The sequence below is a fragment of the Lynx canadensis genome, chromosome A2 (assembly GCF_007474595.2).
Source record: "Lynx canadensis isolate LIC74 chromosome A2, mLynCan4.pri.v2, whole genome shotgun sequence".
Classification (NCBI taxonomy): Eukaryota; Metazoa; Chordata; class Mammalia; order Carnivora; family Felidae; genus Lynx; species Lynx canadensis.
This window is the reverse complement of record NC_044304.2, coordinates 108,983,595-109,117,449: the sequence shown is the minus strand read 5'-3', so window position 1 is coordinate 109,117,449 and position 133,855 is coordinate 108,983,595. Positions and strand designations below refer to the sequence as shown.

Genomic DNA, 133,855 nt, shown 5'->3' with positions numbered 1-133,855 from the left:
AAAACCACAAAGGGAAAAGGAGTGACCAGCACATTCCTGAAACTGGAGGGGGGTGCCACACTCTAGGCCACAGAAGGGCTATAAAGAGACAGGAAGGAAGGAGACAGGAGTGTCTAAACTATTAGCCTAGTGACAGCTCTATAGAGCAGGCAGAGACTTCAAGGTCTATTATCTTTGATCTTTGAAATGCTAATTCACTGATTAAAGACTTTCTGACACTTGTTATTTATACTTAAATTTTCAAGCCACAGCAGCTCACCAGGCAGGAAATTATTCTTTTAGCTGCACTGACAGTGACTGAAGAGCTGAGCTGATGGGGTGAAGTCCTGCCGAGGTCTGAGGGTATCCACCTTTTCTTTAGAATGAGTAAAAGATACCTCAGCCTCTGAGATGTTTGCATTTGAAAAGAGATGTTACACAGCTTGGCAAGAGCATTGTTGTTTGCCTCTGGATTCTTTGTGTGTGGCAATGTTATCCACAGGCATTCACTCTCTAAGGAGACCTCCAAATATTAATTATTCAGAAGATCCTTAAACCTTCAAATTGTCCCAGGGATGATGTCTCCGCTTTTGATTTTGTCCACTGTAAAATTGTGTTGTTCTTGTTAGACCCAGGAGATTTAATCCAGGCAATAGGGAAGAGCAAGAACCCAGGTCCAGGGTGATAGTAGACGCAAAAGAAATGGTGTGTGAGCAAATGAGGTTATCATCAGTTAGGTGATGTTAGCCCTAAGATGCACAAGAATATACGAAAATTTGAACATGAGGTGAGAAGCAACTTAATGTTAGCTTTTCCCTCATCTTAGCCAGTAATTCTTCATTTTGGTGACCTACAAGAATTGCCCAAGGAAGCTTTTAAACATACTGGTTTCTTGGCTTCAGTTCCACGTATTTTGATCCAATTCCTTCAGACTGGGTCTTGGACATCCATACTAAACACACACACACACACACACACACACACACACACCTCCAGGTGATCTTATTGAAAATCCAGAATTGAGTACCTCTGCCCTAGGTGATCTGCTAGTCTCCTGCTATAAGGACTACTATCCATGTGACCACAGTTACACTTGTAACTACACATGTTGTTTCACTCCAAACTTAACTCTTGATTTTTATACACATCTCCCCAAAATTCACCTTCATTCTTCTTGTGTCTGCCCTCTCCTCCCAGGTATCTTTATCACTTCAAACAAGCATCATCACCCCTGACTGGTGGGAAAAACTGCCTGACATCTTGCTGTACCTCTCACCCCCCACATTCAGTCATCAAGTCCTGCTGACTTTACTTTTGGAAAATCTACCTGTTTCCCCGTGTGTCTCCTGTGTTCAGAGGGCTCCAGTCCCCACTCACATGCACCTGGGTTACTAGGATCATCTTTGAACCAGCTTCTCTTCTACTCTTGTTTTCCTACAATTCATCCTCCACATACATTTGGTTATGACTCACTCTTGCTGAAGATCATTGAAGATCTTTCTCAGACTGATGGTTACCAGGGTCGAGATGGAGGAAGTAGGGAGGTACTGGTCTAAGGGTACAAATTTGCAGTTATAACATTAGCAAGTTCTGGGGCTCTTTGTGCAGCATTGTGATTATAGCTAACATTACTGTATTATATATTTAAAAGTTTCTAAGAGAGTAGAACTTAAATGTCCTCGCCACAAAAACAAAATGGCAATTATGTGATAGGACGGAGGTGTTGACTAATGCTACAGTGGTAATCCTCTTGCGATATATAAATGCGTCGTGTCAATAGGTTATACATTGTAAACCTACACAACATTATATGTCAATTATATCTCAATAAACCCAGAATAAAAAAAAAGATATTTCTTTTGCTCTAAGAATAAAATTCAACTTGTTTAATTTGACCTACTTGGCCCAGTCCACTTTTACAGGCTAATTTCTCAACCCCCACCCCTAACTCACCCTGTTTCTATGTCTTCACCGACTTTTTTTTCTTTTTTTATTTCTAGGCCACATCAAATCTGGTCTCCTGTGCGGCCTTCATACGGGATCATTGTTCATTTTGCCTGAAGCACCCGTCCTCACATCTTTTCTCCCCAGTCCCACATACCTATTCCCCATACCACTTCCCTGTCATGCTGGCCTGACCAAATTCTGGGCACCTGGGGTTTCTCAAGTTAAATGTTACCCTCATCCTAAATCAGGTCCACTTAATAAATGCACTAACACCTTGTATTCTTCCTTGAAAGCATTTCCAATAATCGCAATTAAGCATTTATTTTTGTGTTTATATATTTTCCTTTCCCAGGAAAACTTGTGTTCCACAAAGTCATAGACTAGTTCTGTCTCATTGGTGCTAAGAGCCCACGAAGGATCACCGTACGGGTCTCCTAGTCCTCAAACACTAAATATTTGTTAAACAAATGATTAAAATTGGAGCTTCCTCTTTTCGTTGTATCAATATCCATGGGATTCTCTTGACTGGAAGATTGAGGAGTACTCATTATTCCTAGGTTGGCTCTCACAGGGAGGAGCTGAAGATGAGGAAATCAAGATTGTAAGAGACTTTACGATCCTAACTGGGTATGTATAACACTGAAGCTTCCTCGTAATCTGTGCTCTTTAAAGCCAGTCTATGGTTTGAAAGATTATCTTCCTGGATAAAATCATGTGCCTGTTTGCCCAAAGGGTCCTGGTGGATTACTGTTGAGTATTATTTTAAAGCAGAGATCTGTCAGGCAAGATGTGATGTAGCTCATAAAACATGAGCTGTGGGGGAGGTATGACAGCTAGGAATACCACTCGAATCACCCGGGGACACCAGGGGAACAAGAGATTTCCAACCATTAACATACTTTAGTGATTCCATCCCCTGCTCAAGCGACATTATTAATGTATCTCTTCTTGAGGAGCTATACAGTCTAGAATCATCCTTAACCTTTTACCACATGGACATTTCTAAAGTTCCTCCACTATTATATCAGCTATGTAACTAGAGTTTCTATTCAATAAGATTGGTTGAATCATTTCTATTTCAGAAGCTACTCACAGAAATATAAAATGCTTATGCAAATTTTGTTCTGGCCCAACGGCATTAAAACAATCAAGGAGTAATCTATTCTTTTTTGTCAGTCATCTAATAATTTAATCACCAATGGAAAAACAATCTACTTTTTTACAGAAAATAATGTGTAAAAAATAAGTAAGATTGTAGTATCTAGAACTCTGTAAGATATAATTACTTATACATCTGGCAAATAGTAAGTGTAAAGAAAGAAAGACTCTAGTACCTAGAACTATGTAAGAAGATAGCACAGGCATAATTACCTATACGTCTGGCTTCAGCTACTTGACAATGACAGAGTTAACCAGGTTCTGGGACTAAGAAATTGCTGGAACTCCTGAAAGTATTACCCAGCAGAAGAATGCATCATGCGTAACCTTCATCCTTCCAGATATCTGATATCATGAGCTCAGTCATCTGCATGAGGAGCTACAAATTTCAATATATTGAGCACCTCCTGACAGCAAATAATGGGAAGCAATCTCAGGACAGTCAACTAATAGAGTCACCCACGGCTTGGAGACCTGTTTTCTGGTCTCAGGGCAGCCCTGGAGAATGAATGAGACAAGTCATAAAACACCTGTAGAGACCAAGTACAACAGCAGTCCAGGCCCCTATGAGCAATCTGGGTCTCTTGGTTCAACTTTCTGGGTCATCCCTACAGATAAACAGGTAAAAGTACAAAGGTGTACAGGTATAAAGAAAAGACAAAAAATTACATAGTTTTAAGTTTATTGAGCATAGGCAAAAGATTTATCTCCCTTTTTTACCATTCTTTTATTATCAGTGTATATGTATACATATAATCTAATAATGACCCATTATTGTAACATAAATCTCTTTATCCATTATTAAAAGAATTTTGTTGCTATTAACAGGTGATATGTAGTCAGTGCCTACTGGGGGCCTGAAAATGCGCTAAGCATATTATATATATTATTTCACCTAATTGTGACTACAATTAGAGGCTAAGTAACTTGAATAACTTTATATATGAGATATATACTCTTTATATATGAGATATTGTACTGTGAAATAACTTTCATCTCATTCAGCTGCGACCCTATTAGGAGTTAATAAACTTTTTAATAGGGACTATAATAACATTAATAAAGGGAGGCTTGGAGGAACATGTGTGGGAAGGCAAAACTAAGTCAAAGAAAGTAAAATCAGATTTCCATGACTTGTTTTCTGTAAAAATTTGGATGAGTAACTTCACTTTGCTAAGCTGGTTCATCAACTGTACAGTCAGATTAATACTAGCTTTATCCTACAGTGCTGCTTTGAAGATTAAAGATAATATAATTATTGGCCTTAGGAAATGAAGTATAATTACTGAAATGAACACTTTATTTGCCTTAGTCACATTTATGGAAACCGTGTTTGGTTACCATATGTTTTAATTTAGCAAATGTTTAAATTAGCTCTGGGTGATAAAATTCCCAATGTTGCAGAATTTTAGAAAATGGTGTTATACTGCATATTTAATGATATTTGTTATATTCATCTGTTTCTAAAAGCAATTTCTGATCGATGTTAGGATGCTTGAAAATTTGGCTTTTGATCATAATTACATCTAATACTTTAGAAGAAATTTTATGTCAGCTTGATTTGGGACAGCCAGCAGACCTACTGGTGCTGCATCTCAGAGTTCCGCACACATCACCTCGTGTATTAGTTGGTGTCTTGGTCGGCTTAGGCTGCTTGCTCTAACAAACCACCATAGACCGGGTGGCTGACACGACACACATTTATTTTTCACAGTTCTGAGGCTGGGAAGTTCAAGATCAGGATGCCATGGTAGCATGCTTGGATTCTGGTGAGAGCTCTCTTCTTGGCTTGCAGATGGCCACCTTTTCACTGTGTCTTCACAGGGCAGAGAGATACACAGTGCAAGCTCTCCAATGTCTCTTTTTATAAGAACACTAATACAATTATGGAGAACCTACCAGCACGATCTCATCTAAGCCTCATTTAACCCCTAAAAACCCTACTTTTAAGTACCATCACATGGGGAGTTAGGATTTCACCGTATGAATTTTGAAGGATGAAAACACTCAGTCCATAACATTTCTAGGGCTGTCATGACAAAGTATGACAAACTGGGTGGTATAAACAGTAGAAACTTATTGTCTTCCAGGTGTGGAGGCTGAGAGTCTAAAATCAATGTCAGTAGGGCTGGTTCCTGCTCAGAGCTATGCAGGAGAACCTCTTCCATGCCACTTTCTTGGCCGCTGCTAGTTTGCTGGCAAGCTCTGGCATTCCTTGGCTTCTGCTGCATCAATCTGATCTCTGCCCTCATCTTCACACAATGTTCTCCCTGCGTGTCTCTGTGTCCAATTCTCCCCAGGCCATAAGGACACCAGTCATTGGGTTAGGAGCCGACCCTGCTCTAGAATAACCTCATCTTAACTAAATACATCTGCGGTGGTCCTACTTCTGGATAGATTCACATTGTAAGGTATTAGGGGCTAGGACACCAACATACGAATGGGGGCTACAATTCAATCCATAATGCCTAGTTACCTCTAAAAGTATAAAACTTAGACAAGGATAGGAAACCTTATTTAGTTCCTATGTATTCATAGGCCATATTAGTTTTTCACATTAAGATAAAATATTATTTAATATATTATGTGGTCTCTGTTTTCTCATTTGATATCTTCTCTTCTTTGAGAAGTATAGGCAATTGAAATAAAATTCTGAGCTTTGTGAATGAAAGGAAATGCTCATTTACAAAAAGAAATTGAATCCTAAGTGTCATCTGAGAACACTTTGCCAAATCAAATTAGTAATTTGCTGAGTTTCCTTGTATGGTACTTCCAGTGTTTAAACGTGATTTCTAAATTAGCTATTAAAAAGCATTTAATTTTGCATAAAGCAGCTTCACTACAGAGCCTTAATTAAAAGTCACTATTCAATTATTTATTGTACCACTCTGGGTTTTCAAATGATTCAGAAGGAACTAGCAAGTCACATTTTACAGATTGGGCCCAGTGGCACACAATAACCCACAGTAAATTTAAAATACTATTATGACTTTCCTTCTATGTGTTTGTATTTATTAGCCTTTAGACACAGCCACTACCCAATGCAGTCTCTAACAGAGCCAAAAAGATGCTGCAAGTATTCTGAATACTCAATAGTCTAGAGGAAGTTGGTTCTCAAAAGTTCTCACCAGCTTGCAGACAATAATACTGATAATACAAACAAATTTTTTAAAGTAGGCTCCACGCCCAAGGTGGGGCTCTAACTCACGATCCCAAGACCAAGAGTTGTGTGCTCTATCAACTGAGTCAGGTGCCCCGATAAAAACAAATTGTTAAGAGTTAAGAATAACACCAACAGAAAGAAGACTCTGCTATCTAATGCAACAGGGCATCTGCAGCTCTTTGGTGACCAGGCAGGCTCTGGGGCTGTGGGAGGTCCCAGTCTGCTGACCTCTAGCCCCAGTCAGTTACCTCAGGGGCTCTTGAAGTGAGAGGAGTTTAAGGGCATTTCATGGTCTCCAAAACAATAAGCAAAATGAATGACAGAGGTACTCACCGCTCCTCTGATACCTTGGTGATGCCCAAGAGGTGTTCTGTCATCTGGCTACGGGTGACACTGCCCATCATCGACACAGCCCAGGGAGGAGCCGTAGGTATTATATTCCACATGGAAGAAGGCAAGTAGTCCCAGGGGTGGCTGCTTGGGGGCTCAAAGCCCAGAGGCTCTGTGTGAGCTCTCACCAGGTACAGCTTCAAAATTCTAAAAGTTGAGGGGCACCTGGGTGGCTGAATCAGTTGGATATCCGACTCTTGATTTGGGCTCAGGTCATGATCCTGGGATTGTGGAATCGAGTTCCATGTCAGGCTCCCCACTGAGCCTGCTAAGGATTTTTTCTCTCTCTCTCTCTCATTCCCTCTCTCTCTCTCTCTCTCTTTTAACATTTATTTATTTATTCTAAGAGAGAGAGACAGAGAGAGAGAGTGCATGTATGTGTGCACAAGCAGGGAACGGGCAGAGAGAGGGGAAGAGAGGACTCTAAACAGGCTCTTCATTCTTAGTGAGGGGCTCAGTCTTCAAAACTGTGAGATCATGACCTGAGCAGAAATCAAGGCTCAGACACTTAACCAACTCAGCCACCCGGGTGTCCCGAGGATTCTCTCTCTCCCTCTGCTCTTCTCCCCTGCTCGCACTCTCCCACTCTAAATAATAATAATAATAAAATAAAAGTTTAGGTGTATATTTTAGAATAGGTGTAAAAATATATTTTTTTTCGCTTTGAAATACGAAAAGTTTCAAATGTATAAGGAAGAGAGCTGCTGGGATGCTTGGATATCCACATTTAAGATTCAATTGCGTGCTATTGAAGGACTTGTTGGGTCAGAAGACTCATAAAAATACAGTGTCACTGATTTTAAAAAGTTACATTTTTTAAAAAATATTTATATATTTATTTTGAGAGAGAGAGAGAGCAAGCAGGGGAGAGGCAGAGAGAACAAAGAATGGGGAGAATCCCAAGCAGGCTCCTCCCTGACAGGACAGAGCCCGATGAGGGGCTCAATTTCATGAACCATGAGATCATAACCTCCAAAGTCAGACACTTAACCAACTGAGCCACTCAAGTGCCCCTAAAAACAACTGTTTTTAAAATCAACAAAGTATTTATTTACAAAATCAAGTTTTACAAATAAGAAGGCTATGGGACACTCTCCTCATTTAAATGCCTAAACTTTTATTTTCCTATTGGCTGAGTTGCTTCTAACAGGATCAATTAAGTCACGGAAATTATTAGGGCTGGTGAGTCAATTCAACCTCCTAAGACAAACATTGTTTACAACTTTAAGTGAACAAACAATTCTCCAGAACGAGTATTTTCACAAACACTGCTTCCCGTTAAAAAGTAGTTCTAAGGTCAAAGTAGTTCTAAGGTCAACAGTGCTTAGAGAATACTTAATTAAAACGTATTAAATATCAATACAAAAAAAAATAAAAAATTGAAATGTTAGGGGAAATTTCACTTCTTTTAGTAAACAGGCTAAGATATTCACTTTAGGATGATAAGGAACAGAATACATGGCAAATAAAGGCCAAATATTCTTTGTTCTTCATAATTTTTCCTTATCTCTCTAAACATATAGTAATGGTTGACCTGATACTTTCAATCCTTGGAGTTGTTTCAGTACTGTTTTATTTTTCCTTTCAGGTTACATTTTAGGAATCTTTACCTACATTGGCTCTTTTCCTTTAGCTTAATCAAGGTTGAATTAAAGTATCCTGGGCTAATCGTTTCTTTTTCCTCTTATAATAGTTCATTGTGAATGAGCATTAGGACCAAGTTTCTTTATATCCTGTTGGCATTTTGACAATTGTTGCAGATTATATAACGTGACCCACTCCCTACCAAAGAGACCCATGTCCTAATCTCCAGAACCTGTGAGTATGTTTCTTTACAGGGCAAGAGGACTTTGCAGATAAGGTTAAATTAAGGATTTTTGAGATGGGGAGATTGTTGTGTATTATCCAAGTGTGATGGAATTACCATAGAATCACAAGAGTCCTGTAAGAGGGAGATGCACATAGCCAGAGGCTATGCTGCTGGCTGTGAAGCTGGAGGAAGGGGCCACTAGTGGAGGAAGACAGACAGCTGCTAGAAGCTGACAAAGGCCAGGACTCTTCTCTGGAGCCTACACAAGAAACACAGTTCTGATGACCCCTTTTAGACTTCTGACCTCCAGAACAGGAAGATAATAAATTTGTGTGTTTGTAGGCCATTGCATTTGTGGTGATTTGCTACAGGGCTGGGAGGAAATTAGGACAACAATGGTCTGCAAGCAGCTTTTACTCATCCCTTTATGGGATCTGAATATGTTGCTTGTGGTGTTGCTTTTAGGTGTGTTTATGAGGTCAGTAATGCTCTAGGGAGCACCTCCAGTTAGTGGCCTAAAAAGTGGTTGAAACCCAAGGTGAATGGGGCTGCCTAAACTGCCTTATACTAAATAGCTGGGTTTCTCTTCCGTGTCCCTACCCAAGATACAGATTAGAAAGCTATTCACTATAATAAAAACACTAACAAATTAATTTTAAATAAGATAGACAACTTAGAGGACCATTCAAGGAAATGGCAATACCTGAACCCAATTAGTGACTCCAATCAGTAAATTTCAACTGCTCTTCATCACTGCTTAATCTGATTTGAGTTTCCTGTAAATTTGAGTAGAATATATTCATCTTGAACCTTTATTGTTCTGAGATAAGTCTGGAACAATCAGACCACACTGATACGAAAAATGTTTCCCAACTGCAATACTTTTATTCTCTTTAATTAAATATCGATCTTTGAGGTTTCCTCTGATTATCTTCTTTCCTATTTGGTTCAGAGCCCAGATTGTCTACGGCTTACTTCTGCTTCCACGTAAAATTAAGAGTGTGAGCCTGACTCCTTTATTCTTCTCGGTTTTTATTCTTGCTTTTTCATCTCCTCCCTCATTTACCCTCTGAGATAATAACCTCAGAGATAGCGTGTATGTGAGTGTCTGAGTGTGTGTCTCTGTGTGTGTACATTTGTGCCCACGTCCGCTAGTTTTGTTGGCTGAAATTCTGCTGAAAGATGGTCTATAAAAGATTTTTAACAAGGCATGGCATGAAGTTATATTTAGTTTACTCTGGGTTTTACTATTCTAGAGGCTAGTACTACCTCTAAACATCCCAATCAAGTTTCAAAAATTAGATCTTTAACACTAGGTCTTTTAATTTAATTTTTTTTTCAGTATTTATAAGGATAAGAAAAACAAAACAAAACAAAACAAAACCTAATTTATCCCAAACAGGCACTAGTATGAAGAGTGGTGGTAGACCTGTGAGCACAGCTGCCTTCCAAAATGAACACTCATGGGCCCTACTCCTTAGGTCAGTATTGTTTTGAACAATTCAAGTTTATTACCTGAGTTTTTAAAGTCAGAAATGTACAGCGAGTTGCCTAAACTACTCCATATTTCTTAGAAAATGAGCTAGGACTTTTTCGGAAACAGTACCTTATAGGGTTCTAGAGCCAACTCCTGAGATGGACAAAAAGAAGTAAGTGAGTCACTACAGCAAGCGCTTCATTACATCAGCCCTAACTTTGCCCCTTCAAATCTCTATACCCTGAGATCCCTTTCCAATTCCTTTTTCCCTTTTTTTTTTATTGTTTATTTATTTTTGAGAGAGCGCAATTGGGGGAGGGGCAGGAAGGGGGAGAGAGGACCCCAAATGGGTCTGGGCTGACAGGCTGACAGCAGCGAGCCTGAGGTGGGCCTTGAACTCACGAGATCATGCCCTGAGCCGAAGTCGGATGCTCAACCGACCGAGCCATCCAGGCGCCCCTGCTCTTCATTTTTCCATTGTGATCATATGTCAGAAGGAAGAAAGAACAGCACCCGGGACAAAAATGTGAAGCTAGCATGGGAGTTGACAATGGCACATGCATTTCATGTGGGAGTCAGGCTGTCCAGCTATAACTGCCAGTAGCTAACTTGATACCACTATTTGATAAGCCCTTGCCAGCTGGCTGCTAATTTTTTTTTTTTAAATCCTCATATTCGTGTATGAGTTCTATGCACTTTTCCTGAATGCACACATCTCTAACATATTTTGCAAGCCCATCTTCAAAGATATCTACTGTATTCATTTAATTATTTACAAATCTTTCGCTATTAGAATTTTTATTTTTTTAATTTTCAGCATGATCTGAAGAACCAACATAGTTTCCCCACATGTGCAAATCATAAAAAGCTCTGGGGAATTAATTTGTTTACTTGAAACTTTGTTGGTCATCGTATATGGAAAATATTTTCTTTATAAATACAAAGGGAAAAGACAAGCAAATCTTTGGACTCCATCTAAAACAATGTTAGGAATTAACATTTGACTTGAATATTTTTAACCACAGGATAGTGGAGGAACTGATCAGTTTTTTTTTTTTTATTAATTTTGTTAGCATTTTTAAAAATTGTGATTGTGGTATTAACAAATCCTTAAATCTTTTTATTATAACATTCTTTTATGGTGTCCTGAGAGCACAGATGTAGGGTTCAAAGAGGTCAGAAAGCAGTTTTGGAGTATCTCCAAGTCTCAGGTCCTATGTATGCATGGAATTATGCCATCACACACGTGTAGAAAGATATATGCTCTTAGAGGCCATCATGTCTAATCATCGGAGTTTCCAAGAGAAGTAACTCAAGAAAAGATAAGAATGAAGAACAGAGAGCACATGGCCTCTTTTTTTTAATAAAAAAAAAATTGGGGAGGGAGAGACCATAGTCTCTTGAATCCCATATGATGCACTTGTCCCCAAAACCACATTACTCCAGCCTTTGAACATAAACAAACATGATCCTCCAAAGCTATTATAAACAAAAACGAATGATAGACATCTATCTATCTATCTATCTATCTCCTACTGGTTTTATTCTTCTGGTAGAACTCTGACCAATACAGATTTTGGTATTCTTATATCTGGATATCATATTACACTAAAAACACTGAATCATTGAATAAGTTCTGTAACATAATGAAACCCACAGTTTATTTTTAAAGTTGTCATCATTGTCTTTAAGTGCTTTGAATAGGCTGCCAGGAGAAGTGATATTAAAACTACGAGGATACACGGCATTATTTACAATTTTGTATTTTTCCTATCAACTAGAAGATAACAAGGTATAATAGATTTTTTTTTTAATTTTTTTTCAATGTTTATTTATTTTTGACAGAGAGAGACAGAGCATGAACGGGGGAGGGGCAGAGAGAGAGGGAGACACAGAATCGGAAACAGGCTCCAGGCTCTGAGCCATCAGCCCAGAGCCTGACGCGGGGCTCGAACTCACGGACCGCGAGATCGTGACCTGGCTGAAGTCGGACGCTTATCCGACTGCGCCACCCAGGCGCCCCAAGGTATAATAGCTTTTAAAGATGCTTATCAGAATACAAAACAACCCTGCCCCTATCTCCCACGTGTGATATTGATGCTCATTCACTGAGTTATAATAATTTCGTTACATAAATCATGACCTAAAGGAATTCTCTCTTCTCCACATAAATTCCCAGTCCTTGATCTTTTTTAAAAATTTATTATTATTATTATCATTATTGTTATTTTGATAGTGGTGAACATAACTGTCTTCGTGGTTAAGTTTTAATAGAGATTTTTGTCTTATGGAACTTAAGATGATTTCTGCAGAACATCTGCTTTTCTTGCTTCTGCTAAGTAACTAATGGCTGATGGGGATGACATCTAAGGTAAAAGGAGATTTCTAGAACCAGAGCTTTCTCCTTGGAACTGTGAGCAATCGATTTGAACATAAGTTAACCGACTCTCGTACCTATCCCCGAGTAGGATCTAGGCGTGGTATAGAACGTGAATTTTGTTTGAGGGTTGTAGAGTCAGACGCTAGTATGAAGAATGTCAGTAGAGTGGTAAGCACAGCTGCCTTCCAAAATGAACACTCATGGGCCCTACTCCTTAGTTCACTGCTGTTTTGAGCAATTCAAGTCTATTACCTGAGTTTTTTTTTGTTGTTGTTGTTGTTTTTTTTTTTTTTAAATTTTTTTTTTCAACGTTTATTTATTTTTTGGGGACACAGAGAGACAGAGCATGAACGGGGGAGGGGCAGAGAGAGAGGGAGACACAGAATCGGAAACAGGCTCCAGGCTCTGAGCCATCAGCCCAGAGCCCGACGCGGGGCTCGAACTCACGGACCGCGAGATCGTGACCTGGCTGAAGTCGGACGCCCAACCGACTGCGCCACCCAGGCGCCCCTATTACCTGAGTTTTTAAAGTCACAACTCTACAGTGAGTTCCTGACATAGGCTCTTCTTTGTTATCTCTTCGGTCTCTCTTGACTTTTGGGGTAAGCTGAATCCCACTCTAGGCCATTAACAATAATATGATAAATTGCTTCTAGTGTTAGTTCTCCAGATGTGGAACCCCAGGTTTTTTTTATCCCCCCCAGGTTTTTAAATGAGACAAATGTAACAGAGTTGAAAGAAGCTTACATGTAATAAATGTATACCTGAACAAGGAGAGGTGTGGGCATTGTATGTATATAGCTATAAACTGGAATGTTGGGCTCGTCAATAAGATTCCTAAAAGAATTCATTGCTCAAGTTTCTGCTTCTGCTAATGACCAAGTAGTGTCTATGAGATCAAACTCTCCATAGGTAACAACTATGAACTCCAAACAAAGTAAGAGAAACAATTATGTGAAGGCACTGGAGAATGGCAAGAAATCAGGCAGATGCTACTTGGGGGACAAACAATGGGAGGAGTTGACACTTAGAAGAAGAGAAGAGCACTGGGTGGGGTGTGTCTCCTCCATACTTTTAAAAAAGTGTGTGCGTGTGTAAAAGCTTTGCACGTGGGGGCAGTTCTGGAACACTGATTCGAATCTCCTCTCTGCCAACCTCTCATCCAAAAAAGTGGAGGCCAAAATTCAGTGAAACAGGCTTTTTTAAGCACTGAAAGATAAAAATCGCAATACCAGGGGCACCTGGGTGGCTTAGTTGGTAAAGCATCCAACTCTGGCTCAGGTCATAGTCTCATGGTTCGTGGGTTCAAGTCCTGTGTCGGGCTCTGTGCTGACAGCTCAGAGCCTGGAGCCTGCTTCAGATTCTGTGTCTACCTCTCTCTCTGCAACCCCCCTTGCACTCTCTCTCTGTGTCTCCTCTCTCTCAAAAATAAACATTAAAAAATAATTACTATTTCAGAACATTATATCCAGTAAAATATTATTTAATAATAAAAGCAAAATAAAGACTTTTTTTTTTAATTTTTTTTTAACGTTTATTTATTTTTGAGACAGAGAGAGACAGCATGAACGGGGGAGAGGGAGACACAGAATCTGAAACAGGCTCCAGGCTCTGAGCCATCAGCACAGAGCCTGACGCGGGGCTTGAACTCACGAACCGCGAGATCATGACCTGAGCCGAAGTCGGACGCTTAACCGACTGAGCCACCCAGGCACCCCAAAGACATTTTCAAGTAAAAGTAAACTAAGATAATTTGTCAGCAGATCTATACGTTTAGAAATTCTAAAAATGGGGCTTTTTGGTTTTGATTTTATCATTAAGAAATATGATATAAGGTGAAAACTCAGACCGCAGAAAAGAAGCCCCGGAAATGGTACATAAATGGATAGGCATAAAACAAGTTTGTCTTAAATTAAAAAAACACATGGACCTGTTAAAACAAGAGGTTATTGTTTTCTGGAGGGTTTAATTTTTATAGATGCAGTATGTACAACAAGTTTTATAAGAAAGAATGGGGAGAGGGTAAAGAGATCTGTACTGTTACAATATACTTATATTTTATGTAAAGTTACAGCATTAACTCTAACTAGACTGAAACTTTTTCATTATAATTTTGAACAATAACATTTGTTCATTATAATCCCTAGGGCAACCACTAAAAGATAACATAAAGTAGTATAGTTAGAAGGCAACAGATTGAAACGGAATTCTAACAAACATTGAATTAATTATAAAAGTAGGCAGGAAACAAAAGACAAAGGAGTAAAAACCAGAGGGGAGAAGTAGAAAAAATTGTAAAATTGTACATTTAAATTTAATGATATCAATAATGGACCAAACACTCCATTTAAAAAGGCAACGATTATCAGGTTGGATTTTTTTTCTTTTTTTTAAAGCAAGACTCAGTTACCTGCTGTGTACAAGAGTCTACCTTTAAATACAAAGGCACAGATAGCACGGATAAAAAAAAGATATACTATTCAAATGGAAGCCTAAAAAGGGTGGAGGGACTATACTATCAGATAAAGTGGACTTCACAAGACAAAGATTGTCATTGGAGGTAAAGAGGAACATTTCTTAAGGAAAAATTGGCCAATTCATGAGAAAGCCATAGCAATCATAAATGTGTATGCATCTAATAACAGAACTTCTAGGTACATGAAGCAATATTGATCAAATTAAATAGACAGATAATTTACAATCAAGGTTGATTTTAATACCCCTGTCTCAGCAATTAATATAACTACCAAAGAAATCATTGAAGACAGAATCTCTGAACAATTCCATCAACCACCATGATCTTACATATATTCGTAGAATATTCCCTCCAACAACTGCAGATTGCACATTATTCTCAAATGCACATGATACATTCACCGAGATAGACCATGTGCTGGGCTGTAAAACAAGTCCCAATAAACATAAAAACTCCGAAATCATATAGAATATGTATCTTTTCTGACCATAATGAAATTACAGTAGAAACCAGTAATGTTAGAAAAACAAATATCTGGAAATTTTATTTATTTATTTATTAAAGAGGTTTTTTTTTTTTTAAGATTTTTTTTTTTTTTTAAATGAAAGAGAGAGAGATAGGGCCACGAGTGTGAACAGAGGATGGGCAGAGGAAGAGGGAGAGAGAATCTCAAGCAAGTTCCAGGTTCAGTGTGGGCCCGACGTGGGTTCAGTCCCACGATTCAATGGGATCTTGACCTGAGTTGAAATCAAGAGTCTGATGCTTAACCAACTGAGCCACCAAGGTGTCCCTTAAGATTTTATTTTTAAGTAATCTCCAGCCAGGCGCCCCAATATCTGGAAATTTTAAAATGCACTTGTAAACAGTCCATGGGCCATTGCCATTGTTCATAATATTTCAGAAGCCATTGGGTATTCACATTCTATGATGTGAAATGTGTTTTGATATGAACAAATGAGTAGAGACTTTTATGGACAAAGTAAACAGCTTTTCTAAGATCCCTGGAAAACTTTAAGGTTTGGCCAAAAGAAGATAAATGATCACATATTTCATCTGTTATTTTATCCCCAGCATTAATGCAGCATCAGAATTTAACAATCTCTTGTTACAAGCTGAGTTCATAGCTGCCAGCTACTTCCATAGTTTGATCTATGTCATATAGCTACAGGGCGTTGACATCGTCTATCCTCTTATATCACTGAAGTATGCCTGGTCACCTTGTCTCGAGGGATATTTTTCAGTCTCTGATCAACCTTCAAAAAAAGCGTATCTATCACTTCACTAACCTCTGATCTTGTGCGAAATCCTGGTCCAGCTTCTATTGTAACTGTCTTCCTACCCTTATGTCTTTAGGGATGTTTTCCAAGGTGGTCACTTAAAGTTTACATCTGGCCAGTGGCTCTTATAACTAAGCATGCATCGGGATCACTCAGAGTGCTTGTTAAAATAGATTGCAGGGTCTACCGCCTAGAATTTCTGATTTAGCATGTCTGCAGGGGATTCTGACAATATCCATTTCTAGCCTCCAGGTGATGCTGATGCTGTTGGTCTAGGATTTTCCTGTTTAAAGGGAAAGAGGAATGCTAAGAGAGTATTTACTCAACAGATTTTTTTTTTCTCTTGTGAGACGTCAAGACTGAATTGTGATGTTTCAAATCCTCTCACACGTCTTGAGAATACTTTAGAATTTCAGACGAGACAGGAGTTTGAGAGAGCTAGGGAAGAAATTATAGAACTTCAAAAGCTTTCAAGCTAGTCTAACTCAAGGTTCCAGTTTATGGAATTGGGTTGCTTCCGCATCCCAGTGACTGAGGGATTAGAAACCATCTGGCCCAATGGTTCTCAGTGTGTGGACACTGGACCAGCAGCAGCAGCAGGAGCAGGACCTGGGAACTTGTTAAGAAGTGCAAATCCTCAGGCCCCACCTCAGGTGTATGAGTCAGAAACTCTGGGGGGAGGGGGTGGGTTATAGTTCAGCAACCTTAATTAACAAGCCCTCCCGGTGATTCAAATGCACTAATGCATTAGTCTGAGAGCTAGGGATCTAGCCCAGGGATATTTTACCTTTCTTAGATCCGTTCTAGGAATGGGGCGGGGGGGGGGGAGGGGAGCGGGGCGTGGGCTGAGGGGCTCACAGTTGTTCAGCACTGTGTTGTCAACACCCATAATGCACTCTTACAGAATATGGCTAGACAATACTCAGGAAAGTATTTTTGCTTCTTTCGGAAACAGATAAGGGAAAGTGTCAGGATCATTTTGTAAGTTATGGGCCCACATTTTATTGGCTCTGTTTTAGAGAAGGCACAATCAATAATGATGCATTTCTGTATAGTGCAATAATCCAAACTCTTACTAAGTAGCAGTCAGGCTGTGGTCCCAATGCTGAACTTTTAAAAGAAGGTATAGGGAAACATTAGACTGAATTGATGATCAACCCTTTAAAAGAGAATTCTTAAGAGACTCTTAAAAACTAAGAACAAACTGAGGGTTGAAGGGGGTGGGAGGGAGGGGAGGGTGGGTGATGGGTATCGAGGAGGGCACCTTTTGGGATGAGCACTGGGTGTTGTATGGAAACCAATTTGACAATAAACTTCATATATTGAAAAAAAAAAAGGAATTCTTAAGGCACATTTGCTCATTTATTCGTTCATTCAGACATTCACTGAACAACAACTTTTTGCCAAGCCATGCATTGTGCTGAATGGCAATCAAAGATACACAGTTGAGCAAAATACAACCCGCCTCCTTTGTTGGAGACATAATAGACTGCAGAAATCCATACTGGAACAGGCCCTACTAACCATCTGGCCTGGTGTCTGTACGGTCCTGACACCAGGAAGATCAGTGATCACCCAAAACTTGTCCATAGACCTCGTCCCAGTTGCCCCAGATGACCTACTGAGTCAGAAACTCCCGGGGCAGGGGTAGAGGAGGTGCTGCCAGAAATTGAGGTTAAGCCTTTTGGGTGATCTTGATGCATGCTGAGGTTTGAGAACCATCAACCTAGCCTAACTATATTTGACCTTTCCTAGGTCACAGACCACTCGGAGAATCTGCAGAAAACAGAGTCTCGCATAAAACTTTGGGTGGTGTGAACTGTGAAGTCCCAGTTTAAGGGATGATTTTGAACAGACCCTTATTTTACAATTAAACACAGTAAATACTAAGAGTTAAGTGACTTGCTAATTGGTTAAACAGCTAATTAATGGCAGGATGCTGCCTCCAAGCTTAAGCCAAACAATTCCAAATGAATTTCTATCCTCCAGTAGCAGGAGCAGCAAGAGCACAGTATGGGAGGCAGTACGTGTCATTGAAGCCAGAGTAATCTATGATTTGAGTCTTTAAAAATCGATCTGCCCACATAAAATGGGAATCCTCCTTCAGAGAAGGGAGGGATCATTTTCTTTTTGTAATGGCTACAGGAGGAAATGCACGTGTTCCAAAACTATCTCTGAAAAACAGATACGTGCCTAGGAATTATTCTCTGTGCCAAAATAAAATAGCACAACATTTTGGCTCATTAAAAAATAACGTTCCCACGTTACGCGTGTCCTTGCTGAAAGAGCTGGGTATTACTGTTGGTAGAGAGCCTGTGTTCACTTAATTACATACGAGAAAGGAACTAAACACAAAGGACAACCACAAAAGAGGTAAAGCAAAGTTGAACAAAAGGAGGCATAAACGCAATATCACCGTCCGCATCCACTTTAAAGACAGACAAAGTGAATCTATGCTGTCAGAACACAGGACAATGATTACCTCGAGGAGGACGTGAAGGTGGAGTTTGGGAGAGGCATACGGGACTCTGCTCATGTTCACCGTCTCATCTGACGGCTGATTACACAGGTGTGCTGTTTCTATTTAAGCCATAGATTATGGATTTTTAATTTATTTATCGATGTATAATTGAAACACACAAAACCAAGGTATAGAGATTTTAAATGTGTAAAGAAAAGCTCTAAAAATGTCTTTTTCATGAAAGAAATGTCTTACTCAAATCTAGTCTCCAAGAAGAGGGCCATGGCAGTGTAGAAGCATCTATCCAGAGGGACCTTGAATCCTACTGTCTTTCAAAAGTGGAAAGATGTAATTGCCATTAGCTCAGAGAAGGTGATGTCAGAGATGCTGAATCAGCTGAGCTGAGGACACCACATTGGCTCAAATCCGATGATTCTATAGCCAGGCAACACCTGAGGTCTTTCCAGACTACTGGTTTTCTTGGCTTGAAAATGAAATATTTTACTTTCCCATATTCCTATGATTTTACAAATTCAATCTGCTGAATTTCAGAAGTTTAAACTTTCATATTTTTAGAGACAAATAGAAAGTTGTAAATGACATATCGGACAAAGGGCTAGTATCCAAAATCTATAAAGAGCTCACCAAACTCCACACCCGAAAAACAAATAATCCAGTGAAGAAATGGGCAGAAAACATGAATAGACACTTCTCTAAAGAAGACATCTGGATGGCCAACAGGCACATGAAAAGATGCTCAACATCGCTCCTCATCGGGGAAATACAAATAAAAACCATACTCAGATATCACCTCACGCCAGTCAGAGTGGCCAAAATGAACAAATCAGGAGACTATAGACGCTGGAGAGGATGTGGAGAAACGGGAACCCTCTTGCACTGTTGGTGGGAATGCAAATTTGTGCAGCCACTCTGGAAAAGTGTGGAGATTCCTCAAAAAATTAAAAATAGACCTACCCTAGACCCAGCAATAGCACTGCTAGGAATTTACCCAAGGGATACAGGAGTACTGACGCATAGGGGCACTTGTACCCCAATGTTTATAGCAGCACTCTCAACAATAGCCAAATTGTGGAAAGAGCCTAAATGTCCATCAACTGATGAATGGATAAAGAAGATATGGTTTATATACACAATGGAGTACTACGTGGCAATGAGAAAGAATGAAATATGGCCCTTTGTAGCAACGTGGATGGAACTGGAGAGTGTGATGCTAAGTGAAATAAGCCATACAGAGAAAGACAGATACCATATGTTTTCACTCTAACGTGGATCCTGAGAAACTTAACAGGAACCCATGGGGGAGGGGAAGGAAAAAAAAAAAAAAGAGAGGTTAGAGTGGAGAGCGCCAAAGCATAAGAGACTCTTAAAAATAGTTTTTGGGAACAAACTGAGGGCTGATGGGGGGTGGGAGGGAGGGGAGGGGGGTGATGGGTATTGAAGCGGGCATCTTTTGGGATGAGCACTGGGTGTTGTATGGAAACCAATTTGACAATAAATTTCATATATTTAAAAAAAAAAAGAAAGTTGTAAAATTTGTGACTAAAATGATACTGCCTTGAACTACTCCCAAAATGGGAGTAAAACGTATTCAAATGTATAAATGCAAATTAAGAAATAAGACCACATTGTGTTAAAAATATTCAAATTCTTTAACCCAAAATCCATTTCTATTTTTCTAAATAACCATGGATAAACAAAGATTTATATAAAAATATTTTAAATGGTTATTTTTAAAGGCAAAATTATAAAATGCTTTGTATTGAACATAGAGTGATAAATATGCTCCATCCATAGCGAGAACAATTATATATATTTGAAAATCATGGTTTTGAAGAAGACTTATTGATATGGTAAAATGTTGTAGAATAATATTTAACAGAGAGCAAGGCATAAAATTGTTACACAATGGACTTATTGTTTAATTAGGGAAAGCCATATTTTTAAAAATATAAAAATATTGGAAGGGCTCATCTCTGTGGCAGAAAACTATGTGGTAGTTTCTTCCAAAAGTTTTTACATTTTCCAAAATAACACGCATTGACCTTTTAAATCATAAAGATAGTGCATGTTTCTGCTGGTGGAAATGCAAACTGGTGCAGCCACTGTGGAAAACGGTATGGAGGTTCCTCAAAAAAGTAAAAATAGAACTACCCTACGACCCATCAATTGTATTACTAGGTATTTATCCAAAGGATATTAGAGGGCTGTTTCAAAGAGGCACATGCACCCCATGTTTTTAGCAGCACTATCAATAGTAACCAAAGTATGGAAAGAGCCCAAATATCCATCAATGGATGAATGGATAAAGAAGATGTGGTCTATATATACAATGGAGTATTACTTGGCAATCAAAAAGAATGAACTCTTGCCATTTGCAACTACGGGGATGGACCTGGAGGGTATTATGCTAAGTGAAATTAGTCCGTCAGAGAAAGACAAATATCATATGGCTTCACTTATATATGGAATTTAAGATACAAAACAGATGAACATAAGGGAAGTGAAGCAAAAATAATATAAAAATGGGGAGGGGACAAAGCATGAGACTCAAATACAGAGAACAAACAGGGTTGCTGGAGGGATATGGAGTGGGGGGATGGGCTAAATGGTCAAGGGACATTGAGGAGGGTACTTGTTGGGATGAGCGGGGTGTTATATGTAGGGGATGAATCACTGGATTCTACTCCTTAAATCATTATTGTGCTATATGCTAACTAATTTGGTTGTAAATTAATTTTTTTTAATTTAAAAAAAGTTAAAAAAAGATAGTGCATGTTCTTTCTAAAGAAATTCAAGTACACAGAGTAAAAAGAGAAAAATTCTCCTTTTCCTTCTCTCCTCCCAGCTCTGTCCAAGACTTACACAGGAATAGCAAATATTAGAAAATATTATTCCCTTTCTATGTACTTATAAAGGTATATTATATAAACACAGCTTTCCTTAGTGGGAAAAATATTGTTTTTAACTTGCATTTTCCTTTAATGATATATTTTGAACAACTTTTTGAGTCTACCTCATTCTCTGATAAGAGTTTCTATTAATTTATTCTGCTAGTCCTCTTCTCAGACATTTTGGACACTGACATTTTAAGAATGTCTCAGTTCGTTCCCGTTTCATTACTAACAGAATGATCACTACGTGTAAATCTGGGGGGTACACCTATGGAGTGAATTCTAGAATGAAAGTGCTGAGTCAAAGAATATGAGTTAATATTTATTTTTAAGTGTTAATATTTATTTCCAAATTACAAGTCTAATGGCTGTGTGCAAAAGCAAAGAACCCATTTTTCCCATACACACGACCATTTAGTATTGGTTTTAGGAATTTTTTCCAACACCGTAAGTTATTTTATCTTATTAGTTTACACATACTGATTAACAATAGGATTGAACATCTTTCCATGTTGCTCATTTTAATTGACTTTTCATACTCATTTTACATTTTCTCAATTTCTTATTGATTTATAGATGCTCTTTTTGTCGTATTGTTGTCAATTCTTCATTTGTATCAAAAATTTTTCTTCCAATCTGTTGAAACTCTGATACCTTATACATTTTTAATCACATATGTTTAAATATGGAAAAAGTATTGACATTTTATAATCAGATTTTTTTTGGCTTTTGTGTTAATGTTTTTTGCATGCCTCAGTTATAAAGGTATTTCCTACACTTTTTTAGTACTTTTATGGTTTTAACATTAAATGAAGAATTTAAATCTATCCAGAAACATTTTAAAACTTCTTTAAATTTTTAAAATTTTTAAACTTAAAAATTTTTTTTAACATGAATTGACTTTTTATTTTATTTCATTTTTTTATTTTTTTGTTTATTTTTGATAGAGCATGCACGAGAGCATGAGTGAGGGAGTGGCAGAGAGAGAGAGAGAGAGACAGAGACAGAATCCTAAACAGGCTTGGCACTGTAAGCACAGAGCCCATTGTGGTGCTGGAACTCACAAACTGAACCATAAAATCATGACCTGAGCCAAAATCAAGAGTTGAACGCTTAACTGACTGAGACACCTAGGCACTCTAAAACTTCGGAAGAATTCTTTGGATGTTTTCTTCCTTTTTTTTTTTTTTTTTTTTTTTTGAGTAGTTGACACACAATATTACATCAGTTTCAGGTGTACAACATAGTGATTCAACTCAATTTGTTATGTTATGCTCACCACACGTGTGGTTACCATCTACCACCATACATCGCTATTATAATACCTTTCACTGTATTCCCTATGTTGTACCTTTTATTCCCATGACTTACTCATTCCATAACTGGAAGCCTGTGTCTCCCATTCCCCTTCACCATTTTGCCCATCACCCACCCCCTCTTGGCAACCATGTTTGTTCTTTGTATTTATTGGTCTGTTTTTGCTTTTTGTTTGTTCTTTTCTTAGATATTACATATTAGTGAAATCGTATGATATTTGTCTTCTCTGACTTACTTCACTTAGCATAATACTCTCTAGGTCCATCCATGTTGTCACAAATGTCAAGGGTGTATATATATATATATATACACAATATCTTCTCTTTATCCATTTTTCTATTGATGCAGAAACTATTTTAGTATGTGGGTATGTACTACTGCGGTAGGCAGCAACCAAGATGGCCTTCAATTAACCCCATTAACTGGTATTCATACCTCATGCAGCAGCATTCTACATTGTACCATGGTTGTCTGTGTGACCAATAGAATGTGGTAGAAGAGATGCTATGTCATTTCCAATATTAGGTTGTTAAAGATGGCTTCCTGGGGCACCTGGATGGCTCCGTTGGTTAAGCACCCAACTCTTGATTTTGGCTCAGGTCATGATCTCACAGCTCTTGAGTTTGAGCCCTGTGTCAGGCTCGGTGGTGACAGTTCAGAGCCTGGAGTGGGCTTCAGATTATGTGTCTCTGTCATTCTCTGCCCCTCCCCAGCTCATGCTCTCTCTTTCAAAAAATAAACATTAAAAAAAAATGGCTTCCTTCTAGCACTCCCTTTCTCAGATTACTCATTTTGAACAGGGCCAGGGGGCAGCTGTTATGTCATGAAGACTCAGGCAGACTAAGCAGAGGACCTTGTGGTGAGGAACTAGTCTCTGGCTAATAGGAAAGAACTGAGACCCACCAAGACCCACTGTCAACTTGGAAGTAGATCCTGTAACCTTCAGATGACTGTAGTTCCAGCCAACAGCTTGCCTACAACTTGTGAGAGACCCTGAGTTATGGCCACCTAGCTAAGCTGCTCCTGGGTCCTGATCCACAGAAACCATGATGTAATTGTTATTTAAAGGTGAAAATTTTGGGGACAATCTGTTATGCAGCAATAGATAACTAAAGCAACTACTTTTATAATTAGGACAGGTTTTATTTTTCTAAGAAAAGAGACACCTGTCCTTCAGAAAAAGAAAGGACTTTGGTTTGAGAATTTATTAAATAAGGCCTTGCTATTTGAGCATTTCCCCCCTCCATGATTGCTTTCTTTAGAGTCACTATCTCAAATTCTGTTTGGGAAAAACATCTGTGCTAGAAAACATGGAGTATTTAGTATTCTATAATTGTTACATTTTATAGTTTAGAAAATTGATTTTCTGGATATCTCCAGATGTTTATTCATTGAAAGTGGTAGTTTAGGGGCAGGCCCCTTGGTGGCTCAGTTGGTTAAGCGTCTAGCTCTTGTTTTCAGCTCAAGTTAGCATCTCAGGGTCATGAGACTGAGCTTCCCATGGGGCTTCAGGCTGAGTGAGGAGCCTGCTTAAGATTCTCTCTCCCTCTGTCTTTCCCCTGTTCATGAGTACTCTCTAATAAAAAAATGTGCTTCTTAAAAACAAAAACAAAAACACTTGTTTGAACTGTAGAGACATAAATCATTATAAATAATTTGCCTGCAGAACATAGGGGAGAAAAAGTATAAGTGTGGGACTCAGAAGATGGGACTTCTAGTTCCATCTTGGTCACTAACTCTAAGGCCCTGGACAGCTCTGTGCTTCTGTAGATCTCAGTGTGGCTACCTTTGATATAGTGGGAGAGAAGTCAAATATCCTCTAACACACTTTTTATTTGTGATCCCCTAAAATGAAGGGAAAAGCCTCTTACACATTGACATATAAAATGCAACATGACATATATAGAATAAAAGATAAACATTGTCATGAATTTTTTATTACCAACTGCATCTAATTCTCAAAGTTCTACCTTTCATAGATCTTTTTGTCAAAATATCAGATGCAGATTTAACTTACTCTACTTGTGAAATATGCCATGTATCCCAACTGGCAGTCAGCACTTATCAAATGAGATGGCCAAATTTATTTTCCCATTAAAATTTTTCACTTCTCTTTCAATTCACATAAACACTTTTAGTATGTACTCTAGGATGTAACTATCACTTCATAATTCTAATTTTTAGATGGATGTAGGGTAGATAATGGAGACTTGTGATGAATCAATGGCCCAGAAGGTATCAGACACCTCTCATGTCAGGTTCCTTCCTGCTTTTCTCTCAAAGGATTGTCCTATAAGACAACCCATTCTAGAATTGTCCCTTTGTTTATTTCCAGGTGATTTTCATCTTCAAAGCAGTGTACCATAATGGGATGGATGAGTTCATACTTCCTTCTATAAAATAGAAGGGCAGACTGGGAAACAGGGGCATTTCTCAGAATTTTAAGAAAGAATATATATACATACATTGGGGGTATTCTAATCACTTCAAGGTGCTGTAAGGCTCTTTATTCTGACTTCCCATCATTCCTGTCATTATCATTTCTCATGTTATGAAAACGACATTCTCACATATAGATGATTTTTCAAAAAGATCTATTCAAATCGATATTTCTCTGTTGGGACAGTGAACCTGAGAGTGCTCTATGGGAAGACAGAAAGTTATCAAAGGCTGATTACTTAAAAGACAGGCGGAATCCATCATGTTACAGATTTACATGTGTGGTCTAGTCCTAGGGAAAAGATTTCCTTTTCTTCCTGAGGACAAACAGGAAACTAGAAAACTATCTTTTGATACAGGATGGTGACACGGTAGTGATAAAGCTCTTCATATACTTAACTTGGTGACTGTTGTTTCCAATGGATCCTCTCCATTTCAACTCTTAAAATGTTTGTCTTGAAGATTACCATTATCCTAACAGCAACAGGTGCAGCCCTTAAGTTTTCCAAGAGTTAAGAAAGAACTGTGTCATAAAACAAAGAGCTTGACCCAACAGTAAGATGCCTCCCACTGCTACTACTGAGAACAAGATATTTTAAAGACTAAAATCCCCTAGTTATAAATATAAACAAAGATCTATTTACATATGTACACTAGCTCTCCTCCAAACAGGGATGAAATTGCGCTGAGGGTAAACACAAGAAGTGTGGAACAATATATTTATATACCTAAAAACTGTTAATACGATCACTTCCTGGTGCTTGTGCTAACGTGCATGTATTTTGAGTCAATTTCCATTTCAGTATGAAGACAACTGAGATGTGGTACTTATCATGGCAAAAGGAACAGAGTTGTTTTTATAGATGACAAGAGAGGAACCTTTCAAAATTCTGGACGGAGAAAAAAAGCCTAACGCTGAAATGTCATCTGTGGAAGAAGCCGTGTGCTCTGAAGAAATAAAAGCTCTGAGAATATAAGCCCAGATTTTTAAAAAGCCATTTATTTTAAAAAACTGGTTTGTCAAATCACATACACGAGCAGATACACAACTACCAAAGTGGCCCTGTAATAGACACCAGTGGGGCGTTCACCACACAGTACCTGAAAAATACAGCTAAAAAAGAGGAGTCTGTTGAGTATTGAATTTCAGATACCTACTGGACTCCTTGTTGAATGGCTTTAAGTTAGCATATAGTGAGTGAGAGGTAGAGTCCCAAGTATAATAGCTGATGCCTCAGGGCTCCATTTAAAAACAAAACGAAAACAAAAACCATTTCCCCCTTCGCACAAGGGCAGCCTATCCTATTTTTTTTTTCCTTTGTGAAAACGGAAGCCAAGTTTTCTCTTCTCAAATGGTTCAGCATTCCCAGTAAAAGTGTTGTGTGGTGGCCTATTGTGCTTCTTGAGCCATCTAATTTTCTTCACCTTCTGACTCAGATTCTAGGAGAGATGAGAGAGAAAAGTCAGGTTTTTTATTCAGAGATTCCTTTTGTAAAATGTCTATTAAGTAAACTTTATGCCCAACATGGGGCTCGAACTTTCAACCCTGAGATGGAGAGTTGAAGACTCTCTCAACTGAGCCAGCCAGGGGCCCCCAAAGACTCCTTTAGAGTCATGAAAGAGTTTCCAATATGCTACCTACCCCAACCCCCAAAAGGCATTGTTTTTTGCCCTGGTCATGCATTGACTAGGAAAAACAGTCAAACATTCATTCCTTTTTTGCTTTTAAATGAGCTTTACCTTTCTATTTTTTAATTTTTATTTTGTTTATTTTTTTTAAACCATTTTATTGACCTATGACTGATATACAAAAAGCTATACATATTTAACATGCACAACTTGGTGAGTTTAAGATGTGGATTTTTTTTTTTTTTTAATTTACATCCAAGTTAGTTAGCCTATAGTGCAATAATGATTTCAGGAGTAGATTCCTTAAGCCCCTTACCCATTTAGCCCATCCCCTGTCCCACAACCCCTCCAGTAACCCTCAGTTTGTTCTCCATATTTATGAGTCTCTTCTGTTTTGTCCCCCTCCCTGTTTTTATATTATTTTTGTTTCCCTTCCTTTATGTTCATCTGTTTTGTCTCTTAAAGTCCTCATGAGTGAATTCATATATTTGTCTTTCTCTGACTGACTAATTTCACTTAGCATAATACCCTCCAGTTCCATCCATGTAGTTGCAATTGGCAAGATTTCATTCTTTTTGATTGCCGAGTAATATTCCATTGTATATATTTACCTCTTCTTTACCCATTCATCCATCAATGGACATTTTGGCTTTTTCCATACTTTGGCTATTGTTGATAATGCTGCTGTAAACATTGGGGTGCGTGTGCCCCTTCGAAACGGCATACCTGTATCTCCTGGATAAATACCTAGTAGTTGAACTTTGCCTTTCTAATAATGCAGCATGCTCATAAATATTATTGAAGACTGTAATTACTTTTATCTTTCTGGGTCATCTAAAATAAACTTCTCAGGCTTAGTGGGATTCACTCTCATCCATTATTATTCTTCCACCTTGTGTTCCCATTTTCAGCACCAGTCAACTGGTTAATAATAATCCCATAATGTGTAATTAAGCCAAATGCTTTTTTCCTCCTTTCACAACTGCTGATGATTTCTTCCCCCTTGTCTCCTATAGGGTGGATAATTGAAAAAGTTGTCTTTTGTTTTTTAACACATAGCACTTTTCATTGCTTTGATTTCAGAAAGGAAGGCTAAGATTACAGGCAAGATGCTTGATATGGAAGACACCCTAAGACCTTCAGTTCTAGAGAAGCAACTACAACAACAAAAATCTGTGCAAGAGGTAGATACCTTAAATTATAATGAGAAAGTATTTGCTAAATGACCACCAAAGTCGTTAAATGGAATCATACCTTCTTCTGCGTTTTGTAGCCACTCAACGAATTTCTTCATCTGGTCAAGAAAAACACTTTTGCCTTTGGCAACATGTGCTTCTTTGTACCATTTCAATATTGCTTCTTCACTCAGTACATCAGCTGCAATTTCAAAGCAAAGATTTCCAAGTTACTACATAAATATGATGTTTTTGTAAAAAAAAGCAACTTTATGTCTCATAATTTAATAGAAAGCAATGACTTTAAATATTAAAAGTGCTGTTATAAAAGAACTCCATATCTGACACTTATCAAGAAACAGGAACCAAGCTCATTTCCAATATAGCACAGTGCTGTATTTTGGGAGTTAGCTTGGCAAATACTTTAGTGATGACGACGATATACATTTCATCAGGTATGATATATTGCAAGCTTATCTGTGAGTCACTACTGGGACTTGGAAGTCTTTCTCAGTGCTAATTTGCTGGTAGGAAACTGGGTTATTTTGTAATTTTGCAAATGAATCAGCAATTCCAGCGATTCAGAACACTATGTGTCCTGCCAACTCCAAACACGTCTTGATTAAATAGCAACCTCAAATGACTGGTCTTTTAAGGCGATTTACTCTTTTAGGAGGAAAAAAATGGCAAATAAAAACACATAACTAGAATGTAATAACGCTATTTACAATTAAATATGAAGATCAGCTTTCTGGGTGTATCACAGGACCAATACACTCAAAATCCTATTTTACTCTTTTTTTAAAGTTTATATTAAGAGTGTGAGTGGGGGAAGGGGCACAGAGAGAGAGAGAGAGAGAGAGAGAGAGAGAGAGAGAGAGAGAATCTCAAGCTGGCTCCATGCTGTCAGTGCAGAGGTCTTTGTGGAGCTGAATCTCACAAACCATGAGATCATGGACCTGAGCTGAAATCAAGTGTCAGATGCTTAGCTGACCAAGCCACCCAGGTGCCCCTATGATTATTCTACTGCTAAGTCATGAATCTCTTATAGCATAATATCTTAAGTCACAAGAGTAATGTTTTCCTTGTACTCCATTAAGAGAAAAAAGAGACACTAGGTGGACTTCTTACAGGTTTCCAGCAAAATGAATTATCTACTAATACTCGTTACCTTAAATTCTAAACTCCAGAAATGTGCCTTGAAACCCTCAAGTTACCATTAATTTAGACCATTTAATGTTTAGAAAGGAAAATATGAAAATGATAGTCTACATATTTTGCCAATGTTCCAATGGGTTGTCTTTTCAGATTTCAGAGTAAGAAACGAGATGGGATGCAGATAAAAAGGGTATTATTGTCCTCAATGCCTGCGCAATCCACCAAAAATGCCGATAAATCATGCTAATGATGTTTGTGCAGTTGAAAGAGAATTTTAACTTACAAAAAATAAGAAAAATAATGAGATTGTTTTCAATGAAAACACCACTATTGTTTTCATTGAAAACACCACTGATGTTTTCATAACCAAAACCTGAAGTTTTTTTTTTTTTTTTTTCAAAATTAATAACTGGCTTGGATTCAATGGAAGAGAATGAACTGATGAAAAATGCACAGGACTGGTTTTAGAAAATATCAAGTTTGTTTTGTTTGTTTTTATTATGAAATACACTACAAAGTGTAAAGGGAGAAAAAAGTCTGGATTTACTCATCTATAAGAATTCGGTGTAAAAATCATAATCAGTTGTCCTAGAGGATTATTGTTAGCTTTTAGCTTCCACTTCCAACTCACACCCTGCACTCACAACGATGAAAAACTGCCATCAAATCCCAGTGTTAGTTGAGGCGAGGAGCAAATGCTTCCCAGCCTGAGGAAGTGACTTGTTCTTGTGCAAGGCTGCTTTGCGCAGACTTTGAGAACACTTACTAGCTCCGACATGGATTTTATGCTATTTATTTATTTACTTTAAAGTTTATTTATTTTTGAGAAAGAAAGAGACAGAGAGAGAGACAGTATGTGTGTGTGGAGTGGGGGAAGAGCGGAGAAATGGGAGACACAGAATCTGAAGCAGGTTCCAGGTCCTGAGCTGTCAGCGCAGAGCCCATGTGGGGCTCAAACTCACAAACCGTGAGATCATGACCTGAGCCGAAGTTGGACTAGTAAATGACTGAGCCATCTAGGTGCCCCTCCAACATGGAGCTTAAAAGTCCTATTTAGGGCTCCTGGGTGTCTCAGTCAGTCAAGTGCCAGGCTTTGCCTCAGGTCATGATCTCACGGTTTGTGGGTTTGATCCCGGCATCGGGCTCTGTGCTGACAGTGTGGAGCCTGCTTGGGATTCTCTCTCCCTCTCTGCTCCTAACCCACTTTTGTGTGCTCGCTCTCTCTCTCTCTCTCAAAAATAAATAAACTTTAAATAAATAAATATCCTTTTTAATATTTTGTCTTTGTAACATTTTTAAGATGTTTCTGATTTAGACAGCTTTAGTTCCAAACTTTTTTGATCATGCTCCCCTAATGGGACAATTTTGAGCGCATACAACCAACATATGTATGCTTTTCAGCTTATAAATTATACGCAAGTACTACAGAACTATTATTATTATAAAACAAATGGAATTTAAAATGTGACAAACACATAGGGAAATGCTATGTTAACTCCCCACTTTAATGAATTGTGGTGATACCATGCTCATGGTGGAAAGCTGATTGAGGCTGCACTTTAAGGTTATTATTTTTTCTCAGGTTTTTCTTCTGAAGATGGAGAACTCATTCATGTGTTTTATTGCCCCACAGAGGCTGAAAGAGGGCATGCAGCTACTAAAATCTTGTCAACCACAGATATTAGATCATTAGGTAAAACTTATCAGATACACTGTTAGCAGAAAAGGAGACCAGGTGCAAAGCTGAGTTCTTAGAAAAGCCTAATTTTGTAATGAATTCTGCCTGCAAGACCATTCTCCTCGTAGAGGGGGGAATAAATAATAACAAAGGGACAAAAGCAACCACCCAGGGCAACTTAGGGGGCAAAGCACAAACATCGAAAAGCTTAAAAAGACACTCAACTTTTGTTTAGTGAAAAGTCTAATCTAAAGAGGAAAGAACTTCTTGAGAAATAAAGAGAGAACTTTTTTTCTCTCCACTAAGGAAAAGTGGGGAGAGTTCTCATTAATAGAGAGAAGCAGCAAAGTGTTTGCTGGGATCTCCCAGAGAAATCCTACTAGGAATACAGAATATCAGTGCAAGTCCCACAAGAAAAGCAGACATCCTACAATTGCATGTAGAACTCCCTCAGATTAAAAAATAATTTTCTCTATCCTGTCTGGCCAACTTCCTCATCATGTCTGGTGGAATGCTGTGTGCCCTTCCTCAGTATCACCCTCTGTGTGAGCCTCATTTTAGAAATGAAACGAGGACTGTAATCCTTGGTTTTCTTCTACACTCTGAAATCCAGGAACTCAGGAACTATTCTGTTCATTAACTCACTTCCAGCATTTAATGGAAGGCCTGCCATCTCCTATGCATTCAATAAATGTATGATGGACAGATTAATTAACTCGATGAGAACAACTACATATTTCTCAATTTGCAGAGTTAGAATTTAAATGTTAGGTTTTTGTGATGATCAAAGAGGAATTACTGTACGAGTGGTTTGAGAATGGCAAAGCTTTCGAGAACATTACTTACATATTTAAGTTAAAAACTATGACTTGGAACTTAGGAAATTCATTATTTTTTAATGAACTAAAAATTTCATTACGGGCATCACACAGGGACATTAAGTGAAAAATAATTTACCCTAAGAATATTGATAATGTACGGCGAGAAGGCCACTCACCTTTTTTTTTTTTTTAGAATGAGAACAGGAAGTTTCTTTCAGAAAAATATCCACAAAGGACAGAAATTAACCTAAGAAGTAACTGCAAACAATAAAACCCATGACACAGATAGTGCCAGTACCTGACAGGTTTATATTTCTCTCAGATGGACATGCTGAGAGTATGGTACTTGGCTTTAGAAAGGAAGAGAAAGAAATTATTTCAAAAATGAATAATGTGATGATTGAAGGTTAGTGATGGATTTATTCTTCCTATTGCACAGAAATACAAAAATCTAGATTTAAATCGGAAAGAGAATCTTTACTAAATGACAAATCACCACTTTTTTATTTCATTAGTGAAAAGTATTATTATTTACAGTTTATTCACTTTTATTTCCCTGTTATTTATATGTTTAAAAAAAATCTTTCAATAATGGCATTTGTTAAAAAAAAAAACATAGGTTTGTCAGAGACATGGGGAATCAAATTCCCAAGTTTCTGTCATCCTCAAGTTCTAGAAATACAGAGAAGATGTGTGCGTACATACTAGATTAAATGGGAAAGAAGAAATTATTTCTATTAAAAAAAAAAAAAACCCTGCTATAAAGCAAAGTGTTCCTTATAGTAAATAAAAGGAATCCACATCATTACATAAAAGACACAAACAAGATACTATTTGATATTTGTTGAATGTGTATGTGTACGTGGAATTAATGAGAAGTATAATCTTGAAACATGTTACCATAGTTCCCGGAATTTGTCATTTCTGGCATTTAATGACCCATCAGACAAGTGGTCCTGACCAACAGTCACAGCATCACCTGGAAATTTCTCAAAATGCAAATTTGTGGGCCCAACCCTGGACCCACCTTCAGAACCTGAATCCCCAAAGGTTGGCTCAGTTAAGTGTCTGACTTCGGCTCAGGTCATGATCTCCTGGTTCATGGGTTCGAGCCCTGTATCGGGGCTACATGCTGCCAGCTCAGAGCCTGGAGCCTGCTTCAGATTCTGTGTCTCCCTCTCTCTCTGCCTCTCCCCTGCTCATGCTCTCTCTCTCTCTCTCTCTCAAAAATAAACATTAAAAAATTAAAAAGAACCCAAATCCCTGGGGAATCCGTGTTTTAACAAGCTCTCCAGGTGATTCATATGTGTTATAGCGCTGGGAAAAGAGGGCTTTAATACATAACACTGTTCATCAAGCCTTTCCAGGTGTATTAAATACAGAACAAGGACATCCAAATCCTTGTAAAAACAAATAACATATATCTCCTGGTGCCCAGATATTTGTTGGATAAAATTAGGTCAAATAAAAGACCACTATCCAAAAAAGGTAAGAAGGTAAACACCATAACTCTCTTAAAAAATGGGATGGAGGGGCGCCTGTGTGGCTCAGTTGGTTAAGCGGCCGACTTCGGCTCAGGTCATGATCTCGCGGTCCGTGAGTTCGAGCCCTGCGTCGGGCTCTGTGCTGACAGCTCAGAGCCTGGAGCCTGTTTCAAATTCTGTGTCACCCTCTCTCTGACCCTCCGCCGTTCATGCTCTGTCTCTCTCTGTCTCAAAAATAAATAAACGTTAACAAAAAAAAAAAAAATGGGATGGAATAATCACTCCTCGGGGATTCCATGTTTCCAAGAAAAAAATATATATATAATTACTTCTTTCAGAAAAAGACTAGATATACAATTTTGTGCGAAATTATGAAATTACCTAGAAAATAACACTTAGTTTTAACTTCTCAATGATTTATTTTCGGTATTCACTTTACAGTTTCCTGATTTCATTTACAAAAAGAACTAGGCCAAAATAAAATTGATGTTGACACCTTCCTATGTTCCCGTGGGTCTGCTCATACTTTCCACAGACCTTACTAACTTTTGGTTATTTAAAAAGTGACCACCTAGCTATCAATGGCCTAAGGAAGAGTTTATTCTTCTCCTTTTTTACTTTTTGGTACCCATTTCTTGGTTATTTTGTCATTTCTGGTCACTGTTCCTTAGCATATGGGGCTGAACAAGAGGAAATAACTGAAAGCAACCGGTTTTGTCAGTAGTTGTTAAAAGGAGGTCAACGGGGAAGGATGTTGACACTGATGGTTAAAATGAGAAATCTGGAAAAGTGTTTTAATAGATGCCATTACTGACAAAAAAGTAGGGTTTTTTTGTTTGTTTTGGTGAATAAGTTCAATAATAAAATGAGGTGCTCCTACAGATAAAGTTCCAACACATATGTTTCAGTTACAAAAAGATTTGGTTAGAGACACTGGTTGGGTTAGCTATTAAATGACAAGAAAGCAAATTGTGGGCTTAGGCACTAGTTTATAAACAGTTCGCTTTTCTGTAGTGGAAAATACTAGCCACTCACAAAGCAAATGGGAAACAAATTTCAGAGGTCTCTCTACCTGTTTACAGTGGAGTCTGCTATGGTGCATGTGGACAGAATGGCCATAGGCTAGATGGGCATGGCTTCTCCTTGGCTGCTAAAGAAGGTGGGCTGGCAATATGATCTGCAGATTTGGTTCTGATGGGTAACCATGGAGACCATTTATGCCCTAGTTTTAGGATGTTGACTCTCATGACCATGTCCAAGAGGACCTAACTTGGATCTGGCCGGAGGAAAACCCAAATTACTTCAAATGAGACTTAGCAGTCAGTACTTTCTCCTACTGATATAATAAAGATTGTGCTGAATACCTAAATGCTGAGAAAGTAAATTATCACCCAAACACCTGGGGCAAGATATATATCCATCTGAAGAATCTTGACGGCCAGTTAAGACTCTGTGAAGTGCCATTAACATCTATAAAGTAGTCATTAATAAATGATGTAAAATTTTTATACTAATTCGCCCAAATGATCATCCAAGATAGACAAATGTAAGAGGTGCCTCAGTGGCTCAGTTGGTTGAGCACTGGACTTTGGCTCAGGTCATGATCTCACAGTTCACGAGGTTGAGCCCTGCTGACAGCAGAGAGCCTACTTTGGATCCTCTGTGTCCCTCTCTCTCCTGCCCTCCCCAATTTGCTTGTTTGCTCTCTCTCTCTCTCTCAAAATACACATTAGAAAAGTAGACAAATTTAAGAACACATCAAAAGGAAAAGAAAGATTTGGCTGATGTTAATTTGTACTTTACTTTTTCTTTCTATATTAAATTGCCATTTAAGATTGCCGTACCTTCTAGCAAACATTTTATAATGTTCAAAATGTGTTATTTCCTAAGTGTTCTTCCCTCCTCCCCCATAAAACTACATGAACTCAGACCAAAGAATAGTCCAGGATTATTTTTTATATACTGTAGGTATAGACATGGAGATCAGTTAAAACCCTAATAGCATTCATTTATTGAAGGCAGTGCCAGTTGCCATGACAACCTAATCCTTACAAATATAATGAAAAGACAGTAAAGGGAAATCTAAAAATAGTCATTTCCTTGAAAAACAGGAGAATGGCTGGGCCAAATAATTAAAATACAAAGTAAAAAGCTAATTATTTCAATAATTTTCGTCAGCTTTATGGCATCTGAGAAGATCTCAATATACTATAGGCAGACTTTGGTAATTATAGTTATTAGAGCTAATTCTTACAATTCAACAATAGACCTAATTACTTTCTGTTATTACAGTCTTTTTCACCACCCCCCCACCCTCCCCCAAAATAATAACCGGTTTATCAGTAGTCTTCTGGCAATGTGCCCAGGGGCTTCATCAGGCTGGTTCTTGAGACCATGAATATGCGGCATATACACTTTCTCTCTTCTAACATAATACGGCTGTCTCACTAAAACTTACAAAGTTTAGCATGAATCCCATGTCTCCCTCTGCCTTAGCCCTTGCGCTGGCCCTCAAAGACCTTCAACAAAACAGGGAAACAGAGCGGTAGGGCAATATGGATAGATACCTTTATAAAAGAGAACCACGATCTTCTGAAAAGCTTTCATGAAATGGATGTTGTCATAACAGTATTCTTGAACCTTCTGGAGGAGGATCAGCTCTGACTGGCCTTGGGAGCTGAACACAGCCAGGAGTGGAGCGTATTGCTGAAATACAAGTGGGGAGTAAAACCAACCATTAACTTTCTTGGGAGGTACAGAGACAATACTTGAAACACAACAGAAATCTGGAGATTTCTTTAGGAAGCTTTCACTTTAAGGGTTATCTCATTAGAACATTGTGTCCAATCAAAATTAATTTTTTAGCCCAGCATCTTATCAGATTTCTCTCAATGTACCCACTAAAAGAAGAGACCAAATAAAATTCTGACACTATTAAAGGTAACTTATGCTACTGTTTAAAGGGCACTATGAAAAGGAGGCAGAGTGAGGTCTTGGGGTGGCCACATTTAGTACTGGTGGAGTGTGGAGTTCTTTCCCTAGACATCCCAGACACCCTCACAGGTCATCTTTATGGCTTAGTTCCTATTGTTCCCTTTGTCCTAATTGTCCTTGGCTTCTAGTCACTGATGTTGAGCCGTTTTCTCATTTCAACACAAATCTCCTCCAAGGAGCTTTCCCTGATCAACTTAACCTGCAGATTTCACGCACTCCTCTGTTCTAAACACAGAGGATTATCTTTAATTTGTATGCTACCTAGTTTCCACTAGGCAGTCTTTTTATTTTACATTTATTTATATCTTGAGAGAAGGAAAGAGTGTGCGCATGTGAGTAGGGGAGGGGCAAAGAGAGAGGGAGAGAGAGAATCCCAAGCAGACTCTGTGCTGTCAGTGCAGAGCCCGAGGTGGGGCTTGATCCCATGAACCGTGAGATCATGACCTGAGGTGAAATCAAGGGATGGATGCTCAACTGACTGAGCTAACCAGGTGCCCCTCTACTAGGTAGTCTTTGACTTCCCAATTCAAATGTAAACTCTGAAGGAAGATATGTCTTTCACTCATCTTAATATAGTGTTATAGGGAGAAGACAATTAATGAAAGCAAAAACATTTATCCTTGCTCAAAAACATGCTATTTACACAATCGGTTGATCTCTTCCACCACTCAGATACTTTTCAAATGTTTTGGAATTTTTATTTAAATGCTATTTAGTTAACATACAGTACAATACTGGTTTCAGGAGTAGATACTTCTCAAATTCTAATACCAATTTGTAGTTTACTTAAACAAAAATATTACCAGGAATTTTTGTCATGTAAAAGGAAACCAATACAGTTAGACCATATTTCTCTTTAACTTTAATTATTCTGTGTGTTTTCTGACACTGTGTTTAGTAAGACTTTAGTCTTAGACGGGAAATAATGCCTTTGGCCCAAACCTGGGTGAATGGCAGTTAGAACCCACGTATCATACAGTTAAGAGCTACAATTGGTCTGTGGCCAAGACTGTTTCCTGTTGATCCTGTACCTTCAGATGCTTAAGGGCCTGCTCTGCAACGAGTTCTTCCTTCTTGTTCCATTCAACAGCATTCATTATACAGGTCCACAGAAGTCCAATCACTGCTGTTTCCGGAAGATCATTCCTCTTCATTTCTTCCTTAACATAGAGCACCACCTACATTTCATGGAAAAAGGGGTCAGAGAGTTAACAGGCAGATGGCAGTTTCCCTGTCACCATGCCTGGTCAGTAAAAGGCTTTGGGTGGATAAATATTCTGCTCAGCCCCTCCCTTCCCAGTACATACTCTCAGATTACAAGAGGGAGGAAAAACACAATGATTTGTTCTCAAAGCAGATTTATTTTTAGTTCCAAAATTAATAGGCTTATCTCTGGCCAGGAGCTGCTGGATAATAGGAAGTGAGAGGGAATCTTTGTTTCTTAGAAGTTATTCTTTTACATGCAGCACCCCTTTGGGTCCAGCAGAACAGACGACTTGAGCTGGTTTGACTCTCTGGGTTTGAAATTAGCTCACGGAGCTGTGAATCTTTACCTCCAACTCACAACTTTAAACCTCTAGATGAATAACGTGTTGGGTTTGTACAAGTCGATTTACCACAATTCATTCTTAATCATTACTTTAGACTCTCATGAGCCATGAAAATAAGCTGTAAAGTGCCAAAGCCATTTTTTTATATGATACATATTAATGCAGCAACACTGGACAGGTTATTTTCCCCTTAAAATTATGTTTGATATGCAAATTTATCCTCAAATCTGACAGTATGGAATAAAAGGTCTGTCTAGCCTAATGTATTTTATATCACACTTGTCAGGAAAAAAACTTTTCCTTTTGAAATACAACCACAAATTGAGGTTACGTCCTCAAAAGTGATAAAACACCATAATCTATACCTCAAGTACACTACGACTTGGTGAATAACACAACTACCACTCCCCTCATTGCCCCTTTTTAGTGAAAATACATTCTTTTCTTTCCTGTTGGCCTGGGTTGCACAGGTATCAGGAATGGGTTAAGAAGCTCTGGTTAATTCCCAGAGACTACGCTGGCCAGAGAAAGATGCAAAGACAGGCGACATCTCTGCATCTAGAAGCATCACAGCATTTTTTGGGTTTGCTTTTTTTTTTCCACCTCATGGAAAATCACAAGGTCTTGCTTGCAGAAATGTTACTGACTATAATGCTGACCTTACTGCCATGAGACTTAGAAATATTTTTTGTTCCAACACCTCCATCTGCTGGATAGCATTGGTCTGGAACTCTCTAGTCTTAAGCCATGTAAGGTCCCATGTGGGGCTTAGGGCACACAGAGTGGTAAGGGTTTGGGACTCAGAAGTAAATGTCAAAAGGAAAGGACTTTGTTTAATTTTTGGATTGTCACGTAAAAGTTGTTAAAGTTCACATGGGAAGTTTTCTTCAGGCAGGAATTTTTTAAAAATTTAAAAAGATACAGCGATAGCTACATGAACTATTATTATAAAAAATGTAGTATTTATATTATAGGGATATGCAGTTATTGTGACTATGATCAAACAAGTCATTAGTTCAAGTGGTCTTTTCCCATGCTACGAATTCAAAAACCATCAAAAATTTTTGTCTTAAAATTAAAAAAAAAAAAACAAAACCCTACATGTTCATACCCAGTGATGCACGCAATACATAGTGTTGATTTCAAACACTGATCGTATACTTAACCATATTGTATTATCTGTGATTAAATGGAAAAACCACCATATAATGGTGCATAACTGACAGTAGATGGCAAATCTATTCGACAGATGAAAATATTTCGTTAATCACAGTAGTGTGATAAAATAAATCACTTGTGTGGAAATAACCACTAATTTCTGGAATATGCCAGAGGATTCTGAATCAACACTTTGCAACTGAGATGGTATGAACAGGTACATTAAGTTCCCAGCAGTAAACAAAGGTGGGTCTTCTTAAGGAAGGTCGAGCCTATGCTCTTCGATGTTAATCCTCTCATTGGTGTGTTCTGCAGTGATCTAATAAGTCCAGGTCCCCACCTCCTTGATTGGGCATTCCTGAGAAAGACGCTCCTGGAGCTCCTTCTGCAGTTCCTTCCTGGTGCCCAGGGACTGCTGGACTCGGAGGAAGTCGGAAAGCTCCTTCAGGCCTGCGTCAGTGAAGTATTTAGCAAAATGATCCACGCTCTGCCTGTTAACTGGAAAGAGTTCCTTGAAGACAAAAGGAAAAAGACCGTTACACAACAAACTATTCAAATGTCAGCAAGCAATGAAGGACAAACTTTTCATATTAGAATGGCACTTAGAATATCTCACACACTGGGAAGAACAGAACAAAGAATGATTTTCAAATGAATGAATCTTGGGTATCTTTCTGGAGCATTTGCTAAGCACCTTCTAAATCGGACAGGTTTACAAAGAAAAAAATGCTAATCAACTTGTATAAACTAGCTTCACCTATTTTGAAGCATTATTTACTTTTTCTTTCACTTTACTCAAAGTATAGCATATATGAATACAGAAGTGAACTTGCTAAATTAAATGCAAATAACGTAACTTACAAGTTAATGGACAAAAGTCAGGTTTTTCTGATATATATACTATACATACATACATATTAATATGTATGTATGTATAGTATATATACATTTGGGAGAGAGTGCAGGAGTTGGGAGGGGGAGAGAGAGAGAGAGAGAGAGAGAGAGAGAGAGAGAGAGAGAAAGAGAAAGAGAGAGAATCTTAAGCAAACTCCACGTTCAGTGCAGAGCCTGATGCAGGACTGAATCTCATGACCCTAGGATCATGGCCTGAGCCACCCAGGTGCCCCAAAAGTCAGTTTTAATAATGCTGAGATGACATGAGGTAATATTAGGAAACAGTACTGACTATTATCTCAAGAACTTCTATTCACAATCTGAGAAAATGCTGCTATTAGTCTAATACTAGCTTGGAGCTAAAGAGAATTTTTGTGATATCTGTTAATGATGGTGGCTCTAAATTAAGCAACAGCAAGATCTAATCTAAACCCACCCTCCCAACTCTTCAGTTCATTACATAATTCTGTTGGAAATTTTTAAAGAGCAATACACCATGGCTGCTTGCATATTTTTACCTCATTTCCATTTTACCTTACACAGCTTGGAAAAGTCCCAGTAACACTTAGTCATATTCTAATCCTGTGTGACTTCAACACCCAGCTAAGATATTAAGGCAATTTTCAAAGCTTTCACATTTTTCAGACTGCTGCAGTCTAAAAAGTAGATCCAAATTTTTATGGTGGTTCGATTTGCACATATATGGTCGATGGCTATATGCCTCTAGTAAAAATCTCAGTAGAAAAATCTCTAATAGTTTTGCTACCATGTAGAGGGACATAGCCAAAGGCTTCTATGACACGACTCAAATTTCAACAGTCTCTGTATCATAACTTCCCCTGTTGAGTTAGGAGTTTCAAAATGTCAGAAGAGTTGGTGGGAGCAGCTATTAAACGCATTCATGGTAAAACAAACATTTCACATCAGACTGAAATTTAGTCACTGACATTTGTTCTAGCATTCAAAAGGTCTAACAAATTTGGGATTTGGGGAATGAATTTAATTTTGATTTTCTTCTAGGAATCAAAATGTGGCTATTTTCCTGAAAATTACATAAAGTAAAAACTCTTATAGAGGATAAATTAAGTCTCAACAAGGCTAAACAGCTTGACCCAAATTATGTAGTCAGGTATATTTAAGGACATAGCAGACTATGCCCATAGCCGGTAATTATTCCGTTACTCCGTGCCAACATTGAGTATTCAATTTAGGAAGAATGTGACTGCAAAGTTTGATCTAAGTTTGATCTAAAGTTATGTTCAGAGGAATATATCAAACATATTCCTGGGGGTTTATTTATGAACTATATTCAAAGTCCTTATAAATGACACATTTAAGACAGTGAGGATTATTATTCAGATTAAGCTGAAGTAAAGTCAGTCTAAATCCTATCATGATATTTACTGGCTTGGAGCATGGTTTGCATTAGTCAGAAAAACCCTACCCAGGCACAAATCTCCATCACCTCATCCCTAGATTAAGGTCTCCCTGCTTCTGCTCTTGCTTCTGAGTCTATTCAAAGCAAAGCCAGAGTTTTCCAATTTCCACAAAGCTTTCCATTTTACTGAGAATAAAAGTCAAAGTTCCTAGATGATATGGGACCTGCTATGTCTCCAAGCTGATCTATACTTTTGTTCTTACCAAACACTCCCCACTGCTGTCCCCAACATGGCATGCCCCCAAAGTCTTTGCATTCTGTTCCCTTTGCCTGGAAAACTCTTCTGGAGATATCTATAAAGCTCACTCCTCAACTCCTTCAAGTCTTTACACAAATGTCACCTTGGGGCAGCTGGGTGGCTCGGTCAGTTAAGTGTCTGGCTTTGGCTCAGGCCATAATCTCATGGTTCATGAGTTCGAGCCCGCATTGGGGTTGCTGCTGTCAGGGCAGAGCCTGCTTCAGATCATCTGTCCCCCTCTTTCTCTGCCTCTCTCCAGCTTGTGCTCTCCAAAATAAATAAAACAGTTAAAAAAAAGGCACCTTATCAGAGAGATCTTCCTCTGCCACTGAAAACTGCCTCCTACTCTGATATTCCTTAGAGTTTTCCTACTTAATGGTTTCCTAATCAATGGTTGATTTAGTCTGTTGCCTCCCATCCCCTCTTTTCAGATTTGCTGTTTTTCTTGCTTCTGTATTACAGAAATGGGTAACTGCAAACTTTGAGATATGCTTCTTTTCCCCTAAAATGTACTAGTACGGCCAGAGAGAATTTTGTTGTATGTGTTAAATAAATAAAAATTTCCTCCTTGATGGTGAAATTGACCCTCTAGCTTCTCGTTCATTCACTGAGTTAGCAAATATCAAGCAGGTAGGCTCCACAGAGGATTACCTTGTCCTCATGGAGCTTACAGTGTTTCTGCTAGAAATTTCTACCTGTGCTTCTCATACCCAAAACATATGCAGACGTAGAAACCAAGTAGGAACAGTTAAATGATGTATTCCTCAAAAAGGAAAGACACTTTAAGAATAAATCTATGAGGTAACCTAATTAAGTTAACCAAGCTCTGCCTACGGGCATCTTTGAGGAACGATGCCTTAAGAGATAATTGTGTCTCGGGCACCTGAGTTGCTTAGTTGGCTAAGTGTCTGACTTTGGCTCAGGTCGTGATCTCACCGTTCGTGAGTTTGGGCTCTCTGCTATCAGCACGGAGCCTGCTTCAGATCCTCTCTGCCCCTCCCCTTCTTTTCCCTTTCTCTCTTTCAAAATAAACTTAAAAACAAACAAACAAATAAACCTGAGTCTTTTGTGGCAAACCATAACAGACTGTACCTTTATTACCAGTCATGTGCCCCCTCTCTTTAAATGAGTATTAAAGTCCCTCCTTGCTATGTCTGGCTGCAAGGGTGGAACAGTAAGCTGTGACAGAATGAACTTTCCTACCCCAGTGCCAGGCTTCACTCTGACTTTTGGCCAGCAGAAGGTAAGCTTTGACTGCACTGGAGGGTTTACTTCAGTCTCCCTTGTTTCTGCCCTTTCCCATAAGGACAGAATGGCTTGCATGGGAAGTGTTCCTGCAGGCTAGGTCCCGGAAGGAAAAGGTGTATAGATCACGGAGGGATCTAGCCCAGATACAGTTAATCCACAGACTCAGGGACGAGAATATGTTGCCTTCATATGAACTTCCACCCTGCTTGGCAACCTATTCACTTATCTTTTATGATTCCTCTTTCTGTACACAAGGATGTGCCCTAAGTCCAGGAGAAAGTAAGTTGCTATGAGGGCAGGGAACTTTTCCTTCCTGTTCTCTCTTGGCTCCATAGCTTCTTGGAGCATGTCTGGCACAGAAACATAGGCTGAATGAAAATAATTATCGGCAGAAATCAACTAGATGATCATCTAGTTAATCGTTGGTCTTTATCATAGTCTAAAGACTTGAAATACCCAAAGGGCTATTTGAAGGTAAATTTCAAGAGACAAAGGAACTTGAAGAGATAGAGAATAAAAGCATTTACAGTTAAAATTATTCTCGGATTTTCTGAGGGGAGGAGCCCATTTTACAGTAATCCCTTGGACTGACAGACAGAATTGCACACTAAAACACAGTGGAAGAAAAAACCGAGGAGAGAAAAGGTGAAGAGAAGATGGCAAGGGTGTCTTTCTTTCTTTTTTTTTTTTTTTTTTAATTTTTTTAATGTTTATTTATTTTTGAGAGACAGAGAAACCAAGTACAAGACAGGGAGGGGCAGAGAGAGAGGGGGACACAGAATCGGAAGTGGGCTCCAGGTCCTGAGCTGTCAGCACAGGACCCAAAGCAGGGCTCAAACCCATGAACTGCGAGATCATGACCTGAGCCGAAGTCGGACGCTCAACTGACTGAGCCACCCAGGCAGGCGCCCCAAGGGGCGTCTTTCAATTTTAGACTTTGTCCTAGACTAGAAGAGCAATGTCACTTGGAGAAATCTCTGTCTTTTGCACATGTGTGACTTCTAGCAGAAAGAAATTGTAGGGAGTGGATAGAAATATTAAGAACAAAATATTTCTCTTCATTTGTTTTCGAAAACCACAAAGAAAGAGAAATAAAAAACATAATCAAGCAACTGTGATAGTGGGAGCTTCAAATCAACCATAACAAATTTGTTTGCTTTCTTAATAGCTAAGTCATTTCCATGGTGTCTTGGTATAAACAAGGAATTCTGTTTAAACTCTTATTCTGTTAACACATTAATAAGTATGTGAGATTAGTATCACCCATCTCCAAACTAACACATGAGAAATGTTTAATTAGACTGATGGCACTTTATCATATTGCAACGTTAAATCTGCATACTTACTAGTTACAAAAAAAAAAAAAAAAAAAAAGGTTAATTCTGATCAATGTTAACATAATCTCAACAAATATCCAGATCCGAAAATCACAATAGTCCCTTATGACTCTTTAATTTTCTGATTCCATTCATTTATATGATAAATGTTAAAATGGAATTAATTTCCCTCTGCCAGTAATACAGAAATAAAAGGGACCAGGCTCTGATTTAACACAGACCCAAGCATTTCACTCATCCATTGCCAAAGCCACGACAGAAACATCAACCCCTTATCCAGACAACACTTACAAGCAGCCTCTTATCTAAGTTGGCTTTTCTCAAAGAAGAGGTAACAGAGTTGGCATCTTTTTCTGCCATCCATGCTTTAAAAAGCTTGACCGCAAATGAGGCTGCAATGCCTGTTTAAAGAAACAGAAAAAGAAACAGTGAGAGTTGAATTCTTTTAATAAGCAAAAACACCGGTGATTGGCAGACAGGGCCAAGCTGCTCACTAGGTTTCCTGAACGGAGTCTGCTGCTCAAAGACGTGATTTGGTACAGAGGAAAAATGGATAGCTCTTTAGGCACAGTTCTGTTTCCATTACTCAAAAGAAAAGGAAAAACAGTTAAAACATTTTTCAAAGTGAGACTCCCTAATTCCAACCTGGAGTAACCGTGTCTTTATTTTTACCTTGGTTCAAAACAGATTGAAAACCCAATATTTTCTAGTTTGTTTGTTTTGTTTTTGCTTCTCTTTCACCTGTGGTTCACCAGTATTTCATGTCTGTAACAGTGATCCTGAGGTATAACAACTAAATCTTGAGACATAAAAATGAAATGGCAGCACATTAATTAACGTGCTGATAAATGATACTAGGCAAAATGCATTAATAGTGAAAGATATAAATAAAGCTATAGATGAACAGGCAATATTTACTTTGTAAGTTTATTTCTTGTAAAAAGCATTAAAAAAAAAACAAACAAAAACTCATGATGGGGTGCCTGGGTAGCTCAGTTGGTTGGGCATCCGACTTTGGCTCAGGTCATGATCTCACAGTCCGTGAGTTCAAGCCCCGCGTTGGGCTCTGGGCTGACAGCTCAGAGCCTGGAGCCTGCTTCTGATTCTGTGTCTTCCTCTCTCTCTGACCTTCCTCTGCTCATGCTCTGTCTCTCTCACTCTCAAAAATGAATAAATGTTAAAAAAAAAAAAAATTAAAAAAAAAAACCTCATGAGTCAAGCTATAAAAATACTGATGCTGTTTCAAACTGAAGTCTTCTCTGGATATTTTAAAAGAGATTACTAAAAGAGCTAATGTTAATCAGAAAACCGCTCAATTACATATCCATATTGACATTAGGATTTATTTCCAAATATAAGTAATTAGATAGCTAGAAGACAGTTCCTCTGTGAACACTACAAATTTCCAAGTTAATGTTACATTTATTAAATTTCCAAGTTAAAATGCAGCTGAAATATTAAACTGATTTTTTCTGAAGTCTTCACTGTTGCAGCCTAAATCCCTCACACCCCCTTTTTTTCCTAAGAGAATTTCCATTTTGCATAGGCCAGGTGACTTCAAGTCTAAGTCCTGGTACCATTTCCTTCTGCAATGATTAGTCGAGAGTCCTCGCTTTAAGCCCATCTGCCCAGGGCGCCTCCCTGGCAACTGCTACTGGGCCAAAACTAGTCATGTGGCCTATGGTGGCCAATCAGCTGAAGGCATGATAAATTATTCTATGTTGAGAAGTACTCTCCCACTGAATCTAAACAAGAAAGGATGTCCCATAACTGTACCAGCAGACATCGTATAATGACCAGGGAAACCATACTGGGAATAAAGTTGATAATGCTATGATTGGTAGTGAGAAATAACAGGAGAAAATATCCAAGACGTGAATATTATTGTTTTGGACATAAGAAATAAAGGTTCTTATATGGAACAAAATTTCTTATACAGCAATTTGAGTTCCATCTTCTAGTTAGTTGCAAGTAAGAGCATTCAATCAATATATCATTTATACAAACACAAACTTTGCCCTAATTTCTTCACTCGAATGAGCAGAGGAATGAGTAAAAAAAAACAAAACAAAAAAAACCACACACACACACAAAACAAACACACACACACACACCCCACACCCCCCACAAAAAAAAACCCAAAAACCCACTATGGCTAGGACAATAAAACAGGTGTTTCGAACTGTAAACACTGTTAGTTACTTACACCCACTATCTAAATTTTATAACCATTAATATTTTATATTTGCTTCATCATTGTCCATCAAATTATTTGAGGAATTTGTAGAAATCACTTAGGATTTTAATACAACCAGAAAGACAATTATTTTCTGTTATGAAGGCTAGGGAAATCTAACATAATTAACATTTACTGTTTACATTTTATCTTGTGTTTTTCTGAGGGTAAAATGGCTCACATCATAAATAAGATGTGGAGTATCAAATTCTCTTCAGGAAAACACTTTAAAATGTCACAATATGAACAACACACTAATGACAATTACAGAATCTGAACTGTCATAAATCTGAGCTATATTAAGCCCAAAACTATAGAAAATCTCTAAGATCACTCGACTCTCAATTTACTATTCTTTTCTCAGCTACAAGAAAACTACAATCCATTTCACTGCAGGCATGAACGAGGCTGGGACTTCAACATTTGTAGGAGAGAAACTAAGTTCTAAGAAGAAACAGATGTGTTCACAAAAGCTCTTTTATTTTTAAGGAAAAAATAACTCTTTGTTTTGTGTTGCATTATAACTCGAATATCATTATCCTCCTCCAAGAGCCCACTTTTGTTTTATTCCATAACCAAGTGATTGTATATATGCCTATCAAACTCTTACTGCCTTAAAATTAAAGCGAGACTTCGATGCCACCATCTGGACTTCTTTCTAAAACTGAGATAATGAATATCTTAAAAATGGGATCAAAATGAACATCGAACACAAGACTTTGAGAGGTAACGGTTTAGAAGAACGGTCCTAACCAGCAAAATAACAGTCTGGTGGGGGGGCATTTGAGAACATGAAGGGGCCTTTTTTCATTACACTAAATAGAGGTGGGTGCTAGAGCCTGGCAGTTTAAATGCCCCACAAAGTACAATGAAGCATTCTCCCATCAAAATATGCCAGTGGCAACTACATTGAGAGAAACAGTTTGGACGACATCCACTTCAGGGTATTTGATCCAGGCATTAAGCCTTACACCCTGAAATTCAGTTCATTAATAGTTTTTGTCTTTGTACAAGTGTGCATATTTTTTCTTCCAGTTTCCTCCAGTAAACATGTACAATTCTTATTGTTTAAAGACATACACACATTCGCTCATATGGATGATGGGTGGGTAGGAGAGAACACTAAGAGGAGTTGCCGGGACTTTTCTAATCATCTGTGGCTTTACTTGTCTTTTTACACATGACAGGTAAGAAAACGCAAGCGTCATTACCTTCTTTGACTAAGCTGTCGGTGAACAGACTGGTGAGGATGGTCGCGGGAAGGGTGCCGTTGCCCAGCAGGATCCCCGACAGCATTGCCAACTTTGTCTGCTCTGTTTCGGAAAAGGCTTTAAGGAAGAGGAGAAGCTGTGGGTCAAACAAAAGAAACCAGGTCTATAAAGCAAAGGACTAAGGTAGGAAAATAACAGACAAGGTACATGCATGGCTGAATGGCAGACGAGTCGGTCGTACACACAGCGTAAGTATTACCCATCAGAAACACATGCGCGTGCTCACTTATAAACTGGATGCTAAGGAAAGTGACTTTCTCAGGCACAGTTCCTTGCTTCCAAGTTCACTTACGCGTAGCTATAGATAACATCCATGGGAACAAAAAGAGACATATGGAGAATGGTGTGAATAGGTTACATAAAAAATTTACATTGGACTTTGTACAGAAGAAAGGGTAAGTTTTACATAATGAGCAGAACATTTACTGAAATATATTATTGTCCTTCGTATTTTTCAGTGTTGGGGGTGCCCTTGTCCCCATACTATAGCTACCCATTTTCTTGGGGTTTGTTACACCGTACCACACACAAAAAACAGGGAAAGTCACTAAGCTTTGACATCAGCATATATTTTTCTGAGTTCAGAGCATATAATATTCTTTAAAACAAGACTTGCATGAGAAAGGGGTTTTCTAAGTTTCTGCTGCTCTTTCCAAAATAACAAGATTCAAACTCGGTATTTCTTAGAGCATGCAGTCTTAGCAGCCCTGGTGATGAGGTAATGGAGGATATGACAAAGCCTCTTAAGAAAGAAAAGCCCTCTGATGTGAGTTGGAAAGAGCAATTTCAGAGGGGGCAATTGAGAAAGTAGCAACCTCAGGATGGTTAAAGGAGAACCAAAGCAAAGGTGATTATACCCTGTTTCCCATTTTTCATTCTATGAGTTCTCAGTCATGTGGAGTACCCTCCTCTTTCTTAAGGCTACCCCCCCCAACCCCCCCCCCCCCCCCCGCATTGATCTGACTCTATTCCAGGCTATTTTCTCTAGTTCATCAGTTCTTAGGCACGTTACTGAGATCCCCGGGGCTCAATATCACTACTGGGGCCTTGCTCACTTTCTCATTTCTTTGCACCAATGAAATGCCATTAACTCTGTACAGTGGGTAGGGCAATATTAACTTACTATCCTTGACAGTTAAAGGATTATTACATTACAGAGAAGTTATGTGAGTCTAAATATTTGTATTATGAGTAATGAGTAAGTGGCAGAACTGGAATCAAACTAGTCCATTTCACTCCCAGGTTATGCCTATTAAAGTGTCAGTGAATTAAAAACAAAGCCACCTTCAAAGTTCATAAAAAAACATGGAGGGAATGAGAGTATCAGTGTGTAAAGCTCCAGGGAATACCAGGAATGGGACACAGTAAAAGAACTGACAAAATCATAGACACTTTGTATCAATCTGGCCTTTCCCTCTGATTGAAAAGATGATTCAGATTCAAGTGAACAATGAAAAATGGCTCCCAAAATAAAATATTAAACACTACTTTTTAAGCCCATCAATATACTCTCATTCATTAAAATAGTACAAAAGTTACATCTTTTTCTTAAATTCATATTCTCATTGATCAATTGTATTAATCAACATTAAAATCTGATGCTGCCTGTACTTCACAATATTCCTTTTAAAATGGATATACTACGAAAAATAAATCATTCTTGAAGCATACATATACATCACGTGAATAAAATAGTAAGGAAATTTTCAAGTTACAAATGAGCTAAGAAAAGCATAAGTGGTATTATTAGACAAAAGCGGTAAAATGTCATTTAAAGGCTTTACATTCTCCCTCCCTGTTATATCCATTCCTCTGTTTAATCAGGTGCTTGTTATTTTCTAGACACCTAGCAATGTAATGGACATTTTTTTCCATTTAAATTTTTTTTCATATTTATAAAAGTAATACATGCTAGTACAATAATATCTATCACTACAGAATAATATAAAAATGTGATTTCCTCTCTAATCCTGCTTCCTTAGAATTAATAACTGTTGTGTTCATTAATAACTATTTGATGTGTCCTTCCAGATTTTTAAATGTACTTATATACCTCTATATATCATATAAATAACTATATGTGTGAACATGTATTGTTTTTACTGAATTATTCATTGATGACAGCTGAAACTTGCCAAGGGTACCAGCTATTTTTCTGAATACTTTCTGTGTATTGAAATCTACACCAGCCTTGATCTTCACTTTACAGAAAAGTAAACTGAGGCAGATAGAAATGAAGTAATTTGCCTGAAGTTAAACTACCAAATGGCTGCTCCGCACCTATTTCACATAACAATTTATCATGGACATTTTCCCCAATCAATTCATGTGGTTACCCTCCATTGTTTACATGACTGTACAGTATTCCATGGTAGGGACAGACCAGAATTTAACTAATCAGTCTCCCATTAATGCACACTTAGCTTATTTCTCCAAACTGTGATAAACATCTTTATACATACAGTTTTATGTATCCATGCTGAACTATTCTTAAGAAATGGGAAAATGGAGTCACAGAGAATGCAAATTGTTTTACAAAGGGATTTTACTGTCAAATGTTCATGATGTATGGATCTGCCTTGAACATGGGGAAGCGAATAAGTAGTAAAGTAGATGCTATGGTTCCTTTATTCCCTTGGTTTATAATTTAGCAGATTTTCTAAAATTGTAAATAATGATCAAGCAACATGCAAATCTGTAACAAGTTAATGTAGTGAGTGCTACATACACACACACACAAGAGTTACAAATTTCAAGAGGGAACATGTTGCAATGACAGAAAGGAGGTCTTCTTTAATGAGGTGCTACTATTTATTTTGCTACTTACTAGAGGCCACTTACTCTATTAAGTACCTTATATGTGATCTCATTGATTCCTACAGCAATCCTAAGGTATGGCATCTTACTGCAGCTTTTTACAGTGAGAAACACCACTGAGACTTACACCCACAGATTATCTCCAAAGATGTGCTTTTATCCTCTTTGCCAGACTGTATTTGTGAAAATTAAAGAATTTTACTGGGTATTAGCTGTTGTGTCATATACTCCTTCACATGCTTTAATTGCTTAAATCACCACATCTAGATTTCCCCCTTGATATATTTATTTTTCTTGCATATTTGGAAACTCTAGTTTTTATTTTTAAGCTCTGCAAGGTCAAGGATCAGATGCTTATAAAACCACTCCTATAGAGCAAAGTATGTGGTCTTACATAAAGATGAATGAACAAAATCTAGGCTAATCGTGTATGTTCCCCTATAGCAATTAGCTAATGACCTGCTGTACTCATTCATTCAACAAACATTTTTAAAAAACTTACTATGTCCCTGGCACTTCTGCACTATCGGTGTAAATGAACTATTTTCATCCCCCTCCCTTTCATTACTTTAAACAGGTAAGGCATTACATTTGAATTTTTACCTTCTTCATTTCATCCTCAAATGCTTTTTCCAAATACTTATATCTCCTGATGAGTTTATTGAAGACCTAAACATAAAACAGAACCATTCAATATTATGTAAACAAGTTTAAAAGACAATAGGAGGTGTAGAAAGTCACCATAATCACAACATGGCCCTATAGTAAAAAGATAACTGTAAAAGAACTGTAAGCATTTCAAAGGAGTTATAACAAGGGGGGAAATGTGATCAATGTGTACATAACAATAAAAGAAATTCAACCAAAAGTATAACATGTGAGAAACCAAAAATAACGCTGATAAAAACACAATAATGTTAAACCTGCGAGATGCAGAGAAAGGCAATAGGAAATGAAGGGGGTGACATATAATCACAGAGACCATGGATACGATGGAGAGAGAAGACCTCAGACACATTGTACTCTGGGAGGACACAAAGACGTCTTTAGAAGACAAGCAAAACTTGGTATAACTTCATAGTAATAAAGGATTACTGCCTCCCCCCCACCCCATCTAGTTAGAACCCACAAACAGGGTTTGTAAGTGTGTCAGTGGAATTCTAGGCTGTTTATTTAAGTGAAATGAACGTTTGTATTCCCATTAAATTCATATGTTGAAGACTTAACTTCCAATGTGACTATATGTGCAAGTAGAGACTTTAGGAGGTGGTTAAATGAGGTCATAAGGGTAGGGCCCTAACCTGATAGAACTGATGGCCTTATAAGAGCCATAAGAGAGACTATTCCAGGAACCAAATTAGCTGGCACCTTAAATGTACACTTCCCAGCCTTCTGAACTGTGAATAATGAAATTCTATTGTTTTATAGAAATCCCAGTCTATGGTATTTTGTCAAGGTAGCCTGAATAGAATAATAAGTGTTCTTATTTAAATAGAGATTTTCATAAATATTGATTATTTTTATAATTGAAAACGATTTCTGAATCTAATTCCTTTCTCTCTCTCTTTTTTTAATGTTTATTTATTGTTGAGAGGGAGAGTGTGTGAGTGGGGGAAGGACTGAGAGACAGGGAGACACAGAATTTGAAGCAGGCTCCAGGCTCTGAGCTGTTAGCACAGAGCCCAACGTGGGGGCTCGAACTCATGAAAGGCGAGATCATGACCTGAGCCAAAGTCAGATGCTTAATTGACTAAGCCACTTAGGTGCCCCTAATTCCTTTTTCTTCTATACACACAATACACTGTCATCTAAAACTTTTAGTTTAGATTATCCCCTAATGTGATCAAGATGGGGTACAAGAGTAAAGATTACAGTGCTGCCCTTTATGAGGAAATAGTAGCCCAGGCAGGGAAGTAGTATGCAATAAGGAAAAAGAATAAATGGTATTGAGATCCAATAAATTTGATTTCCAGTTTACACCATCACTCGAGTCCTAGTACTTGCCCTTGTAGTCTAGCTGAGAGCAACTGGCTGTTAACACAGGTCCGTGATAGAACAGGAACCAGCTACTCATGATGCATGTACGTTCAGCTCTATAGTGTTAACGTTTACTAGGTTGCTCCATTCTACAGTCCTGCAACGTCCAGACCTTCATTAGGGCCTAAAGACTTCTAATTTTATTTTTTTACCGATCTAATAAATGCAAAACAATATCATGATTTTACTTCCATTTCCCGAATTACTAGTAGGTTTGATTATGTCTTCATCTGATTTGGGGGAGCCTTGTGTTTCCTCTTCTTTGAAATGCCTACGTCTCTTCCTAATAGGCAGCTTGTCTTCTTCTCTAGTGACTTGCATTTTTTTTTTATTTAATCCTGATATGAATCCCTCATAGATATTGCAAATTACAAATATCTTCTTGTCTCTTTCTTGTTAATAGCTACATGATAATCTAATATAGCTAATATAGCTATGAATAGCTACATTCATATCTAATATGAATTAGAAAATTTTAATGAGTACTCTACTGATAGACTTCTATGCTGTTTCCAACCTTTGATACTATTACAAGCATCACTGATAACTCCCATCGTATGTGTATGCGTCATTCTACACACATGCAAGCACATCTGAGAGTGAAGTCCTAGACGTGGAGTTGCTAGGTCAAAGGGAATGTGCAGTTTTAGTTTGGAAAGATAGTGCCAAAGTGCTCTCCCTGAAGTTTGGACCAATTTATACTCTCACCAGAATTTATGTGAGCCTCTGATTCCTTGTGTTCTGTACAGATGAGAGGCAAAAAAGAAAAAAAAAAAAAAAAAAAAAAAAAAAAAAATATATATATATATATATATAAAATAAATCTACCTTAGCTAAGTTTTAATATCCACTGCTTACTAAGAATGCAATTGAGTATCTTTTCATATGTGCAAGAGTTTTCTAACATTTCTACCGAAAAAGTGGCCTGTAGAATTTCTGAACCTAAGGTTTCCCTAAATCCTGTTCAGATGTCTCCCTCCTCACACAACAATCTCTCAGTGATTGGCTTTACCTGAGCATAATTTCGGATGGTTTCATGATCTTCATTTGCTGAAAACACACAGTGGTTGGTCATCTTGGTCTTGTCTCCGTCATCTATGCGTGTTCCTCCAGGGGCTGAAAAAACAAAGGTAATTACAGTTAACACAATACTGAAATGAGAGGAACATTTACGGAGCAGATGAATTCCTGCACCTCAAGGAAAACAGTAAAAGTGGGTAAAATCTAAAAATCACATAAAAATTGATAGGATGAGGTGTACATGTAGATACATATGTTGTTATGTTTATGTTTCTAATCTAATGCAAACTGGTTGTTCCATTTCACACTACTACCATAGTGTGTGAGATTATTGTTCTAGATCCTTGACTTCACCAGGCTCCTAACATTCTAAGTCTGGACTCATTTATTCTCAATGTAGTTCCTGGTGTTTCTGACATCAGGACATGGTTCACTTTTTAGGTTTGATAATATTTTGCCAGACTCCACTTCACCAACACTGAGACTGGCCAGAACCTGGCTCTTGTAGACCTTGTTAGTTTCTTAACTTTTTTTTTTAATGTCTATTTATTTTTGAGAGAGAGAGAGAGAGAGCGAGCAAGTGCGGGAGAGACGGAGACACAGAATCCAAAGTGGGCTCCAGGCTCTGAGCTGTCAGCACAGAGCCCAACATGGGGTTCGAACCCATGAACCGCAAGATCATGACCTGAGCCGGAGTCGGATGCTTACCTGACTGAGCTACTCAGGCTCCCTTAGACCTTGTTGGTTTCTACTTGAGTAGGTATTAAAACTGTTCCCTCCTCCAGTAGCCCAATTATCCATGCAGGGTTGAACAGTATACACTTCAACCGCTCGCTATTTGCATTTGGTCATCAGGCAGCTGTGTTGGCTAGGAAAGTGTATTTTATTCTCTACCGTCTTTTTCCCCCTTGGCCTATACAATATCATGGAATAAATGGACTAGCATAAAAGAATGCATTTTTTTCCTATGACTCAACTTTCTATATTCAAAGGCTCCTCCTGTAAGTTTCAATCATGGCCATTAGAAACACTGGCTGATGAGAAGAACAGAATCCATACTAGGTATTTTTGTTCTCTGATTGTACTTCATTTTAATTAGGGTAGGATTCTAGAAGGTTTGAATAAGCCAAGTTAGACTAATGTCTTCCATATACTCAACACATATTTGGAGAATATACACTTGTACCAGCTACTTCCTTTATGCATTTATGTAACTGCCTTTATTTAACTCGTGATTTCAGATCTTTGGATGAAAAGTGCTACACCTAGCCAAACTTTTTCAGATTCCAGCATACCATTTCATAAGCAAATTACTTTTTAGAAAAGTGAGCTCCTTCAGGAATCTATTTTCATGCAATTAATTTATGCATAAGATTTAATTAGCCCTCTGTAATGAAAACAACCACCTGGAACAAAATTTTATTAAGATGATAATCTTCTAAAAACTCCAGGCTAATGACTCCTATCTGACAGAAGTTAGTTATATAATTGAAATTAAATCTATAGTCTTTTCTTTTAGAGGTAAGTTTTAAAAATTGTATTCTTATACAAAACATGTTATACATGAATAATATTGCTACAGCTTGCATTAAAATTTTTTTCCCTCTGATATTGGGACAAAGAATTAATTGCCCTTTCTAAAATTTTGGTGAGCCTGCTATTTTCCTCAAAATGTAAGTTAAAAGAAAAGAAAAATATTTCTTGTATCTACTCTTCAAAAAACACAACTGAAAAACCAAGATGACTATTGTTTTAAGAACAATGGAAGAAGGTAAATTTTGGGGTAGGTGTTAAGAAAATTCCCATACTCAATAAGTAAAGAAAATATTTATATAAAAAGAATGTGCCTGGCTGGGTTTATTCATTATATCAAAGGTCTGGCCTCGGTAGGTACCTGGGGGTTTTACTGGCTGTGCTCCTAAGTCTTACCATACCTTTGGCCTTACCTTCTTAGATGTATGGAGGTAGAGTGAAGGAATGAAATCTGAGCTACAGATATAAATTTGCTGATCATCCTTATATAGATGGTCAATGACGCTTTGAGATCATCAAAGCAAAGTATACAGATAATTTAACAGATATATGGGGGCAGTAATATGGAAACCCAAGAGTCAGGTAAGAGGCATTCAGAGAAACACATGGTCTCATGTAGGGGAAGAAAGTAAACATTTCAAGAATGACAGGAGGGTCAGCAGTACTGCCAGGAGGGCACGAAGAACTGAAAAAGGTCTATAGGATTGACTTATACAGTCACATGTGACTTTGGCAAGTACCAAAACTCATTGAAGTCTTGCATAGAATTTAGCAGTGCACCAATGAAAGTATATCGTAATTCATGAAATACAAAAGCCAATCATTGCATCAGAAAATATTCAACTTCACTATTAATTTAAAAATTTTGAATGTAAATATCACTTACCTAAATGGCAAACACCTAAAAAACTGAAAAGCATAAGAGTACCTAATGTTGCTAAAGGTGTAGATAAACAGAACACCATTTTCGATACAATGTTAATTAGAATCTTCTTTTTGAGGGCTGGTGCCTCTCTGATAGACAGGTAGACAAAGATAGACATAGATATCTCTATTCTTCAATTCATTTATCCCTTGCTAAATATATAAAGACATAATTAGATAAAGGTACAAAGCTATGTGTATACAGATACTGATTATATATTGTGCTTACAATGAAACTAGGAACAAATTAAATATGATTCAAAATCAGTATGATTTTGGTTCTTTTGGAAATCATTCAAGGTAACACTCATAGGTATGAAAGGCAACAACATATTGCTGAATAAATACAAAACAGTCATACAGAGTATCTTATTTGTATAATATCATCCCATTCTCAAAAATTAGCATATGTAGGTAAAGAGATTTCTAGAATGGAATTAGCCAAAATATTAATAACAGTTGTCTCTAGGTAATGGCACTTGAACACAATACATATAGTTCTTTAAAAAAATTTTGTTTTAGGGGCGCCTGGGTGGCGCAGTCGGTTAAGCGTCCGACTTCGGCTCAGGTCACGATCTCGCGGTATGTGGGTTCGAGCCCCGCGTCGGGCTCTGGGCTGACTGCTCAGAGCCTGGAGCCTGTTTCCGATTCTGTGTCTCCCTCTCTCTCTGCCCCTCCCCCCGTTCACGCTCTGTCTCTCTCTGTCTCAAAAATAATAAATAAATGTTAAAACAAATTTTTTTTTTAATTTTTTTTTCAACGTTTATTTATTTTTGGGACAGAGAGAGAGAGAGAGAGCATGAACGGGGGGAGGGGCAGAGAGAGAGGGAGACACAGAATCGGAAACAGGCTCCAGGCTCTGAGCAGTCAGCCCAGAGCCCGACGCGGGGCTCGAACCCACATACCGCGAGATCGTGACCTGAGCCGAAGTCGGACGCTTAACCGACTGCGCCACCCAGGCGCCCCCAATACATACAGTTCTTATGCTTGGATTTGAATGATCCACAGTGATGATGTGAGATCTTTACAAATAGTAACAACAAAAAAATAAAGCAGCAATACAGATCAAAAGGAGCCTGGTAGTAATTAGAGCCCGCGTACCAAAATGGAAAGATTTCTCAGAAGGAGGAATTAAAATGTGGCTATACCTCAAAATGGATGAAAGTACACACTTTGTCCTAAAGTAGGCTGGCTTACACACTGTTTCTCAATGAAAGGCACTGATAGCGCACTGGGTAGGGCAAATTTTCATTGTACTGAGTTCCCCTTGCAAAGTAGGTGGCATGCATGCCTCCACTACCAAGTCTTTATAGCAACCCAAACACTTTCACACATTTGCAAATGTCCCCTCAGTAGTTGCAAATCACTGGCCTAGAGGATTGGACCACTTCTAGTGATTTATGGTTACCACACAAACTGATTACACAAACTAAGTTCTAAGAATAAACATGAGAGGAACAATGGGTCATTATGATACCTAATCAACATTTAGATCAATATACCATGTCACTTAGAAAAGCCTTCTACCTTGATGCCTCTGCTCTATTATTTTTATTTTGCTTTTAAACTAACTTTAACTTTTGTAGCAATGTGGATGGAACTGGAGAGTGTGATGCTAAGTGAAATAAGCCATACAGAGAAAGACAGATACCATATGTTTTCACTCTTATGTGGATCCTGAGAAACTTAGCAGAAGTCCATGGTGGAGGGGAAGGAAAAAAAGAAAGAGGTTAGAGTGGGAGAGAGCCAAAGCATAAGAGACTCTTACAAACTGAGAACAAACTGAGGGTTGATGGGGGGTGGGAGGGCGGGGAGGGTGGGTGATGCGTACTGAGGAGGGTACCTTTTGGGATGAGCACTGGGTGTTGTATGGAAACCAATTTGACAATAAATTTCATATTAAAAAAAAGAAAAAAAAAAGAAAAAGAAACTAACTTTAATAATTTTCAAACTTCTACCTTTAATCCTTTTAGCTATATACTCACAAGTACATATTTTTAAAAACCAGATTTAAACTATATTTCTGACATTTTTTTGGATTAATCAGAATTTAAGGAAAAACGGAGGGTTACATTTCACTGCATGGAAAAAGGGTGGGCTTTAAGGGAAAGGGTGCTAGGGCATTTGGGGGTTAATTAAATATACTGGAAGAAACTGGTGACATACAAAAGCAGACTTTGTTCCAGAAACATTTTGAATTAGGGACACATGAGGAAGCTGTCCTTTAGCTATAAAGCAAAGTAGCCGTGTTGTAACATTAACAAAAACCATCATTTCTGTGCCTCTCTTAACAAATAACTGTTTCTACAGCCACATTACCATCCCAAATGGTAAACAAGGTAAAAATCATAGACACTCCCATTTGCATTTTTTTTTACCAACTCTCATAAATGTAAACTTATAAAGATTTTATCTTGTAAGAAACTATTTCAATGGAATTTAAAGTGCTAAAGAAGAAGCTATAATGCATGGCTTACCAAGCATACTGCCAGCCACCAGGATATCAAAGAGTGTGTCTGCATAGCGGCGATAATCTAATCTTGAGCCTGTGGAATCCAGAAACTTGGCTACAGCCTCAAGGTCATCACCAGCTTCATTAAGCCCCTGGACAAGTGTATCCCTGAAGACCGTGGGTTCGAATTTCTCTTTTTCATCTAAAATAAATGTTACAAATTATTCTTTTTTTTTTTTAAACACATTCTATCCCAAAAGCAACTATGCATTTCTTTGGTTCATTGTTCTTTATTTGACAGTGTAATTATTTAAAAGTTTGAAGACAACTAAGTTCTTCTACTAGATTTCAATGTTCTCAACCCCTTGTTTAAACATTTATTAAATCAAGTAATTTACTTTCTATTTAGAGGTGCCAAAAAATACATTAATTCTATCTAATACATAATAGAATTAATAACTGCTCATTTATGTCATTCAGAGAATAGGCCAATGCAATCTACTAATCCTAACCATCTGAAAAAAAAATAAAGTAGAACAATCAAAACTTAAAAGTTTGTTTCATCTGAGATAAAGAAAATGATCCAGGGACAACTGCCTAAGAATAAAGGAGAATATATAAATAAACAAAGGTTAGGAGGGAGGAAATAAAGAGGGACATATCTTTTTTAAATTATTTTTATTATTAACATATAACATAAGTTTCAATCATCAATATATCAATTCTATAATTGACATACTACTTTCAGATATACAACATAATGATTCAATTTTATATATTTTGCAAAATGATTACCACAATAAGTCTAGTTAATATCCACCACCATGCATTGCTAGATTTTTTTTTCTTACAATGAGAACTTGTAAGATCTACTCTCCTAACAACTTTCTCTTATACCGTACTGTATCATTAACTACTGTACATTACATCCCTGGGACTTATTTATTTTATAACTGGAAGTTTGTTCCTTTTGACTACCTTCACTCATTGTGCCCACCCCTCCCTCTCTGCCTCCGGCAACCACCAATCTGTTTTCTACCAGTTTGGGGTTTTTTGTTTTGTTTTGAAAGACTTCACACCTAAGTAAGATCATATGGTATTTGTCTTTTTCTGACTTGTTTCATTTATCATAATGCCGTCAGGTATATCCATGTTGTTTCCAATGGCAAGATTTCCCTCTCTTTATGGCTCAATAATATTCTATTACATATGTATATACCACATTGGTTAATCCATTCATCCATCAATAAACACTTAGGGTGCTTCCAGATCTTGACTATTGCAAATAATACTGCAATGAACATGGGGGGGGGCGCATATATCTTTTTGAATTACTGTTTTCATTTTCTTCAGATTAAATTTTTTTAGTTCAGTTTTCTTCAGTTCTAAATTTTTTGAGGAACTCCCAACCTGTTTTCCATAGTGACTGTGCCACTTTATATTCCCACCAACATTTCATGAGGATTTCCTTTTCTCCACATCTACATTAACACTTGTTATTTCTTGGAGGGACGTCTCTTTTTACAAGGTAAGTTATTCCAGGGCACTTAAAATATTTAATATATATCATGAGCTAGATATGTATATTTATAGCTTCAGAGCAGACGCTCTCAGTCTTTTTGGTCTCATGACCCTTTGCCACCCTTTACAAAAAGTACTGAGGATTCAGGGGCGCCTGGGTGGCTCAGTCGGTTAAGTGTTCAACTTCGGCTCAGGTCATGATCTCTGTTCATAGGTTTGAGCCCCATGTTGGACTCTGTGCTGACAGCTCAGAGCCTGGAGCCTGCTTCAAATTCTGTGTCTCCTTCTCTCTCTGCCCCTTCCCTGTATCACACTCTGTTTGTCTCTGTCTTAAAAATAAACATTAAAAAGAAGCTACAAAATAAAATTACTAAAAAAAAAAAAAAGTATTGAGGATTCCAAAGAGCATTTTTGTGTAAGGAGGTTATACCTATGGATACTTACTTTATAGAAATTAAACCAGAAAATTAAAAAAATATTTATCAAATAAAAAAAAATTAGTATGAACCAGGCTTTCTTGAATCTCTTTAACACCTGGCTTAATAGCAGACAGATGGAGTCCCATACCCACTGTAATATCACACATCATGTAGCCTCTGGGAAACCACCATAAACCAGAGTAAACATGTAGAAGAGACAAATAATATCCTAGCATTATAATGACAATATTTTTGAATTTGTAGAAGCCCTGAAAGGGCTTCAGAGGATTTGGGAATAAAAATACATGTAGCTTTCTATCCTCAGCAGACTCTAGAGAGACTTCTTGTGGAAGGTCATTTGGAGTCAGATCTTTTTTTTTTTTTTTTTTTAATTTTTATTTTTTAGTAATCTCTACACCCACTGTGGTACTTGAACTCATGACCTGCAGATCCAGAGTTATCAAGAGTTGCTTGAGCCAGTCAAGCACCCCTTAAACAAACCTGATCTTAAACAAAGCAAGGATCATACACTGTTGAAAAGTGAAGATGATAAATTGGAGGAGGTCAGAAGAGGCAGAAAAAAAAAAAAGCTAAATTAAAGGTAAAAGTAAGATTCAATTCAAAGGACTTCTTCACCTTTACCTTCCCTTCAGGGAGAATGAGTTGGGTGTGGAAAGGGAGGGGCAAAAGATGAAACAGAGACTTCACAAAAATCTTACCATAAATACCTTTAGGGAGATAAGTGGATACTGCAACTCTAAGAAGGGAAGAGGGAAAGGAGAGGAAGAAGAATATATTATATAAAGAAAAGAAACATTTCATGAATAAAAGAGTTCTTGGAAATGGAATGTATGATAAAATAAGTTAAAAACTCAACAGTAAGAGCTGAAAGACAAAGCTGAGAATATCTCTTAGAAACTAGATTTAAAAAGTCAAGAAAAAAAGACCTAGAAAATAAGTGCAAAAAAATAAGAAAAAGAGCAGACAAGTCAAATGTTTAAATAATGAGCATAATGAGAATTTTTTTAAAGCAATCTCTACACCCAAGGCGGGGCTCAAACTCACAACCCCAAGATCAAGAGTTACCCGCTCCACCAAGCGAGCAGCTGGATGCCCTCAGAATTCTTTTTTCAAAAAGGAAAGGAATGATTTAAAAATTTCAAGAAAGTTTTACAGAGTTGAAGGACATGAGTTTCCCAATAAAGAACTGTCTAGACACCAGCACAAGGATTCAAAGTGGGCCCACAACAAGGCTCACACATTATCGAGAAATCTCAACACTGGGAATAAGGCAGCTATTGGAAGTTTCAGGGGTAAAAACCCAAATCACATACAAACTACCAAAAAACCAGAATGTCATTAAATTGCTCCACAGAAATATCAGAAACCAGATGAAATGTCTTCAAAATTCTGAGGGACAACGATTTTGAAACCACAATTCAGTGTTCAGCCAAACTGTTAACTCAGCACAAAAGCTGGATAAATGTATTTTGAGACACCTGAGGCCTCAAAAATGATGCTTCTCATACAATCTTTTTTAAAAGAGCTACTGAAGCAGACACTAGGCCATAAATGGGAGAATAACTCGTGATCTTATGTCAGGAGATCCCAGGAAAAAGGAGGAAAAAAGGACATGAGCCAGGAAATAGGATTCTCCAGGACACTGGTGAAAAGACATTTCAAACATTTCATGTTGACAGCTGTACTGCAGGCCCAGGGAGCAAACTGACCAGGGGAGCTTTTCACTGAGTCTAACATGATGGAGGATAAGAATTCCTAAAGTTTTTGTATTGGAAGATTTACATAACAAAGGGAAAGGTTAGTATTGACTAGTGTTAAGGCACAGAAAACTCATCAAAAAAGGGAAGATAAATTATGAAACGTTAACTCCAGAGATAAAATGATGTTCAGATAGATCAAACCAACCGCATAACAGTTGAGCTATGAATAGCAGGTATAAAGTCTCAATAATATAAACCCTAAATAGTGGCCAAGCTAAAACTGTGTCACAGAGAAAGAATTGAGAAGAGGTCTGCACGTGAAAGAGAGCTAAATCTTCATCTTCCAGAGTACAAACAGGAAAGTCAGGAAATAACCATGTAAGGATGGTATTTGGTTACATGAATGTAAAAATTAAAAGAAGCACGTAAAAAGCAGAAGGCATTTCTCTGGGGGATCAGATTTGCTGTCTCTATCATATGTCTTGCAGAATTCTTTTGACTATTTAAAACGCGTGACTGTGATACAATTAAAAACTACTTGAAAACCAGACAGCACCTGCCTGGTTTGTATAGACTCACTGTTTATCCTGATCTAGTAGAAGGGATGAGTTGTAAGGGGTTAACACCACAGCACAAGAACCAGAGAAGAATGGCATTCCCAGTACCAGTCAGAGTCACGCAGCATAAGATGCCATAAAGACAGACGTAAATTGAACACTATTTTTCATGAACAAGAGATAAAAGTCCTTTTGATGCCAGAAGCAAAACATTAAGCAGCCCAGAACATGCAAATGCAAATGTTGAATGCAAAAAAAAAAAAAAAAAAAAAAAAAAAAAAATATATATATATATATATAATTAAGGTCTTGTTTTGTAGAGGGGGAGGAAGAGAATGGGAACTCCACAGGAATAGATTATGAGAGGCTGTTAGAGGGGGTAATCATGACTGCACACGAGGAACTCACTGGCAAGCAAGGGAAACTTCACCCCCGACCTCGGGGTCCAGATTTACCAAAAGGTAATTCTCCTTTCCACTTGGGAGATAAAGTTTTCTTTCCTTGTAATATGAGAACATGAGAAGAAAAGACTCCACAAGTTGTTTACTGTCTTGTAACCAGCTTTCAAAATCAACTGACGCCATTCCTGCAATGGCACTACGACACATTTGGATGTTGACTCAGGTGGTAGAACAGACTTTGATGATTTGAAAATTATTAATTTGAAGCAGTGGAAAATGAAAGCTGGTACACAGGTAAAAATCTAGACTATGCTAAGAATTCATGCAGAGGGCTTTGTTTTGAAACTAAGAGACAACTTAAAAACTTGTGTCTGCACAAAGCCCTTCATTTCAGTTTTATTTTCCTAAGAGATTTGCCAAGGAAGAGGAAAGTAAAAGGAGGGAGACAGCAGGTCATGGCCGAAGATACTTCAACAGTGAGCAATAACGCAGTAGGTCAAGATGATCCCTTGTAGCTCCGGAATCTAAAGAAATCGTGATGGCATGAAAGGATTAATCATTCTTTTGCAGGCTGAAAAGCAACTCCCATCTGCCCACCCAGTGGAATACAAAATTCCCCAACAAGAAAATGGCCACAACCCTGACGAATGTTTGGAGAAACATGACATTTCACCCAAAGGTTCTTTTTTATCTGAAACAACATTACGTGTAATTTGTACTTCACATGAGGAAAGTCTAGCAAAAAAACTAACAAAATCCTAACGAAAATATGCTATTACTCCTTGAGTTTCCATTTGAGAGGTCAAACCTCCCTAGAAGCGGGAAGTATATAATTAGGGTCTCAAATTTATACTGTGTTGGTGAATCAGAAGTGTGACACTACAGAGTTAGTCATGCTGGCCCTTGTACTGACACTGAGAAACAGGTCTATTTCTGATGCTCAAATATGTCCGTAAGTTATCTAAACACAATGCTTTCACTGGAAACCATGGTAACTGGTTAATATAACACTTTTCCTACCTGTTAATTAACTGATAAATAGCATAACTTACATCCCTTTTTGAATGTCACTTAGTTATAATAAATGAGTAAGAACTATCATGGGTTTTCTACCTATGTGCATACACATACACACACACACACACACACACACACACACACACAGAGTTCAACATTTGAACATTTACCAGCTTAGTCGCTAACACTTACTGAAAATCTAAGAGTGTTTAAAACTGTCAACACAGATGAAATGGAGTATGTGGTCACTCTGGTTGCCTGTAGTTGGTTATTTTTTTTTCTCTCCTATTTTCAGTAATTTTAATCCAATTTCTCTACAAAATTTATAAAGAGGAGAGTTCAGTCATTAACTATTTCATTTAGCTAAGCATAACAATGGCTCAGGGGAGAAATTCCATCATTTCAAATTCCCACAAGCCATACTAGAAAACATAATCTCTTTGAAGAAAGTATCATAAACAAGATGTGCATATTTTATAAAGGAAAAGAGTCTGAATGGATTTCTAAATGATGTGTCGCGTCATAATGTTTAATTTTGATCTTAGGCAATAAAAATAGTTTTGTTTCCCTGACTTGGCATGGAAGAGCATTATTAGCTTTGTTAGAAAACAATTTCAAATTGAAGACAGACCTTCAGAAGACAGCCTAGCAAAATGACCTTGAGATATCCTCACTAGATTTTTTTCCTTACCTCTACAAAACTGCCAGCCATTTATCTGAAGTCAGCCCTATCATAAGAGCAAAAGAAAAGCCAAAGCACGATAAATCATCAGGATGCAATTCACTATTATGAAGAGCAGAAATTGAGGTTGACTCCATTTTTTTTTTTTTTAAATTTCCAACCAGCAGGCACAAAATAGCTCAAGTGCTTAAATCCCCAATAGATCTGAGTTATATGAATCCACATCAATGGCAAATAATATATATTTCTGGGTAGCTCTGAGTATTCCAGCAGCGGTGAGACACAGGCACAATCTTGCCCACTAAATGAATCAGAGATAAACCAGCTCAGATTTAGAGAAAACCTTTCTGGCTTAAAACTGAAGACTGACTCTAAGGGCCAGTTGACTTGTTGAATCACGCCTGCTGTTGTGCAATACACCCTTGGGCCCTCTCTTGGCTTTTAAGCTCAGTTACCGTGAATCAGCGTCCCACGAATAAAGCTGGAGATCCAGGTCTGAGATTAACATGTTCCCCCAGTGGGCAGGCAATGGCAAACCTTTCTGCACCTCACAGTTGGACATATATTAGCTATTATCACATTACCAGGCCCAACAATACCTTAACTATAATTAGCTTTCTGAACTATATCGTTCCTTACTGATGAAATACTTCTGAAATCATCCACATCATTTTCCCCCCATTGACTGCTTTAAACAATGAGATAAGGAAGGCACATTGACTATAACACCTTGTGTTAATATCAGGGTCCAGATTTCAATGGGGAAATATCATGGGGACACAATTTATATGACAAAGACGGGACTAAGCAGAAGGAGATGGCTGAGGTCATATGTGTATTAGTTTATAGGGATGAGCCAGGGATGGAAAAAAAATTGAAAACGGGAAAGCACAAGACAAAAATTACTGTACAAAATAACAACCTTTTGCTTAGTTTACAGTTTCTTAGTTTCATTGTTTCAGAACGAATGTGAATTCCTTGCAAGCAGCATCTACAAAGAAATCCAGCCTCGCGGCTATCTAGCTACTCTCATGAACTCTTCCACTCCATTGATTGCATGGAGACTTCTTTTTCTTCTGCAAGGCTAGACTTGCTACTTCTGCAGACACCATCCTTACGCAAGACAGCGGAAGGTTCAGGGGCCACCTCAACACTGGAAATGCCAAAGCTGTAACATATGGGTCATCAATTCAACAATGTAGCACATGATACCATTACATGCCATTATGTTTCATAATCAGTAGTGAGGCCTTCAGAGAGATATCCCACCATCATTTAGCTTTCTACATGATATTTCCTTAAATACGTTTCAGTTACTATCCTAGTGTTAGTCAACATAATAATCTTGTACCATGTTTCCTTTTAAAAAGTTTCCTAATCAGGTTATGGCTCAGCTATTTTTTTTTTTTTTTTTAAGTCCAAGAGGACTTCTGTATAAGAATGCCAAACTGATTAAACACTTAAAATTTAAAACCATTCTTTATGCAGAAAGGGTAGGGAGATGAACGTGACCTAAAAATAAGTCATTCACACAAACAGAAATTTTCCCAGTCATCAAACAGGTTCGACACTACCTTTCCACAATAAAAGACACTTGAAAATACTGAGTTTTCAAGATACTTAGGCAATAAATTTAATGTGACCTCTTAAATTGTCAAGAGTAAAAACTCCTCAATATCTCCTTCCCTAGATTACCTCTCTCCTAAGTTTTACCATCTTTACTTTCAACATTTCCTTAAAAACAACAAAGAAAGCAAAATTCAAATATAAATGCTGATGTCAAAAATAGTAAAGTTTATCTAGTGTCTTCATAGCCTCACAGGAGAGTGAGGAAACCTGAACAGACAGAATCATCCTCATTTTGTAGATAGACACAAAGTTTAGACAAGTTAAATTACTTGTCTGAGGTCAGACACCTAAGTAACCTTTCAGAGGCTTGGAGGCAGAAGAACTTCAGATTCTACATTCAGAGCCCAGGAGAGTAGAACTAGTGAGCTTAGGTGTGAACAAGGATAATTCTAATCCTTCCCCAAACTCCTGTCTTGCTGAGAACTTCACCTACTCTCTCAGCCCCCCAGTCCCACAAATATGCAGCACAACCTACCCCTTTTCCGAGTTTTGAACCGCTGGCCTGTTAGCACTGGCTTCTGATGCTTATTCATAAAATTTCTGAAAACAAAGAAAAAAAGATTATATATTTCAAATAAGCAGTTCATACAAAAATGTATGGCTAATAAGCATATGTTCAACCTCACCTATACTGAATACACTTTTAAAAAGCAAGGTGTAATTAAAAAAATTTTTTTAATGTTTATTTATTTTTGAGAGAGAGACAGAATGTGAGCAGGGGTGGGGCAGAGAGAGAGAGGGAGACACACAGAAGCTGAAGCAGGCTCCAAGCTCTGAGCTGTCAGCACAGAGCCTGACATGGGGTTTAAACTAGGGAACCATGAGATCACGACCTGAGCTGAAGTCATATGTTCAACCAACTGAACCACCCAGGCACCCCAAAGCAAGGTATAGTTTTAACTGTTGAACTGGCAAAAAATTTTAAAGTTTAATAATATCCAGTGTTGACAAAAGACATAGGGAAAACCACAGACATAAACTCTGGCATAGGGAATAAATTCCACACAATACTTTTGGGAAGCATTTGGTGAATGTAAATATTTACATGTTATAACGTGTGGTCTAGCATTTCTTTTCCTAGAAATTTACCATTTTACCTGCACAAATATGCATATTTATGTGTGTGTGTGTGTGTGTGTGTAAAGGTTTAGCTGCAGCATTGTTGAATGCATAAAAACATGCAAAGTTAAATTCTCATAAACAGTCATCTGGTTAGATAAGTTATCATAAGCCATTAAGTGGAATGTTATGAAGCTATACAGAGAGATCTTCCCAGCCCTTGAGGTGGCTCCCTCACTGACACACTCAAGGGCCTCTTTTTCAGAGAGGCCTTACCTGTACATCCCCACTACTGGTGTCTGTTCTTTCTCCTTTTACCTAGCTTTACTTCGCTTCACAGCCTTTAGCAGCACCTGACATTCCACTGTTATCTGTTTGCCTGCGGTCTACTTCTCCCATGAGGGTGCAACCTCTAGGTGAGTAGGGACTTTGTCCGTTCTACTAAAAGCAGTATCTTTAGCATCTAACACAATGGTAAGTAAAGAGTGAGCATTTAGTAAATACTTGTTAAATAAGCTGTTGCAGACATGGAAAGATGTTCAAGGCACAGTGTTAATGGAAAAAAGCAAGTTAAATAAAAGTGTGAAGCATAACTTTTTGGTTACAAAGAGAGTATATGCAATTTTTGCTTTTCTCTGCAAGGAAAATTTTAAAAAGAATCAATTATCTTTAAAAAAAAAAAGTAAAAAAAAAAAACAAACAAAAAAACCCTGCTCCATAAGATCTTTTACAAATTAAGAATAACCTCGGGGCGCCTGGGTGGCGCAGTCGGTTAAGCGTCCGACTTCAGCCAGGTCACGATCTCGCGGTCCGTGAGTTCGAGCCCCGCGTCAGGCTCTGGGCTGATGGCTCGGAGCCTGGAGCCTGTTTCCGATTCTGTGTCTCCCTCTCTCTCTGCCCCTCCCCCGTTCATGCTCTGTCTCTCTCTGTCCCAAAAATAAATAAAAAACGTTGGGAAAAAAAAAAAAAAAAGAATAACCTTGTTGGCATTAATATTATAACCTGAAGATATATCCAGGTTGCCTAAATTATGAAGACCAAACAATTTAAGAGAATGTCAAACAAATGATTTAATTACCTTTCAAGGGTCTTCTTTAAATTGTGATTTGAAAATGTTTAGCTTTTTTTCTGATTAAGTCACTATTAAAAAAATCAAGAAACTTTGCAGTATTTAAGCGAATTATTTATGTCTCAAAGTTTAAAAAAAATCTTCAATAACATGGAAAAATTATTCACTTTATACACCAAAACCTTCTTTCCACAAACAAAAGAAGAAAATCTCCTATCTTCATAGAGAAAGCAATCTGCTTATCACTCAAAACTTTAATCATAATTTAAGTGGAATTGATTAAAAAATAAAGTAACAAACACAAAAATTTCTTCTATAGTTTCAGTACAGATAATTTTTATTAATACTATAGTGTGAACTTAATATATCATGCTTTGTGATATAAAGGTGACTAAGCCAGATTCCGTGCCCTCAAGGAGCACGCCTAGGGGAGATAAAATCCACAAACATTTACAACTCAACAGAAGTACAACCTAGAACAAGCTCAGAGAAAGTGATGGCTCTTGGTGTTTGGGGCAGCTGCTACATACTGAAATAATTACAAATGCAATAAACTCTATTTGATACAAGTCAGAAACAGAGCTTCTCATGCATTATTTACATTCACCACAAAACTCATTCAGAAAGTTCCTCGTTGGCATTTTCAACAGATTCACTCTGGATTAGCAAACAGGTCACTGCGGGTACATGTGATAAATGGGCGCACGCATACATGTTTATAGTTTCTACCCCCCTCCCCAAACATTACAAATATCACATAAAATGTTTCTTGTGCCAGCAAAGAAAAACACCTGGTAAAGAGTTTAGGGCTCATACTGAGATATAAGAAAAATAGACCCCAGGTAGCCAGAAGCTTTTCCAGCAGATGAACACGCAGGAACGAGTTACTCTTTGCCAAAGATGTCTCTATTTTGTAATCAATAAAAAATACTTTTGAAGTGTGAGCCTTCACTAAGAGTTTTACTTTAAGGTCCAGAAGATAAACTCACAGAATTCTCTACCTCTACCTTTGCATTTTGTTGTTCTTTTTCTGCTAATGAGGAATCACCACAAAACCCAGCCTACCAACTACAGAGTTACTCTATTTTAAAAATCTTTAGCTCCATTTATATTTATACTTTCTTCAGTTCTAAACACAAAAGTTTGTTTCTTCGTGGTCTAGTTTCCTGGGCTTACCATTCACACTCTCCATATCCTATATGTGGAAGATAACATAATAAACATGCAAACAAAAAAAGCATACAAAGATCTTGACGAACACAACAGCAAATATTAAAACAAACACAAGCAGAAACTCACCTACTGGTATTGAAAGACTAAATGAAGATATTCTGTGCAGCAAGTCTCTATCGCTTAGCTGTTACTATTTAGAGCAGAGGTCTGGCTTCTCTCTAAATTTAGCAATCCACGCTACATTATAATCTGCTCCAGTGAGGGTCAGGCTTTATAAGGCACTCACTGAAGCTGTGGCAAAAGAGAAGCAAGGGCACTTTGAATAAGAAACTGTGCTAGTTTAAACCTGGGAAAGTAACAAAAAGTAACAAAGACAGCTCTATTAGGCCAACATCAAAAGCTTATTTTTATTGGGTTGCATTACAATTTACAACTTGACAACAACGAGAAATACATACTTATGTGTGTATGTGTCTATGTGTATGTATTTTAAAATCAGTTTTACAGAATCCTCAGAGACAAAACTTATGTGGGGTACAACCTATGCATGCATATATGTATGCATATAAAACTATAAGCCAAACACACAGACAAAATAAAAATAAGCTCATGCTGTCCCCCAAAATGGAAAAGCTCCAGGGTTTAAAATAGTATTATTCAAGAAAACTGTATGCAAAATGGTAAAACAAAATGGATTTAAATATTTCACCTGCCATCTAAGAGACTAAATTTCTCGGATATTCCACAAGATAAAAAAGACAGTGAAGTATTAAAATGATTCAATCAACCAAAATTCAAAACTAAGCACCCTATTCATGAAATAAACATTTTTTGAATACATTCCTATTTAAGTCTAAATGGAAAGAGTTTTAGGTTTAACATAATAGATCAATTTCACCCACCTCCCTTTATTAATATTCTAGCTGTCCTGGGTCCTTCGCAGATTCCATCCCTTACTCCCAACAGGACTCAGGGCCCAAGTGTGATGATGGGCCAGAATTTAGATGGACTGGCCTCTTGCCAACAGTGCACTAATTCCGCCAGTTGTCCAGCACACCATGAGTAGACTGCCCTGTTGTATGTGCTCTTGCTGGTGCTCTCCTTCTTTTATTCCCTTCATTTTGGAAAGAATGTGATCTGCCAGAGAAGGACTTCTTACTGTTCCTAAAAGGCGACGATTGTTCTTCTGGTCTGGATAATATTTGGAGTGTGATAATCTGCCTTATGTAATATATTACACTGCTAATATGCACATATAACTATGCTATCCAAACAACCTCAACTTTAGGAATACGCATACACAGGGGGTGCCTCGGTGGCTCAGTTGGGTGAGCATCTGACTTCGGCTCAGGTCATGATCTCACGATTCGTGGGTTTGAGCCCCACAAGTGGCTCTGTGCTGACAGCTCAGAGCCTGGAACCTGCTTCGGATTCTGTGTCTCCCTCTCTCTCTCAAATATAAACAAATAAAAATTAAAAAAAAAAAAAAGTCGTTTGGGAAAACAACTTGACCTTTAAGAATCATGAGTATGCACACAGGACAGTGGGGTGGAAATCTTCTGCAAAGGGATAAAAGAAAATTGTTTCGGCTCTGTGAGCCACATGGTCTGTTTCAACTACTCAATTCTGCTGTTATAGCCTGAAAGCAACCACAGACAATATGTAAACAGGTGGTCGTGACTGTATGGCAATAGAACTTTATTTACAGAAAACAAGTGGTAGATGAGGCTGGGCTCCCGGGTTGCAGTCTGCCATCCCCCGTTCTAATGCAGTGCGTCCAACAGGAGTGTCTGTGATGGTGGAAATGTTCTAGATTTGTACTGTCTAATACGGCAACTACTAGACACATGTAGCTGTTGAGCCCTTGAAATGTGGCTGGTGTAACTGAGGAATTAAAATTTAATTTTCATGAATTACAATGAAAATAGGCAATGTAGCCAGTCGTTACGGCAGGCAACCCAGTTCTAAAGCATTCATTATAGCCTAACACACTTCAATTTAATAAAAAGGTGAAAATACATACAAAGAATATGAAATTTTTAAATAAAGTGGCTTGGAGGAGCGTTTTGCCCAAATTTCAAAACCTGGTGGCTATTGTGAGAAAAGAAGAACCCATCAAACTTCCAAGTGAAACTCTCTCTGGGTAGTAAATAACCCTAGAGACAGTATGAAGGGGGGGGGAAAAAAAAAAAAGACTTTCCGTTCTAAGATAATAAAAGTTACCAGGCAGCAACATCATCTCCAAAGTATAAAGTGTTTGGGAACGGCACAGTAACACCAGCACACAAAACTGGCAATGTGACTGCCACTTCACAGCAACATTCCCATGAAGCACTTTGTGCTCAGGAGGAACGTTCAAGAACTACCTTTTATTCTATACTCCAAATGAGCGAAATAATGTACCATAAGAAGAATGAACTAAAAATTTCCCAAAGTTATAAACTCGTCTCCTTTCCATTAAAGCTAAAACTCTAGGAACATACATCATAAAATCCTTCACTGAAAGTTGTGTCCAGGAGTCATTCGGGTTCATAAAAATGATCTCAGAAGAAGCAAAAATAATTAAGTTGCTCTCTAAAAGTGTAAATTACTAACATTCTAAAGCAATAGACCAGATAAATGCCTACAATAACACTACACTTTGTTGCCAAGAACAACATTATCTTTTTAAATGTCCTTATGATTTTGTACCAAACAGCCTCTGTACTCAAAATCATCCCCAGCCTCTACAGAATTCTTCATTATATCTCCAGGCACATTCTATGTAAGCTTTAGTTTTTATAATAATTGGAAAAAAGAAAAAAACGAAATTTCAAATAGTAGCCTATCTATAAAAAAAAAAGTTTCTAAATAAAATCAGATATTCCCTTCTTTAGTACAAAAATACTAGTCACTCAAATGCCACTCTACTAAATACTGGTTCAGGTTATATACATATAAACATGGTACTGAGTCTTCTTACACAGTGAATGGCAAAAACATTTTCCCTCTAAAATCTAAAATAGTACGTTAAAAAAATACAGGCCAAGGTCACCTGGGTGGCTCAGTTGGTTAAGCATCTGACATCGGCTCGGATCATGATCTCGTGGTCTGTGAGTTGGAGCCCATGTCAGGCTCTGTGCTGACAGCTCAGAGCCTGGAGCCTGTTTCATGTTTCAGATTCTGTATCTCCCTCTCTCTCTGCCCCTCCCCCACTCACACCTGTCTCTCTGTCTCTCAAAAATGAATAAACAGTAAAAAAAAAAAATTTAAATATCACTATTATATTCATGTCCCATTTCCTCTTATCCTTAATGGTATGAAAGAACAAAAATAATCTTTCTTAAAGAGTACCAAACTTAATAATAGTTCTCCCCTCAAAAACTTACAACCATCTCCAGAGGGACATTAATGGTGGAAATTTAAATTGTGCTAAGCAACCACCTTACAAGGAAAGAGTGACCAAAACCCAAAGGAATTGTGCTGTGGAAAAAAAGCACTAAGAGCTTACTACGCATCTAAATCTTTTTATGATATAGAGGCATCATGATAAAATTTTCATTATCATATTTCCAGAACAATTTCACGCCTTACACTTATTAGCATATCTACCTTGGTTCTGAATGGTGATACTTTGCTTTCCTTTTAGCAAAAATAGAAATATTCTAAAAATCACATTTTAAGTATCAATGTACAACTTCTTCAGAGAAATAAATTAAGACAATGTGTAATGTCTGGGAATGCAAGCTGGTGCAGCCACTCTGGAAAACAGTATGGAGGTTCCTCAAAAAACTAAAAATAGAACTACCCTACGACCCAGCAATTGCACTACTAGGCATTTATCCACAGGATACAGGTGTGCTGTTTCGAAGGGACACATGCACCCCCATATTTATAGCAGTGTCATCAATAACAGCCAAAGTATGGAAAGAGCTGAAATGTCCATCGAGGGATGAATGGGTAAAGAAGATGTGGTATATATACACAATGGAGTATTACTTGGCAATGAAAAAGAATGAAATCTTGCCATTTGCAACTACGTGGATGGAACTGGAGGGTATCATGCTAAGTGAAATGAGTCAGAGAAAGACAAATATCATATGACTTCACTCACATGAGGACTTTAAGAGACAAAACAAATGAACATAAGGGAAGGGAAATAAAAATAATATAAAAACAGGGAGGGGACAAAACAGAAGCGACTCATAAATATGGGGAACAAACTGAGGGTTTCTGGAGGGGTTGTGGGACAGGGGATGGGCTAAATGGGTAAGGGGCACTAAGGAATCTACTCCTGAAATCATTGGTACACTATATGCTAACTAATTTGGATGTAAATTAAAAAAAAAAAAAAAAAAAAAAGACAATGTGCAATGTCACTTATTTCCTCTTAAGTGAAGTTATTTTATAAAACTTTTAGGAAGTTGAATAAAACCCTAAAATGCTTTCACTCTATCAATTCATGTCCTCTGCTTAATGTAGATTGTAAGAAGTAGTTCAGGGCATGCATATTCCCTTCTCTGGGCCCTTCTCCTTTCCCCAGATGGATTCTCTCCCCCAGATCCTTCCCTTCTTCCCTTAACAACTAACCAGGCATATTCATTCAACTTCACAGATAGTCTAATCTTACTGATGTGATTCTTAAAGTCTCTCAACACTTTGAAACACAAACACACACACACACACACACACACACACACACACACACACACCAGATATTTGTAAGAGCACACTTTGGCTTTTAGAAAACCAGGTTCTCAAAAATAATGTTTCAAAGTATTTTAATAGCAAAACGCCCCAAAACCTCTGTTCTAGGTAAGTTAAAACACTTAGAACTTTTGCCTACAAGCAAAAGTATTGTGATGACTGCATACCTACAATATTTCAAACCACAAATTCTAAGAATTTAGAGGAAATGGTGGCATAAAATAAGTAAATGCCCAAAGATTGGGCAGCTGTGGTTTAAATATATATTAATTTGTTAAGCATTATTCTAGAGCAGTGATCTCATTCTGGGGTAATTATGTGCCCTGTAAGGGAACATGTGGCAATGTCTGTAGATATTCTTTTGTCATGCTGGGGAAGTGCGGATGCTACTGAAATCTAGCAGGTAGAGGATATAGGTGCTGCTAGTAATGGACAATGCACAGGAGAGCCCCCCCCCCCCCCAACAAAGGGTTATCTGGTCCAAAATCTTAATTGTGCCAAGGTTAGAAAATCCCATACTAAAAAGGAAAAAAAAATTGTGAGCAAAACCAGAGACAGCCTATGCTCTCCAGAGTTAAAAGCTGTGCACATACATCTAAACATACCAGAGCAGTAACCAGGCAGATATTTCCTTGAGTGACTTATTTCTGTTTGCCAAACATTGATGTTAATTTTAGAGAAAACACATTTATCACTGAGTAGCTTGTCATAACTAAAATCAAAAGTGCAATCAGTATACAAAATAAATGCTTGCCACAGTCTTTAATACTAATTGCTGTCTTTCCACATGGATAATTGTGCATCCTCTGATGATCAGGCGGAAGACGGAGGGTAGGTAACAATGTGGGATTGAAGAGGGAGGCAGAAAATGCGGAGGGCGAGCGAACAAACTTTCCCTACTTACGGATATCACAGCACTGAGATAAAAAGACCACAAGGAAAAGATAAAAAGTATATGACTGAAAACTACAACTGTTTAATTTTTTGGACTTGGAGAAAACAATGATGTGTTAAGTAGAAACAGAAAAAAACCTAAACGCCCACCAAATTCTATATACATGATACAATCTAAGCTACACAAAACACACGTGGTCAAGAGAGTGCATAGAGTTCAGGGAGCATTTTATTCCTGTTCCGTTATTTGTCTGTATTTTCTATAATGTAAGAATGCATAGCCTTTTTAATTAGAAAAATTGCATGTTTAAATGGAAACTCTTTAACCTCTTTTGAAGTTTAAAGCAATCCCCAAAGTGTGGCAATAATATCTGTGCATAAGGAGAAATATGACCCAGGCTCTAAATATCATTTCCTACTAAAGAACAAAGGTCTCTTGGATAAATGACTGATTCCAAGGTTAGAGCAGGGAAGATTCAATATGATACTCAGAAGTCATGTGTCAGAAAGTACTGAATGGCTTTTAACAAAGAAAGATAAAAATAGATCAAACTACATAAAAACTATCCTGAGGACAATCCACTGACATCACCTGAGAAAATGTGGCCACAAAAATAATTAACAACAGCATGGAGAATAACTCAGTGAGTAAAATAAGAATCTGGAGGTCCAGACTCATTTATTTTAGCTAAAAGAAACAGATCAGTGCACAAGGGAAAGAGAAGTAATTAGACATAAATGTAAGTTTTCTTTTCAGTAGAATGCCAATGGATACATACAGAAGGAAACATGGAGTTAGAAAATCATTTTGCCAAAAACTGATTCTTGCAAGGATCATCAATGGATGCTAAAAGTGCCCTGACACACTGTGTGTGTGTGTGCATGCGCATATGTAGAGGTGCTTGATGATCAACAGGATATTCGAAAAGCCTCAAAGCATCTTCACATCAGTTACAAAAAGAAAATGCTAACTCTGCAGAGCAGCAACAAGATAACACCTTAACCCAGGGACAACAGACATCACATGACTCCAGACAGTTTACAGTTAGAACAGGATATTATCTGCATGGCATTCCAAACAAAAACGCATGATCTGAATCTAATGATGAGGAAACAAAGGCACATCTAGGGACATTCTCCAACACAACTGGCCTGTGTTCTTCAAAAATGTTAATATCTCAAAAACAAAAACAAAAACAAAATAAAAACAAAAATCAAAGAACTATAGCAAATTAAAGGAGAATCAAAAGTACATTACTAAATGCAGCATGTAATCCTTGAGTGCATGCTGTACTGTGAGGAATTATATACATATTATGTGTGTGTGTGTGTGTATGTGTGTGTCTATACACACACACACGTAATGTATTTAGGATAGTACTGGGGGTAATTGATGAAACTGGAGTGTAGACTATGGCGGTAAGTATGGTATCTATTATAAATTCATTGAATTTTACTATTGTACTGTGGTTCTTTAAGAGAAATATCTTGTAAAGAAATATGCTCTGATGAAAAAAGGGGCAAAGTGTATACAACCTCCTTTTACATGGATCAGAAATAAAGTGACTATGTAATTATAGAACCAAGGAGCAAAGGCAAACATTGGAAGACATACATGCTTTAGCGAATGAGGGTGGGCAACAAGAGTAATTCAGGGAGCTGAAAAAGCCCAAGAACCTAAAAAACACAGGGATTTTGTATTTTTTGGGACTGCTTAGAAATAAAGCTTGCCATAGAGAGAGTTACTCTAACTTCCCAGATCCTTCAGAATTTGGTCAGCTGTGATATAGGAAATTACCCTGCTGTATTGATTGCACACTCCAGTAAAAAAGCAAACAAACAAACAAAATAAAACCCAACTCTAGATTTGAAGATCCTTAGAATACATTACTCTGGTTAATGTATTTCTATTTGTTCCATGTACAGTATTACACCCAAACGGTTTTACTGTAACATCATAATGAGGGTTCTTTATACTGCTGCACATACAGACTACACAAAATCCTTGGCATAGCAAGCTATATGACCTGCTTAGCAATGCCCTGCACTACGTATGTTATTCCTGCCATGGAAGTAAATATTCTACATTACAGTCCTAATTGAGGAGAGATTCAGAAGGATGATATGAAAGAAACTATTATTAAGGATTACCATCATAGAAAGAGTAAAGTCAGCATTAAAAAAATGTGTATGTATGCAAAATATGTGAGGGTTTTTTTTAAGTGTTTTATTTATTTTTGAGACACAGAGACAGAGTACAAGTGGGGGAGGGGCAAAGAGAGAGGGAGATACAGAATCTGAAGAAGGATCCAGGCTCTGAGTTGTCAGCACAAAGCCCGAGGCGGGGGTTTGAACCCACGAACCGTGAGATCATGACCTGAGCCGAAGTTGGGTGCCTAACCGACTGAGCCACCAGGGTGCCCCAGATGTGAGGTTCTTAAAGCTAAGAAGTTCCAGCTTTGAGTAATTCAAAACAAATACCTAAAGGCAAAATTATGGTTCCTAAACAGAAAAGGCTTCTAAAATTTTTAAATAAAACAGGCCATTATTTTTTCTATATATCTAGAAAATATTTATCTAAGCAAAAACCACCTAAGTACAAAATACTACATAATAACTGATTAAGGGGTGCCTGAGTGGCTCAGTTGGTTAACCATCTGACTCTTGATTTTGGCTCAGGTCATGATCTCACACTTCTTGGAATCCAGTCCCATGGCAGCCTCGTGTTGGAATCTGTGCCGACAGTGTGGAGCCTGCTTGGAATTCTCTCTCCCTCTGTCTCTGCTTCTCCCCTGCTTGTAGGTACATACACTCTCTCTATCAAAATAAACAAACATTTAAAAAAAAATGATTAAAAAAAGATATATTCCAGAATTTTCCTATCAAATTACTTTTTTCCTTCAATACAGGCAATGAAAATATTTTTCAAAAAGCAATTTAAAACACTTATTGATGGGGTGCCTGGCTGGCTCATTTGGTAGAATGTGTGACTCTTCATATCAGGATTGTGAGTTCAAGTCCCACATTGTGTGTAGAGATTACTTAAATATAAATATTTAAATAAACTTAGAACAATTTATTGAAGGGCACCTGAGTGGCTCAGTTGGTTAAGCGTCCAACTTCGGCTCAGGTCATGATCTCATGGTTTGTGAGTTCAAGTCCCGCTTCGGGATCTGTGCTGACAGCTCAGAGCCTGGAGCCTCCTTCAGATTCTGTGTCTCCCTCTCTCTTCCCACCCCCCCCACCCCCCCCCTGGCTTGTGCTCTCTCTTTCAAAAATAAATAAATATTTTAAAAAAATGTATCAATCAACTGAATTATCAACAGAATAAAAATAAAATCTCACAAGTTGATGATTTGGAAGGGCTATATCTATCAAGATATGATTTTATGTTACCCTTTGTTTACCTTATTAACATATGGTCATACCATTTATATTATAATGCATACCACTCGATTACTTCAATAAGGTGTGAAAAAATACTTTTTATAGAGAAAATAATTCCTTAAAAATTGATAATAAGATCAGTTCATCATATACCCATGGTTGCACATTTAGAGAAAATAAGGAAAACAGATGGAGATAAAATATCTATAAATCTAACTTTAAGTAATGGCCACTGTATACATTTTAACATACTGCATAATTCTCTATTAGGTTGGTACCTACACACAGAAAATATTTAAATCCAATTCTATCACCTTTTCTAACGTTACAGCAAAGAATAACCTAAAAAATGTCCTTGCATTAGAACTTGCAGTTACAAGATTTGATTCAATGACATCCTCTAGGATCTTTATTTTATTTTGTTTATTTTTTAAAGTTTATTCGCTTATTTTTGAGAGAGAGAGAGAGAGACAGAGAGCAAGCGGGGAGGGACAGAGAGAGGGAGAGACAGAATTCCAAGCAGGCTCTGCACTTGAACCACCCAGACGCCCCACAGGATCTTTATTTTAAAACCTATGTGTTCTAAGGGGGCTCCGGGGGCTCAGACAGTTAACCATCCAGCTCTTGATTTTGGCTCATCATGATCTTGCAGTTTGTGGGATCCAGCCCCTCATGGAGCTCTGCACTGACAGCGTGGAGCCTGCTTGGGATTCTCTCTCTTTCTCTCTCTCTCTCTCTCAGTATAAATAAACTTAAAAAAATTAAAAGCCATGTGTTCCAATGCATCACTTTAGGAAAATCAGAATCATTTTATTTTATTGGACTCTGTGAAACTGTAAAGTACCACTAACACACTGATGGCATAAAAATTAACAGTATAAAAGGGCATAAAAGTGAAAAATAAAGACCACTTTCCAACTTTCACTCATAATCTTATGTCCATGGAGTAGCATTCCACTCCATGTAAACAATAACAAATTTAAACCTTTAAGATTGTCTGACTTGTATCCTTTCAAAAAATGTCTATGCGTATATGTCAACAAATTCACATACGTGTGTGTATAGAAAATGGGTTGAACATTTACGATGAGCACCCAAGATATGCCAGACCATGTGCTATCAAACGATCCATAAATTCATCAGTTGTACCACGTGCACTACTCCGAGGGGAGATGAGGACAATGGCAAAGGCTAGGTATGTATGGAAATAGAAGGTATACCAGAAATCTCTGCACCTTCCCCTTAATCTAGTATAAACACAAAACTGCTCTAAAAAAGTAGTCTTTAAAAAAAAAAAAAAAAAAAAAAAAGAATCAGCAGGGAGTAGTGCCAAATTCCAGAGAGCAAATCATTTTATTAAAGTTGATTTTGTGTCAGATGCAAAACTGGTAGGAGTCTATATGACTACTTGTTCAAGTGGGAAGTTAGAAGATAAAGTTATAGAAATGGGGATTGAAGTATATTCCATTCTTCTCTTAACCAAGGAGAGGAAAAGAGAATCTTCTAGAAAAAGGATTACACCCCTGACTAGTAACCAGTGGGAGAATTTTGCTTTGGAGGATTTGCTTAAAAAACATGATCATGGATTTTCAGGAAACTCAAAGGTGGTGGTGGGCAGGCATCCAAACATTTCCACATTTACGAGTTCTCTCAACCAAGCCTGCAACCATTCCCCCCACCCCCCTCACCCTGCCCAGAAGGGGACCTGCCCAGGCCTGTCTGGCAGATGAAGCCTTATTTGAAGGGTGGCACAAAAATCACTTACCATCCACATGAGTATTTCACAATTGCCAAAGCACGAACTGAATAGAAATGTCAAAGCCAAGCCCCGGACTTGGTGGTATACAGCACACTGATGATATGGGACTGTATTCCTTGGAATAATTTTAATAGCAGTGGACTACATAAATTCAAATGTAAAAAGACAAAATCCCCAAACACTGAACAAAAAGTAGCATAGACCTATAAATTCTCAAGTACATTTTTTTTTTTTTTAAGGTTCAAACATAAAGAGAATAGCTTGTTTGTATTTATTTATCAAACATACGACTGGTACTAGTCGACAGGAATTCAACAGGGGTTAATCAGACAGGTTGCACAGTGCTAGTTTTCTACCAAGTGGAGGTTTAACCCAAGCACTGCACAAAAACCTGGGGAGTGCGAGTTAACAAGAATTAATAGTCTCCAGTATGTTAAAATAATCCCATGATGCATTTGAGCTGTGGTTGTGTTTATTAATGTTTTAACAATTAAATATGTTTTACTTTTTTTTTTTTTTTTAAGTTTATGGAATTGAGAGAGACAGAGACATCATGAGTAGGAGAGGGGCAGAGAGAGAGAGAGAGAGAGAGAGATAAACCCTAAAGCTCCTCGGTGACAGCACAGAGCCCAAGACAGGGCTCAAACTCACAAAACCATGAGATCATGACCTGAGCTGAAACAAAGAGTCGGATGCTTAACCAACTGAGCCACCTAAGTGCCATGTTTTTTTTTTTTTTTTTTTTTTAACTTTTTAACTTACAAGTGATAGCCATGAAGCATAGAACCCTTTGAAAACCAGGGACCCAAAACCCAGATCTTCATCTAACAATCCAATAAAGCGCTGATGTGTCAAACCACTTGCTTGAGGTCATGCATTCCATTATAACATTGGTGATAAAGCAGAGATAAAAAGCAAAAAATGCCTTCCCTTCAGGGGCTTCCATACTGGGACCAGTCAGGGCCAGAACCTGATCAACCTGGTTTCCATTCAGTGCACTTTCCAAAAAGCCAACCAAAGTTGTAGCATGGGCTAGGGCAATTATTTACATGATACTCGAAGGCAGTTTTTTCATTATTTGCCTCATAGACTTTACGGTTTAGAATTAGATAGAGTAAAGCATAAATATTAATTTTCAAGGCTAGTTCAGCACTTGGATAAATTGAACTGGCACAGGCTACCTCCCAAATGCCAAGTGGTTTTCCACGGAGTTCCGTTACGGAAACATGTATCTTTAGTGAGAGGATTTAACAAAAGTCCTGCTTCTGAGAGACATGTAAATAAGAAATCTATGGCACCATGGTTTCTAGTATCACAGGAGCTGGTTATCACATTGTTTCCTGCAGAGGCTCACCTCTAACAAAAGCACAATCTTCACACTCCTCAATACCAAAGCCAGACACCTTTCCCCTAGGCAGCAGTTTCCTCTGTCCGTGCAACGTGGGGTTCTCCTTCCTGTTTATAATAACCTCATTCTATTACCTCGTGTACTGAGAAAAACACGTGCCATTTTTTTTTTCTTAGAAACGATCACAAAAAAAAAAAAAAAAAAAAAAAAAAAAAAATCCAGGAAGCTGTCGAAGTTAGTTTGAAAAGAAGTAAGGTCCTCTGTGCAAATAAATGAACAAGAACAGGAGGACAGTAGAATATTCTAACACTGCTCACCCACCAGTGGCTTAGGATATATTCTCTGCAGTGTGTAACAGTTTGTATTCCTTCTGATTACTCACCTCTGCCTGGTGGTTTTCTTGATATTTATTTAAAAGTCCTCAAAGATAATAGTACATCTAACCACTGTTTTTTGAAAGTCCTCATCTGACATAAAATCTGAAATATGAATAGACAAAATATAATTCTACATCTTTCAAACACTTTGCTCAACATAGGACAAATCGTTCCACTTGGCATTTAACTGCCCCAAAAACACACTTGCTGAAGAGACCTATGGCATCAGCATCAACATTAGAGTGAGCTAAGAATGAGAAGTACTTTTGCGCATACTCTTCTCATATCAGTACATGTTATATTACAAAATCAGAAATTATTCTAAGTCATGTGTTTTATTCCCTAGTAGATGCAGAGGGAAGATACTGCAGAAACTCCTAATGACAACCACAATCCTGCATTAAAATGGTTCACATTAATCTGATTATTACATCCCTGTTTTATCTCTCAGGTGTAACTGTTTCAGCAACATCTCTAATCCACTGAATAAAAGTAGGAAAAAAATATATCAGAACAGTCCAACTGCAAAGAAGTCAAAGTGAGAGAATAAAAACTCCTAAAATTCCCTTAAGGCATAGATTTTAAGAATTCCATGGATCAGAGATTCAGAAATATTTAAAAACTAAACTTCAGAAAGAATTTCCTGCTTATTTTCTAGGTATTTGTATTTTAGTTATTTTGGAAAATTTCAAAGCATATTGTAATCAAGGACAAAATATTCCAATAGGTGGCCTTTTCTCTTCCATTGTTTGTTTTCATGTCTATTATCAGCTTCCTGCTACCACCAATGCTGAAGATAGTGGTTTGTACTTTTGGATGTAGTCTTAAACATGTGATGTCACATTTTATAAACTACTGGAGAGCAAGAACATATGATCAAAGTGTGCTTTAAAATATAATCTACTACTTTCATGATCTTAAAAAGTAGACATATTGAGGAAAACATACCTTTGAATGAAATCATTGCTAGTTCCAGTATAGTTGGCTGAAAAACTGCAGCCAATATTTATTTTATAAATATTTATGATGTTATAATATTTTATGTAATTGTTTTTCTTGGGGGTTGTCCTCCCTGGAATGCTGTCCATTTTCTGGTTTGCCAAATTCATCAGCCCTTCCAGACTTGGTTCAAAATCTCACTTTCTCTAGGAATTAGCCCTCCCACTGAGCTCCACCCATTCTGGAATTCACCTTTGTGTCTGTACTGCTCTGGTTGAGGATTGGAGAAGGCTGTGGGAGGTGGGTCATTTGAGCTGAGAAGGATTTGAGTAAAATTTGATATGCAGAAATGGGTGGAGGAAGGCGTTCTAGGAGCAGGAAGCCAGTGGGTGGGTAGAGGAGTAACAACATTGTTCCAAGTAGAGCTGGAAGACTGGCAGGCACCACCAGAGAGAAGCCACTTGAACCCACAAAGGGCTCTCAAAGGTAGGAGCTGACATAAGCAGAACAGAGCTTTAGGATAATTTCATCATTCAGTCCCTATTGGTTCAAGGGCTGATCTATCTCCTGGAGGACAGCACAAGCCTCTTGAAGATAAAGATCATGTCTTATTCCTTACTTTTTTTTTTTTTTAAGCTTATTTATTTACTGAGAGACAGAGAGAGAGACAGCGAGACAGAGAGAGAGAGAGAGAGAGAGAGAGAGAGAGAGAGAAACACACACACGCAGGGCTTGAACTCACAAACTGTGAGATCATGACCTGAGCTGACACCAAGAGTCCGACATTTGACCAACTGAGCCACCCAGTCACCCCTCATATCTTAATCTCTATGACTCATTGGTCATACCAGATGCACACCAAGATCTTTCTTATTAATGAGATATAATTATTGGCATATTTTTTGAGTCTCTCTTTATTTTTTTTTTTTTTAAATTTTTTTTTTCAACGTTTTTATTTATTTTTGGGACAGAGAGAGACAGAGCATGAACGGGCGAGGGGCAGAGAGAGAGGGAGACACAGAATCGGAAACAGGCTCCAGGCTCTGAGCCATCAGCCCAGAGCCCGACGCGGGGCTCGAACTCACGGACCGCGAGATCGTGACCTGGCTGAAGTCGGTCGCTTAACCGACTGCGCCACCCAGGCGCCCCTTGAGTCTCTCTTTAAAAATAATTTTTATCTTCCCAAATCTAGGAAGATGAGCATATAGCAAAACTAATGCCAATACAATTTTACACTGAAATGTTTCTTCCACTAGGCCTGTAATTGTGTTCTTCTCAACTGTAAATAGACAGGATTGACCCTAAAAATAACATTTTTTTTATAACATTTTACAGTACAGGGCATCCTCAAAGTCACCCTGCAAGTTTGGTGTGTATATATATATATATATATATATATATATATATGAAGAAACTGCAAGCAAGGAAGATTGCCTTGGCAAATACATCTCATCCCGGAAGCTGGAGCCATGGTTTTCTCCAATTCCCAGGGCTATGGTTGTGCTTGGCTGTCTCCCAGAGACCATCCATAATCATTTCCTACCAGATCAGAAGAGGCTACTTAATGGGCCTGCTTTACTCCACAATCAACAGACCAGGAAGAGATTCTTCTGCTCAGAGGGTGATCAATGTAATTTAAAGGGCTGCTTTGTCTTCTGGGTTTAACACAATCCCACAATAGACAAGTGACAAGAGACAAAACTGCCAATTTTCTTCCCTAAATGTATTAATTGGGAAAGTAAATACTAACTTTTTCCTTCTGAGGCTGAAATAGCTTTCTACTTTTCATTCGTGGAGCAGTTTTGTTATCCTCTGATAAGAGGCACCGGCCGAGAGGTTTAAATTCCACAGTGATACAGTTCATATAAATATGCGTTGACGATATACTAATGTATGCTTCAACAATATCTGGCAGTGATACTGGATTGGCTACATTGCCCTTAGACAGTGTGAAGACTTGGCTTTGAAGCTTAATTAAAACTTCTTTAAAATCTTCAAAGTCTGGGAAGACGTTTTAAAAATGATACAACAAATTTCCTTGTTGACTTTGGGAACCATCAACATTTAAAAAGTCCATAACATAATAAAAGAAACATAAAGGTCAGGAAACACAAGTTATAAAGTTGCAAATATCCAGGGAAGTGTAAGTATGAAAATAAGCAAATGCTGGGTAGAAGTCTTGCGGGCACACGTTCTGAGTGTGGCCCTTAAAAGCTTACACGAGGGGCGCCTGGGTGGCGCAGTCGGTTAAGCGTCCGACTTCAGCCAGGTCACGATCTCGCGGTCCGGGAGTTCGAGCCCCGCATCAGGCTCTGGGCTGATGGCTCAGAGCCTGGAGCCTGTTTCCGATTCTGTGTCTCCCTCTCTCTCTGCCCCTCCCCCGTTCATGCTCTGTGTCTCTCTGTCCCAAAAAAAAAAAAAAAAAAAAAAAAAAAAACTTACACGAGTACACTTCTCCGAACAATGCCACTCACGACAGTTTGACCCTTCTTTTTCGGAAACGGTTTATGAGACATAGAAGAAATCAGTGTCTCCGCTTCATTCACAGCTTGCTTTTTTTGGTTAAATTAAATGTATCTGCACCCCTCGTTCAGACTTATCTGCAAATTACTTTGTCATTTTCCAAAAAGGATGAAAATTAGCTTTCGGTACGATATTCATAAGCCTGTGACACAAGCATTGAGTAATGCCACCTACCTTTGAGTTTTGTGGAGAAGTTAAAATGTGAGGTGAATAGTTTATGGAAATGCATTGTTTGCAAGACGGTCCTTTGCAAACTGAGGTGTAACTGTTTGAACATGGAAACGAGTAACTGCATAAGCTGAACTCCAAGTATAGAGAAAGAACATTTGCATTCATATTAGTCTTCTGTTTTGTTCAACAACGACAATTTTTAGAAACTATAATACTTCCAACTTCTCCTTTTAAAAAACTTCATTATGGAAAATTTCAAACATACCCCAAAGTAGACAGAACAGTATAATGAAGTCACTGCATACATCACCCGCTTCAATTGTTAACCAGTTTTCTCATTAATATTCTTACTCTCAGTCCCTGTCCCCCATGGTCACAGAATTACACTGAAGCAAGTTTCAGATGTCATAACATTCCCTCCTTAAATAATTCAGTACTTATCTCTAAAGATAAGGGATTTCTTAAAAAAATACAACCACAATAGTTCTTTTAATTGGAAAATCCAGGAATGGTATGCAAAATCTGTAACCACGTGCATATCAACATTTTTTTTCCTCGGTTGACAGCATTCATCAATCAGAATGTCAAGAAGCTCGACACCCAAACATTTAAAGAACTTCTGCCCTTGGTTATGGCAGGTGTGTTCAGTGCCACATCACCTCATGATGCCAGGAGGGATTAGTCAAGTAGGTAAACATATCCACCTAAAATAACTTAGAGATGCAACTGAACTCAATTCATCAAGCACTGAGCATATACTAGGTGCCAGACACTGGATTATGGATTTTGAGAAACAAGGGTAAATTAGTCCTCGTTAATTCAAAGTTGAGAAGGAGAAGGGGTCAAACAGATTAATAAGAACTATAATACAACGTCATGAAAAAGGTACCTGCTTTGGGTATTTTCATGGGGATCCAGATGAAACGGCGATGATGGGGGCTGGGGGAGCACTAGGGCTCACAAGAAGATAGGTGAGAATTCGAGAATGCCAATAATGGTACCAGCAACTCCTGTGTAAAGATTTTACTCATTCCCCTAGCTGAGGGGCACGAAGAAATGTGTTTATTATCATCTGATGCCCTCAGTGGATGAGGTGATCACGAAAGCCAGAGAGAAGAATTTACATGTAAGTAGTATTTCGAAAGTTGAGCGGTCCAGCAGATATGAGGAGGAGACAAGAGACTTAGCGGTGAGGGAAGGGAGGGCATTCCAGGAAGAGAAAAGCAGGAACAAAGGGGTGGAAATTACTGGCATGTGAGGGAACCAGCAGTGTGGTGACCTCTGAGTGTGTGGGAGGGGCTGGCTGACTGGAAATGCCGGCTGGGACCAGAAGTTGGAACTAGCAAGCAAGAACTGGGCCTCTGTTCTACGGCCAGTGAAAAGCTATTGACACGTTTTAAGTGGACCAACTGGGTCTTTTACAGAGTATATGTTTCATCCTTGGGTGGATGATGGTGCTCAAGGTTTATTGAACTGGTGGTGCCTTGAACTACTAGCTGGATGGAGTGAGGCGCGAGAGAAGCAGGCTACGTAGCGATCCACTGTGGACAGGCCAGGAGAGGTCTAGGGTGGCACTAACAGAAAAGAGGGGAGGAGACCCCAAAATATCAGACATTTTAGAAAACATTATTTTTAAAAAGGTGATGAAAGAAACAGAAGAGAGACCAAAGCATCATGCAAACTTTATTATGCAGTGTGGAACAGTGTATTGTATGCTCCAATTTCTGTCAAAAGTGGGAATATATATGTAAGTTACAAACATATAAAATATTTCAGTGAGGATATGAGAGAAACAGATACCAATGGTTATAGGTCATGAAGAAAGGACTAGGAAAAGAGGTAGGAAGGAGACTTCTACTTTGGTATACTGAACTACATGAATCTGTTATCTACTAGCTAGTTGAAAGAATGTATAATTTCCCCCTTCCCCTTACTGCCAGCCACATAGGCAGAAAATAGTAGGAAAAAAAGTTCTGGAGACAGATCTGGGTTCCAGTTCTGGCTCTGGCACTCCCTAACTGTGGGGCCGTGGGCAAATTAATTAAGTTCTTCTAGTTTCTGTCCTCTCATCTGCCGAATACAGATAATACTGGCTAATTCCTGGGTCACTGTAACAATAGTTAAGATAATCCTATACAAAGCATCTGCTAGAATATCTGAAACAAAGTAAATACTCCCTAAGTGGGTGGTCACTGTTTTATTATTAATGAAACTTGCTTGACATGAACACTTTCTTAGTACAAAAAAAGTTCCTAGATCTAGTTTAAGGTGTGCTCATTAGCTAATCTTATTCCTACATTAAATATTTATTCTGTACAAAATGATTAATGTAATCCATCCAATGAACGCTATCCATTACATTATCTGTTTCTAGGAACTTAAGCCACATATTATTTATCTGTATTTCTTGGTAGATGTTAGTTTTTGTCTTTAAATGGCATTGACTCTAAATTTACTGAAGTCATGTATTCAGAGGCCTAAATACCAATCAGATGCCATAAAACACCAAGAAAATAGGTAATAAGTTGTTATCCTTGAGGAACTGACAACCTCAGGGAGACAAACAGGTGTGACCTTCAAGTAACCATGGCCCCAATTTGGCATAAGAGATGGAAATACTGGCAATGAAGTACCCAATTCTGGACACACATCCACTGTAAGATGTTGTCACCAGTTGGGGGAGGCTCCTCTGGGAGCATTTTCTTAGGTTTGTGGGTTTCTTCTGCATGATACTATGTTCTAAATAAATTGTAACTGTGGCAGTAACAGCATTTTAAGTGTTACAAAAGATTGGTCACTCTCAAAAGCCTTACTACTTGTTGTTTGAACAGCCACATCATTATTAAAGCATCATCAAACAACAGTTTCTTTGTTATACACTGAGATGAATAATTTCAAAGTATTTTCATGTGAGATGTTAGGGCTCAGATCTGCCCCAGCATGCAAAGATGAAGCCTTAAAAAGAAAACAGCTGGAGTTTAGAAAAGATTTTGTTAAATGCAAGCAATAATGATGAACATCTTCCAGGATTTCATAAGTGTTAGTGAATGCTTCAAAATAAAATAAAATAAAATAAAATAAAATAAAATATAAAAAAAGAAAAAGAAAAAGATCAAAGGCATACGGCCAGAGGAAAATGAATTTCATTTCATATATGGCACTGTGGGGAGAAAGCGCGGTGGTAGGGATGCTTAACAAAAAAGGTCTAGATAATTATTCAAATATTTCTCTTTGAAGCAGATGGGTCTAGGAAGAAACATCAATACTAGTCCGCAGAGAAACAACAGTGACACGTAAACACTAATTTCTAAAAGAAGCTTTCAATGATGCCATAAATATGTTACGGATGCGCGCCCTGGAGGAATGACTGACTTCGAATTAGCAAGCAAGTCTTGCTTCTGAGCCACAGGAGGTGGTACACACTTCTATTTACCCCCTAGCTACCCACGGTGGTAGCTCAAAGCTCGAGGCAACATATTACAGTTGAATGAAGGTTGGATTAAGAGGCTAATCTAAGGCTATATATAGGCAGCAACACCAATTTAATCTCCGCCCCCTTCCCCTCCCCTCCCTATTTCCATAAATCTCAAGATCAGAGTTACAAAGACTGGGAACTCTGGCAGAGCAGAGGCCCTTCCTTCCCCCCTTCCCCCAGGCCGTCTCTCATAAACGAAGTATTAGTTTAAGTGTAAATTGCTTCCAAACATCCTTAACAGGCACCACAGGGCGATCAGATCCGGTTTTCTTCCACAGCTTCCACAGAGGCCAGAGGAGATGACAAGTAGTGTGTGTGTTGGGGGGGGTGGGGGTGGGCAGGGGGGAGGGTGTTAAGGCTTGCCAGAAGAGAACTATCTTCTTCAGACACTATTCTCACGATGCGTTCCCCTCGCGCGTCCTGGGGAGCTCTCCTCGCCATCCCGCCCCTAGCCCAAAGCCCCAGCGCCGGCCTCTGGGGAGCCGCATCTGGCCGTGCCACGCACGAGACCGTAAGCACCCGCCGCTTCTCACCGCGTGGCCCGCCCCCGCCGGCTCCCTGTCCCAGGGTCTCCCGGGGCGGCCAAATGGGGCGAGCGGCGAGTCTTCAGTCCTGGGTGCGGATATGCGATATATGCGATGGCAGCCGGGTGGCGGGCAGGCTTACCCACCGGGGGGCAGGAAGCCGCCCCAGCAGGCACATGCTTCCTCCCCGCCAGCTCCGGCCCGGATGGAAGCCCCCCGGCGGGGCGGCGCCCGCGGTTCCCGCAGCCCTCCCGGCTTCCCGTGTCCCACCCGGGTTGCTTCTCACCTGTCCGAGGAGGTAGCGGCGACGCGCGAGGCTGCAGGCTGCGGCGATCCCGGCAGCGGCGGTGGCACCCGCGGCAGTGGCGGCGGCAGACAATGGAGGAGTGAAGGACAGACACATTGACATCGACCCACGGAGCCCGGCGCAGCCCCGCCTCCCGCACCGCCCCGCCTCCCAGCCCGCCCCCGGCCCGGGCTGCACCACTCCCGGGGAAATGGTGGGGGCTTACAGAGACAGACAGGGAGGTCTGTACGCCCCGAGCAGCCGCGGCCGGACAAAGATCATCTGGAAAGAGAATTTAAATGTTGCGTATGTCTAAATATGTGAGCATAGTGGCAGTATGGGGGTGGGAAACGTGGAAGAGGAGTTTAATTTCCCCCTCTGATTTTCTCCGTTGGGTTTTTCCTGGCCCGGCTGCTCCAATGGGAGCCTCTCGCTGCTGTCTCCTGTAGCTCCTCCTCCCGGCCCGGCCAATGACGCGCAGGGGGCGGTGACTGTCGCTGGGCTAGCGGCGACCGACCGCTCGGCTCGCCGGAGCTCGCCCGCTGCTCGCCCGCCGCTCGCCCGCCAGTGGGAGGGAGGAGAGAATTCCGACGCTTCCGTGGTTGGCTATTCGGGGTCCTGGGTTTCGAGCTGCCCCAGTGCGGCTGGCGTTCCTAACGCGCGCACACATATCGTTTCTTCTTAATACTTTCAAAGAAACAGAATCATCTTCAAGCTGGCGGGAGCAATGGTTCATATAACGAAAGGCGAGCTGACCCAGGAGGAAAAGGAGCTGCTGGAAGTCATCGGGAAAGGTATGGGTGCTGGGCTGCGACCGGGCGCTGCCTGCCTGGTCTGGGGGCGTGGCGGAGACCTGGAGGAGCCCCTGGCCGGACTGACCCTCCGCTGCTTTTCAGCGAGGTTGGCTGCCTCGCACCGGGAAATAGCGTTTCTCTCGATGGTCTCGGACCGGTTGCGTGGGCGGAGAGGAGCGGAGCGGGAAGCACTGCTGGGACTCGAGCTGAGGTTGCAGAGGTCCGTCTCCCAAATCAGCTTTTGGAAACATACACGTTTCCAGGCCCCAGCTCACATTGTAATGAGCGACCTCGGTGTGTGGGTCCCTGGATGCACATTCTTCAAAACTCTCAAGGTGATTTTGACCACCGTCAGTCCGGGCAACAGTGGCCTCAGGTTCTTAGAAGGGTGTCTAAAGGGCCGTTTCGACTTCCGGAGGCCGAAAGATCTGGATCCTTTAGCTGTCCCCGCCCCCGCCTGGGGGGTGGAGGGAGCTCCTAAGAAGGGTTCTTTATAAGGGCACAGAAGTAGGTCGGTAAATCGCTTCATTGAGGGTTCTACATCCTGGCCTCCCCGGCTTCCTTCCAGAAGCTCCCGGCCCCCGCAGTAACCCGCAGGGAAGCGAAGAGGTTGCCTAGGCGTCCATGGCCGTCGGCGCACTTAGCACAGCATGGATCTTCTCAGCGAGTTCTTCTGTGCTTTCCCTTCCACTCCCCCAACGCTTGTCCCACTTCCGCCGCTCCGGGTGCTGGGGCGGGAGATGCAGGCCGCGGGGACGAGCCTGAAGCCCTCAGTCCCCGAGTGGACGCCCCAGAGGAGCTCCCTGCTGAGTTCCGTTACCCGGCAGGTGACAAGAGTGTGACTACGTGGCTTCTCCTGCACGGTCACGGCTCCGGGATGGAGACGCATGGGACTGCGGACATAGTTAATGTGGTTGATTGAAGCTCAAGAGTGAGATAGCCACATCTGACCTGGAATGGCGGAGAGGCCACTTACGACAGCATAAAGGCTTCCCAGTGTCCAGTCTTGTTTCTGTTAAGCAGCCAGGGTCAAATCTGGATCCCCCAGAGACCATGGCAGATTTATTTTTCATGCTGACAAGGCAAGTCTAAATGTAAAAGAAAAATCGGATTTGAACCCAACAGGTGCTGATGAACGGATCCCACCTCATCTGATGTCAACAATTTCAAGTCAGTCACATCTACATTCCTCATGCCAAGAGTTCTTTGCCTAGAACTGTGGGTCGTGTAGTTGCTGCTTTTATTGTTTCTTCTGCATGGTACTGGCCGACCTTTTTGACACTGCACTCTTTCTGTTTTTCCTGAGGCTCTGGGATTCCAGTCAGCTAACATGTAAGCCCCAGCTGTGTGCCAGGTACTTTGGTAGGCAAAAGGAAACAGGATCCACTCAAAATCCACCAGGGATGCACATTCTGCTTTTAAACAGTCAGAGCTATCAGTTTTTCAAAAGTGTAAACAAATGAACAGTTTTGTAAGGTGGGTTTCTGGAAGGGGCAGGTGGGGGGGGTGGGGGGGGGGTGGAATCCTTGGAACATATTCCTAGGTGTACACCAGTTTTTATTTTAAAGGTGGTATGAAAGAGAACTAACTATGTTTAGTCTGGTTAGCGCTGTGATGTTTCTGGGCCCAAATAGTGCGTCAAGTTGCATTGGTTCACAGACAATGTGGTTCACCAATTTCATTGGCCCAACCCATGAGAATAACTGAGATGGACTTAGTCTGTGACGCATTCTTATCAAGGGAAGGTCCATGGGACATCTCTGTACTCTCAAAGAAAAATAATGGGAGATATGAGAAAATACCAACTATAGTCAGCCTTTATTGAATGTTGGTATGAGCTAGCGTAATTCTTAGCACTTTACAAGTATCTATCCATTTAATCTTGATGAAGTAGGAACTGTTATTATTTTTTTGTTTATTTTTGAGACACACACACACACACACACACACATACACACACACACAGAGTGTGTGAGTTGGGGAGGGGCAGAGAGAGAGGCAGAGACACAGAATCCCAAGCAGACTCCAGGCGCTGAGCTGTCAGCACAGAGCCAGACCTCGGGCTTGAGCTCACAAACTGCGAGATCATGACCTGAGCCGAACGAAGTCCGACGCTTAACTGACTGATCCACCGAGGCGTCATGAGCTAGGAATCCTACCACAATCATTTGCTGGTGATGTGGCCTTGGACACATTGCTTTTTCTGAGCTTCTGGTTCTACATGGTACCTACCCCACAACATTGCTAGAAGAATGCAACGAGTTAGCGTCTGTAAAGCGTTTAAAATGCTGTTTGTGTTGTCTGTTATTATGGTAAATGAATCGACAAGTTGGATAACTTGCCCAGTGTCACACAGGGAATAAGTGACAGAACAGAGAGATCATTTGGCCCATAGTCCTAGAAATACGCTGGAGTTGAAAACAGACCAAACAAAAAATGATACCAATACCACAGCAGTCCTTACCATATTCACTTCTTTTTTTTTTTTTTTTTTTTATGAAATTTATTGACAAATTGGTTTCCATACAACACCCAGTGCTCATCCCAAAAGGTGCCCTCCTCAATACCCATCACCTACCATATTCACTTCTAGAGACAATTTAATTTCAACAAAACATTATCTGTCAAGTTAAATTAATTTTAGTTTTAAATGTTACTGATTCCATAGTTTTATGTACATTTAATTTGAGAAATAACTTTTGGTTTATAGTTGAATAGAGTTCATAAACAAAGTTTATGTTTGTACTCATAAGAATCATTTTTTTTTTAAGTGGGTTGGTAGCGTTCTTAAGGTTTTTGCTTTTGTCTATGTTTTCCCTTTGATACATTTCTCAACCTGGAGAAGTACTAGATTAGTCAGCACTAGTACTTGGAACTAACAATAAATTTTCAGCCAAGTGTGACCTGCCATGTTGGCCAATCTCAAATAAACTCAGCACATTTTTGAGTATCCCTTTTAGGCCTGTCACTGCCCTCTAGAAGTTAAGCAGACTGCAAGTGAGACTTAAAATCCAGAGAGTACTGTGTGTTGCTTCTGGACACCTTTAGAACAATTTCTTCTTCAAGTGAATTCACTTGGTAGGTCATTTACAGGTTACCTATTTATTAGAACACCCAGAAGAAGTTCCAGATAAAACCGGGAAGCTGTTTGGTATATACCATTTATATATTTCAGTTAATGATGGCATCCATTTTACAACTTTGAAGAAGAGAAAATTGAAATCACAGAAGCACATTTAATGGGCTTATATTAGGTGTAGATTGGCCCGTTTTTCTAAGTTCTGATATCTTTTTTGTTAAGCACTGAGGAAGCACTATTTCAAAATAAATAAAATCTTCCTTTAAGGGTATAAACCAGAAGATCTTCAATCACTTATCTTGTTTGGTACTTAACAAGAAAGGAATGTATTTACTACTTTTTTTTTTCCACTGTTTGCATAAAAGGGGTTATGTAATAGTCTTGGACGATAAGGTGTATTTCACCAACGATATTGAAGTATAATGAAAGAACAATCAATGGTGCATATTTAAAGTATATTCCAGACCTTCTATATTTTCCTGCTGATGTTATTAAGTAAGGAAGATCAAATTAGAAATCATCACAAGGTTTTCCTCTTGGGGTATTTTGCTCATCTGTTTTCCAAAATCTGGAAGCCCAAACAGTTTGAAAAAAATTTTTCATCCCATTCCTTGCATTTCAGAAGGCTAACTGGTACTCAGTGATATGTGTGTATATACCTCATCTTTTATTTACTTATTTTAAATTTCTCACTGACGGGGCAGATATAACTTAGATTGTTGGCCACTGGGCTAAGCATTTTATACAATTATTGACCTGTTCTCTCATGTGAGCTGTAATCCCCAGATTCCCCCTAACATGTAGCATGCTTTGACAGGCTCACAGTCCCTATGGTGCTCTCCATTTACTGAGCAAACATCTCCTGATCAGATGGAAAATAATTTCAATTATTTTTCACTGGCTAATGGAAATCAATTGAAGCATCTTTCTTAAGTGAAATTAGGGTGCCGGAGTTTTTGTTCTGGTTTAATTCCTTTCTAAAGATGTGACAGAAAGTCTCTGATGAGAAGCCCAGGTATGGCTAATGTCCCATGTAGAACTTGCTCACGTGCTTGAAGGCCTTCCTCATTCATTCTGTAGCCCCTCATCCAGTAGTACTAACTGTCCTCAGATGGAGTCCAGGATGGGAAAAAATGCACTGTTTACGAGGTAGCTGCTGTCGTAATCCAGGGACTTGTAGATCATTCGCCTGATACGTTTCCCCAGCAGAGCTATTTCTCTGTCGATCTAAGAGACATTTCTCTGCCTGTCCCCTGTTGGTGTCAGACAACCAGATGACCTGCCTGCAGAGCAGGTCAGGGAGAAGGAAGCAGGCTGATCTTTATTCTGCATTCCACATTTAACTCTGGAAAACTAGCAGAATTTAGCATCTTCTTGAACTGTAATTTTCAGTTAAAAGACAGAAATAACTCCTCGTTGTGGGATTCTCCTTTTATGTCCTTTCTGGAGGAGAGGCTTATCTCAACCTTTCTTCCTGAGAACATTCAATTTCATTTGTCTCGTCCCTGTCAAACCAGAAATTTTTTGGCAGAACGAGTGGCTGACTGTTATTAATGATGATAATAGCAACATTCTCTCTTGCAACTACTTGCTTCTGTCAGTATGCCTTACAGAAGACTGGAAAAACCTGACAGTTGTGGCCCAATTATGGCTTATTTCCAATGTACAAAGGACTAACCTTCAGGTTTAAGTTAGAGGACTTTCAGTATGAGAGCCTGATTATTAACCAAAAAGCACTTTTATATGGAACCAGGCTTTAAAGATATGTTTACTTAAGCATTTCTAAACCAAGAATTATGTTGCCATCAATTCACAGGGCCTAGTGATGACAGAGAATATAAATACTGACTGTATTTTGAACTCCAATTATTATTATATTGACTGGAATTTAAGCTTTAGATGGTGGGCTGGACTAGATGCCCTTTAAGATTTCAGTATTAAGAGTCTTATTTATGCTTTGTGGTTACTGTATCACTGCCAAAAAGAAAATATGGCCAATTTAATATACTCTAAGGTCAGTGGAAGTAAAAACAAGATGGGGCTATTTTAGTTACTATAACTCTGTTGTGGGTAATTACTTTGTGGGAAAAATACTATGTGTTGATGCTTTGTTTCTTAACAATCTAACCAGACTAGTTTTAGTTTTACACATAACCCTTTAAAATTTGTTTCCGTGGTGATAGATTTTTTCTGTTATAATGATAAATAACTTTAGTTTACATTTTCTTCTTCAGTCTTTTCTTTTTTTCTTTTTTTAAAGGTACTGTTCAAGAAGCAGGAACACTGTTAGCCAGCAAGAATGTCCGTGTCAACTGTTTGGATGAGGTAAAATTTAAATTTTTTTTTAACGTTAATTTATTTTTGAGAGAGAAACAAAGTACGAGTGGAGGAGGTGCAAAGAGAGAGGGAGACACAGAATCCAAAGCAGGCTCCAGGCTCCAAGCTGTCAGCACAGAGCCCGACGCCAGACTCGAACTCACAGACCTGGAGATCATGACTTGAACCAAAGTCAGACGCTTAACCAACTGAGCCACCCAGGCGCCCGAGGTTAGGTAAAATTTAATAAGCTGAATAAAGTGTTTTATTTTCTATGAGAATGGATAATATATAAAATGCAGTAGTAAGAGTTCTTATCTAGCATTTATGATTGAGTTATACTGATCTCTAAACCAAGTGTAAGCAGGCCGTTTACAAAATACAAATAAGCATGTAAAAACATGTTTAATTTTATTAATAATCAAATAAGTCCAAATGAAACCAAATCATATTATTTCTTGTAAAGTGTGGGAAACATTGGACTTTTTACATACTAATGGATTAGGTATAAATTGGCATCACATTCTGGAGAACATTTTAGAATATGTGCCATTTTTAAATGTACATACTTTTGATACAGCAATTCTACTTGTAGGGAAAGTTAACTGAACCTAACCTCAACTTTCTAGTATAGCTGCTTTCCAAAATAACTTTCTGCAATGAAGGCGATGTCTGTTCTGAGCTGTCTGATACCAGCCATTAGCCATGGGTGGCTCGTGGCTACTTGATTATTCAGTGTGGTTCTAGTGCTGGAAAGTTTACATCACTTGCTCATGCAGAAGGGGAAGGGGTTTTATTGATCCTTTCCCCAGACATAGGTAGCAAAATTAATGTCAGACGAATTAAAGTTTCAAGCAAAAAATTTTAAAAATTTTTAAAAAGATGAAGACTCTCATAGATTAAATTAGTAATCCACCAAGAACATACTAGCCTTAGGTGTTCACTTAAAAGCTATGACTTTGAGATTCATAGAGAAAAAGTTAGAATTCAAAGGAGCAATTTGTAAAACTGCCGAAACACTTTGACAAACCACTAGATTAAGTAGAAAAAAAGTAATACAGGGAACAGAAAATTTGGATAACTAATTGACAGTGTACTAAGATAGAAAAAACAATAGTACATTTTCTTTTACCTGGAACATTGATAAAAATTAGTCTGTGTTACACTATCTTACAAAGGAAATTTTAGCTAATTTCAAAGAAGTTTACCTAATGCAGTAGTAGACATTACAAATAAACAAAAATATGATCTGAATAATAAAGCAACTTGAAAAATTAATTTTAACTGTCAGTAGTTCTTGGTTAAAAGAAGAAATAGAAGTAGGAATTGTCTACTATTTAAAACTGAGAACATTTATCAAAAGCTACTATTTAAAAAAAAAAAAAAAAAAAAAAAGCTACTATTTATCAAAAGCTGTGGTATGTGGCCAAAGTGATATTCAGGGAAAATTTGCATTTGTCACATTTATCATCATTGCTATTATTATTATTATTATTATTATTATTATTATTATTTTGCAGCATTTATTGTACTTTCAACTTGTATGGAATTCTGAGCTTTCAGCTAAAAATTGTTTTAAAAGATTAGGGTATGCTCAGAGAATAAAAGGAGTGAATGAATGAATTAAAATAGAAATAAACATTTTAAAAAGCCATCAGGCACAAGCAACAAAAGAAAAAAAATTAAAATAAAAATGTTTGTGCTTCAAGGTATACCATTAAACAGTGAGAAGATAATCCCACAGAATGGTTCTACAAATCCTATCTGATAAGGGAATTGTAACTAGAAGCTATTATGAACTCCTACAACTCAACAGTAAAAAAGACAAATAACACTATTAAAAACTGGACAAAGGATCTAAATAGATATTGTTCTAAAAGATACTCAAATGACCAATGTGCACATGAAAAAATGCTCAGTATGAGCTGCCAGGGAACTGCAAATCAAAACTGCAGTGAGCTACCATGGGACACCTGCTGGGATGGCTATAATAAAAAAGATAAATAATAATAAGCATTGGTGAGGTTGTGAAGAAATGGGAATCCTCATTGATTGTTGGTGAGTAAATGGCACAGCCAGTCTAGAAAACAGGTTGACCGTTCCTCCCTTGATTAAACATAGAGTTTTCATATGGCCCAGCAATCCTAGGTGTATTTTCCTAAGAAAAATAAAGCATATGTCAACACAAAAACTTGCTCATGAACGTTTATAGCAGCATTATTCTTAATAGCCAAAGTTAGAAACAACCCAAATGTCCATCAGCTGATGAGCAGATAAACAAAATGTAGTATATCTGTACAGTGGAACAGTCCTTCATAAAAAGGAGTGAAGGACTGGTAAATGCTACAACATGGAGGAACCTTGAAAACATTTGCCAAGTCAAAGAAGCCCGTCGCAGAATACTAAATATTATGATTCCATTTGTAGTTGTCCAAAATAAGCAAATCCATAGGGACAGAAAGTAAATTAGTGGTTGCCTAGGGCTGGGTAGGAAGGTGGTGGGGCGGGTGGGGGGGGGTCCCTGATAATGGATAGGTGGTTCCTTGTGGGGGAAATAAAAATATCCTAAAATTGATTGTGGTGATCCTTGTACAACCCTGCAAATATACTGAAAACTATTTGATTGTATGTATTAAATGGTGAATTTTATGGTATGTGAATTATATATCTCAATAAAGCTCTTTAAAAAGAATAGAAAAAAAACAAAGTTCTCAGCGTAAGACCAAAATATTAGACACAGTCTGAAAAGTATGAGCCAGAAAATGATGTATATAAGTACCAAGAAAGTAAGAGAGAGTATAACTGCAGTTATAAAGGAAATTTTCATAAGTTTTTGTGTTGAAGCCAATATATATGAAAACCCATATAACAGTAACTTTATAGAAAAATAAAAATGAATATATTCATCTCATATAGAAGTAGAAAAACTAGAATAATTAAGGAAAATTTGTGTAAATATATTTAAATGCCAACCACTTCCTAAAGCTGCAAACCTGAGTATGCTTTACAAAATGTTCAAGGACTTCTCATTTTACACAGATTGCAGTTAGTTCATAAAAAGATGGGAAGATACCCAACTCATTTGATAAGACTAGCGTAACACTGATGCCAAAATAGGAAAAAGACCAAGAAAACCTTGGGCCCAATTCAGTTTATAACTCAGATACAAAAACTCTAAGATACTAGCAAATTGATCCAGTAGTATCTCAAAATAATAATTAAATAATAACCAAGTAAGGTTTCTCCAAAAGTGATAGGATGGTTCAATTTAAGAGGATCTTTCAATATTATCCATTATATTACAGAATAAAAGAATCACCTATGTTTATCTCAACGGATGCTATAATACCTTTGATAACATTTAGTGTCCATTGATGGTAAAAGCTCTTAACAGATTAGGATAGAATAGGTTTTTTTGGTAACTTGATAAAAGATTTGTGGAAACCTTCCCCAAACAGTAGCATCCTGCTTAATGTTAAAACATTAGACACACTTTCATATTTAATGGTAAAACCCTAGAAGCATGAGAATCAGGACAAGGAGATTCCTGAAGATTCTGTGAGCAAACTGCAGACCCATTAGGCCTCCTCGGTGTTCCTTGAAGGCAATACTCTTTGCTCTCAAAGTTCCGACTTGCATTCCCTTTACCTGGAGCAGTCTTGCCCTAGTTATTTAAATTCTTTGTGTCTTCACTCCCTCAGGAAGGTTTTGTTCAAATGCCACCTCCTTAGAGGGACATTTCTTAACTGTCCTTTTATTTAAAAATAATAATCTCTTTCTCTCTGGCATTCTGTTTCCCTCTTACTCAATGTTCTTTCCCTGTAGCGTTTGTATTGCCCCTGCCTTATCACCTCAACTAAAATTTAAATGTCAGGGACTTAGACTGGAGGAGCATGGAATTTGTTCATTGCTATCCACAGTGCATAAATCTGTGTCTGACATATATTAAGCACTCAGTAAAGATAATACGTAGTAATCATTGCATTCAAAGTTTATAATTTTTTGTTCTAAGTTATTATAACCCTTAGTAAAAAGAAAGAAAAGCTTAGTATAAATTATCACGTAACATGTTTGGCTTCTCTTACCTAGGGTCATCCAGGCCAGCACTGAAATTTGATACAGGAAAAGCATATGCTGTATTACAGACATGACAAGGATAACAGGTTCAGAGAATGCACAGCAAATGACATGTTTGGGTTTGCTCATTACCTCTTTGGAAAAAAGCTCTCATTGATTAGTTCTGAAAACCAATCCCTGTTACGAAGACCAATGATAAATAAGAAAGAGCAAAAATAAAGAAAAATTAAAAGGGAGAGAGAGAAAGAGAGAGAGAGTCAGCAGAAAAGGAGTATCAGGAAACAGGAAGGCAGTCAGGTAAATGGACTTCAGAAGTGATCAACAGAAAGGACAGTTAAAACACAAGCAGACATAAAAAAAGTGAAGACACTTTGCAATTGCAATGTAAGATTCAAAAACTTTGCACATCTCCTTTGTTCTTAAACATCTTTTCACACTGTGTTGAAAGCTGCTTTAGGGTTATGTATTTATTTATTTTAAATATATAGGACAATTCTGCGGTGTCAGACTTACAACCTTTACTTATACAATGGGTTTGCTGTGTGATAAATCGCCTACCTGCCTGTATTGTGTCCTTCTTTACCCCCAGGCTGCACCTAGCTTCTTATGTCTAGGTTATAGCATCCTACGAGGCTACCACCCTAGTCTTGCTTTGAATGCATTTTTGTCTTATTCTAAAGGTAATAACCATATAATTCATCCCCACTTCCTCAGAGCTGCCTCTGTGTAGTGAGATCCTGATTACCCATGCCCACCCGAACCACTCCCAACCTTTAAATACCTCATCCTTGTAGATACTCCCAACAAAGGGAGTCTTAACATTATAATCTTACCAGTTTTTTATTGTTCTCAAGAAACATTGGCTACTCCTACTAAGATGTCTCTTGTACAGCCCCTTGAAAGGTCTCAGCCTTCGTATAATTCTTATATCAGTAACACTTCTAGAATACTGATGGCTTGTGTTCATAATCCTAGTGTGGACTCATAAAGAACGATTCAAATTATGTTGACATTCTAAGATTTACTACAGTAACAGATTCTACATTTTAATGTTTATTTATTTTTGAGACAGAGGGAGACAGAGCGTGAGTGGGGGAGGGGCAGAGAGAGAGAAGGAGACACAGAATCTGAAACAGGCTCCAGGCTCTGAGCTGTCAGCACAGAGCCCAATGCAGGGCTCGAACCCACGAACCGTGAGATCATGACCTGAGCCGAAGTCAGACGCTTAACCGACTGAGCCACCCAGGCACCCCCAGATTCTACATTTTAGAGAAGTCTTCATCCAAAACAACTTTGAAATTCCAGCACTTAAAGAGTTTTCCTGGTTTGCTTTGAAAATCCACTTAGAGAACACCTTGCTCATTTATCTACCACGTAGCATCAGATACTCAGAACAAATAAGTTGGATGTTTCGCTGGATATGCACAAAACATGCAGACTAAACAATGTAGTGTGATATGACCAATCATTTCTTGATATTTATATTGTATATATGATCAAATCATATATATAATCAAAATGTAAATGTGGTTTGGGGTATCATTTTAAAAATGATACTATTATAATATACATTTCCTGCATCTTGTTTTTCTCATTGGCAGTAATTCATGGAAATTTCTCCAATTCGTTAGATCCAGATGCATTCAGTCAAGAGGTTCACGATTACTCTTTTCGTGGGTATGATTTACAAGTGGATACAACATGCTTTATTCAGCTTTCTCATTGATAGGCATTCTGACTGCTTGAGATGTTTTTGTTTTCATGTTTATGCCTTTGTATCCGTTAGTTTATTTGTTTCTCCAGTAGCTAAGTATGTGTGGTAGAGATGCGAACCCTGATGATGTAGGTTCTCGTGCCTCCCTGGCCATTTTACTGGCTATGTGAGGTTGAGCAAATCTTCTTTGAAACTATTTGCTAATAAAAAATTATCAGATGACAAAACTTATTTTTCCTCAGTAGTTTATGAAAGATCCAAGTGAGAAAGTCAACATAAAAGTACTTTATGAGTTTATTAATACATGTTTCTTTTATGTTTTTAGTTTAATTTCAGGAGTTGTTCATAGGAGAAAAGGTAAATAAATATAATTAATACTTTTTCCCTTTATGTTACAGAATGGAATGACTCCTCTAATGCACGCTGCATATAAAGGAAAACTTGATATGTGCAGATTACTTCTGCGGCATGGAGCTGATGTAAATTGTCATCAGCATGAACATGGATACACAGCCCTCATGTTTGCTGCACTTTCTGGTGACGTTTTAGAATTTATTCTAATGTATCAGTATCAGTCACCTATGCAAAATTTTTATAAGTACATAGATACTTTTAAATTACATGCTTTTTTATTATAGTAAGTTTAAGGTCAACTCTTACAGGAAAGGTGGGAATTGGTTCTTGAAAGGTTGTAATGTATAAAGTATGTTATATAGTTAATTTGGTGATGTTTCTTTGCTTATTTAAATCAGCTGATTGTATGGACAATATATTTTGTGTAGAGTTAAGGAGTTGGATCATTATTCTTTCAAGTGAGTTCCATTAACGTTCTGTATCTTTGTATGTTGAAGTAATATGAAAACTTCTTTGGTCTCTTGAAAAAATAGCTGCTATGTTAGAGCTGTCTTTTTGCTTCACTGACATTTTGTCCTAAATATGCTGATCCAGTTAGAAACTTACTCGGATTTGTGAATAAAGACAATTGGGAAATATTTACAATTAAGTGGAGTCATCTGTATTTGTAGGTGTTTTTGTTTTTTGTTTGTTTGTTTGTTTGGTTTTTTTTTTTGTTTTTTTTTTTAAGAAAAGGAAGATATAATACTCTCATACCTTAAAAACAGTAATCTATATTTTTATAATCCTGGAAGAGGAAAGCATTTCTGGAGAAGGGGTGGGGATAGCTTAAATAGATAATGGGGATTAAGGAATGCCCTTGATGTGATGAGCAGTGGGTGTTGTATGGAAGTGATGAATCACCAAATTCTATACCTGAAACTAATATTGCACTGTATGTTAACTAGCTTGAATTTAAATAAAAACTTGGAGAGGAAAAAAGGAGGAAAGCCTTTCTAAGTGTGATATATAAAATATAGAATATAAAAAGGACAACATTGACCAACTTGGTTATATATAATCTTAACATTTCCAAATATAGAATATACCAATGTATAAAGTACAAATGAAAAACTGAGGAAAATATTCATTACATATCTTAAAGGGTCATATTATTATGTAGCAGGAGCTCTCATAAATCATATAGAAACAAGTACTGCAATAGAAAATTGGACAGAAAATTGAACAGAGAACAAAAGACATAGAGCTGGCCCATAAGGACATAAAATATTTTCACCAATTAGCAAAGAAATGCAGTTGGGAAAATAAATGATCATTTGTCACTCACTGTATTGCCAGAGGTTAAGGAAGAGTGATCATGTCCAGCGTCAGCATAGGGACTTCTCTGCACTGTTTTGGCATATGCACATCTGCCCAACCTGCTAGAAGTCAGCCTGGCAAAATGCCTTTAAAATAGGCATAACTTTGATTCTGCAGTGTTTTCCAGGAACTGTTCCATCCTGCAGAAATTAATGGAAAATGCTGGTCACTAAGTATAGTTCCTAATAGCAAAATATCTGTAATGATTACATTAGCAATAGAATGCAAATAGAATAAAAGCAAATGATAGACCGTCACCTGTTGTATCATTATTCCAGGGCCTGTGGATGTGAGGATTGGGATGGATTAGTAGTAGATATTAAGGGGAGATTTTTCATTTTATCACTCTTTGTTGTTGATATTTTTTGTTTCTTTTCACTTTATACGTTATCAGTAAAAAAATACATTTTGTTAAAAAAAAAAAAGTGATACTCAGTTCCATACCGTCTTTGTATTGCCTGATGTTTTTCCCCCAAAATGAGGTTAATCTCTATATGGGTTTTTGTATTATTTTACTCTTTACTCTGGTTATGATTTACATTTCAGAGAAAATGAAAATATTCACAAGATAGAAACCTAAAACTAAATGAGGAAAAAGGGTACAGATCATTTGAAGGAGGTGTTTTCAGTTGGGCATTTCCTTAATATTAACAGATACGTTCCCTTCTAACGTCAGGTAACAAAGACATCACGTGGGTAATGTTGGAAGCTGGTGCTGAGACAGATGTTGTTAACTCTGTAGGAAGAACAGCAGCTCAGATGGCAGCCTTTGTGGGTGAGTTTTTACGGCATTTTTTAATTAGGTTGTATCCAAAATGTCCTCCGTGAAGAAATAGCACTTCGCTTCTCAGAGTACAAATAGTGTCATGTTCAGTTTTAAAAAAGCAAAATGTTTACACTTTGCTGGGTTTTGCCTAACTTAATGAAACGTCCAGTGACCCTTTGGAGAAAATGAGCAAGCTATCTTGAATTTCCACCTTGTGAGATACAAAGAATAGTGGGGCCATTTTAGTTGTAGTTAAATGCTTTGATGACTGTATCTTATTTCTCTAAGGAAGTAGTTTAACCTAAAGTCAAGAACATGAACTGTGAAGTCAACAGTCCTCAATTGAAATCCTGGCTGTGCCAGTCAGTAGCAGGTTACTTAATTATTCTGACCTTTACTTTATCCATTGTAACATGGTTCCTGGTTATTGAAAGGATTAAATGAGATGTTGACTTCCAGAGCTTTACGGGTAGCACTAAATAGGTGTCATCAGTTACTGTTGCTAATAAAAATTGCAACAATGCAGTTTTTTCATAGAAAGGAGCATTAATAATAGTGTAATATATAGCTGTTTCATTTTCATCCTCATCAAGCACAAACTTTTATTGTGTTGTGCCCAGTATTTCTTGGTATATTAATCCTGTTACTGGACATAATATGAGGGGTTTGGAAGAGAGTGGCGTGAATATTTGGTCGTTGGTGTTTTAGTCCCACTGAGTTAGCAGTTAAGGGAAGTCCAAAAATAGACAAGCAAATATATAAACCTCTGATTTATTGGGGATGCAGCAAGTGACTTTTTAGGACTGATAAGTCATTAAACAAATAGTTATTGTTTGCAACCTATATACCAAGCATCACTGTAGGTGCTTTGGATACAGTGGTGAATGAAACAGAGGCTCTTCATGTGTTCAGGCAGTTGGAGGCTAATAGCAATGACAACCATTGTGAAAATATACTTCAAGGCACAGCTTAAGGGTTTCATAGAAATACATCAAATAGAGGGATCTTGTATCCTCTTCCAAGGAAGTTTTGAGAGAAATTACATTTAAGCCATGGAAATTAGTCTCATACAGGAGGGCAATAACTGTATGTTTTGTTAAATTTTGTTACTAAATTATCTCAAAACACTAATAGTAGCTACCAGTGATTAAGTCAGATAGTCACTGAGTCAGCTCTGTGAGAGCGAATATCCTTATTTTATCTCAATTTCAGGAGGATTTAAGTATGGTCTTGCAGTACAAACTTCAGAGAAATATTTATCTCCCACAGTTAGAGTCTCCCTGGTTGCCCCCAGCTTATCACTAGGCTCATTTTGAGGGTGTCAGTACAAAGGGGAAATAAGACTCATCCAGGAAGCTTGGTTCTCATATTTTAGTTCACGTCTGCTGCTAATTCATTACAAGATCGTGGGCACATCTCTTCTCTGCAGGACTCAGTTTTCTGATCTGTGCCCTGAGGACTAGCAGTTAGATGAAATGAGGTTCTACTGAACTCCCAGTTTTCATCACGTCCACGATGTAGCAAATGAGAGCGCAGACAGAGGTTCAGTAACTTCCCTCAGGTCACAGGGCTGGAAGTGGAGAGGCCTCTTTTTTCACACATGAATACGATGCTCTTTTACTTTCCTTTCTCTTAACACCACTAGATCCATAGAAATCTAAGGTAGAAATTGTCCCCAGTCCCATCCTAAAATAAGAGAATTGTTTGCATTCCATTTGAATCTCACAGATGAGAATTAAACCCTTTTGGTCTACACGATATTTTCCATTATAGGTAGTCTTTTTAAAAAGTCATCCACCCCCCCTTACTGCCCTCAAGCGGAATGGTTTGTATCAATATGTGCACGCATATGAATGATTTTTATCTTTTAAAAAAGATTTTTATCTTTTAAAAAAGATTTATCTTACAAATATATTTCTTATAACTTGTTTCCTTCACTTACTAGTATGCCATGGAAGTCCCTCTCATCTCAGTGGATATAAATTCAGTTATTTCCACTGAATTTATGTCATATTCCATATGATTCAGACGTACCACAGTGCATTTGGCTCTCCCCTACTGATAGTTTTTAAAAATCATTTCACTACAAATGATGTAATAATGATCCTCGGTCATATATTTTTACACGACAGTGCTATAATCCCTATAACACATACTCTCAGAAGTAAAAGGGCTGAGACACAGGGTATGTATTGTTAATTTCAGTGTAAGTCTAGATTGTCTTTTAAAGAAGGGCATAACAGTTCACATTCTTATTTTTTTATTAAAAAATTAAAAAAAATTTAATTAATTTTTTTAAATTTACATTTATTAATTTTTGAGAGACATAGAGTGCATTTGGGGGAGGGACAGAGAGAGAGAAGGAGACACAGAATCCAAAGTAGACTCCAGGCTCTGAGCAAGCTGTCAGCACAGAGTGGGGCTCGAACAAACTGTGAGATCATGACCTAAGCCAAAATCAAGACTTGTACGCTTAACTGACTGAGCCACCCAGGTGCCCCATGATTCACATTCTTTTTTTTTTTTTTCTTTGAAGTTTGTTTATTTTTCAGACAGACAGTGTGCGAGCATGGGTGGGGCAGAGAGAGGGAGACACAGAATCTGAAGCCGACTCCAGGCTCAGAGCTGTCAGCCCAGAGCCTGATGCAGGGCTCGAACTCATGAACTGCGAGATCATGACCTGAGCCACAGTTGGACGCTTAACCAACTGAGCCACCCAGATGCACCCGCCCCCCCACGCGCCACACACACACAATTCACATTCTTAGGAACATCTTCATCAGAACTGGGTGCTTTCACTTTTTTGCCAATCTGGTAGTTGAAAAGATGGTATATTGTAAATTTACATTCCCCTCATTATTCACGAAATTAAGTTATTTTCTGCTGTTGGTCATTTCTATTTCTCTTTTCTGTGGACGCTCATACTCATTATTTATCCTTTGGGTTGTCTTTTTCTTACTGTTTTGAGGAGCTTTATGTGTATTATGGTTGCTAACCCTTTTTCTATCAAGTGTATTTCAAATAGTTATATTTCCTTCTTTTGACTTTATGGGAACTTTTGCCATAGAAAATTTATTTTTAAGTAATCATAGTTTTTCTTTTATAGTTTCCGTGGTTCTTGTCTTGTCAGAAGAGTTCTTAAATATGGGTTAGTTGAGGATACTCCTAATTGCCCTTCAATTTTTTTTTTTTTTTTTTTTCTTTCAAAATTTAATTTTTTAGAGTTTATTTCCCCCTGGATATGTAGTTAATTGTGATAGCACCACTTACTAAACCACCCAGCATTTTCCCACTAAATTGTAATACCACTTTTGTGGTAAGTTAATTTCTCTTATATACTGGTATCTATTTCTGGGCCCCATATTCTCTTCTACAGGCCTGCTTGTCACTCTCTGTATCAATACCATATTGTTTGATCACATTGACTTTAAACCACATGTTCCCTTCAGGTCTTCCCGTTTGAATACCTTCCTCTGTCCCCCCATTTTTTTTGGTTCTTGTTGGACTTTTATTAAATAGTTATATAATTATTTTCAGAGAATTGACCACTGTATGATAAGACATGCTATTCAATCGCATGGTATGCTGATATATTGATTTTTGTGTATGTGTGTGTGTTTTAGAACTTATTTTTGGTACCTTAATAATATTCATTATATTCCCTCAGGTCAGTTCTTTCTTTTAAATGAAACTCCATTTTTTTAAAATTTACTTCTAGGTAATTTGTAGTTATTGCCCGTATTGTAAGGAGAATTCCCACTACCACTGACTGCCACACTCTGTCATTTCTAGCTGGTTATGGGTAATAAGGAGAAAGCCATTGATTTCTGTATTTTTCTTGTCATTCTTACTAGAGTCTCCTGGGTTTTATAGCTGTTCAATTGCATTTATTTTCTGTTTGAATTTGCTTCAGGCTTCAAAGTAAGAAGCAACAATAGTAGTGAAAATCGACATGTCTAGGTTTTTTTTCCTGTTTTTAATGGTAATATTTTTAGCTCTTCCCTTTTTATGAAATTGCTAGTGGTTTTATTGGTACAGAATCTACTAATATACTTTTTCATAAATTATAACCATTCTTGATTCCTTTTTGTTTTTTTGCCTTTGTCAATAACCTCTTTGCTGATCTCTTTATTTTCCATCTTTATTATTTCATTTTAGTAGTGTAACTACTTCTATACCTGTATTTTTATAAACCCATGTAGGTGTGCTCTGTTCTCTAACCCAGAATGAGATATTCTTTCTTTTAACAGGTATTCAGCTTATGCATATTTGTGGTTATTGATAAACTTGACTACGTACCTCCTCTTTTACCACGTTTTTACACTTTGTTTTACTTGGTGGTTTTGTGTGCGTGTGCACGTGTGTGTGTGTGTGTGTGTGTGTGTGTGTGTGTGTGTGTGCGTGCTTAATGTGACTGGCCTGGTCATGTTGGAGTACACTTATTTCTTCTTTTATTAACTTGAAAGATCAAGAATGCTTTCCCATTCCACTAATGCTTACTTTCCTATTCACGACACTCCCAGTCAAACCCATATTTGTTGGTTATTTAAAAACAAGAACATGGGAATGCAAGCTGGTGCAGCCACTCTGGAAAACAGTATGGAGGTTCCTCAAAAAACTAAAAATAGAACTACCCTACGACCCAGCAATTTCACTACTAGGCATTTATCCACAGGATACAGGTGTGCTGTTTCAAAGGGACACATGCACCCCCCATGTTTATAGCAGCACTATCAACAATAGCCAAAGTATGGAAAGAGCCCAAATGTCCATCGACGGATGAATGGATAAAGAAGATGTGGCATACACACACACACACACACACACACACACACACACACACACACACACACTGGAGTATTACTCGGCAATCAAAAAGAATGAAATCTTACCATTTGAAACTATGTGGATGGAACTGAAGGGTATTATGCTAAGTGAAATTAGTCAGTCAGAGAAAGACAAAAATCATATGACTTCACTCATATGAGGACTTTAAGAGACAAAACAGATGAACAAAAGGGAAGGGAAACAAAAATAATATAAAAACAGGGAGGGGGACAAAATAGAAGAGACTCATAAATATGGAGAACAAACTGAGGGTTACTGGAGGGGTTGTGGGAGGGGAGATGGGCTAAATGGATAAGGGGCATTAGGGAATCTACTCCAGAAATCATTGTTGCACTCTATGCTAACTAATTTGGATGTAAATTTTAAAAAATAAAAAATAAAATTAAAAAAAAAGAACCAGGCAAGGAAAAAAAAAAAGAAAAAGAAAACAAGAACAAAATTCTCCTCTATGTCCCACCCCCAAGGAACTGTATTTGCCCATTTAGCAATTCAAACACGAGAAAATACTTCTAAACTCATTGATTTCTCTACATTTCTCTGTTTTGCCTTATCAGGCCTGGGACTTTCCTTTCCTCCTCCACCACTGCCACCAGCTGTGGACTTTGCTGAGGGAGTTTAGTATTTTTAGTCCCGATATGTAATTAGAATGTCATTCAAAGTGTGTTACTTCTCTTCCAGTAATCCTCATAGTCAACTCATGCTGCCTCCACCCATTATTCAGACTAGCCATCTCTGCTACCAGGCGTTCTCCACTCCTCTCCCCTCCCCCCTAGCTCCATCTGGAGCTCTCTGTGTTCTCATTTAGGTTTGGGCTACAGGACCTTCTGGGATGGTTTGTAGGTTGAATCTGGATTGAAACATATCATAACAGAAATTCTCTTTCTCTCAGAAATGTGAGTCATCCCTGGGTAGTTTCATGGTCCTTGTATCACTGTGCTTTTCCCTCAGTCATTTGTAGAACTTCCTTCACACTTTCCTACGTGCTTATAAATGAGAATTTATTTTCCTTAGTAAACTTTCCATATATCATTCTGGAAGTGTGTTTTGAATTTCAGCCTATCCTAGAAAATAAAACATTTTACTAAGATGTGTTTAGTTGTGTGTGTGTGTGTGTGTGTGTGTGTGTGTGTGTGTTCTCAGTAATCCTTCCTAAGACTGACTCAGTGACCCTATTCAATCAGGAAGACTTAAGTCTAGTGATAGCAATTCTGGCCCCAGATTATACACTGCCCCCGCCCACCCCCAGCATATATTTTCTGCAGTGATAGTACTGTTTCATTTGTATTTACTCAGAATTCATAAAAATTAAATACCAGTAAAACTAAATATTTGTTTTGGTTATAAGTATATACATCAGTCTAATATAAGTTATTAGCAGATTATTCAAAATAAAATACCAAAATAATGTAAGCACTACCTAAAATGTAAAAAAGATTAATGCTGAAAATATTATTATTTTGTCCTTCTTACAAAGATGGACTCTCAAGAAGCCTCTCTCTTCCTGTGACTGTGTCATTGATACATAGCTGGTATTTTTAATGTACCAATATTGCCACTGCTCACAGGGACTGTCCTGACTCTATTAGTTGAGAGGCTGATGAGAACACATAGTAACAAGCTAATTCTCTATTTACCCGACTGTTTTCTCTTCAACTTTTTCTCTGTCGATTTTAAGGTTTTTAGGAGGTAATTTTAGAACTTTTTTTTGTTTTTTTAAGTAGCAATACCCATCTTTTTTTGAAGCTGGATATAGACTGCATTTTATTTATTTATTTTTTTTAATTTTTTTTTCAACGTTTATTTATTTTTGGGACAGAGAGAGACAGAGCATGAACGGGGGAGGGGCAGAGAGAGAGGGAGACACAGAATCGGAAACAGGCTCCAGGCTCCGAGCCATCAGCCCAGAGCCTGACGCGGGGCTCGAACTCACGGACCGCGAGATCGTGACCTGGCTGAAGTCGGACGCTTAACCGACTGCGCCACCCAGGCGCCCCTAGACTGCATTTTAAGGAAGGATTGTAGTTTGTCTTCATCTTGTCTGGTTTCTTTCTGCACAGTTGTAAATTCCCACATGCGGTGACCAGTGTTAATTTTGATGCCGACATGTTCATGTCCTGCTTGTACATTTGCTTGATTGACTGTTTCTGTCTATCCCTCCGTGAATATTGTGGATGTAGAGATGATCATTTGCTAAACAGAGCACCTCATGTTTCTAATATATCCTATTACTGTTTGACATCCCCTCAAGGTACATATATTGGAGCTTTCTGAATAAAAGAAAGAAAGAGGGAGAGAGAGACAAAGAAACAAACACACAAACAAACAAACAAACCCTGGTGTTTGGGTACTTAAGAACAGCCCTGAATACCAAAAAGGAGATTGTGGTCACTACTAAAATTTCCCTTCAAATCAGGGACATGTTCTCCTATCATTTGTTTAATCTTTAAGTCTCGATCCATTTCTCTTTTTCTTTCTGGGACTTGTGTTATTTTTCACTACTACGTTTCTCAATCTGCCCTTCAGCCCTCGTCTCTTCCATAATGATTACCATTTCCTAATTTTTCTGTTTGGAGACATTCCATCTACTTCATCTTCTGCATTTCTATTTTAGTCCTCACTACTATACTGGGTTACCTGTTTGAGTTTGTGTGTTAATTTTAAAGTTTTGAATCTTTCTGCAATCCTTGAGACTTCACATTTTGTACTCGATCTGCTTGATTTGAGTGTTCTCGTTTGGTGATTAGGGGTATGGTTTGGTGCTGGTTTGGGTCAGTGGTAGTGGTTGTAAGTGCACTTCCCACGAAAGAAGCCATCTGGTGGAGGCAGCACATAGTCTTCATGTTGCTGGATCCCTGCAGGAACTTTGCTCTGTATCTCCTAGGCAGCGAGGTAAAGCTGGAGGGTTGTGGAGCAGTGAAGAGAAGGGCCACTATCTCTATACCCGTGGGCCCAGGGTCAACAAACTGGAAGATATTTTGTCCTCACTCAAGCAGACGCTGCCAGGACCATGCATAAGCTGGGCAGGGGCCACCCAGACCACTCTCCCAGAGCCCTGGTGCCGTGGGCCCACTTCCCAGGACTTTCTGCTGCTGGTCCCTCCCACCTCGGCAGGCAGAGAAGAGGAAGAAGTCTCTCCTCCAGAGATCCCGGAAGAGTCTGCACCTACAGCTGTGCCCTGCGAGGTTCTGGCTGCTTGCCCAGAGTGGCCTCTTCCCCGCCCCAGAGAGTTAGTGGTGAGGGAGCCTGGGAAGGGGAGGCAACAGGAACACACATTCAGGCTACCAACTTCTCCAGGGACAGTTTTGGTTTCATAGAACCAGTTTTACCTCTAGAGATGGCTTAGAGAAGTGGCATAGGGATCTATAAGAAGCTGTAAAGTGGATTCCAGGCTGCGCCGGCAAAAGCTTTTCCTCTAATTATATTCACAAAGAGGCCAAGCTTTTCTCAAATTCAAGGGAAGGGGAGATAACAACAACAACAACAACAACAACAACAACAACAACAACAATAATAATCTATATAGTGTGAATTTACATTCTGTGTGAAGAAAGCCAGATGTGATTAGGGAAGAATGACCATCATTTCTGTAAGGGTGGAAGAAGAGACATTTAAATAGAATAAAAAAAAACAACTTTTAATCTTTTTTTTTAATGTTTTATTTATTTGTTTTTGAGAGAGAGAGAGCACAAGCAGGGGAGGGATAGAGAGAGAAAGGGAGACACAGAATCTGAACCAGGCTCCAGACTCCGAGTGGTCAGCTCAGAGCCAGATGCAGGGCTTGAACTCACGAATTGCGAGATCATGCAACACCCGGTTGCCCCCAAAACAACTTTTAAAAAATATTTAGGGTCAATTATAAATTGAACTCCCCCCCCCTTTTTTTTTGTAGTCTCCATAATCTTCCTATGTACTGTGCATTGTGTCTTTATAAGGAGGGAGATTATGTCTTGACCTCACAAAACATGCTTATAAATGTTCCTCAAAACATTTTACCTCTCCTTTTCCTCTTCTACTCTCTTTTCTTGAAAATGAAAGACGTTAATGCATGGTTACTTCACAAGAACACAGCAACATACTTAATAAAAAATTGGAAAATGTCCTATTTTGAATAATAAAATAACAGATTTCCTATTTTTCTGTTAAAAGGTCAACATGATTGTGTGACTATAATCAACAATTTCTTTCCCCGAGAGAGACTGGATTATTACACGAAACCCCAGGGACTGGATAAAGAGCCAAAACTGCCTCCAAAATTGGCAGGCCCACTGCACAAAATTATTACCACGACAAATCTTCATCCTGTCAAGGTAGCATAGTGTTTTTTTATCTTCGCTTTTCATTTAAATATTGCTTCAGAGTTGAAACTGCTCTTGGTTATGTAAGATCATCTTGGTTGGGCTTTGCCAGTGTAGAGCTTGAGATGGAGCTCTGTTGTTCAGTTGGTACAGTGAAGGAGTGTTCTTGGTTTAAACCTGAGAGTGAGGGACACAGGCTAGGGCAGGAGGAGAAGCTAGGCAAAGAGGTGGGTTCAGCTGAAGCATACTTTCCACCTCATCTCACAGCAGCTCTGGACTGTTAATGGTTCCAGAGGGGCAAGGGAGTCAGGCTTTTGTATCACTCAGTTGCCAGTGCCGGAAACTTGTTCCCAGAGGGAAAGGACAGCCTCCCAGCTACTGCCAAGGACAATGGCTTCCTATAGATGAAGGCAGTTCCCTGGAGAAGGAGGCAGCTCTGAGCCCATCGTAGCCAGCACTCCCAGGAACTGAGGCTTAGTACACAGGCTGCTAAGAGGACCTCAGTGGGGCACCAACAGCATCTATTACAGTAAAGACCCTTCCAGGAAATGTTCTGAAATATAATCATGAGCACATTTTTAAAAAAATATATTTTTATTTTATTTTTGAGAGAGAGAGACAAGAGTGTGAGTTGGGGAGGGGCAGAGAGAGAGGGAGACACAGAATCCCAAGCAGGCTCCAGGCTCTGAGCTGTCAGCACAGAGCTTGACACAGGGCTTAAACTTACGAACTGTGAGATCATGACCTGAGCTGAAGTCGGACGCTTAACTGACTGAGCCACCCAGGCGCCTCAGTCATGACCACATATTTTAATGCAAGTAGCTATTTGATGCCTTTAAATAATGTAGTTCTTCCAGAATTAGTTAAATCACAATAGATTTTCAGACTCTTTAGAACAACCCAGAAGTTCACATGGCTTACCTGAGAAACTTTAAGAGCCATTCTGAACTACCGTCTCTAATATTTTCTTCATAGTTTACATACAGACTTTTTTATTTGTTTAAAAAATGCATTTTTAAATTTAATTATTTTTTCATAAATCAATCCACATGAGCATAATTTTCTCAGTGAATCATTATAGAAAACTGTGTGTGCCACAGTGATGCTGTCCTTTTTCAAATTTCAGTGATCTGTATCTTCATTCATAGCGTATAGATTTGATAGTAATTCAGAACTGTTTGGTGAGCAAGATGACAAATTGGATAAAAAATTAATAACATTAGTACAAAATGTTATTATAAATGCAGTGAATTAGATGTCCTTTAAAGTCTATTTTGGTGAATCTGTGGAACATACTGAACACCATTAAAATAAGCGGGCAGTTTGCATAAAGTAACTCTTTTAAAGACTGACACTTACGTGAAGATATAAGTTCCAAATTATATGTAATATTATTGCTTTATTGATGTTTCCCTTTGCATACAGACTTTGAAGCTTAAGAAACAAACTTATAAAACATACCTGCCATCTGCCTTTCCTCTTCAATTGTTGTACTTAATATTCTGAAAGAACCCCAAGAGGTAACACTTGTGATCCTAAGTGGGCAAAAACAGAAATTCAGCCACGAATCGTATGTTTGTATTTATGGTGGAGATTAAGTGGAACTTAGAATTTAACTTTTAGAAAATACGTAGCCCTTCTGTAACGATGGATTTTTTCCCTCCCAGCACACGCAGGCAAAGAGATAAGTCCCATGTAGGAGCTCCTCCTCGTCCGTGGCGCTCTTTTTCTTAGCGGTGGTGCAGGCTAGGGTAGGAAGACAGGATTTTTCCTAGGATATAGCATTTCTCCACATGGAGAATGTGTGCGGTTTTACAAGGCCCTCCAGCCTGAGCATTATGGGATCTTCTGGTTTAGACTGATTTGAAGAAGTTCCCTGTATTTTTCTGATTCACTATCTTTTATATCTGTTTCTACCCCTTGAGACTGCAATAATCTCAATAAATGGGAATAATTGAGTCTGTGGAGTAATTTTTTTTTAAGTGTTTATTTTTGAGAGAGAGAGAGAGAGAGACAGAGCATGAGTGGGGATGGGGCAGAGAGAGAGGGAGACACAGAATCTGAAGCAGGCTCCAGGCTCCAAGCTGTCAGCACAGAGCTTGATGCAGGGCTTGAACTCAAACCGTGAGATCATGACCTGAGTCGAAGTCAGACGCTTAACCGACTGAGCCATCCAGGCACCCCTGTGGAGTAATTTTTGATATTTATATGTAACCCAGTCTCTTCGGGTTAAATGTTTTAGTAATTACTGTTCTTTAATGATCTTTATTACTTTTTCTTTTTTTAAATTTTTTCTTCTTCTTCTTCTTCTTCTTCTTCTTTTTTTTTTTTTTTGAGAAAGAGAGTGCATGCCCGTGCACACGAGCACAGGAGAGGCAGAGAGAGGGGGAGAGAGAATCTTAAGCAGGCTCCACACTGACACCGTGTGCACTCTCCCTCAAAATAATTTTTTTAAAAACTAAATAAATATAAAAGCACATATTTGAGTAAATTAGAGTGAGGGTATATTTATACAGGCAATAAATTGTAAACATATATGAACTGAAATAGCCTATGTTATATATTTTTTAGTACATTTGGTCTTAAAAGAGATTATTCTGTAATTATAGTACCTTCCTTCAAACCACACCTTGCTTTTTGTAGCTATAAATGATCTATTCACTTGGAAACCTCCCCGCCCACTTTGGATAAAAGTTGTGCAGTTGCTATTGTGGTGGCTTATTTTCATTGCTTTTCCCTTTTCAAGTCAGCAGGGGTCTTCTTGAAGCGTATTATAAAAAGGTAACTAACAGCCATTGTATAGAGTCACAGACCTTTTAAAATCACTGAGAGCCTCCTTGATACACAATTCACCATTTCACTGCGGTGCACTTAACATAGCTGCCTGTGCGTCAAGGTTAAGTGGCTCCTGTAGCGATATGGATGTTTGTTTTCAACAGGGACTTGGAGAATTGTGCTGATGTTCAGAATACAGAGGTATACAGGAGAAAAAGAGAATCACAGGAAAAATGACAACAGAATTGAGCAGAGTCTCTAAGTGGTCAGGAGACAGATGTACATAACTTTTTAAGGCCAGAATTGTTGGTTTGGTAATTTTTTTAAAAGAAAAATAAAAAGAATTCAGAATGTCACTGTATAAACATATTCTTACATTCTTTGGGAGATGAGATATATCTGGCTTTTATGCTTAATGGAATATATTTATTCCTCCTCAATAATTAATAATGAGATTTTCTTTATAATGGATTACTTTATAATGCTCAAAAGATTAAAGGAAGGAAACTAGTTCGAATAATATTTTTTTGTGTTTATAAAATGTTTCAGTAAGCTCATAGAGCTATGGTTATATGTCTTTTTTTTTTTTTTTTTTGAGTACAGTGGTATATATTACAAAGTAAATAAAACCTAATATTTTCATAAAAGGAAAAATGAATCTGGGTTCTAAGAATTTTTAAACAAGGTTATATTATAAGTTTAAGATCCTATGTTTTGATTATAAACGCTTCATGCAAAAATATACAACAGTTTCAAGTGATTGCACTTGACAGTAGAAATACATGTAATTAACAAGCCTTCTCTGCCAAAAGTTAATTTTTGATACATGTTATTATGTAAGTTGTCAGCAAATTTACCAACCGGACTTCTCCTTATACTTATTTCATGAACTTTCTTTTATTATTGAGTGCTATATTTTAAGTAAAATATTATATTATATACCAATCTAGTAGTGTCAAAAATAAGTTCAAATCATATTTTAATTTCACAAGAACACTTAATCTATGTTAAATTTCTAATTAGGCTAGGCATGGGATTTATGTAAGTTAACAAATTATCTTCATATCTGAAGAAAAGGATCTAATACATGAAATCTGCTTTCTGTGATTACCTGATATTTACATTACCCAAGATAGGTATTTAGTTGTAACACAAAGGTTAGCAAATACTGACTTTTTGCTATGTGTGTACAATTGTGCCCATGTTACACATGTGTTTGCATTACTGTTATGTCCCCATGGATGTTTACATCTGTCCTGTGCAGACCTACTTCAGGTAATCTAGCCTATAACAAAGCCAGTAAAAAAAAAAAAAAAAAAAAATTAAAAAAAACACAAACTCCTCATTACACTGATTTTGGAGTTAATCTATATACATATATGAGAAGTATGGGACTCATAATGCATCAAATTTGATAACTCTCTAGTATTTCTCCTTTTAAAGCTATTATTGCTTTGACCTATTCTCATTACCATAGAAGATTAGAAGCATATCATAAAAATTTCCACAGAGAAATGTAGTTAATTGGAAAGTAATACACTTTTTATTTTTAGACTGCTTCTTGTGAAAATTTCATTTCTTTATAATTAATAAGAATTAATGAGAATTATAGTACTCCTAACCATGAAATTCTAAAGCTCAGTAATGTTAGCTAAAAGTAGTGATTACTTGGTGATTTGATTCTGTATATAAAGGATATGTGAATATGCCACTTTTATCTTTGGTAGAAGTGCTTTTAACCGAGAATCTAAAATCATCTGCGTGGCATACTAACACCCTGGTTTAGCTGGATGGCAGATCACGTGATAACTTAGATATAAAGAGCTCAAGAGATGTCACGATGCTACGGTCCTCTGTATTAGTTTCATAACTTTGATCATTGGCAGTTGGCATTCTAATTTGAATTAACGTAGTAAACATATGACCCTGAGAAAGACATTATTTGGTAATCTATTGAAATCAACCCAAACTGACTGCCTAATTTGTACATGGAAAAATCTTTCATGGAATTTCTTTTTTTTTTTTTTTTTCTCATGGAATTTCTAAGCTCACTGTAATTTCTTCTAGATCGTGATGCTTATAAATGAGAATCCTCTACTGGCAGAAGAAACAGCTCTGAATAAATGCTACAAGGTGATGGATTTGATTTGTGAGAAATGTATGAAGCAGAGAGACATGAATGAAGTGTTGGCTATGAAAATGCACTACATCAGCTGTATCTTTCAGAAATGCATTAACTTTTTAAAAGATGGAGAGAATAAACTGGACACTCTCATCAAAAGGTACTGTTTTTTTTTGTTTTTTTTTGTTTTTTTTTTACCATGTCATATGTAGAACATGCTCAAATGGGTAACGAATTGTTATGTGAAGCCTCATTATGGATTAAAACATTAAGCAATTTAGCAGCAGTTTTACTATTGGGCTCACATTTAGTCTGTAAGAAACGAAAGACGATGTTACATTTAGACTGAGTGGTTATTCAGTTCTGTACTTTCTACAGTGATGCTTTTGTTATCCCCAGTTTACAGGTGAGGAATCTGAAGTTCGGAGAAGTTAAGTAGTGTGTGTAAGATGTAGAAGGTAGCCCAAGTCCAGCTTTGACGATGGGTACACCGTGCCGTAGGTTCCTGGTCCGGATTCGTCGTGGCCCTCAGTGTACCTCCGTTACTGAATCTGCGAGATCTGTGTGTTATCCTTGTTCTCTGAACCACCAGGGATCAAATTCCCTTACAGTCACACTGAGAAAAGTGAACTGTGTCAGAAGGGTGTAACTTAATGAGAATTCTCGCTCTTTGTATAAATAACTGGCATGGTAATGAGTAACTAGCTAATCTGATCATGGCAGTTAGTGTGTTTTATGGCAGGGGTTGCTTTTATAAATACAGCTCGGCCCGTAAACCTGATAAGGCCTAGCTTAGCATGCAGCTAGAAGAGCAATTTGAATTAAGTCATCACGACTTGAAGAGACAATGAAAATCTGAAGTAGAAAAGAAGAAACTACTAAAAGTTCATGGGTTTGGCTGTGAGGAAATGCTTAGGATCAAACTCCAGTTATTTTTTAAAAAAAATATCTTACAGCTTGCTAAAAGGCCGAGCTTCTGATGGCTTTCCGGTATATCAAGAAAAGATCATAAGAGAAAGTATCCGAAAATTTCCTTACTGTGAAGCGACACTCCTCCAGCAACTGGTGCGAAGTATTGCTCCTGTTGAAATTGTAAGGCTCCTCACGATCACTTAGTTAACTCTACCAGTAAGACCTAATTACTGTATTTTGAGCAATTAAAGGCAAGTTCTCTTTAGCATTAATTTATTGTTTATTTAATAGATAAATAATTACTATGGACAGTTTTCAGGAACAGACATGGTGATCGATTTGCCTGTTAAGCTTGTTTCTGTTCATATGCCTCCCCTTCTTGATCCTCTTCTGTCATTTTTGTATAACTCGTCGTTTAGTAAATAGTATTCCCCTCTGTTGGAATTGAGACGGCTATATGGAAACTTAACATTTTAAAGACCTCTGTGAAACCTGTAAAGGTGGGTTCACACCTGTTCTGTAATACAGATACACACATGTGCACTTGCAGCTTGTGAAAAACCAGTACAAAGTCCCACGCTAGATGAAAGGAGGAACTGATTGTCTAGGTTGATGGTTTCTGGTAGTGGGGGATGTGAAGGGATGGTCACGGGGAAGCTTGTTGTATGTCTTCATAAACAATCTCAAAGTGTGTCCCAGCTTCTGAGATTCTACCTTAATGCCTCTGATTATAAATTTTCCATACTTAACAAAATTCTGTTTTTACTTCCCAGCTGTAGGAAGTAAAATTTAACTTCATTGTCTGTTTTTTTATGTATTTATTTTTTAAAGTTTATTTATTTTGAGAGAGAGACAGAGAGAGAGAGAGCATGAGGAGGAGAGGGGTAGAGAAAGAGGGAGTGAGAGAGAATCCCAAGCAGGCTCCTCACTGTCAGTGCTGAGCCCGATGCAGGGCTCGATCTCATGAACCGTGAAATCATGACCTGAGCTGAAATCAAGAAATGGACGCTCAACCAGTTGAGCCACCCAGATGCCCCACTATCTGTTCTTTAAATTATTTATTGCCCTTTTGTTATATATTTATTTACGTATTTCATAAGACACTCCCTGGCTTCCTTATTGTGAACAGATTTCTGTTCACCATATCTGCACTAGTCATGCTTTTATATATTTCAGTCAAAGCCTCATCAGCCTTTGTCTACTTGGTAAGAAATTGGTCCTGACACTGGTCGCTTCCACGGCTTCCTCCCTCCCTCTGGCAATGTTGGTTCTCCTCCGCCTTCTCTAGTCTGTCCCATCCTTCTCAATGTGAAAAATAAGGACAAGTCAAGGTGCTTATTTATAGGGTACCAGGTGCTCCTTTATACATTAGGAATTCATGTATTCAGAACCATGAGATAGGAAAGATCTGAAGAGACCAGATGATTTCATGAAGTTCATGCATTGATTTATCCCTGATCTCCATGATTTCATGTAGATAATTTTTACCTTTACTTTTTAATATATGTGGTTATTTGGTATTCAGACTTTTGGAAGATTAAAGTTAGCAAATTAGGGGGGTGGTTCATCAATTATGAATGTGCTTTTGTTCACATATTAAACTCCATCTAACCATTAATTAAATTGATAGGGTTTATTTATTTGCATATACTCAGAACCATATCAGGGAGGCAGACCTGATATGTCATAGTGGCTCAAAAATGGATTCCCACTTTTCAACCCAATATCCTTTAATGTTTTTTAACATTTATTTTAATTTTTTGAGAGAGAGAGACAGAGCACAAGCCAGGAAGGGGAAGAGAGAGGGACACACAGAGTCAAAAGTAGGCTCCAAGCTCTGAGCTGTCAGCACAGAGCCTGATGAGGGGCTCGAACCTACAAACTGTGAGGTCATGACCTGAGCTGAAGTCAGATGCTTCACCAACTGAGCCACCCAGGTGCCCCTCCACCCAATATTCTTTAGCCATAGAGATTATCGTACACATGCTTATGACCTCAGGGTTGCAAGGCATCAGTTGCTGTTCTGCCAAGCTCATGTTTTTATCCCATTAAGGCAGGAAGAGGAAAGGGGTCTGTAGCTAGAAAACAAGGTCTCCCAGAAACCCACTGCCTGTGTGATGTGACCACTCTTAGGTTCACAGGTTGTCTGGGGAAATGAGTGGTTTTAGCTGATCTAAACCCTGCTGCTCTGAACAAAATTTTGCTTCTCTTAGTGAAGAAGTTGGGGGAATGGATATCAGAGAACCTACTAGCACTGCCTGCCATGTGGTGTTTTCAACATTAACAAGTGGTAGACGACATTACACGTTCAAAGGGGAAAATGGCCAAACTAACAGGAGCCGGGAGTACTTTAAAAAAAGTCAAAGCAGACCAACGTGGGGTTCAACAATTCATTGTAGTTCTGTATCGTGTAATAATGTTAGAGTTTATGCAGTACAGTTTATTAATGTATATCCTAATGATCTGAGTTATTGAGAAAAGTTTTATTAATAAAGATAGTGGGGCACCTGGGTGGCTCAGTCGGTTAAGGATCCAACTCTTGACTTCGGCTCAGGTCATGATCTCATGGTTCATGAGTTGGAGCCCTGCGTCGGGCTCTCCAGTGACAGCACAGAGCTTGCTTGGGGTTCCTTCTGTCCCTCTCCCTCTGCTCCTTCTCCCCACCTCAAAATAAATAAACAGACTTTAAAAATAAAGATAAGATAGTATGAAATGCATTTTACACTTGATCTTAGCCAAAAGGCCAAGAAATGATATATGAAATGCATTTTAAAACATTTTTCTCTTTAAAAATGTTTGTTCTTCCAGAATTATATATTCTCTCTGGGAAACTATATTTATCTAGAATGCTGGTAGTTGTGAATGTCCCGCATAGCCACTGTTTACTACCTAAGGGGTTTTGTAAAACTGGCAAGTTTACAAGCCTCTGAAGCAATGCTAATCTTTTCCTGTACAACGGTAACTCTCAGGGTTGCCTGCCACGTCACCTATGGCACTTTCTGTCCACGTGGGTGCCTGGGCCCTCCTGCAGAGGTTTTCATTCCCTTTGCCTCCTGTGGCTCTTGGCTTCTTCCTGTCACAAATCCCAGCAGGAAGTTTGAGGCATAGCTACATTTAAGAAGTGTTGAGTTCCATTGTAACAGTATACTTTTTTTTTTTTTTTTCAACATTTTTATTTATTTTTGGGACACAGAGAGACAAAGCATGAACGGGGGGGGGGCAGAGAGAGAGGGAGACACAGAATTGGAAACAGGCTCCAGGCTCTGAGCCATCAGCCCAGAGCCCGACGCGGGGCTCGAACTCATGGACCGCGAGATCGTGACCTGGCTGAAGTCGGACGCTTAACCGACTGCGCCACCCAGGCGCCCCGTAACAGTATACTTTTAAAGAAGTTTGGCTTTTGTAATTGACAAAATATATCTTAACTTCTGGAAGACTAGCTAATGTCTCAGTTCTTACAGGCTGTGTTGAGTGTTTGTTTTTAAGTTGAATATCTTTCCATGAGATGAACTCTGGTACCTAAACCAATTTGTACTTAACAAAGTGGATGACAAGGTTGTGTATAACAAGAAAGTTCCTGTCCCCCCAGCAGTGACATAAAGGTTCCGTGACGTTGTCTAGCTGTACCATCAATTTTTTTCTCAAGCAATAATTCACACTAATAGCCGTGCTCTTGTAACATAGGTAAAGTCTGTGTCACATATAGCCTTATTGACTTTGTCCCTTGTGTGCCTGCTTCTGGATAACATTGTTTATGGAGTATCATCTCTGTAGTCTTCCCATGGTGATTTGATCTGATTTGATTTGATTTATTTAAGTTGGCGAGGTGCAGCGGAGAGGGAGAGAAAAACCCAAACAGGCTCCACTCCGTCAGCACAGAGCCCAAGGTGGGGCTCGATATCATGAACCGTGAGGTCATGACCTGAGCTGAAACCAAGAGTCAGATGGGTAACCAGCCGAGCTTCCCAGGCACCCCTGCATGGTGATTTTAAAGTGTATTTTTCTCTTCTTCATGCCTACTCTAGGGTTCTGATCCCACTGCATTCTCTGTACTTACCCAAGCCATCACTGGTCAGGTGGGTTTTGTGGATGTTGAATTTTGCACAACCTGTGGAGAAAAGGGAGCAAGTAAAAGATGTTCTGTATGCAAGATGGTAAGAATGAAGTTCTTTGAAGTTCACTGATTTGGTTTAGGTTTCATATCCGAGTTGATAAACTGAGTTTTAATATTCTAAATACAGTGATTGACATTAGTTTTCTAATAGACTCTAGTGGAGTATAAATTCTATGCATGTAATCCTTAAAAGTAGTTCTGGGAGAGAAGTATGGGAGAAACGTAGTTCTGTGCCTTATCTTCTCTCAAACTTCCATATTGCCACAGCTTCAGTGCTGACCACCTCCAAGAAAAAGAATGCAAGAGAGTGAATACAAAAGAGATAATCCATAAGGGATTGAGGCTGGTGCAGACCTGAGAACCTAAAGTAGGACAGTTCATAGATATGCAATCTCGACTCTTCTGATGGCGGCTTAACTGCAATCTCTCCATCATGTCTTCTGTGTAAAACTACAACTCCCTTCTTACTGCCACCGATCTTTAAGCTCTCTGGACTGCATTACCCACTTGTGTCAGAATGAACTTTGAAGGGCATATCTAATTGGGTTCTTCTCCTCACAGATACTACCTGCAAGCATTCATCTGTGCATTCACTTTACACTATCCATTAAATCAAGTTCCTATTGGTTTTAAGGTTGAAATTCTTCAGCGTATTAATAACATTCATCACATTTTGCTTTAACCTACTTCTGCGCTTCATCTCTTTTAATTACTTACTTCTTTGAACCTTGGTTTCTTTGTATGTGAAATGAGGTTAGCGTTGTAAGAATTTATTGAGACCATCTATATTGGTTAACTGTTGCTGCATATAAAACCCTCCAAAATTCAGTACTTAAAATGCAGTAATTTGCTAATTTCCCATGTTGGCGGTTGGCTGAGATGGGCTGAGAGGGCCTGGGGCACTTTTTCTCCATGTGTCTCTTATCCTCCTTAGACCAGCAGGCGGCCTGAGCCATCTCATAATGATGACAGAAGTAAAAGTGGGCAGGTGAAAACACATGAGGTCTCCTGAAGTCTAGCCTTGAAATTGTCATGCTCTCTCATTCCTTTGGCCAAAGCAAGTCACATGGCCAAATTGTAAACTCAGTTCTTCCCTTCAGTAAAAAGAACTTTGAAGTCTCATGGGAAAATGTAAACATGCAGGGAAAAATTAAGAATTGGGACCAGTGAAACAGTCTCCAGTATGTGTCATCTATTTGTAAGGGCCTCGCACAGTGCTTGGCATAGAATCTTACAAAACTCTAAGGTCCATTTGCACAAACTTCTTGCTGTTCCTTGAGCATATAATTCGTTTCCCTTCCTCCATTTTTGTACAAGATAATCTCTGCCTGGAATGCTTCTTTCCCATTCCTCTGTTGACTGACTTCCTTCCTTTAGAGGGAGTCACTGCTTCCTCTGTGCTCCTGTTGCTATTACTACACTTACTAGGATATAAATCATGTTGTTGAGTGTCTGCCTTCCTCCACGCTGCCCCATCCAGCTCTTTCTCAACCTACCTTCTTCTGAGATAACTATATCTCCCTTGTCATAGTACTGTATCATTTCTGACACATAGTAGGTTCTTTTTTAAAACAAATTTTTCAATTGTTTATTTATTTATTTTTGAGAGAGAAAGAAGTAGAGAGCAAGCAGGGGAGGGGCAGAGAGAGAGGGAGACAGAGTCCCAAACAGGCTTGAAGGCGGGGCTTGAACTCACAAACCGTGAGATCGTGACCTGAGCTGAAACCAAGAGTCGGACGCTTCACTGACTGAGCCACCCAGGTGTCCCCACATAGTAGGTTCTTAGTAAATCACTTGTTGGAGTCTTTGGTAGACTGTTCGTTGTATATCCATTATTGTTATAAAGCATGAGCTAAAAATTACAAATCTAAATTAGTGTACCTTATGGTTTTAAAAGAAAGCATACCAAACAGCATTTTTACAGCATAGTTGTTGGTTTAGTGTTATAGTTGGAATATCATGCAGTCACAGCTCTTGAAATGAAATAAACTTGACAATTGTTTTCAGGTAATATACTGCGATCAAACCTGTCAGAAAACACACTGGTTTGCACATAAGAAAATCTGTAGAATCTAAAGGACATTTATGAAAAACAACAATTGGAAGCTGCCAAAGAAAAGAGTGAAGAGGAAAACAGTACGTATATAAAAAGCAAGCTCATGGAGAAGAGGAATGATATTATTAATATTAACACAGGGCACCAAGGGACGGAGTATTCTCTGGGGACTGAGGAAACTTGGAGTTGACCAGCATAAGAATCACACTTAAATTTGTCCCTACTTTGGGTTGCTGGGATAATGTCTAGAATATGGTTAGCCTAGAAATCCCTGGAAAACAAAGAGGTATAGAATTTTAAGGAATAGGGTTTATTCCATATTCTACATTTGGACTCAGGAGAGTACCCTGCAACAACAAGACTTTAAGTGAGTATTCACTTATCCTCTACCCACAAAGGATTTTAAGGTCTTCGACTAGGAAATAATTACATTTCCCCTAATGGCTACCCACAGATTTTAAGGTTGGGAACCTTTAATTTTTTAAATTAAATTACAAAGCTGTAGGTGAAATTACAGAGCAAATTTATAAATTACAGATTACATCGCAGACCTACTGTACAGATTAGGTTTCTATAAGTGTCTGGGCATAGAGTTCCCTATTATTTTTTCTCTCCTTCCCTCGTGAAGTATATGACTCATTTTCATCAGAAACAGTGAGTTGCTACAGCAATGGTTCACAGACCGTAGTGGAAAACAACGTCCACTCTATGCCCCACCCCTGAAAATATATCATACGTTCTGGGGAGCGCATCTAGTTGGAAAAAGTGGCCCAGGTGACTTGGATACAAAACACTTCCCCCTCCACCCCTTAAAAAGCTGTACTGCCTTTACCACTTGCTTGAGAAACACTATTAGTAGGATTGAATGATGTGCACAAAATGAAATTTAATTTATATAAATAAATTGTTACGAGAACAGCCAGGCTTTGTGCCACACCTTTTTGTGTCTTCTGGACCAAACTTCTGTATGCTCTGTGTGGAGGGCAGAGGATAGCAGCTGGTCTCATACCAGACGAGCGAGAGAGTAAGACTGTCAGGAAGCATGGGAATTCCCAGTTGCGAAGCATCAGCAGGTGCCATATGCTTTTCTAAATGTCTCACGCACCTCTACTTCCCACCAGGGTAGGATAGCCTTTATTATCCCCCACTTTACAGATGAGGAAACAACCTCGTACAGGCCATCACCTACCCAAAGAAATCAAGGTAATTCACGGGCAAAGCTGTATTTAAATGCAGATTTTATCAGATGCCAGACAACCATTTCGATTTCAAGGCCCGGCTGTGGAGCCAGAGGCCCGCGTCCAAATTCTGGTTTGCTCCTTCACTCTGAGTGGCCAAACCCTTCTCTTCTCAGTTTCCCCATTTGTAAAAGTCATGATAATAATGATAATAGAGATAGTTTACCTCACATGGCTATTGGGAGGATTAAATAATTTAATACACGGAAAGCACTTAGAAGAGTGACCGACCTGTGGTAGGAACAAGAAAATGACTTTTTTTTTTGTTTTGGTCAGATGGCAAACTTGATGTCAATTCTAATTGTGTTAATGAAGAGCAGCCAGAGGCCGAAACGGGAACTTCCCGAGAGGATTGTAACCCCGAAGAGTCTGTAGAAGGGGAGGAAGAACGTCCTCAGAGTGAAGCTGGGTTGGAAGGCTTACAGGATGCTCCTGCAGGTCCACAGGCATCTGAGGAGTAAAAGCCAGAGCCAGCACCAGTGTGGATGGTTCGTACCCTGGCAGGTAGCTGGAAAGCTCATGCGACTGTATCCTCACTGCCTCGTGATACCTGCATGGCACCATGGCAGGATTCCATGTTTCCTAGAATAGACGCTTTCAAGCAAAGCTCTGTCTACCATGCCCTAATTTCCTCGTGCTCTCTGTACTGTCATTGGACAAATACCACAAGGGAAAAATTTTTATTTCAAACTATAGAAGAAACATTTTTATTCCCTTTCTGAGGCCAGCTTCCCTGCAATTGTTCTCAAAACAAAATACATCCCTTAAAGAAGAAATAAAATATAGGCTGTGGGGAACAAAGGACCCGCAGATAGATTTTCAGGAAGGAAGGATTTTTAGCCACTGAGACGGGTAGTTAAATGAATCATAATTTATATGCAAGTAAGATGAATATAAATAGCATTTACAGTAGTGAAGCCCTGCTTATTAAGATGCAACAAAATGAAGAAAAGTTGTATGTTACAGGATCTGTCCCAGTTCAGCCCATTGTAGTTTTATATAGAAATTATCCTGAGCATTCTGAACTTTATATAGTTCCTGCGGTGACGTTGTATATACAGTATTTGTACCTTCAGAAATGTCAAATCTCCCAGAAGGAACGAAGGCATAGCCACAGTTATCTCAGCATGTGCTTTAAAAAGGATATTTCATGAAATGTTTGATTTAATAATGGCTAAACATAGTGTGTCCACAGTTATGAAACTAATTCACGTGCCATATTCCACTTGAAAGGCTTTTATCTTCCCGTAAGCTTTTCATGTGGCTCTTCCTGTCCAGAAATTGATTTATAACTGTCACTTTTAGAATGTCCCGGCACCAGTTTTTAGCTTACACAGTACCGAAGCAGGCTAAGGTGTGATAGCCAAAGACAGTGCCGTGTTTCAGAGTTTCTTGTGATGATTGTAAAATAAATTGTGCCTACTGTATAACCAACTCTACACCTTGTTTCCTGGTTTATTGCTGTCAAGGGGTGGCAAATATTAAAGAAATAATAGAGGACTTAATTTTAGGAATTTCAGCAAATACTAGAGAACAACGTAGTAAGTATTTTAATGTGCACAAATGCAAATCACAGTGACTAAAATTCCCACCTCACTTCACTGATCACATTCTTCTATCTTGCTGGTTCTCCTCTTACACTGAATGACTTTTCTCCCAGTCCCAGTACTACACCTGCACTCCCGCTACCGTGCTGTTCCCGGAGGACTTCTTGGGGGCAAATTCAGTGTGAAGGGTTAACTGGTTGGGAATCAGGCAGACTGCACCTAAACTTGTCAGTCATGACAAGCCTCCCTTCCCTTGTCAAGGCACCTCGTCTGCGCACTGAGAAACATTCCGCTTTGACTAGAGAGATAGTCCTCCTAGGCTCTGTTCTCCCACCAATCTGTTTTATACCTGTGTTATCTGATTGTTTTTTCGTGTGTGTTATCGCCATTTTGTGTTACCATTATGATGCCTGTCTTCGGATAACATGGAGGGTTATGAAAAAGCAGGAGGAAATAGGAAAATTGAGAGATGTGGCGTTGTAGAGGTACCTTTTCCCTTCATTGAAGTGAATGCTAACATGAATCAACTCTAACACCGCTACAACCCCCAGTGGACAAAGAAGACTTCAGGTATAAGCCATGTCAACATGAACATTTTCCATAGATGTGATTCAGGGAAGAGGTGGTCAGAAGATGGAGTTTAAGACACAATGGGGTTGGTTCTGATTATAATCCCTTCCTTTGTCATACTTCAATCTCAGAGTGATGTTTCCATTAAGATAGGTGGTCATCCAGTTCATTTTTTAAACCATGTTGAATTACTTTTAATATGCTATCAAGAAACTTCTCAAACAAAAATATGACCTAAAGGATTAAGATAGTCTTATCATTCCAATATGTTTCATACCTAGAGCTGATGTAATAGAATATTGGTCAGCGGGTTTACTAGGAAATTGGATTTTGCTTTTTGATTGAGTAGGTGATAACAGTAGTTAACACTGAAAGTTACTATATCCCTGAAGTTATCATTTTTAATCTTTATAACAAGCCTGTAATTAGACTTTGTTTTAAGCCCCATAGCACAGACAGGAAGAGGTCAATTAACTTATCCAGAACAACAGAGCTGGAACTCATCCAGGTCTCCAGTTCTGACCACTACATTATATACTTTTACTATGTTACCTTTGCTGTAGTATCTCTGCAGATATAAGATAATAGAGCTCTGAAGGCAGGCCATTATTTTACAGGATTTAATGAATATTTTCCAGGATCTTTAAAAGATGACTGATTTTAGTCATCTATCGTGTACATGGGTTTACTTGAATTTTAATATTACTGGGTACTGAACTTCATAGAAATTCTTCAAGTAGATATTCCTTTTTTTTTTTTTTTTTTTCTAAATAGGTATTTTTGCAGTGTTTTTATCTTCTCAGGATCCCATCTCACCTGCATCTGAAGCCAATGAGTGCCCTTCTTGAGTGGGAGCTTGTACATCTTCCAATCCAGGTGTTTTTATGGTTGCTACTGGTAGCTGTGACCTGCTTCCTTGACCACACCCAGGCCAATCAGAGCACTTCCTAGAGGTTTTACATTCCTGAAGCTGAAGAGGGGAGGCTTTTTTTGTATTTTGTTTCTCTCTTACCACAGTGATAAATACAGGGATTCAATTCCAGAGCTGTGCTGACATGTAGAGGCACCTGAGAGAATACAGCCATTGAACACACCCAAGCAGGCAAGGGATAGAGGGAGGGAATGCTGTTTGAGCTGTTGAATCCACTGAGTTCTGGCAGTCTACACTGGGCTTACATGGTTTGGTGACATGAGCAAATTTCCCATTTGGATATCTATAATTTAAAACCAAAGCATTCTTATTAATACATTTGTGACAAGTGGAAGACAATGGGACCAAATTTTTAAAGTTAAGTGCATATAAATAGAGCTAAAAGGAAAATGAAGTCATATAACTTAAATTTTGAAATTTATATGCTCTTAGAAAGAACCTACAATAGCAGTTCAAGGTTTTTGTTTTTGTTTGTTTTCTTAGCAGTTCAAGTTTGGAATTAAATCATGGTTATCATTTTGGTTGGAAAGGAAACCACCAATGCAAGGTGTTTTTCTTTATGAATGTTTTTTCTAGAAAAACTCATTTGCTTGAAATCGTATAGAAATTAGTGCATATTTATATAAATTGTGATAATACTAAAGCATTATTTACATAGATAAAAAGCAACATCTTAATTTAGTAAAAACCAAATTTCTTCTTCTCATTCCTTCAGCAGATAAATAGGAGATTTCTTTTCCTCTAAAAGCTAATTCTGGCCTAGTTTATAGGGCTGTTTTTTGGAATCCTTTAAGGACTTTCATGAATACATGAAGGCGTCTTTTGAATAAAAGCCAAATCATAATTTGTCTAGAATGAATCAGGTAGCTACATAACTGACCAATTCAAGGCAATGTATCTAGATAATTCATAAACTAATATGGAACCACTTAATTCCAGGATGATTTGACATGGGTAGATTTAAATGTGAAAAAAAATGATCATTCTCTGAAAAAAAACCATGAGAAAATTCTTAATGACTTTGCCTGGAAGGAGGCCTTCGTAAATAGGATCCTAAACCCAGAAGCCATAAAAGGAAACAATACAGCTACACTTAAAAAATAACCTGAACGCTTCTGCTTCTGGAGAGGTAGAGTAGACATACTTTCTGCTAAGCAAAACTAAAATCCCTAGATATGATACATCAAACATAAATAAGAAGACTTCTCCATAAGGTGGAGAAAGAAGGCAGACTGGCTGGGGACCTCAAGAGCCAGGCAGTGACATTCAGTTTGTTCTCTTGAGATTTTTTTTTTTTTTTTTTTTTGCTTCATATATCCCAGTTGTGATGCTGAAGAAGCTGGCAACATGGAAATACCAACACTAAAAATAAAAGCCCCTAAAAAGGCCTGCTGGCCTGCCTTGTAGATTTCTGACTCAAGACTGCACCATCAACTCATTCTTGAATTTCTAGTCTACCTAGGCCTGCCCTACAAATTTTGTATTTGTCAGCTCCTAAAATGCCATGAACCAAGTCCTTGAATCTCTCTCTCTCTCTCTCCCCCCCTTCTCTCTCTCTTTCTCTCTCTCTCTCTCTCTCTCACAATATATATATAGGATATATATGGGATATAGTATATATAGGATATATATATATATATATATACATACAGTTTCTGTGGAAAGTTTCTTTGGAGAGCCCTAATGCACCAGGTGTCTTACTTTGGGCAGTTATATAACAAATTACGATAAACTATGGTGGCTTAAACAATAAACATGTATTTCTCACAGTTCTGGAGGCCAGAAGAGATCAGAGTGCCAGCATGGTCAGTTTTGGTGAGTACCCTCTTCCTGGTCTACAGAGGGCCATCTTCTTACTCTGTCCTCACATGGTGGAAATAGGGTAGCCAGCTCTCGTCCTCTTAAAAGGGCACTAGTCCCCTTCATGAGGGCTCTACTCTCATGACCAAACTACCTCCCAAAGGCCCCATCTCCAGATACCATCATGTTGAGGGGTAGGTTTCAATATACAAATGTGGTGGGGGGGAAGGTGGGGACACAAACATTCACTCTGACATCAGATAGAGTTCATAAAGGACACAGCTGCTCCGGGGATAAGAATAACCATTAGATCAAGCACTGACTTTGAGAAAGCTACTCTACCTAACACCTTACATCCATTTATGTAACTTAATCCTTGAGATTTAATGAGTTAACTATGATTACCATTTAAATAAGAGGAAATGAAAGCTTACAGAAGTTAGCTAACTTGTCCAAATGACGACTAGTAAGTGGAAGAGCTAAACTGGGTCTGATTCCAGAGCTGCAGCTTTTAGCCTCTACCCTATCTACATCTATATAATATTTCTCTTTCCTGGGTCATGAGAGCTCCTGATGGATCCTAATATACTTTTGACCCACATCAGCTTGCATGTTTCTCTTTTGCTTAAAACAAGAATTTAATACCCTCTCAACTATGTGTTCCATTTTGGTAGAGTTTTAGGTTACCTCAGTAAGGATCATGTCTTTTATTTTGTGTTTCTGCCTAAATGATGTTTTATTACAGTCACATCCACTCAGTAGCCCTTCATTACTGAATAAAAAACATTGAGGAGTGCATTTTAAAGCAAATCTTTTTCTTCATACAAATGAGACATCTTTCCATTAGTTCCTTAAAAAGGAGATTAAGTAAAATTTGCTAGCCATATTTTTTTAATTGGAATAATTTTTTCATCCTTTTCAGTTGCTTGCGGGATTAAAAATAAATATCAGGCTCCATATTTTTTTTTACAATTCTTTCAGTAGTTAACCTGGAGATTACAATATCTCATCTTAAAGTTACTGCATCTATTCAAATTAATACTGCTTATGCAATTTATGGGCCAGCTTAAATCGGATCCAAATGTACCATTTTCATCATGAAATAGGTTGCTGTTCTGCCTGCTCAACATTATTGCTTAGTGGGTCTGATAGTGCTCCACTTCTGATGAGTAACGTTAGTCAGAGTTGCCTGATGTTTCTTGGATCAGTTTCTTAGTACTAGGATGGATGCAGTAGCACGCCTAAAACTGCTATTTGAACAATCACTAGGTCTCTTCTGAAGGTGGTATGGCCTTATTCAAGAACCTTTTGAGGCTGCACTGTGACTTTCTTAGAGTTTGCCAGACTTCACAAATCATCCTTACCTACCATAAATACTTTTAGCACCATGGATTATACCAAGTTATTCTGTTATCTGTTGCTGTATCAAGGACGCTTACTAGCTGAAATCAGCTGGAAATCAATCAGCTGGAAGCATTAATAATCATTATCTCATATAGTTTCTGTAGGCCGGAAACCCAGGAGCAGCTTAACTGAGTGGTTCTGGCTTGGGGTTTCTCAGGAGGGTGTGGTGCAGCTCTTGGCCAGGGCTGCAGTCATCTGAAGGTTTAATTAGATCTGGAGAATCTGCTCTCAGGATGGCTCTTTCTTATGGTTGTTGACAATAGGCCTCAGTCTCTCACTGGCTTTTTGAAGTTGACCTCAGTTCCTCACCATTGAGCCTCCCCAGAGGATTGTGTAAGTGTCCTCAAGACGTGGTAGCTGGCTTCTTGCAGAAGTGATCCAGGAGAGACAACAAGAGAACATTTCAGCTCTTACCACAACCAAATCTTGTAAGCCACGCACTATAACTTTTGTCTTGCACCACTCGTCTACATCAATGCCCAAATCTCTGGTTTTTCTTTCCCCCAAGTATAATCCTCTGCCAAGGATCATGGCTGAATTTTCAGATTCTGGCTTTGTACAGAATCCTAAGTGCCCACAGGTGAAAGGAGGTTACAGATTCTCAAGGACGGTTCACTATTCCCTCTAGGGCTTTTGTCCCTTGCCTATTTTGATTTCAGCCCCACCTATAGTGCCACACTGTGGTGGTGTCTCAGCACCACCAGATAGGAGGAAATGTCACTCTGCTCTTTGTAAGCTTTGATCTAGCTCTTTAGCTTAGCTGGGGAAAACCAGCAATGCATTTTGTCTCTCAGTACCAGGCAACTGCTAAAAGCTTTTCTGGTTCCTCTTTCCTCCAGCAGCAGGTTTCAGGATAGGCACAGCTCAGACCACTAGCCCACACGCAGAA

The 133,855-nt window shown here is 38.4% G+C and overlaps 2 protein-coding genes and 1 pseudogene across 3 annotated transcripts; 1 reads left to right on the top strand and 2 right to left on the bottom strand.

The window, feature by feature from the left end:
* Window positions 1-26,165: 26,165 nt before the first annotated feature.
* On the bottom strand, window positions 26,166-90,008 carry BZW2 (basic leucine zipper and W2 domains 2). 2 transcript variants are annotated; one of them, XM_030308049.1, is made up of 12 exons: window positions 89,896-90,008; window positions 66,701-66,765; window positions 58,304-58,480; window positions 53,362-53,465; window positions 50,916-50,981; window positions 47,436-47,571; window positions 44,280-44,389; window positions 39,174-39,344; window positions 37,157-37,303; window positions 35,699-35,837; window positions 28,070-28,192; window positions 26,166-26,626 (listed from the first exon to the last, which is right to left on the bottom strand). In XM_030308049.1, the coding sequence occupies exons 2-12, from the start codon at window positions 66,756-66,758 to the stop codon at window positions 26,598-26,600; spliced, it is 1,260 nt and encodes a 419-aa protein (XP_030163909.1). In that variant the 5' UTR covers window positions 66,759-66,765; window positions 89,896-90,008; the 3' UTR covers window positions 26,166-26,597. The 2 variants fall into 2 exon arrangements, with proteins under 2 accessions (XP_030163909.1, XP_030163908.1); XM_030308048.1 differs by lacking the exon at window positions 89,896-90,008 and adding an exon at window positions 69,653-69,696.
* Window positions 90,009-90,440: 432 nt separating this feature from the next.
* On the top strand, window positions 90,441-128,153 carry ANKMY2 (ankyrin repeat and MYND domain containing 2). Its single transcript, XM_030308047.1, is given in 11 exon segments — window positions 90,441-90,689; window positions 96,029-96,093; window positions 102,274-102,412; window positions 104,265-104,363; window positions 113,349-113,509; window positions 118,340-118,554; window positions 119,351-119,486; window positions 123,332-123,460; window positions 125,428-125,485; window positions 125,488-125,556; window positions 126,991-128,153. Coding segments are annotated over 11 exon segments (1,323 nt in total). The 5' UTR covers window positions 90,441-90,622; the 3' UTR covers window positions 127,176-128,153.
* Window positions 121,882-122,061, bottom strand: LOC115509548 (annotated as a pseudogene).
* Window positions 128,154-133,855: the final 5,702 nt, after the last annotated feature.

What these genes read in the sequence shown, in the direction of transcription:
- BZW2 (XM_030308049.1), bottom strand. Translation starts at nt 66,758, where the DNA reads ATGAATAAGCATCAGAAGCCAGTGCTAACAGGCCAGCGGTTCAAAACT. An exon ending in CGACAGCTTAGTCAAAGAAG is followed by an intron (nt 44,390 to 47,435) that starts GTAATGACGCTT and finishes TTCTTTAAACAG; the next exon opens with GCATTGCAGCCTCATTTGCG. An exon ending in AGGCCCTTAAGCATCTGAAG is followed by an intron (nt 35,838 to 37,156) that starts GTACAGGATCAA and finishes CTTGTATTTCAG; the next exon opens with CAATACGCTCCACTCCTGGC.